The 132122-nt window shown below is 32.1% G+C and overlaps 6 protein-coding genes and 3 long non-coding RNA genes across 14 annotated transcripts in view; 3 read left to right on the top strand and 6 right to left on the bottom strand.

Moving 5' to 3' along the window:
- The window catches only part of LOC111702573 (choline dehydrogenase, mitochondrial), a 15106-nt gene extending 12041 nt beyond the window's left edge, over window positions 1–3065 (bottom strand). The window contains exons 1-4 of the mRNA XM_023474312.1: window positions 2894–3065; window positions 2126–2214; window positions 1292–1372; window positions 812–922 (exon numbers count right to left, since the gene is read on the bottom strand). Of these exons, the coding sequence (XP_023330080.1) occupies window positions 812–922; window positions 1292–1372; window positions 2126–2214; window positions 2894–2992 (380 nt within the window). The 5' untranslated portion in view covers window positions 2993–3065. The remainder of the gene's footprint in view (window positions 1–811; window positions 923–1291; window positions 1373–2125; window positions 2215–2893) is intronic.
- A 9322-nt stretch (window positions 3066–12387) lies between these two features.
- On the bottom strand, window positions 12388–23202 carry LOC111702572 (calmodulin-A). Its single transcript, XM_023474310.1, has 9 exons — window positions 23093–23202; window positions 22361–22428; window positions 18436–18500; window positions 17023–17062; window positions 16497–16541; window positions 14446–14519; window positions 13536–13571; window positions 12589–12641; window positions 12388–12398 (listed from the first exon to the last, which is right to left on the bottom strand). Exons 1-9 carry the CDS (start codon window positions 23187–23189, stop codon window positions 12388–12390), a joined length of 489 nt encoding a protein of 162 aa, XP_023330078.1. The 5' UTR covers window positions 23190–23202.
- Window positions 23203–38045: 14843 nt separating this feature from the next.
- LOC111702549 (uncharacterized) lies at window positions 38046–56434 on the top strand. The gene is made up of 15 exons (XM_023474279.1): window positions 38046–38175; window positions 38848–38916; window positions 39259–39352; window positions 39973–40068; window positions 41532–41640; window positions 45583–45680; window positions 49790–49824; window positions 50437–50788; window positions 50926–51010; window positions 52568–52627; window positions 52899–52981; window positions 53621–53822; window positions 54159–54293; window positions 55853–55909; window positions 56244–56434. The coding sequence occupies exons 1-14, from the start codon at window positions 38126–38128 to the stop codon at window positions 55900–55902; spliced, it is 1518 nt and encodes a 505-aa protein (XP_023330047.1). The 5' UTR covers window positions 38046–38125; the 3' UTR covers window positions 55903–55909; window positions 56244–56434.
- Window positions 56435–67798: 11364 nt separating this feature from the next.
- Window positions 67799–78021, top strand: LOC111702562 (calumenin). Its single transcript, XM_023474295.1, has 15 exons — window positions 67799–68065; window positions 69248–69341; window positions 70154–70191; window positions 70285–70355; window positions 70963–71017; window positions 71404–71452; window positions 72790–72836; window positions 73715–73792; window positions 73958–74032; window positions 74991–75027; window positions 75357–75444; window positions 76135–76203; window positions 76331–76361; window positions 76776–76850; window positions 77724–78021. The coding sequence occupies exons 1-15, from the start codon at window positions 67955–67957 to the stop codon at window positions 77766–77768; spliced, it is 963 nt and encodes a 320-aa protein (XP_023330063.1). The 5' UTR covers window positions 67799–67954; the 3' UTR covers window positions 77769–78021.
- A 1728-nt stretch (window positions 78022–79749) lies between these two features.
- Window positions 79750–101315, bottom strand: LOC111702555 (protein cycle). 4 transcript variants are annotated; one of them, XR_002765433.1, is made up of 23 exons: window positions 101209–101315; window positions 100483–100538; window positions 99720–99820; window positions 98419–98497; window positions 96243–96301; window positions 95946–96049; window positions 93284–93402; window positions 92583–92675; window positions 89775–89833; window positions 89521–89609; window positions 89137–89185; window positions 88795–88854; window positions 87911–87962; window positions 86987–87056; window positions 86492–86574; window positions 85377–85415; window positions 84542–84881; window positions 84403–84471; window positions 83891–84264; window positions 83560–83620; window positions 82781–82891; window positions 81023–81714; window positions 79750–80281 (listed from the first exon to the last, which is right to left on the bottom strand). XR_002765433.1 is itself a non-coding variant. In XM_023474284.1 (23 exons), exons 1-22 carry the CDS (start codon window positions 101254–101256, stop codon window positions 81655–81657), a joined length of 2175 nt encoding a protein of 724 aa, XP_023330052.1. In that variant the 5' UTR covers window positions 101257–101315; the 3' UTR covers window positions 80936–81596; window positions 81638–81654. The 4 variants fall into 4 exon arrangements, 3 of the variants coding, with proteins under 3 accessions (XP_023330052.1, XP_023330053.1, XP_023330054.1); XM_023474284.1 differs by lacking the exon at window positions 79750–80281 and having other exon boundaries at window positions 80936–81596; window positions 81638–81714; XM_023474285.1 differs by lacking the exons at window positions 79750–80281; window positions 84403–84471 and having other exon boundaries at window positions 81633–81714.
- A 2233-nt stretch (window positions 101316–103548) lies between these two features.
- LOC111702554 (uncharacterized) lies at window positions 103549–106615 on the bottom strand. 2 transcript variants are annotated; one of them, XR_002765431.1, is made up of 3 exons: window positions 106521–106615; window positions 104005–104072; window positions 103549–103578 (listed from the first exon to the last, which is right to left on the bottom strand). It is a non-coding gene; the product is annotated as an uncharacterized LOC111702554 (long non-coding RNA). The 2 variants fall into 2 exon arrangements; XR_002765432.1 differs by lacking the exon at window positions 106521–106615 and adding an exon at window positions 105949–106477.
- A 6581-nt stretch (window positions 106616–113196) lies between these two features.
- On the bottom strand, window positions 113197–114093 carry LOC111702578 (uncharacterized). The gene is made up of 3 exons (XR_002765438.1): window positions 113981–114093; window positions 113712–113776; window positions 113197–113401 (listed from the first exon to the last, which is right to left on the bottom strand). It is a non-coding gene; the product is annotated as an uncharacterized LOC111702578 (long non-coding RNA).
- Window positions 114094–115202: 1109 nt separating this feature from the next.
- Window positions 115203–116992, bottom strand: LOC111702577 (uncharacterized). Of its 2 annotated transcripts, XR_002765437.1 has the most exons (3): window positions 115719–115733; window positions 115333–115519; window positions 115203–115252 (listed from the first exon to the last, which is right to left on the bottom strand). It is a non-coding gene; the product is annotated as an uncharacterized LOC111702577 (long non-coding RNA). The 2 variants fall into 2 exon arrangements; XR_002765436.1 differs by having other exon boundaries at window positions 115333–116992.
- Window positions 116993–125860: 8868 nt separating this feature from the next.
- On the top strand, window positions 125861–129778 carry LOC111702548 (probable nuclear hormone receptor HR38). The gene is made up of 2 exons (XM_023474278.1): window positions 125861–126707; window positions 128004–129778. The coding sequence occupies exons 1-2, from the start codon at window positions 126491–126493 to the stop codon at window positions 128258–128260; spliced, it is 474 nt and encodes a 157-aa protein (XP_023330046.1). The 5' UTR covers window positions 125861–126490; the 3' UTR covers window positions 128261–129778.
- The last annotated feature ends 2344 nt before the right edge of the window (window positions 129779–132122 follow it).

Genomic DNA, 132122 nt, shown 5'->3' with positions numbered 1-132122 from the left:
TATAATTGAATATGCATGTTGTTTGTGCAGATTATATAATTGAATATGCATGTTGTTTGTGCAGATTATATAATTGAATATGCATGTTGTTTGTGCAGATTATAATTGAATATGCATGTTGTTTGTGCAGATTATAATCGAATATGCATGTTGTTTGTGCAGATTATAATCGAATATGCATGTTTTTAAGTGATTGACTTAGATTTTGTACATCATTTATTAACTTATTCACACCGCTGTATAGTTTATGACGATATTTTATCGTATTTTTGATTCAATTATTTACTCGTGTTTTCGTTTAATAAAGTTTATGAGAAGAATTTATTTTCTTATTTAATTATCTACAATGAGAACCATAACACTGTGGAATAGAACGATGACATTAAAACAATCTGTGTTTTGATGTTGTTTTTTTTATCAAACTATGTAGCATAGAAATCCCTTGTTAAGTAAAATGGGTTTGTTTATACTGCACAATTGCTTTGTCTCATGCTCACATGGACTATTTGAAATATAAATTCGAGTCTAAAAGTTGACTTCCTATTTCAGAGCTTTTGTTGTTTTTACCCGGATCTAGAAAATAAAATCAGCTTTTGGATCATCTCGAACATAAAAGAAAGCATATTTTTTTTTTTTAATGTTAAAAATAAGAATATTGATCTCAGAATAAAGTGTTAAACATTTTTTATCCTACATGTCTAATTAAAAAAACCAGTAAATTATTCAGTCTCACTTTGCAGGTTTTTGTTGAGACTAGTGGATTTAGACGGGAGACTGAGATTTGAAAACGCGGATAGAGATGCATCTTGATTATGTAATATTTATGTTAATTGTACAAATACGAATAAAATATTTCCTTGGCCAGTACATAACTCTGTTATTAGCATGCTCCTGGGGTAGAGTATTGTAATACCAGTTGTACCTTAATATAAATGTTATTACACAATTTCTCTACAGGAAAGGGAAAGGTTGTTTTCAAACTTTTGACAAAACTTTCAGCATTTCAACCCCCCCCCCCTTTGAACATCCATAAATGTACTATGCATAAAGACTGTTTGTATCTGAAGCAAGGAGATGATCCGGAAATGAAACGGAAACAAAATATTTTTAATATTTTTACAAAAAAATATTGGAATGAACATGACATTCAAATATCTAAAATGTTTTTGAAATAAAATATTTTGAATTAAACTGCTTGATATGAATGACCTATCCCAGAAGTCAAAGGTAGAATATTAATATTACAAGACAACTAAAATTAATCCATGTTGATATAATTATTAAAGCCTACTTGTCATTGCAAAGATTGTAGGTTAGAGCTGCAGGCATATGGATCTTCCACTGCAACATTTTACTCCCAAGAATTGTATCTCTGAATAACATTCATAAACAAACATTTCACTTATTTTATAAAAAAGGAATTTTTGCCACAAACTCAAATTTTCTAATCCCTATATCTTTGCAACCAGATGGTGTAAATCTTTAATATTGCAAACTTAGGCTACTTGATCTAAAGTTTGAAATATCAAAATCAGAGTTTGTGACAAAAACTTAGTTCCTTTGTGTTAACTTGAAACTTGAAATTAAACTTTAAATTATTCTTGCGTATGTTTTAACTGTGCAAATACATTTGAATAGGTCCAGGGTAAAATATTTATACATTTTTTATCTTTTTTCTGACAGATTGACAGTAATGACAACCCATGTTCTCTATACGACTTCCTTACTAAACTAAACTACACTGTACGTTCATACAATATATAAAAAGAGTATTGTACATGTATGTACATATATGTACAATACATTTTTTATCTTTTTTCTGACAGATTGACAGTAATGACAACCCATGTTCTCTATACGACTTCCTTACTAAACTAAACTACACTGTACGTTCAGACAATATATAAAAAGAGTATTGTACATGTATGTACATATATGTACAATCCTCCATAGAATGCTGTGAGAGCTGTAAGCTGTAGTGGAGGCCTCTGAAGACAGTACAGAGAACAATTATTTTTTAATTAAATTTTTGACCAAAGCAGATTTTAAAAGTCATTAGAAAATTGAATAGGTATAAAAAAGAATCAATTTGTTAATCTTTACGAAATTAATTTTATAGAATTACTTAGGTCCAGCTTCCACCAGGAGAACTTTAGTGTTTTCATCCTCAGTTAATCTATTAGATAGAACACAGCCTGCAGAACCTGCTCCAACCTAGTAAACATATACAGGGTGCACCCATAAACATGAGAATAAAGTGACCATGTTAAGATCGTCTTTGTCGATGATTTTTGATTTATTATCGTGATGTCTACTAAAAAAAACTATAATCCGAAGTGTATGTTTCGAATTTGGAATTTGTTTTTTTAAAATTAAATTTTGAGTAAATTCCCGTCTACAAAAAAGATTTTTTTTAGACTTATTACATCTCTTTTAAAGTAGGTATTACAATGCATCTTATTCATAACAAAGATGATCTTAAAGTTGTCACTTAATTCCCATGATTATTTGGACTCCTTGTGTCATAAAAATATATAATATTTATCTATCAGATAGACCGCGTTCTGCAGACAGAGTCCTAAACATAGTTTCTGTCAATTACTTACTCCATTAACATATAATCTGGAAACTAGTGCTTTTCAACTTTGAAATCTTTTTAATGATGCCGGTCCTGTAAAAATCAGAAATCCTAACAGTTCAATGATCTGGATTACAGAGAAAGACGATTTTAAATCTAGAAAGTAGTGTAATCTTATTTTGCTGCTAAGAAATATACTAGAAGTTCATAATTATGTGTATTAAAATAGTGTCCAAATTTCCCAAATAAACTCTAATTCTATCTAGAAAAATGCAACAAAAATATAGAACAAAAATTAATTTAATATTTACTCACCACAATTTTGTCAAACTCTAATTTGTCCCAACCAGACACCCCCCTGGTCCCTTTATACAACACCGTCTTGACACCTAGCAACCTACTCAACCCTAGCATTCTTTAGAAGTAAAATATACGATTATCCAATAGGAGTTCAACACTTTGTAGTAGTCTAACTTCGGCTTTGAGATTGGCTGATTTCGTAATCTTTCAGAGTTAAGAAAATTTAGCCTAATTCCAACTTGAAACATTGCATCAAAAGTAAGAAAATAAATTTAATAAAATTATCACTGTTTATTTTGGCACTTTTGGAAAAAAATTATTTCAAAAACATAGAACTGTATATTTTTAATTGTAATACTCAAAGTCATGTATCTTAAAAGATTTACTTCAGCTTCTGGAAGGAATGTTAATTATACTGAGCAGAAAGGATTGAAATTTATGTGTATTTAAACTAGGGTTTCCATTTTTTTCGGATCAATGCCTTAAGTACGGAACCAAGCATTTAACAATTTTAGAAATAAAATAACTGGTTTTTAAATAAATCTACTCCTACGCAGAGCTTGGTGTGACATTTCGAAAAAAGTTTACTGGATGATTATTCAATATAACTTTTATTCTGAATAATCGTAAACTTTTATCAGCAGGTCACACACAGCTCTCCGAAGCATTTAAGGGGAAGATTTATTCTTAATTCGGTTAAAAAAGTTTCCGCGGTAAATTTCCAAAAGTTTTTAATGGTTTGTCATACTTAAGAGCTTCAGGAAAAAAAAAATAGAAACCCTAATTTAAACCTCGTTATTAGAGGAAATATATAATTATAATATGCTTTTATTGTCACCAAAATATTTTGACTGATATTTTCTAAACTTGATTGTAGATAGATAGATAGATCTATAAACAGTACAGACAAATGTGTTCAAATTTTCATCATACATTTATCACATATGCTTGATTATGCAAGTATTATGCCTATTGCATATATATCTAGACATATATAAAGTAATAACCTACTTGTGTTTTTTTTCATGTATGTCAGATCATAACTTGACAGATTTGATGAAGCCAAATTGGGGAAATCGTTAGAACCACAAGAATGTCCTGAGCTTGGTTTTAAAAATTCTAAGTTAAATGGGTAAAAGTTAATTATACATTAGAAAGAAACTTTAAATTAAAGATAAAAGACCAGAAAACAAGCAAAAATGTCTTAAAAATTTCCATTTTTCTAAATTTCATGATGTCACTTTTATTAAAAACAAAACAGCAAATATTTTGGTACAAATTCTTTTAACGTGGCAGTAATTGAATATTTAAACCTAAAAGATTCTATAGATTATCCAGATTTTAAACACATATTTAAATATCTATTTATGAATACTTTGATACATTTTAACATAGTATTACATTGTTAAAGAATTGTGTGAGTGTTAACAAGTTTTTTTTAAATTGAAAGCTTACAAGTATTTAAAAAAAGTTATTTTAATTGACAGCTTCTCTTTGTTTCCATGTTTCTTTGTATCCATGCTGTTTAAAAGCTTCATCTAAATTTAAATCGAAAGTCGTCTTCATTACATTGATATAATCATCTACCACCGTATAAAATATGTCCTTAAACCCATGTTCATTGATGTTATAGCCTAAATTTCTTCATATTTTCGCCGAAAATGTTCAAAGACAGGACGTTTTGACAGATTTTATTCAACTTTTAGATTAGAAAAAAAATATTATTTTGTTTATCTAAAAGCGCTAATGTGAAATTTATTATTATTATTATTGTCTTGCTATTATTATTATTATTATTATTATTATTATCATTATTATTGTCTTCTTATTATTATTATTATTGTCTTATTATTATTATCATTATTATTGTCTTATTATTATTATCATTATTATTGTCTTGCTATAATTATAAGTGACAAATTCGAGTGGAATCAGCTGATCGGTTTTCATATTTAACATATTTTATAATTCATAAGTTTTATTAATATTATACTTGATAAACATTAATTTGAACTAAGTAAAGAAAACAAGAACAATCTGATATTTTAAACCTGTACTTCTTAAAGCTTCCAGAAATAAAGCAAAGTTATCGGGCGTTGGATCAATTCTCAAATTTTTCCATCAGCCTTTAGTTTATGCAGTTGACTCATGTCTATGCCTTATTTCTTTACCCGACGATATTCTCGTCTATAAATTAATAAGCATATAAGAGTAAATTATCTACCCGGAAAATAGAATAGGAAGACGACAGTATATTTGATAGTGATACAAATTAAACAGTTTTACTAGACATATATTTATTTTTTTACTTTATCAATTTTTTTATTTTATTATTTTTTTTATGAAACAAATTATTTGATACATGTATTTAATGCAGAATGCAGATAATCATGTTTCCAATCTTCTTGTTTCCTGGCTGTCCTGTAATGCTCGTTCAATTAGCTGCATACCCCCGCCCCCCCCAGGAGGGTTAATATGCAGTTTTGAGATGCTGATCAGGCAATTTGTAGTATTTTAATATCAGCTCTTGAGTTTCTGTATTTATTTCAGTTGTTTAACGTCGCCATATTTTTAAAAAATGTATTTATTTTCAAGGATCGGACACTTAAAAAAAATAATATTGAAAGGACGAGGATTTCGATGTGGTTCGGACGAGAAAATGATGAGAATGTGGTTCGGACTAGAGATTGATGTGGTTGGCCTTCCTCCCCTCGTTCAATGCTTCTCACTATTTATCAATTTCTATCTCTATTGTAATTAAAGTTTGTCTACTTTATGTTAATTTATTAGTTTCTATCTCTACAAATATAAATATTTGTTTTAAGTTTGGATGATACAATATTCATGGATATAATAAGATATTGATATATAGTGATATATATACAACAATCAATATATTTATAAAAATTATTTTCTTTATTTGTTTAGTTTGTTCTGTGTTGAAGTATCTATTTATAAAAGAATAGATTTACAAAAATTGGTATTTGCTTTATTTTGCAAACATGTGTGCACTGGTGTAGAGTTCATGTTTTATGTTGAAAAATGTTTAAATAAAGTAAACCATATATGTAAAAAAATGTTGGGGGATAAGAAACCGCCAAATGTAAAATAGCTCAAATTTACAGGATGAGTACCTACAGATGATAGACATTTAGATTTCACAATAATTTAACTGTTCGGACCTTGTCCCAGCAAGCTATCACTTTCGATCCCGATTTGACAAATTTTCGTTTATTCTTTCTAAGACAAAAGTAGAAATAAATGCTTGTTAAATAATAAACCAAAACTCTTCAAGTCTATATTGCTTGTTAAATAATAAACCAAAACTCTGTAAGTCTATAATGCGTGTTAAATAATAAACCAAAACTCTTCAAGTCTATATTGCTTGTTAAATAATAAACCAAAACTCTGTAAGTCTATAATGCGTGTTAAATAATAAACCAAAACTCTTCAAGTCTATATTGCTTGTTAAATAATAAACCAAAACTCTGTAAGTCTATAATGCTTGTTAAATAATAAACCAAAAGTCTGTAAGCCTATGATGCTTGTTAAATAATAAACCAAAACTCTGTAAGCCTATATTGCGTGTTAAATAATAAACCAAAACTCTGTAAGCCTATAATGCTTGTTAAATAATAAACCAAAACTCTGTAAGTCTATATTGCTTGTTAAATAATAAACCAAAACTCTGTAAGTCTATAATGAGTGTTAAATAATAAACCAAAACTCTGTAAGTCTATAATGCTTGTTAAATAATAAACCAAAACTCTGTAAGTCTATAATGCTTGTTGTATAATAAACCAAAACTCTGTAAGTCTATATTGCAGTTAAACTAGCTGTATAGACTAAGCTGAACCACTTCTTGTTCTTTAACCGGCGCACAAGAGAACTGAATTAAGTACATACGTCTGAATCATATTCAATTTCTTCTAATCAAACTTTTAATCAAATATAGTTCTCCCAGATTATAAAGAACATGCTTGATTAACTTTACAAAAATGTTAACAGTTGGAATATCAAGAAATTTCAGCTTATACTTAAATGTTTTAGAAATATGAAAAATAATATTTTGTGAAAATATGGAAAAGATGTTGACTTAAATAAATTTGCTGACAGAAGAGAAGAATAAGAATACAACTCAACAGAACTCATGAAATCTGTTTAAAGACATGAAAATTTAAAATTGTTGGGAGTTGGATGAATAATGGTAGAAAGCACTTGACTATTGACCATGCCAATTTAAATTTGCAAAATATTTGCAAAATTTTCCTAAATATGGCGTGAAATAAAAAGCTAAACTTTTGCACTTCAACTTCAAAATTAAAAAAAGTTTTATTTGATAAGCTAACGTAAGTTTTTTTGCGGATTATTAGTACATTCTCTGTAATTATACTTTCCTCAGGTTGAAAAGAGAAAAAATGAGAATAATTGTTAAGGAATGTTTTGTAGATCTTTTAAATAATTGAAAAGATATGATAACAGTTGTTGTTTCACACTCAACAGCAATGATCAGACATGAAAGAGGATCAAGGGGGGAGGGGAAACTGAAATCCCCCTCCCCATTAGTTCCGCAACGAGTGATGGTAAGCAAAAAAGAGGAAAAAACTAGGAGTAAAAGTATAGCATAAGAGCGAAAACGCAGATAAAATAATGAGTAACTATTATTAAAAATATTTTTTTTTCTATTTTCTATTTTCTATTTTCTAATGACAGAAATTCTAATTGGATATTTGATATTTTCCCCCGGTTAACCAGGTTCTTACTGTCAATAAACAATGTTGATTTAATAACAAGAATAAATAGTATATCCCATTGTTTATTAGGGGTGAAACATTTTTCACAAATTTGAGAGTAATCAATTTCAAGTAGTAACTACTAATGTATTTTTTAATTCTAAGAAACATTTACAAAAGGCATTTTTTGCTAAAATCAAAATTCACCAAGCAAATGGTCTGTGTAATAACAAAAATATGTCGATATGGGCCTCAAAAGATCCGTCTTTCTAAGCCATATTAAACGGAAAAAAACATTTTAGAAAATAATAAAAAAAAATAGTGGAGCTGAAAAACTAAGGAAAACAGCTGATTTTGTGATTTCCCATTTTTTTCCACTTTACTACTCCTAGATCGTATGTTCTAGAATATTTATACAATACTAACCTTTTCCCTCTTCAATACTAACCTTTTCCCTTTTCAATACTAACCTTTCCCCTCTTCCATACTAACCTTTCCCCTCTTCAATACTAACCTTTTCCCTCTCAATACTAACCTTTTCCCCAATCCATACAAACCTTTTCCCTCTTCAATACTAACCTTTTCCCTCTTCAATACTAACCTTTTCCCTCTCAATACTAACCTTTTCCCCATCCATACAAACCTTTTCCCTCTTCAATACTAACCTTTTCCCTCTTCAATTCTAACCTTTTCCCCTTACATACTAACCATTTCCCCGTTACATTCCAACCCTTTTCCCCCTCATATCTCTCAGATATTCTTTCCTAATATTCTTTATCTTGTCTCTAATTCCCAGTAGGCTACCCACGATCAAAAACTGTAATTTTAAACTTTAAAAAAACAAAAACACAATTTACTCTGGCGGAAAAAAATATGTTTTTTCAAACATTTCCACCAAATTTGATCAAATAGAAGCCAGAAAATTAGAGTTTTATACATCGAGATAAATGACGAGGATCTCAGCTCTAGATTTGATCTTGATTTATTTGATCATATATGTTTGAGCATAACTCAGAAACCTCTAGACCGATTTGCCTCAGAGTTTAATTGGGGAACTCGTTAGAACCACGGGAATGGTTCTAGCGAGGTTTAAAAGATTTAAATTGATTGGATTGACTTTTTAAAAGAAAATTCAGTATCAATGCAAGGCTGGGTTTCCAAGCTAGAGTTTTATATATTTTTGAAATGAAATTTAATGAGATTTATCACTGCAATCATTTTTGATAAATGCTTTGATATTTTAGGTGATTTATGATTTATTTTATAAATGAAATAGATACATCATTATCGTTTATTAAAGATTTATGCCAAAATATAGATTTGTTAAGGGAAAATTTATTTTTCAAATTTTGAATTAACCATTATATGAATGTTATATTTATTAAATTAAAAAATGTTGGCAAAAATTAGAGCAAAAACTCAAATTTCAAACAATCTACTGACTAATTAATTGATTAGTTAATTAATTAATCAACAAATCTATTGATCATTAATCAACCATTGTAATTGGCTGACCAACCAAGAAATGAATGATCAATTAATCGATCACTGAACTGATATTCACACAATATGTTGATCACTCAGCTGTGTGCTCATCCGTTTCCGCCGTTCCGCCTTCTCAGCAGATGTAGCTCCATGGGGCCGCTAAATAAATAATGTTTTTATAGAAAGTAAATTTTACAATCTATTTATAATAGAATATATTCATCATCAGATAAACTTCGGTATATGTGATATATATTAGTGCAATGAAAGAACTTTTATAAAGTTTTTTAATGAATTAATTATTAGGGGATCTTCAGTTACTGTTCTGCGTATTTCAGTAGTATTTAGCTATCGATATCAATCAATCAAATATGAATTTACATTTTGATTATTCCTTTAAAACCAGTTTCAACTCAGACATTTTAATGTTTTAGTAAATCTAAATAATAAATCAAGACATTCGTATATATGTTCCCTATAGCCTTCCAAACGGCTGGACCGAATGGGTTGACGTTTTTTTAGGAAACCCAGTTGTATCCTGGTGGTAACATAGGCTAAAAAAATCCTTTTTTTTAATTACTACGGACAACGTCGGACACTTCAGCTAGTTACCGTTATTTCTTTGACAACGACATTTTAAAATTTCTGTCATTGTATTCATAATTATGTGATATACTAATGTAACTGAACCATTTCTGTCATTGTATTCATAATTATGGGATATACTAATGTAACTGAACCATTTCTGTCATTGTATTCATAATTATGTGATATACTAATGTAACTGAACCATTTCTGTCATTGTATTCATAATTATGGGATATACTAATGTAACTGAACCATTTCTGTCATTGTATTCATAATTATGGGATATACTAATGTAACTGAACCACTTCTGTCATTGTATTCGATATACTAATGTAACTGAACCATTTCTGTCATTGTATTCATAATTATGGGATATACTAATGTAACTGAACCTGGTTTACTACAAGAATAATTAACACATTTTTTAAAATGCACTCAGCGTATCTTTCTTGAAATTTTCAAAAGGAGTGGAAAAAGTAAAAGAAAAACTTCTCCTGTGATATTCTCTTTTATTTGAAAATGTATTGTACAGAAGTTTGAAAGTGGAGAAGAAGAAATGTCTCATGAAACTTTTTGAACTTTAATTTCTAAAAGTAAATTCTTAACTTTTGATGTTTTAGGAATATTACAACAATTAAAAGATTAACAATCTTTTTATAAACATTTATCAACGTTTTACGTGTTTTCTTTTCTGATTTGCGTTTTATTCAATATTCATGACCCTAGACTTTACCTTAAACAACATAGTCACAAATTCTTCATAGTTTACATTTCCATCACCGTCAATATCAGCTTCATTTATCAGCTCCTAAAAACATAATCAGCTTCATTTATCAGCTCCTAAACAACATAATCAGCTTCTTTTATCAGCTCCTAAACAACATAATCAGATTCATTTTTCAGCTCCTAAACAACATAATCAGCTTTATTTATCACCTTCTAAACAACATAATCAGTTTCATTTATCACCTTCTAAACAACTTATTCAGCTTCATTTAGCAGCTCCTAAACAACATAATCAGCTTCATTTAGCAGCTCCTAAACAACATATACCGCTTCATTTATCAGCTCCTAAACAACATAATCAGATTCATTTAGCAGCTCCTAAACAACATAATCAGATTCATTTATCAACTCCTAAACAACAATATCAGCTTCATTTAACAGTTCCTAAATAATATAATCAGTTTCATTTATCAGCTCCTAAATAACATAATCAGCTTCATTTAACAGTTCCTAGGGACAAAACTCTTATGGTATAAAAGAGTATACTTGAAGTTGCAGACTTTTAATATTAAAAACTACAAATTATTCTAAACCAAGCTAGGGTCAAAGTTAGAAATATCAAAGGTCTACAACTTTAGGTTGCATTTTAAGGAAAGTGATCAGCTTCTGTAAGACCTTATTGACTCATTATTATCGTAGAATATTTTTATCATCTAACCTTTTCAAGATTTTAATAAATGCAGTTTCAGTTTTAGTTATTACTAGCTTGGGAACCCAGAGCTGTCAAGGTTACTCAATACTCATAGTTACTCCCACCATTTAATCACCCTAGAACGATTTTACATGGAAACTAAATTTTCGCTATAAAAGTCGACTTACTCATTTTAGAATCTCAAAATCAAGCTAATCACATTCCCGTGGCTCTCTTGAGTTCCCCAATCAAAATTTTAGGCTAATCGGTCCAGGGATCCCTGAGTTATGATTGGACAACCAAACAGACAGACAAACAGAGATTACAACTTTATATATATATATATTGCAACACTTATTAAAGTTTGATAAAAATAAAATTAAACTGTAAGAAAAACTTGGATTATAAAAACAACAACTCTTGTTTAGATTGATGAATCAATTATTCATTCTATTCTTCCAACATCAAATATTTATCTCCATTCAACTATTAGAAAACTGTCTGTAGTCGGTACAGTACAGTAGTCGACAGAATAAAATGGACACTTTCTGAAATCAATTTAACGTCTATTAAAAACCAGCTGACATACAGGGTTACCCACAAAGGATGAGACTTAAAAGACGGAATTAGCTTAGTCCGTTTTCTTGCATTCAAGTTTCCTTGTAGTCCCTTTTCTTGCATTCAAGTTTCCTTGTAGTCCGTTTTCTTGCATTCAAGATTCCTTGTATAGTCCGTTTTCTTGCATACAAGTTTCCTTATATAGTCCGTTTTCTTGCATTCAAGTTTCCTTGTAGGCCGAAACTGGTTTATTTCTGTGCTTAAATATTAAGTGAACCATATAAATACTGTATTGAATGCGGAAACCAAAAATCAAGTTTCAAATCGTAATAGTTTTTGGTCGTCTGTACAGTTTCATCCTTTGTGGGTAACATATTCAATATAACATCTATATTATACAGGCTACAGCTCTTTGCTCACATATGGATATTTATATATATATAACGGTTTGAATAGTTAATATTTCAGTTGTTAACAAGGTTGTATAATAAGGTTGGTTATTCTCGATCTATATTAGGAGACAACATTTTCCGTACATTAAAAGCGCATCGAGAGTAACCAACCTTATTATACAACCTTGGTTGTTAATCTTGTGAAACTTTTTCATGGATAATTACTTGAAATAACGTGAACAGTCTCTTTAAACAATGAAAATCAGGGGTATGATATACAATAGTAGTTACTGGTAACAACATTTATTCAGAGATATTTGTTTATTAGCAAGATGTCTACAAAAAAGCTAAATAAAACGTAATCGTTATTGTTTCTCAGAAATTGTTATCCATGTTATCCCTTTATTCTCTTGCTCCTTGTATTTTCAAACTATATTCCTATATTCTGGGACACCCTATTGTTTTAATAAATTATAACTCTGAGACACCTTGAAACATAAATTATATCCCTGTAAGGCTGTATAGTGTATTGTATACCTAGAGCAGTTATGAATCCGTGACCTTCTCTATCAAAAACACGAAATGCCTCACTAAAAATTTTAAAATATTAAAATAAATTTGTTTTTGGTAAATACCGGGTGTCCTACGAAACATGACTTTAGCAAGATAACTTGTAGGTCGTCTTTTATCTTTGAAATAATATGCGTACTTTACTCTTAAACCTAATTTTACGAGTAAAATTCTAGAGTTAATAAATAATGATAAAAAATACCCATAGTCTTGGCATTTTCAAAATGTGGTCTGATTTCATTATTACCGGAGATATGAAGAATTTTATTTAGATTTGGACATTATTGGTTTAAAATTGAATACTGAACAGAATCCTTAGTATCTCCAGTAATATTAACAACACAAATTTGGTTGACCACATTTCAGAAATGACTCGATGATTTTTGTGGTTTTCGTTTTTCAATAATCATTGACGACTGAATGTCACAAGGTTGTATAATAAGGTTGGTTACTCGACCGCTTCAATGTACGGAATATGTCGTCTCCTAAGATAAAAACTATAATTTGACGTCACTGGATATAGAGGCGAGAGTTACGTCATTTTAGGTTTTTATCTATCTATCTGAGGTGACGACATTTTCCGTACATTGGAGCGCATCGAGAGTAACCAACCTTATTATACAACTTTGAAATGTCAAGAACAAATTTAAAGATTAAAGACAAATTTCAAATCTTCTTGCTACTTTCATGCTTAGTGCCACACTCTGTATTAGGCTGAAAAAGTGCAGCATCAGTTTATTTTAATCAAAGCTAAACAGATATCCTGTGACATTCTTACTTTAAAATTATTTTTCTAGGTTCCAAAACTAAAATGATAAAAGTTATAAAAACACCGATTAAGCGAAGTGAAGAATGAATTATATTCTATCATTAAACATTCAATAAAGTCAATGTAAAAAAGATAATTTTTGTACCGTATTTCTTCTTCTATATCAGTATCATGGATTTCCCTAAATAAAATATTTAAAATTAAAAGTAAAATATAATAGTTACTAATCTCTACTAGATCAAGTTTTTATCTATGTCTGTTCGTAAGTCACAATTCGATGTACAAACCGCTAAAGTCGATGTATGCACACTGAATTGTGTACAATAATATGTACACATATTATTGATTTAATATGAGTATATAAATGCAAAGAGATGTTTACCAAAGAAAAGGTTTGTAGGGTTTGTCAACGAATAAAGACGGGTCTAAAATTACTTTTTTTGTACAGTCCATCTTATAAAATTGTGAATGTTAAGACATCAAGTGTGTTATTGATGCATTAATTAAGCAAATAATTTTACCAGTGATTTAAAAATAAAATCACGGAAAACTTTTTCATACAGTGTTAACCAGAAATCAGTGGAATACATTGACGCCATCTTACTTTCTTTTTTATTACAAAATATCATACTTTTAAAATTTGAATAGCGTGTATCAGATGTTACAATATTTAAAATCAAACAAAGAAAATATACGATAATCGTTCCAGAGTATTCTGGTTACCCCTGTATACTCTTTATACATGTCTAGCTTCCTGATAGTTCATGATGACATTTACTTGCATAATAAAACTAGGGGGAGTTATTTATTAATTATTTAAAAACTATTGATTCGTAGAAGCATTTCAGGAATACACGATTACCTATAAATTAAGGAAATACAAAATAAATAAAAATAGACTTTTTTGGAAATATTTTTATTTTTACAGTATCATTTACACCATTTATTGTAATATTGTAGCATAATCTTAAATCTTTAAAGTCTAGAATTATTTCCTTGGTTAACAAATAAACAAAATTGATTTAACATCTTTTCAATTTACTTCTTTACTATACCTAGTCATCAGCCACACAAATTCATTAAAGCTGATACATCCATTCCCATCCTGATCTATCTCATTAATCAGCTCCTAGACATTCATTCATTCATTCCCATCCTGATTTATCTCATTAATCAGCTCCTAGACATTAATCCCTTAACATTATCCTGATCCAACTGATTGAACCACTTCTTAAAAAGAGGAAAGGATGGTTTCAGGGTAGACTGCCAAATATAGTTTAACTCCTTAACATTTATTCATTCAACCATTGTCATTTATTTCTTCAACTATCCTAGAAATGGATCCATTTATTTATCAAAACTCTTCATTTTTACCCGTGGATATTCATCATCCAATTCTTTTTATTATCAACCTGTATTGTATATTGATTAATTCAATTATCTAGCTTTCTAGCAGCAGTGTAATTAACTAATTACAAGAAATAACAGATCATTTGTTTACTAATACATTTAATCAAAATAGTGATTATAAAATGGTATCTTTACACACATTTTTATATACTTTTTTTACATATTTTACTTTGCTTTCATTAACAAATAAGAAAATAATAAGAGTATTCTCGCTAAGCTTAGCATTTTTACTTCAAACAGCCTGTTTCTGAATTAATTAAGTATATTTTATAAAGCCTAATTTTTGGTTCCATATAAAAATTTATAAAAATCGTAATTTTAATGAACTCTTTATATGAAAAGAGTCAAAAAAAAAACTTACTTGTGAATTTCTACAAAAAAAGAGATATAATAAAGTAACTCGCGAGATTAGCCTTGAAGTTGACCTCGTTTAATTTCTGAATTCTTCTTCATATAAAGACTGATTTGTTCACTGATCCCTCAGTAAAAGACTGATTTATTGACTGATCCCTCAGTAAAAGAATGATTTGTTGGCTTGTTTCCCTGTAAAGCTGTAAAAAGACTATTCCCCCTGTAAAGCTGTCAAAAAAAGCTTATTTATTGACTGGCCCCCCTGTAAAGCTGTAAGAAACTCATTTATTGACTGGTCCCCCTGTAAAGCTGTAAAAGACTGATTTGTTGGCTCTGTAAAGCTGTAAAATGGCTGATTTGTTGACTGGTCCCCCTGTAAAACTGTTAAAGGCTGATTTGTTGGCTGGTCCCCCTGTAAAGCTGTAAAAAGACTAATTTGTTGGCTGGTCCCCCTGTAAAGCTGTAAAAATACTGATTTGTTGGCTCTGTAAAGCTGTAAAATGACTGATTTGTTGACTGGTTCCCATGTAAAGCTGTAAAACGACTGATTTGTTGTCTGTTCCCCATAAAGCTGTAAAAAGACTGATTTGGTGGCTGGTCCCCCTGTAAAGCTGTGTAAAACGACTGATTTGTTGACTAGTCCCCCTGTAAAGCTTTAAAAAGACTGATTTGTTGACTGGTCCCCCTGAAAGCTGTAAAAAGACTGATTTGTTTGGTCCCCCTGTAAAGCTGTAAAAAAAATGATTTTTTGGCTGGTCCCCCTGTAAAGCTGTACAAAAAAACGATTTGTTGACTAGTCCCCCTGTAAAGCTTTAAAAAGACTGATTTGTTGACTGGTCCCCCTGTAAAGCTGTAAAAAGACTGATTTATTGACTGGTCCCTCTGTAAAGCTGTAAAAAGACTGATGTATTGACTGGTCCCCCTGTAAAGCTGTAAAAAGACTGATGTATTGACTGGTCCCTCTGTAAAGCTGTAAAAAGACTGATGTATTGACTGGTCCCCCTGTAAAGCTGTAAAAAGACTGATGTATTGACTGGTCCCTCTGTAAAGCTGTAAAAAGACTGATGTATTGACTGGTCCCCCTGTAAAGCTGTAAAAAGACTGATGTATTGACTGGTCCCTCTGTAAAGCTGTAAAAAGACTGATGTATTGACTGGTCCCCCTGTAAAGCTGTAAAAAGACTGATGTATTGACTGGTCCCTCTGTAAAGCTGTAAAAAGACTGATGTATTGACTGGTCCCCCTGTAAAGCTGTAATAAGACTGATGTATTGACTGGTCCCCCTGTAAAGCTGTAATAAGACTGATGTATTGACTGGTCCCCCTGTAAAGCTGTAATATCTGTACTTGAAGCTCTCCTTCTGTAGGTGTCCAGCCAAATGTCCGCATCACCTTGAAAATTTCAGTTTTAGTTTAAAAACTTCGAATCGTCCCCATTGGTAATAATTAAATTTTTAAATGTCGTCATAAATAAATTAAAAGTAAGTTTTTTTGCATTACTAACTAGATGCTTTCAGGACTCATTTTGCAAAGAACTTTTTTCCCAGGGGGGGGAGGGCTGCTGGGCGCAAAGAAATCCCCCCCCCCCTTGTGTACCATCCTTACAGAGTGTGATTTTTTTAGCATTTTTTTTAAACTGTCATTTATATTTTAGCTAGTTTATCATTTGTAAAAAATGATTAATTCACTAATTCAGGTCCTTAAAGGGTGATAAACTGGAATAAAATTGAAAATTGTAGATTCTTTATCATTTCAAGAAATTTTATAAAATATATGTTGTTTAAACAGATAAGATAAATTGCCCCGCGCCCAGAAATTTTTCCAAAAGTCATTTTATTGAGATGCTATTTTTGTAAAGAAGAATTTGTTTAACCTGGCCCAGCTCTACTGTAGTAATCGTCCCACCTCCATCCCTGAAAATATATTCATTATTCAAACGATAGCCTTGAAGCCTTCATCTGATCAAAACAAAGTTTAATTCTCAATTATGAAAATGCTTATCTTCCCCAGTTAAAAAGATATGGGATTAGAAAATTGGAGTTTGTGGCAAAGAATTTTGCAACCTGATTATTTAAATCTTTGACATTTTAAATTTTGACTTCTTGATTTAGCAGAATTCATAGTTTGAATTATCAAGGGTCTACTACATTTGGTTGCAAAGATATAAGAATTAAAAATTAATTTTAGTGGCGATTAATATGCATTTCCTTTTTATTTGAATTGCTTTTAAATTTCTATTGAAAAGTTCATAGATTTGTTTTGGAAAATCTTTAAAAAGTAGTAACTGAATTGTCTTTAAACTATTGGATTCGACCTAAGATTTGGATTTACATCTTCTCTAGATTTTAATTTGAATCTTTTCTATAGATTTTCATTTTAATCTTTTGTAAATTTTAATTTTAGTCTTCTCTAGACTTTAATTTCAATCTTCTTTAGATTTTAATTTGAATCTTTTCTATAGATTTTCATTTTAATCTTTCTAGATTTTAATTTTAATCGTCTCTAGATTTTATTGTGGGTCTTCTCTAGATATTAATTTCAATCTTCTCTAGATTTAATTTCAATCTTCTCTAGATTTTAATTTTAATCTTCTCTAGATTTTAATTTTAATCTTCTCTAGATTTTAATTTTAGTCTTCTCTAGACTTTAATTTCAATCTTCTTTAGATTTTGATTTGAATCTTTTCTATAGATTTTAATTTTAATCTTTCTAGATTTTAATTTTAATCGTCTCTAGATTTTAATGTGGGTCTTCTCTAGATATTAATTTCAATCTTCTCTAGATTTAATTTCAATCTTCTCTAGATTTTAACTTTAATCTTCTCTAGAAAGAGGTTTAGTTCAAAATAATTTAATTTCTAAGAATGCATCTTAAAGAAAGTGTTTATTGTGAAACTTTGATTATAAATGCAACAGAAGTTCTAATGTATTAATTAAACTATTTAGGTTTTGATTTAAACTGAAAACTACTGGTAACATAAGTTTGGGGTCTGACTACTTCAAACTAAGTAGAATTTTTCTAAATTTGAAATATTAATGCTTTAAATAACACAATTCCTTTTTACGAAGGTTGGCAATGTCTGCAACCAAATAAGTTCGCAGGTCTGCTAATTCTTTATTGTAAATAAAATTTCTTCCTAATGTTGAGATTGGAATGAGTCTTGAACGGGTTTTAAAAAAATCTCTTCACATGGAATCCAAAATCTTAATCGATTTTAATTATAGTTCAATCCATACCCCTTTTAATTATCGCGTTGGCTCCCTTTAATTTAGATCTATTTCCTGACCTGTCAAAGAAAGAGAAAATATCTCGATATTCTTCTAATTTTTCCTCAGACAACCCTTCTGTTGCCTAAATAATAGCAATGTGTAAGATAAAAATGTTTTCATTGAATTTACCCTCTCTAAAGCTAAAGATTGAGATTTAACCACAAATTCTGATCTTTGCTACCCGATGTCGTAGATCTTTGATGGTACAAACTATGAATTATGTTTGATAAAATGGTCTAGTTTGAAACACATCAAAGGTTTACACCGTCAGGTTGCAAAGTTAAAGGGATTAGAAAATGTAATTTTGTTTTAAGAACTTAGTTTTTTTTATCATTGGAAAATATCTATACATTGCATATATTAATCTATATCTATATCTATATACATATATCATATCATCCTATAAAGTGCAAAATACATTTAAAACCACTAAATTTAATGAAATAAAATACTATCAAAACCAACCGGTTTCAGTTTGGCTTCCTTTTACTAATATCCCTCCTTTCTCTACTCTTTCTCCTACACCTATCCTATCCTCAAATACTTATACCTATCCTAATTCACTTATCCCTTCTTCCCCCTTACTATATATTATCCTCCTATACTTATACCTGTTCTCATATAACTATCCCTCTTTCTCCTTCTCCTGTGCTTATGCTATCCTCCTATCTCCCTCTCCTATACCTATACTCATATACCTTTCCGTCCTTCTTCAATACCTTTCCTTTCCTCCAATCCTCTTCTCTTATACATATCCTATCATTTTATATACATCTCCCATATTTATCCGCCCTCCTCCTTCTCCTATGCCTCCTATCCTCCAACTTACTTCTCCTACGCCTATCCTATCCTCCTATCTCCTTCTCCTAAATCCGTCCAATCCTCCAATCTAGTTCTCCTATACCTATCATATCCTACAATCCCCTTCTCCTAGCTATACCTAGCCTATCCTCCATTCCCCTTCTCCTATACCTATCATATCCTCCAATCCCCTTCTCCTATACCTATCCTATCCTCCAATCTTCTTCTCCTATACCTGTCATTTCCTACAATCCCCTTCTCCTATACCTATCCTACAATCCCATTCTCCTATGCCTATCCTATCCTCCAATCCCCTTCTTCTATACCTATCCTATCCTCCATTTCCCTTCTCCTATACCTATCCTATCCTCCAATCTTCTTCTCCTATACCTATCATATCCTACAATCCCATTCTCCTATGCCTATCCTATCCTCCAATCCCCTTCTTCAATACCTATCCTATCCTCCATTCCCCTTCTCCTATACCTATCATATCCTCCAATCCCCTTCTCCTATACCTATCTTATCCTCCATTCCCCTTCTCCTTTACCTATCCTATCCTCTAATCCCCTTCTCCTAATCCTATCCTACAATCCTATTCTCCTATGCCTATTCTATCCTCCAATCCCCTTCTCCTATACCTATCATATCCTCCAATCCCCATCTCATATACCTATCTTATCCTCCAATCCCCTTCTCTTATACCTACTTCTCCCATACTTATCCGTCCTCCTCCTTCTCCTTTGCCTATCCTAACCTCCAATCTACTTCTCGTATACATATCCTATCCTCCTATCTCCTTCTCCTAAATCTGTCTAATCCTCCAATCTAGTTCTCCTATACCTATCATATCCTCCAATCCCTTTCTCCTATTCCTATCATATCCTCCAATAAACCGACCTATCCCTCTTCCTTATCCTAAGAGAAGCTGTAAATAATAGTTTTATGATAATGCCTTAATCTATATTCAAGACGTATATGTCCGATAATAATCTAATCATAAAATTAAGATAATTTTCAGTATCATGCAATATATAGTTTTACTTTCAAGATTAACTATAGCAAATCTAAAATGTCAAGATGACGTTTACCAACGGTACCATATATACTCGTTTATAAAAATTGACAGTTTTTTTGTCACAACTTTTCTAAAATCTTTATTTTGAAATAGTTTATGACGTTTTTTCAATTTCTTTTCATTTACATTTTTATAAATTCTCTTTAACATTACTTTGTATCATTTCAAAAGATTTTAGAAGATTTGAACTTACTCTGATAATGTTGTGCATGATAAGACTTGTACATTGCAAAGTTGATATGTATATGTATAAAAATATATAGTGCAATGTATCTACATATAACTTACATCGATCAAATCTATGTAATACTAGGAGATCATTTAGCGACAACAAATATTAAACTTTGTAAAATATGGTTTCAATTTTATCATTTTTTTTTTCTTGTATTTTTATCACAAATTTGCGAAATTACACTAGAATGTTCAATGTTACATTTCAGAAAATTTGTTAAATTGTTGATCGATGGTTTCGAGGGTACTGAATTCAATTGATATATTTTTTCAATTTATTCATAAAATACAATTTAATCCAATAGATTCAATAAAACTTCTCTTTTCATCCATATTTATTATAGATATATTTCCTCATTTTATCTTTTATCCTTTCCATTTTTGTGAAGAATAATAAGATTTTACGGGTAATTTTCTCATTTAAAATGGTTAAATCAAAGTGAATTTGTGTCCTTCTTTACTGTGTGCACAAAGTTATAAAGTTTTGCATCAAAAATGTGGGAATAATTTTTCTGCTTAGCGATTTTTATTCTAAATACTCCATGAATGTTTTCCTTGCAATAGCTTTTGTCGAGTTTTTTTTTCTTCTAAAATATACGATTAGTAGCTACTAGTACCTCTCTGATCTGTAACTCTCTGTCGTCCGAATCCATTGATTCAAACCACAGGTCGAAAATCTTGATACTTAATTGAGAACGCGATAGAAAAAGAGCACGGCGTGGGCACGTGCTAAAATAACCGGATATACGTGTTTAATAAACACAAGGGTACTAGGAATAGCGCGGGAGATTTGAATCTACTGAAGAGAAGAATACGAGGATACGGCGGGGTGGAGAGGATTAGAGGATATGAGGATGTATATCTAGGAGGTCTTAGATAGTGGTTAGACGGGGTTTTGTACTTGGATAATACAGAATTTTATATCAGCAAGTAAAGGGCTTATTCATGTTTTTTTGATTTTTTTATATCGACTTTTTTCATTTTTTCGTCATTGTATTATAGAGAAATATTTATTCAATTATTGAAAATATTTATAAAATTTAGAATTGACCTCACGTTTGTATGTTGTAAATTAAAAAATAAATGCAATTAAAAAATATCTTTTGTTTGCACATCATGATTAAAGTGTCAGCTGTACTTAATTGTTCTAAAAATTTGTAATTTGATTCCGTTTTAAATAAACATTGAAAAGCCTTTCTTTTGTGAACCTACAATTGGATAAAAGTTTTTTTTTATTTTGAATAAATATTTTTATCAAGGATTCAATTTACAGAAACAATTCCATGAAAAATGATGTGTTTGGTATCACGAATAAAATATCTAAACGCACGGAATACAATAAAAATTTCATTTAATGGTAACTTTGTATTAATTATTTATTTATATATTTAATACAAATTTAACCCTAGCATATTTAACCCTAGTTACCTTGTCTTTATTTAACCTATTGTTACCTTGTCTATCAGTGGCGTGCGAGGGGGGGCCGCGCCTCCGAACCCCCCACTCACGCGTGCCCACCCTCGTACGCTCCTGTTGTCTTTATTTAGCCTTAGTTACATTGTCTTTATTTAACACTAGTTAACTTGTCTAAATTTAACCCTAGTTTCCTTGTCTATATTTAACCCTAGTTACCTTTTCTATATTTAACCCTAGTTACCTTGTCTATATTTAACCCTAGTTACCTTGTCTATATTTAATCCTAGTTACCTTGTCTATATCTAACCCTAGTTACCTTGTCTATATCTAACCCTAGTTACCGTGTCTATATTTAACCCTAGTTACCTTGTCTATATCTAACCCTAGTTACCGTGTCTATATTTAACCCTAGTTACCTTGTCTATATTAGGTATGAGTGGGCGGGTCTGTGGAATTAGGGGAAATGTTCTACTAAGACTGGGACCTAAACATTTAAAAAAATGATTAAATATTTATTTATATTCATAATTTGTAATAGTCTAGAAGTTAAAGAACAAAAGAAGAGTCTTGAGTCTGATTTTCTAAACACTATTTCTTTGAAACCAATTGTTGAAGACCTCAGATATTTCAAACTATGAATTGCGTTAGATTGAATAATTTAAGTTTAAAATATCAAAGCTGTTTAAACCATTAAGCTGCAAAGATTTAAGGATTAGAAAATTTGAGTATGTTGCAAATACTTAATTCTGAAATACATCATGTTAGAAATAAACTCAAACCATAATAAAAAATTACACTTTTTCTGCTTTATGGATAGCTTTAAATCAAAATGCCAATTTATTTATATTAGAATGTGGAATATTGTTTTAATAAAATATATATGATCGTAAACGCGAATTTCATAATCCCTAAACTTTGAATAATTGCCTAGAATTATATAAACTTATTTTGATAAGCTTTGTCGCAAATAATTAAAATTTAGTTAAGGTTATTAATGAAACGATCGAGAAAAGTGTTGAAAGGGGTATAGGTAGCACATAAATAGCTCTGAATAACATCTTATATCAATTTATCTGTTTCATAAATATCGGGCTATATAAAAAAAGGATTATTTTTAAAATTAATATGACGATTAACATGAAACTTACTTTCAGGGTAAAAGAGGCTTTTTTTCCTGTTTGGTTTGGATTTGTTTGATTCCCAGAGGATACTATTCATCCAGGACATTTTGTAATCTTTTTTCATCAATTCATTTTAAGTTTAAAATTTTGCGATTCAAAGTGGGTTTTTTTTAATTTCATTTTTTAAGCCGAGGTCGGAATTTTTGTATAAAATAACACTGTTTTTAACTTCCGATTTCGATATCAATCATAGCCGAAACTTTCAATTTGGAGCGATTAAAGGTTTTTCCTTGGAAAAAATGATATTTTTTGACCGTGTGAGGATTTTTGGTAGCTAATAAATTTTCAGACTTTGGAAAATAATATAAAAAGAAAACATAATCCATCGGACTACAAAGAAATTCGTATATGTCTGTGCATAATTAACGACGAATAGAGTAATTGCTAGATTTTGACATTTTGGAAAAACTTGTCTTTAGTCTTTAAGTTTTATAAACGTGCATTCATACTGGCTAATCAAGTATTCACTTATTTATTTATAATTTATTCAAGAAAATTTACTAATTATTTACTTATCATAAATCATTAAAGTTTCTTTTCCAAGTTTCCTACTCCCACTCCCTCTCCTATCAATGCGCAACTAGTAAAATTATTATTATTTCTTCAGTCCTCAGTCTAATATATAAACTTAATATATTTTATCAATGACTTGCCAAAATACCCGGCGTTGCCAGTGGTATCTTAAAAATCTTCCATTACTCAGCTATTAAAGAGTTTTCTGTCTCTAAAAGGGGAATCTGAGGAACCCATGTTAGCCGTTACATTTTTATCTTTCCGTGCGTTACGTTTGCCTAGCTAAAGGTAACATATTATAAAAACACCCAGACATTAATCCCAAATAAAAGTTATTTGGTCATGTGTTTGAACTTGCTTATTCACAGAACTTATTTGATTATTTATATACTGTGAGCCTATCGACTAAACATAACTATCGAGAAACGTTTTTGATCTTTGGTATCTAAGTTTATATTGTAAAAATTACAAACATACCATACATTGGTTTTATTTAATAAAGTGAAAGTTGAACGTAATTAGTAAACCAGAAAAAAGCCACATTTTGGAATTGCCATGTATTTCATAATTATTCACCGGGACCCTGAAAACTGTGAACTGGGAAGACAACCTTAGACTCAAGTTATGATTTTAAATACTCCAATATCAACGTGAAACATAGCAATTGTGTGCGGTAGATTCTCAATCTGCGGTAAAAAAGTTGCTTTATGATGTCAAATATACATTATTTGTATCGTAATCGTAAATTACATATAAAGAAAGAATTCCGTAAATATCTCATGAAGACGACATACTCTTGCTCATATTCATGCTGCATGGCCGGGACATATTATTTTTCTATATTTTTTGGAATGTAAAGTTACTCTAGGCTGCATTAGTAGCTGAGCAATAAAAAAACAACATGAATAAGTAAATTCGGGATAATTACTAAATGAATTACAGTGTGGGAAGGGGGGGGGGTCACTTCTGTTAATTAGACTGGTTTAGGCTGAACCTCACTGAGAATACTGGATCAAATTACAGTGTAATTTACTTTACTCCTAGACACAGAAACGGATATTTAGACAGAAATCATTTTCTAATATTTTAGAAAAAATATTTTTTTAGCGAAAATAATAAATTGTGGTTGGTAGCTTGTAATTGATATTCCTCCAAAAAGAAGGGAAAGTGTAATTGCATTATTGTGTAAGAAGATAATCAAAAAAACACATTTAACACCCAAAAATGATGGAGCCTTATGAAAATTTCTTCAACTTCAAAAATAACAGTAAATTGTCTTCAGTATTTAGTATTAAGTGGAATATTTCATAACAAAAGCGCTCGTTTAAATGTTTCAAACACAAAATGCACATTTCTGGAAATTGGTAAAGTAAAAATTGCTTTTGGTAAAATGGAACACATTAAAATTTGGAATAGAAAGGCAACATTTAAGCAATCTTATATGTTCCAATGATGTTGTTTAAAAGCAGGCAGTGTCATCAATAATTTAAAAAACAAACTTTTCGTTGAAATATATATCTGCATGTGCATTCTTCACAGTTGCCATGAGTTCCTGTCATAGATAAAGATAGATTGCGCATAAGACGAAATTTTTCATCTTGAAAGATATAAATGTACAGAGATGTTTTAAAGATATTCCTATTATATAGATTAACTAGGTCGGTTGTGAACATTGGATGTTCTTTTGTCATTGCGTACTTGTGGTGTACATGAGTTCTGTAAAAAGAAATTTAAGATAGTTTAGTCCTTCCCATGTCCATTCTTTATTTCTCGTCAATATGATATATTGCTCAGTGAAATAATTTGATATTCTCAAAATAAAATTCACTCCTGAGTGGTTTAATAATTATGAAATCCATTAAAACACTAAACCACCCCGCTTATCATTGAAGTACACTTTAACCCCTAGAAGTATTAGTTCACGGACTGTACTATTCTTGGTGATTTTGCTATCTATGTTTATTTATTTATCCATAGTTCCTGTTCATTGAACTATTTAATATCATAATTTGTGCCGACAAAATGGTCGTTTTTCTATACTTCAGTATTATTGGTCTTACTGTATAAAGCTTATATTAGGGGGAGCATTCTATCACTTCATAGATAGATAGGGATATCCCCTTATACTTTATGATACAGAGCGTCCCATATCATATTAGATTATCTCCAATCTTTAACACCTAAATACGCAAATTATACTAAAAAAATCTAGCATTTTCTGCAAAAAAAATCTATTAGCCTTATTAAACTCTTCAAAATGATTCATTTTTCTTAAATTTTCTGATTTGTCCCCCAAATCGTAATATAGACCCATTGACGCGGTCTAATTTGATGTGGGACACCTTGTATTCTCCGACAAGATAAAACTTTAAATGTCGTCTTGAATTTATTAACGCTTTATTACCTTTATCAATGAAACTGTATTTTTCGAAAGAACTTGATGCGTAAGTGAATTATTAAATCTGGTATTCAGTAGCGTATTTAGAAATTCGTCCAAGGAGAGGGGTTTAACAAATTGTATTTCAAAGGTGGGAGGCTAGCTGTTTAGGCCTGTAAATTCCTCTGACATATTTCACTGATCCCAGGGGGCTGAGCTCATAGCCCCCCCCCCCCATAGTGCAGTGTCTGGATTAGAATTAATACTACAAAAAGCAAACATTTTGTTCGTGGTTCTAAGGTTCTAAAGTTCCTGCAAATTTGACATTTTACAGTGTGTGGGGGAATGGGGAAACCAGGGAGTAAGGAATAGAAGGGAAATATAACTGACGCGGTTCGCCCTACCATGTGATTATACATGCTTTACAGACGAAGTACTCCATTTGAAAAAGAGTTTTTTAAAGGTCGTCTTTTAATTTTTTAAATGTAGTTACTTTACCATAATAAATAAAAACAATCTTATTTAATATAATATATGAATACATGTAATTGTGCATAAGACGACATTTAAATATTTCTTATTCAAATGGAGTACTTCGTCTGTAAAGCATGTATAATCATATGGTAGGGCGAACCCCGTCAGTTATATCTCCCTTCTATTCCTTACTCCCTGGGGGAAACATGCCTTTCAATAATTGAATTTTTCAAGTAATGTTGAAGGGATCTTTTCCTTTTTGCAGTTTAGCAAATGAATTATATGCATTCTTAATATTGATTTTAATTCTAATTCAGCCTATAGACCTCTGATACTTCCTTCTTATTTTGTAAAAGCTCTGATTTATAACAAAAAGATTACATTTGATGCAGATAAAGAAACTAAACTTTTCTGTAAACACCATCTTAAAGAAAATACAAGCATGAAGGTGCAAGAGCTTAAGCCCACGTTAATTTTTGTCTTCTTCTTTTGGGTTCAAAAATACACCTAGACGATTACTTCAGAATCGTAAATTAACAATTACGACACATTTGGACGGTCATTATAATTGCAGTTGTTTATTCCATACAGTTTGGTTTTATTTCTTTTGCAGAAAATACAGGTTTATACAAATAAAATCAAAACGACTACACACTTTATTCTTTCAATCTTGGTTCCCTGCCACTTCAAAGGAATTGAGTCATTGCCACAAACTTTGATTTTGTATTCCCTTAACCTTTACAACCCAATGTTGTCAACCCTAGATACTTCAAGCTATGAATTCTGATTCATCAAGTAATCAAAATTTGAAATATCTAAGGTTTACACCATCTAGTTTTAGAGATATAGGTATAATGAACATTGATTTTTGTGCAGGCTAAGACTTAATTCCTTTGTTTTTCTTTGTTAAATCAGTTATATAGTAGCTCGATCATTTAAAGGCTATATTCGATGCAAAAGAACATATTCAATCTTCTAATTCTAATGAAAGATTTTAAGGTTTATATCCATAATTTATGGATGTTTAAAAAACAAAAAAATGGTTGATCTTTGTAAAAATACTGAAATTTCAAAAAAGAAAATCTTTTTTTATACAGCTAGCTCTGTTTGTACCACAGTAATAATAAACCATAAAGGTTGGAATGTATAAGAATCGATTTTCCATGCTTTTCTCATTAAATATTTATTGATCTTGAACAGAAGTAAGGACTGTTTCTTTAATTTAATAAATCAAAGAACTGAGTTTCTTTATATTATATATTCTAATTTTTAAAAGTGAAAAAGTGCCACAAAACAAAAATTTTCTTATCCCTATATCTTTGCAATCTGATGTGTAGAGTTGAGACCTATTATGTTTCAAACTTAAACTGATCGATCTAGAAGAATGTATATTTTAAGATGTACGACTCCGGGTTACGACGATATAAGGATTTTTGCAAAAAGTCGGTTTCTTAAGACTGGCATGATTAAGAGCAACGACTCAAATTAAGTAAAGGAGGGGGGGGGGGTGTAAAATAAACCATTTGTTTTAATAAAAATACATCTTAATTTGCGTAGCTGTCCACCTATGTTCATTTAATTATAAGAGACAAAAAACAGTATTTTTATTCTTTTTCTATAAACTCACTGTGCAGAGAGGATGATATATCCGCTGGTCTAAAGTCTGGTTTGGTAAAATGTCAAATTAATTCTGTCATTAAGAGTGTAAAACCCAATAATTAGAAAATAAAAAGTCTGTCTCATGCAGCAGGCAGGAAATTAATTATAGGATTAAATATTTATTAATCGTCAATTAATTAAATGGTATTTTTGGAACTGTAAAACAACCAGTTCAAACAAGTTTCAAAATAGACTTTTCTAGAACCTTTCACTTAAAATTAATAAATATACCGATACGCTCCCAAAAAAAGTAATGAAAGGTGGGGGGGGTAGGGTTCCCCAGCCCGCTTGTTTTGTTCTTTACTTTTTTTGTTCTATAATTTTTTTCTTTATAAAGTTGTTTTCATGAATGTCTGGTAAACAACAGTAATTTAAGAGATTGGCTTGACAAATTGCAACACCAAATTTTTAATGTTGCCGCCTTTTAGATGAATAATTTATTTGTAGCGAAACTTTTCACAAGATAAAATCTTGTCAAGACTTAAGAAGCTTTTAATAGGAGGAAAACAGACTTTGAGGGGGATAATTTTGTTTCATGTAAAAACAAAATTTTGATTTCAACTTATTTCCTTTATATACAGGGATACCCACAAAAGATTCACCATCAAAAGACTATTTAGTAGGCAGCAGAATGAAATCGTATTATAAAAAGTTTTGGGTCTTCTTTTTTGTCTCATTCTTTGTAGATAACCCTGTATATAATATAAATATTTTGTCTTCTATTCGTTTTAATTTATCCACTATCAAGTATCCATCTGCCCTTACTCATCTCATTAATTACATATTCCCATGTATTCCCATGCAATGATGACTGGTTTAAGGTTAAAATGGATTTAAATTATTTTGATTAATAAGAATCAAAAGAAGTAAAACTGCATGATTGCTCAGAAAAGACATAAAGAATTATATTTTAATACTACAGGGTGTCCCAGTAAACATGGGAATTCAGTGACGAATTCTATAACGTCTTTGTTATGAATTAGCATTGCAATGCCTAATTTCAAAAGCCATCTTATTATTATGTCTGCTAGAGTTTATTTTATGAAAACGGTAACATAAACAAACACATTGTAAACATAGCAGACAAAAATATTACGGATTATTGCTTTCTCATGCAGTAGGTATCACTATATTAAATCAAAGAATTATTCAAAAATACGATATCAAAATCGTCACTGAATTCCCATGTTTATTGGGACACCCTGTACCTTTAAAGTTCTTTGAAACCTTATAGGTCGGATGGACCTTTAATCTATTTCTATAGTCCAAGTTTGAAATATCAAAGGTTTACACAGCCATGTTGCAAAGATAGGGATTAGAAAATTTTAGTTTGTGGCCAAAACTCAGTTGTTTTGGACAGTTGTTTTCCTTTAAATTGTTAAAACTCAACATTATTTCCATAACAGTTTGTAAAAATGAGTCAAAACTCAATTATGAAATGGAAAAGAGGGTGTGTGGAAAAATTCCCCGAATTTGGTGTTTAGACAAAAGCAGAATTATACATAGATCCGATTTCGTTTTCTCATTTTATTCTTAAAAACCTGCCTAAAAAAAGAAGATTTATAGAAGAAAAAAACAGAAGCATCATAGCATATGATAAAAATTTCAAGATTTTTTTCAAAAAAAGAAATTATTCATTAAAGTAAAGAATTGTAAATAAACTGATCGATATTCAATGTTTTAACGGTAACATTTTCAAAATTGGACCGTTTCTTAAGATCATTACACATTTTTTTCACTCTAGATGAATCAATAACTTATAGTAAATACAGGGGAAGAAAGTTCCAATCCGTGCTTATGTTTTAAACCTGACACTGAATGTCAGGTTTGGAACAAATATTATGATCAACATTCTAGTAACTCTTCCTTTGCCGAGAGCTAATATCAATGAAAGAAACTATGTATAACATAATATTAAGCACGACGAGGACTACAAATAATACTATTTACTTCTTTTCTAAAATTAAAAATGTGAGTGACCGTTCATTTTCAAGAAAAGCCAATACAATTTTCGAAACAATTCAAGGTTTTCCATTTTTGCCATATATCACAAATTCGAGTTTGGAACAAGTTTTGGAACATATAAACCAACTTTTTAAACAATTCATAATTTGAGAATATTCAAAAATTCAGAACAAAACGCACTTACATAATTTACAGAATAATTGCATTTTAACGATCTAGGTCCCGATTAATCTCTCAATACTTGACTCTAACTCTAATAGCAAGTCTATCCAGACTCAATCTCTATCCAATCCTGGCTCTATACGTCTGTCTAAAACAACGATTCATACTATACTAATTTATTGATACAGGTAAATATAGATTGACCGGAATGGCCGGTCAGGGTCAAATCAAAACATAGATAATACAGATAGTTGAACTATACACAATCTCGCGAATCTATTACAGCATGAATCACTAATAAATATTTGTATCTTTCAAAATATTCTAAAATATGTTTTAAATACTTATACATAACTTAAACATTATACTTTCAAATATAGAGAGTATTATTTTCAGTTTTCTCCATATTAGATAAAATATTTTCCTCTGTTTTTTGTTCAATTTAATTGCAAGAACAAAAAAATGTTATAATTTTTCAATCTTATAAGTTGTAATATTTTGAAATATAGGAACAGAATATATTTTTTTACATTTTTAATGTTTCATTCTTTAAATTCTAGCAAATACAAAAAGCTTGTTTTGTTACCAAATTGTGTAAATGCTTGAAAAGTATTATTGATTCAAATCTGTTAAATGTCACAACATCGCGACATGTTCAGGCGCGCAACTAGGGCGGGGGGCACATGCCCCTCCCTTAAGAAGGCTTGCCCCCTCCTGTAGGGGGGCAAGAAGTCCACCCTGTTTTGCAATTTAGCGATTCATGAATCCCTGGAAAAGGGAAAGGGGGTTTATTAAGTATTTTTAGATATTTTCACTATCAGTTCTGCCACTTATTATGATATTTGGGGGCTTGAATAAACCATACGTCATCAGTTCATTGCACATTTATATTTTTTTTTATTTTCCTTGATGAAGGGTCAAGATATAGGATTATAGATGATTTAGTAGAACAGTATTTTGAAAGATGATTTCCATGCACTCTTGTATAAACTATTGGTCATATTGTAGTCAGATCGGTTGTATTGGACCTTTCGGTCAAATCAGTCAAATTGGTCATATCGGTCAGATCGGGCCTATCGGTTCTATCGATCATATCTTCCCTATCGGTAATATCTTAGGATTGATTGTAATACTATGAATTGTAACCTGTAGCAGTATAATCCTCGGATTGAGATTGTTGAAGGATTATAAATAATTAATCTGGATTGATCCATACTGATACAGCTCGACATGTTGATATCTGAAACCTACACGCATAGGTCACATCCTGCATGCTCATCCTTCATCCTTCGTCTTTTCGTTCTTCATCATTCATCCTTCATCCTTCATCGTACATGCTCATTGCTCGGTTCTCTTTTTTGGTTACCTTCCTTTATAGGATTATTACCGATGTTTTTTAATGATCTATTAACATTCAAACGTTTGATAATGATTTAATTGTATTGTATTGCCTGCAATACAAAACTATATAAGATTAGTGCAGTTAAACTTACAATAAATAGCTTAATTTAACCCCCTTCCCTCCTCTTTGTGTGTGTTAGGAAGTGTTTTACAGTGCGAGGAAGAAGACAGATGTCGCTCTGATAAACTTTTATTCTTCATTTTGGTCAGATGCAGCTGACAAGATTAATTCTTCTGTTTCTTCAAATTTAAATATAATTATAAAAGAATCCTTTGTTGGAATCAGACAAAAAGACAAATATTTATGCACATAGACAAATATAAAAATATACAGATATTTAAAGTCTACAGTCTATACAGTCTACAGTCTTCAGTCAACAGTCTACAGTCTACAGTCTGCAGCTATCCCTGCAGGGTTTGTCCAACACCGGATATCATTGAGGAATTAGATGAATCTGTAGATCTGAATATAATAAGAGATCAATGATTGATCCCGAGATTTATAGCGCAAAAGATCTGTAATTTACCTAATTTGTTGACTGGTTATCTCATTGGCCGAGATCATATTTTTTGCTGCATCTGATTAGTCGGGTCTTTTGAGATGTTTTAGGAATTAACTTAAGCTGACGAAACACAAGAATACTTATAAGAGTTTTTTGTAGGGATGTACAACAGTTCTGTCCTTAGAACTCACTTACAGACTCAAAGATTAATGGACTTAATTATTAACTTAAAACGACCAAAGACTTACTTTGCAGAAGTACAGAAACCACTTCTGTAGACTTAAAGGTCGTCTTGTATTATATCTGAAGTTATCTTTATTCCTCTCAGATATACTTTACAGATTAAATTCTATTTTGTCCATGTTTTTATGTGGGGCAGGTTTCTATTTCCATGTATTTGCGTTCCACATGAAAGTAGGGTTCGGGGAATAATGAATGAAAATACGTAAATGAAACATTAAAAAATAAATGATGTATTAATGTTCCATATATTTTAACAAAGAACAACAAAATAACTTGTATACAATTCTGGAATTAGGTGATTTTCAAAATATTTTGAAAACGGATGAAAAAGTGTTAGATACAAAACTAAACTGTAAATTAGAATATTGTTATTTGCTCTCCTTGTCCGTGTAAAGATGTGAGGTTGGGACGGATAGACTCCGTAGCTCCAGTTCTAGTATCCGTATTCTGGGCTCTAGCTCCGGGTTCAGGTAGAAACACGGGGTTTGTACTACTTCTCCACTACGGAGAAATAGTAGACAGCCAACCTTATGCATGGTGACATCAAGAGAACGGAATATANATATATTTTCAATAAATGTGGAACTAACATCTACTTTTTTTACTTTCAGAAATTAAGAAAACGCGAAAAATTATAAAATGAAGTGAGTGAACTGATTGGATGATTTATAAACTTGTTTATACTAAACAGATATAGATATAAATATCGAGGAAAACTTTTGTAATCAATTCTTTTTTGTAAACTGACTCTTAACCTGAGGAGAGATTGTGATCTTGCTAATTTATGCAAATCTTTTAAAAACACAGAGAACATTATTTCTGAATTAATTAATAAAGATCAGGATTAATTAAACCATTAAAACTTTAAATACAAGATTAAAAATTTGTTTTTAATCAGAAGGTACGTTGGGAAATATGTTAGAATTAAAAAATCTACGTGAATAAAAAATGTTTCCAAAGATGTAAAAAATTAGTGAATTATACTGACGAATCGATTCTAAGAAAACCACACAAGTCTATAATAGAGTTTTTGGTTTTTGTTGTCTGATAATTTATTATTTATTCTATTCGATATTTAACACAAAATAGTCAAGCTAAATGTCAATTCAAAGATTTCTGGCAAAAGTTATTGATTTCTGGCCTCAAACTCTAATTTTCTAAACCTTTTATCTAGATCTGCAACATAATGACGTAGTCCGTTGATATTTCAAACTATGAATTTTTCCGTTGGATCAAATATTCAAAGTTTGAATTATAAAAATGTGTACCACCACCAGTTTGCAATGATAGTCAAACTAAAATATCAAATGTTTACACCAATAGGTTGCAAAGGTATAAGGATAAGGGATATAAGGGATAGGAAAATACCGAAGAAAACATAATTTGTTAGTTCTATTAAGTACACGACAAAGCAAAGAAACACGAAATTTTTTTAAATTGTATTCTACTCTTGAAGTTTCTGTTGTTCAACAGATATTTCCCCAGAACTTTGATAATTCCTTGGATATAACCGGATACACCTGGAGGGGGGGGGGGAGGCAGGGGGCCGGGCAGGGATAGGGTTAAAGGATTGACAAGGTTTTGTTGTGAGAGCAAGGGGGGCAGGAAGGGGGGGGGATAACATTTAGTTTCCTATTCAAAACATATTGTGTAAACTTCAATAGAGGTTTTAAATTACTAATAAACAAGTACCATCTTCATTTTAGATACAAGGATACAGGGATATAGCGGTACAGGGATACTGGGATACAGGAATATAGCGGTACAGGGATACAGCAATATAGCGGTACAGGGATACATACAGGGATACAGGGATATAGCGGTACAGGGATACAGGAATACAGAAATACAGGGATAAAGGGATACAGGGATGTAGCGGTACAGGGATACAGGGATACAGGAATATAGCGGTACAGGGATACAGCAATATAGCGGTACAGGGATACATACAGGGATACAGCAATATAGCGGTACAGGGATACATACAAGGATACAGGTATATAGGGATACAGGGATACAGGAATACAGGGATACAGGGATACAGGGATACAGGGATACAGGGATACAGGGATACAGGGATACAGGGATACAGGGATACAGGGATACAGGGATACAGGGATACAGGGATACAGGGATACAGGGATACAGGGATACAGGGTTACAGGGATACAGGAATACAGGAATACAGGAATATAGGGATACAGGGATGCAGGAATACAGGAATACAGGAATACAGGAATACAGGGATACAGGGATACAGGAATACAGGGATACAGGAATACAGGAATACAGGAATACAGGAATACAGGAATACAGGGATACACTAGTTATAAAAGACTATACACGAATGTAAATATCGGGTAATAGAACAAAAATTCAGGGATTCATGCAAGAGATGTTATAGTAACACTATCAAAAACTGGCCTAATTCGCAGAACACAACATCTTATCATTCTCATTTGTTGGATAACAGATTAGAGTTAATAAAAACCGATGTAAAATTGAACAGAAAGTGACAATATTTGGATATCGCCTATGTTGACCTTGATTTCCCATGAAGTAATTTATAAAGAAATATAACCGTAAATATTTAATGGTTTATTAGCACAAGACAGCTAGGGGGATTTGTTGGGTCATGGTCATTGGTCACAATGTGGGTAAGGTAAGGGAAGAAGAAGGGAGTACGGCTGAGGTATACAAAAATAAAGTGGAAATGGAGAAATGAAAGAGATGGAGATATCGCAGTTAGGATTGAGGAAGGAGAGTAGGGGGAGTAGCGTGAAATTTATTAAAGGGTGAAAAATTCACCAGGACGGAGGAGAAAGAGCCCCATTCTTCTGTGACAAGCCATGTACAGTGTTACGCCCATTCTTATCGATACTTGACACGCCCTAGTATTCAAACCTCAGCGAGTCAGCATTCTTCAAAATTAAATTAATCGCAAATCTTTTGAAAAGAATTGAATATGCCAGGTGTGTGCGGAATCAATGTGTCATCTTGTTGTATTGCCCGCGATGCACATATTATCTTAATTTTGATGGTTATTATATCGTTTGAACTGACGAGGGTCAACCCAGACCGAAATATATTTTCAATAAATGTGGAACTAACATCTACTTTTTTTACTCTACAGAGGTTTGGTCCATCACCATCACCGAATTTTAAATTATCTTAATTGTTGATTCTATCCGATGTTTCTGTAAAAATATTGATGCGGAGAACAGTTGATTCTAAATAACAGAAACAAATAAAAACTTTCTATTTTTTCTGGACTCACCTCTTTTTTATCGAACATTGCTCATTAAATGTTCAAGATTTGTTAACAATCCCTTTAAGTTAAGTAATTAAAAAGGGAAAAAAGTTAGAACGTTTAAAAACAAATCCTTAAACTGATATGGCCGAAAACATCCACCCTTCAACTAAAACTTCAGCTTACTTTTCGCAAGAAATGTTTTGACAAAAGTCGGCTAAAAAGAGTTTAAAGTTTGAAAACAACAGATCAGGAAACACATGAACACTAAAACACATGAACACTAAACACGTGAACACTAAACACCTGAACACTAAACCACATGAACACTAAACACGTGAACACTAAAACACATGAACACTAAACAAGTGAACACTAAAACACTAAACACATACACATATTGAACACTAAACACGTGAACACATGAACACTATACACATGAACACTTTACACGTGAACACTAAACACGTGAACACTAAAACACATTAACACTAAACACGTGAACACTAAACACGTGAACACTAAAACACATGAACACTAAAACACATGAACACAACACACGTGAACACTAAAACACATAAACAACACTAAAACACATGAACACTAAAACACATGAAAACGAAACACGTGAACACTAAAACACATGAACACTAAAACACATGAACACTAAAACACATGAACACTAAACACGTGAACACTAAACATGTGAACACTTAACACGTGAATACTAAACACGTAAACACTAAAACACATGAACACTAAAACACATGAATACTAAACACGTGAACACTAAAACACAAGAACACTAAAACACATGAATACTAAAACAAATGAACACTATACACGTAAACACTAAAACACATGAACACTAAATCATATGAACACTAAAACACATGAACACTAAACACGTGAACACTAAAATACATGAACACTAAAACACATAAAAACTAAAATACATGAACACTAAAACACATGAACACTAAACACATGAACACTAAACACGTGAACACTAAAACATATGAAAACTAAAACACATGAAAACTAAAACACATGAACACTAAAACACATGAACACTAAACACATGAACACTAAACACGTGAACACTAAACACAAGAACACTAAAACACATGAACCCTAAAACACATGAACACTAAACACATGAACACTAAACCCATGAACACTAAAACACATGAACACTAAACACATGAACACTAAAACACATGAACACTAAGATAGAAAATATCCAGTTCTTTGAGTCTTCCGAGATAGGAACTACTTTTGTGTGGATATAATTAATCTTTAACATTTAAAATTCGGTGATGGTGATGGACCAAACCTCTGTAGAGTAAAAAAGTAGATGTTAGTTCCACATTTAATGAAAATATATTTCGGTCTGGGTTGACCCTCGTCAGTTCTTGAGATTGTTTCTTCACAAAGATTAAAAACAAACACAAAAAAGTAGCTCGATATCCAATATGAGTAGTTTAAAATTGGAGGATCAATGCTTGATCCATAGATTAAAAGTATTCCTGCAGAGTATGACCATGACGGGATATCGGAGAGAATTTAAATTAATCCGAAGGTGGACACATGATGGATATCAATACTTGATCCCGTGATGCACAGCAGAGAAATTGCTACTTCTGTACACATATGATATGGGAAGCTCTGTACTATAGCTTTAACAGCAGAACCACAGACTACACAGACTGATTATCTTCTTTCACAGGGTGGGCTACGTAGGCCTATGTTGACCCGGCACGACTTGCTACGGTTTTTTGATAGGTTCTGAGAGTGCCATCTCACGGCTACATGTTGAACATAATACCCATTCGTTTTACAACTTTTAAAGAAATACTCCAATTTTGAACATGAAACATAACATTTATGAATTCAGTCTTTTTTTGAAGATTTTGTGTTTCGTATCCAAAGGATCCTTAAATATCCCTGAATACAGATGTTTGCTGATTGGTCGTGTACAGTACTTGTACACCATGGAACATGCTGTTAAAAATATCGCATATTTTAGCTGATAATCGATCTCTGTAAATCTCTTACCTCTGAGCAGAACTAATAACTAAACATTCATTGTCAAATTTTAAAAACCTGTCAAAACGGAAACATAAAAAAACATCATGGAATTGGACACACAAGCTGAATATAAATAGATAATTTTTCAAAAAAATGGCTTTATATGAAAAATTGATTCAAATCTTGAAAACAATTTTAAATTCACTTATAAAAAGACTTTTTCAAAAAAAGATCAACTACTAATTTTATGTATATGGTTTAAGGCAGTACCCCAATGTTTGATGAACAAGTGAAATAAAGTTTGAATAAGCTAAAAAGTTGTCGTAAAACATGTAAAAGTTTAATTGAACTAAGTTTAAATTATGATATCTCGTGATTTAGAATAAAATGGTTTGAAGTGCACAAATATTAACGGAATCAATATGATCAGACCTGGCTTTCTAGGCCTCATATTCTTCGGGTTTAGCTTTAGGTATTGCAGGGGTAATTATCTTACACCACCCCCCCCCCTTTCCTTTCTCCTCCTCTCCTCCCCCTTTTCTATCCATTTCCTTCCCCTTTACAACAATATGATGGTCTAATTATTTTTGATTATTATAATAATTAATAATTGAGTAGTTTACTCTATACAGCATCATTAGTATAAATCCCCTACATGTACACAGTACATAATCCCCTGACAAATAAACATGTGTATCTACACATCATCATTAAATATTAACTCCAACCCCCTCCCCCCCTACCTCCTAGTTTTGATTGAGAACTCAGCTTCCATCAATAACATCCAATAAACATGAGTTTCCAATTCCTAATTTTAAAATGATTCCTCTTTTAACCTTTTTCAAGTAACAACAACGACATTTTAGCAGTAATAGACAAGCAATGGATGAATCCTTTGACATTTTTTCTGTGAGAAAATGGTTTAGCAGGGTATACCTTTCATTTAATATTCATAATAGTCCCTAAAATTTCTTTTAAACCAACCTAAGAACAGTGAAGTTTCAACATTTTTCCTTTTGCGTCTAATAAACCAATAAATATATTTGAAACGGGGGGTAAAATGAAGCAACGGTTCCTGGCACTTTTTACCTTCTCTCTTATTAAAAAAAGTGGTTTCTGTATATTTGAATATTATCGTATATAGTTTGGTGACTGGATTGAAAACTGCAGGGATTGGAGAAAATGTAACATTTGAATGCACATCGGAGAATAAGTAAGTTTTTTAACAATCAAGAAGCATTCTTTTACTACATAATTCACGGTTTTTCATGTTTAATATAAAAAAATTAAAATTTTTGACACGACCTTGATATTCCATTTATTAAAATTATCTTGAAATTTCCATTAAAGAGATTTTCATTTTAATAATATTTTGAAAAAAATGCCTCATGAAAATAAAAATTAAATGAATTGTTTCTGAAAAAAGTCTCTAAAACTAACTTCGAGTGAATTTCTTAATAAAAAAAATATAGCAAAATATAACAAGGTCATATCAAAGTCTTAGTGTTTTGATGCTAATAGGAAAATATTTCACTTTCAATGTTTATTTTTCCAGATGGTTTTTTTGTTTGTGGCGAACACCAGATGGGGGTAAGGTGTGTGCTATTAATGAAACAGGATCTTATTCTACCGTTTGTTCAGGATCACAGGTATATATAGATTCATCATAAATCATTTAAAGCGATTGTTAAGTAGTTAGATAATAATTAAACATTATTTAAGTATGTATAATATTAAAATATTTAGATATCTTCTTTGTTTTATTTGAAGTATAAACCCTAGATTTCTAGCCATGGATTAACTATTTTGTTTAAATATTACTAATAATCAATACATGTCCTTTCAATAGAAATAGAAGGAGAGGGGGGGGGGGGGAATCATAAATAGTCCTTTATAATCATGGGAGTTCTAATTTTTATACTTTTATATTCTTTTATTTTTTCGGTTGTATCAATTTCCGAATTAAAATCCTACCCTACATACATTTTTACACAAGATAGGAAATTTTTATTTCTATTGTGAAATATTTGTAGCTTAATGTTAACTTAACATAATTTTCCCATGGGACAATTAAGTAAAATAGCATCCCAACTCTGTTAACTTTTGTAAAAAATTAATTGTAAATTATTCTCTTTTTCTTTGGTTTCCTCTTCCTTTACCTGAAAAACATGGATGATTTGTAAACTAAACTAAACCCTTATCAAACATTAAATAGTGTTTAAAATACAAAAATACTTTTTTTTAACTGAATAATTTATATTTTTTTCAGGGTATGTCGATTTCTGGAGACAGTACTTCGTGTCGACTGTCGATAAATAATTTGTCGACAGTACACACTGGTACCTTCATTTGTCTGTTAAACCAGGAAACTCAAGCTGATTTTTTATTTTATATCTAATTTTCTAATCTAAATAGTTTGTCCCTCACCTTCGATTTAAACACTCGGAAGGAATTTACGAAGCGAATTTCTTCTATTTTTAGATTATTTTGTCTGTTTTTGTCAAAGTCTTAAAGTTCCCCTATAAACCCCCTTCCCTCCCCTAGATCCATTAATTGGAAACAGAAACTGTTTTGAATAGTTTAGGGTTAACCCCTTATCTTTTACTTCAAGGGATTTCATCGCAGACGGACACACTCCCACGCTGCGTTTAGATTTTTTGTTAATTTACCACATTTTTACCACTATAGTTTTTTCTTAAAAATAAATTTTGACTTGAAAAAAATCTTTAAGACGAAAACAACTTGATTCTCTCACCACTTTCAATTCTGTATTTTCTCATATTTTCCACAGTCTGATTTTCTATTTTATGCCTTTCTTATTTTATTACTCCTTCTTTCTTTCTTCTCTAATTGGGCGGGTACAGAAGTTCATAAAACAATACAAAGTAGCCAGGAGAATGTAGCAGATCACATACCAAGGGGGAGTGAGATGAGGGCTGGAATTCTAAATTACCTGATAAGAATATTTTCAGTCTTTTATTAAGGGGCAGTGTATTTCATATTAGATTTTTCATTGCCCTCTTCCTACCACCTGTGTAATAATCCCTCTCCGATAATCCCTGGCCTCTTCCACTCCGTCCTAATCCACCACTTTTATAAACCCCCTACATCCTGATCCATCCCGTCTTCTCTTCTTTTCCCCTAAGATAATCTCGATATCCAAATAAAAACGTTTAATCGTTACGAAACACTTCAGATGATTTCTTCAGCTTTACAAAATAAAAAAATTCATTTGTAGAAAACGAAAGTCATAAAATGCTAAATGAGAAAACCCTTTTTCCTTAAAGGGACTTTAGGCGTAATCTCAAGTGTGACCCTTCATTTATAGACAGGAATGTCTGATTCTCATAAGCACCCTTAAAGGCTTTGCTGTCTGATCAAAAATGATTGAGATATCCATGGTTATTTCTTTTGGTGTTGATTATTTTCAATTGTGGTTTCTCTATAATAGTGAAAATAAAAATTGTGAGAATTGAACACTTTTCAAAGTAGAGAAACAACGATTCCTTCCATATAATTAATCAGATAAAGGAATAAAGGCAACCCTTGTCAAATGATTATAAGTCATGATCTCCCTCTGCAGGATAACTTTAGCATACTATAACAGTCTCTTAAATAAGAGTCTTTATATTATTTGTAAAATATGAAGATGCAGATTATTTTTATTGAAAAAAAAACTTACTAAACATCTTTTTCTCTTTGTATTCCCGACACCCCAACTCTCAATAAAATAGTTGTTATTGCTAACAACTATTTTGCCCCAAATAATATCGTAAATTCGGGTTTAATTTCTTTTAAACCATGGTGTTAACCTTGGGTTGAGTTTAGGCTGAGACGTTTGTAACGAGCAGAGCAAGTTTTGACCTGCTGGTGGCCCAGCCCGCCAACCTGTACATTGGAGTACATAATCAGCTGTACACAAACCTGTCATCGATAGGTCGGTTAAGTTTATTAATTGATTAATTGCTAAAAATTATAATAATTATTGATTAAACTCAAAATAATATTGATAATAATAATTATAATTAAATACGTTTAACCCAATTTAATGTCCAAGATCGTTGAGAACATTGGATTTTTCCTTTATTTTTTAATACATCCAGTCCAAATCGTACAGTACTTGTACACCATGGAACATGCTGTTAAAAATATCGCATATTTTAGCTGATAATCGATCTCTGTAAATCTCTTACCTCTGAGCAGAACTGAGGTGAGTATTAAGGTAAGTAAAGGGGTAGGGAGATTATTTAAGTAAATGAAAGACAGGTGTTAATAAGAGGTAAAAAGGGGGTGCAGGGGTTGTTCAAAGATTGGGAGGGGTCTTCTTCTCCTTGGTACCCTAGGCGAATAAAGGCCATTACTTTGAAAATGGTTTTAGAAAACAAGGAAAAGGGTTCCTTGAAAAATTTGTCGTTGAAAAAAGATTAGTGTGGAAAAGAGCATGCTGCAACAATACGAGGTTGTTTGTTTGTGTGTTGTGACTTATGTTCATATGAATAAACGCGAAGAGGGGGGGGGATTATACTTAAGAAGAGGTAAGTAGGAAAAGGTTAAAAATCATTAAATTAAACATCTCCAAATATTTTAGATCAATTCAAGGGGAAACTTTTAGCAGGGCGTGACGATTCTGAAATTCTTAGTAGTTTATAGACCCTTGACAGTCATTTCAGCCAACATATAATCTTGTAGTTAAACCCTTGACAGTCATTTCAGCCAACATATAATCTTGTAGTTAAACCCTTGACAGTCATTTCAGCCAACATATAATCTTGTAGTTAAACCCTTGACAGTCATTTCAGCCAAAATATAATCTTGTAGTTAAACCCTTGACAGTCATTTCAGCCAACATGTAATCTTGTAGTTAAACCCTTGACAGTTAGCTAACATTCATTTCAGCCAACACATAATCTAGTAGTTAAACCCTTGACAGTTAGCTAACATTCATTTCAGCCAGCATATAATCTTGTAGTTAAACCCTTGACAGTTAGCTAACATTCATTTCAGCCAACATATAATCTTGTAGTTAAACCCTTGACAGTTAGCTAACATTCATTCTTTACATGGCAAAACTCAGGAAATTTCCAATCTGTCTGTCAGCTGTTTGTGTGTCTGTTCGTGTGTCCGTCTGCCTGTCTAACTATTTGTCTGTCTGTCTATTAATTTATATATGTATCTTTATATATCAATCTCTATCTATCTATCTATCTATCTATCTATCTATCTATCTATCTATCTATCTATCTATCTATCTATCTATCTATCTATCTAGATAGATACATAGATAGATATATTATTTATAATCTATCTATCTATCTATCTATCTATCTATCTATCTATCTATCTATCTATCTATCTATCTATCTATCTATCTATCTATCTATCTATCTATCTATCTATCTATCTATCTATCTATCTATCTATCTATCTATCTATCTATCTATCTATCTATCTATCTATCTATCTATCTATCTATCTATCTATCTATCTATCTATCTATCTATCTATCTATCTATCTATCTATCTATCTATCTATCTATCTATCTATCTATCTATCTATCTATCTATCTATCTATCTATCTATCTATCTATCTATCTATCTATCTATCTATCTATCTATCTATCTATCTATCTATCTATCTATCTATCTATCTATCTATCTATCTATCTATCTATCTATCTATCTATCTATCTATCTATCTATCTATCTATCTATCTATCTATCTATCTATCTATCTATCTATCTATCTATCTATCTATCTATCTATCTATCTATCTATCTATCTATCTATCTATCTATCTATCTATCTATCTATCTATCTATCTATCTATCTATCTATCTATCTATCTATCTATCTATCTATCTATCTATCTATCTATCTATCTATCTATCTATCTATCTATCTATCTATCTATCTATCTATCTATCTATCTATCTATCTATCTATCTATCTATCTATCTATCTATCTATCTATCTATCTATCTATCTATCTATCTATCTATCTATCTATCTATCTATCTATCTATCTATCTATCTATCTATCTATCTATCTATCTATCTATCTATCTATCTATCTATCTATCTATCTATCTATCTATCTATCTATCTNCGAGCCGCAACTGACGCTACAAAAAAAAAGATTTTAGACGGCGCTTCCAAGCCTCTCACCTTTACATAAAACCTATTTTTTCTTCAAAATTTGACTCTGGTTTTGGCATGAAAAACTAATACATAGATATATTTTATAAAATTAAATAAAATTAAATGTATAAAAACTAAAAATATTTTTGTTTAACAAATCTATGTCTATTTGTGTATTATATTGACTCAGGTTGATTTGGTCTACTACTTTTTACACTGAAATCCTTGTTTTCCAGAACAATTAATTATTTAGTCACGAGTTTTCAAACTCACTTTTTACATATAGCATAAAGGAAAGAATAAAAAAGGTTAAATTACAGGAAAAATTTTAAATTGTAGAAAAAAAAGAAAATAAAACGTAAAAAATGTCACAAAATAAAAAGACAAAGATAAATTTTTGATTATCCCGAAATAATTTTAGAATACTATAATGTTTGCTCTGTGCAGTGTACAGTGTACAATGCACAATTCTCCTTCTTCCTCTAAGGAATTATATCTTTTCATCTCAAACATTCATTCAGTTTCAGTTTAGTTTCAGTGAAGTTTAAGTTTAGTTTCAGTTTAGTTTCAGTTTAGTTTCAGTTTAGTTTTAGTTTAGTTTCAGTTTAGTTTCAGTTTAGTTGCAGTTTACTTTCAGTTTAGTTTCAGTTTAATAAGTACCTCTAGTTTACCGTATGTTGCTTTAGGTCGAGTACCTCTAGTTTACCGTATGTTGCTTTAGGTCGAGTACCTCTAGTTTACCGTATGTTGCTTTAGGTCGAGTACCTCTAGTTTACCGTGTGTTAGTTTATTTCGAGACCTTTTGTCTAAAATAACTCTCTCAAATACAGTTCTTCCAGCAAACTATGCAAAACCCGGCCGACACCAGTTCAAACTATTCAAAGGGACTGTAAGCGAAATTTCAACTGACCTTCCATGCATGTCCGATTTACAACGGTATCCTGAAGAGCTTTGTATGATGAAGTATTAATCAGATTTAGTATTCAAACAGTTTATTTTCATTTCTGGTTTCTCTGCAAAAGTGACTTATACGAAACAATGGAGGAATTATCTTAAAAAATCATTTTTCAAGTCAGAAAAACGACGTTTTTTCCACACTTTTGTTCGGGTTAGTTTTTCAAACCTAGTTCTGTGCATGGAGGCCGGAGGGTCACTTATTTAATTTAACTATAGAAAAAAATTACTCTATCGTGTTATGTATATCACTATAGTTTCAGTAGAAGTAAATATTTCCATTTACTGTTAGCGCCGATTTAAAGATTTATCTCTAATTGGATAATGAGCAAGATAGAAAGATAGATGTAACCGCCATGCAATTTCTATTGGTTCAGAATAGACACCAAACATATTGCTGAACCCTGATTGGATCAGGCGCTAATGGACTTGGCATACAAGAGTGATATTTAAGTTTTCCATTTAGAACATTAAAATTACCACTGTTGTCTTCTCTGTGAAAACTGTGATTTCCTTGTTGAAGCTAGACCTAAATATAACAGAGGTTTTCTTATAAGATTTAACAAGGCATATCTAGAGTCAAGCATACCTTAGTAAATAGTTGTACTAAATATGCTTAATAAACTATTCACATTTTTCATGTCAAAAAGTTCATGCAGTCTTTAACGGGGTGACATGAAATTCGAATTATACTTTTCCGAGTTAAGTTAGATAAAGATAGATTTGTGTAAAATATAGCTCTGAAGATGATAATAATATTTGTATATTCCATGTACACTGTACAGATGTAGTTGAGGGTGAGAGTATAGATGTACAGTGTACAGCTAAGGATGGTGTACCCTCTGCAGCAGTGTACTGGCAGTACCCGGGAGAGAAATTAAAGGTACATACATGTTTCAACAATTAAAAACTAATTTTTCTTGATTTTACTTCTCTATCTACCTATCTATCTATCTACGATATTAAGAGCAGGAAATGTAAATTGTGTCAGGGGGATTTTTCTTTTTATGGCTTCCCCAGGGGATTGTGGAAAAGTTCTGATGTTCAAGAATTCCCCTTTCCCTCTTCTCTCCCTAGTTTCCCCTTTCAACATGATCCTACCAATTCTCTGTCTTTACGCCCTTCCCCCCTCCACCCTCCCTGTTTCCCCCTTCCACCCTTCTCCCCCCCCCACCTCCACTCAATTTCATTTACTACTGCTCCAATCTCCCCCATTACATTTACCATTCAACCTTCTTAACTTCTCCTTCAATTCAGACTTCTTTACTTCTCCTTCTTAACTTTCCTTCAAGCAGAACTTCTTACTTTCACCTTCTTAACTTCTCCTCCAATTCAGACTTCTTAAGTTCCACCTTCTTAACTTCTTCTTTAATTCACACTTCTATACTTCTCCTCCAATTCACACTTCTTTAATTTTCCTCCAATTCACACTTCTTTACTTCTCCTCCAATTCTCACTTATTAACTTCTCCTTCAATTTTCACTTCTTAACTTCCAACCTCTAAACTTTCCTTCAAACAGAACTACTTTTTTCGACCTTCTTAACTTCTCCTCAAAATCACACTTCTTAATATCTCCTTCAATTCACACTTTTTAACATTCCCCTTTTTAACTTCTCGTTCTATTCACACTTCTTGATTTCTCCTTCAAGTTGCACTTCTTAACTTCCACCTTCTTAACTTCTCCTTCAATTCACACTTCTTAACTTCCGCCTTCTTAACTTTCCTTCAAGCAGAACTTCTTACTTTCACCATCTTAACTTCTCCTCCAATTCACACTTCTTTACTTCTCCTTCAATTCACACTTCTTAACGTCTCCTCTAATTCACACTTCTTAACTTCTTCAATTCACACTTCTTAGCCTCCCACTTCTTTACTTCAACTTTAAGCCACACCTTTTAACTTTCACTGGCTTAACATTCCTTCCAGCAGAACTTATTACTTCCTCCTTCATTACTCTTCCTTCATGTCACACTTCTTAACTTTAACCTTCTTTACTTGTTTCATCGAGCAACACTATTTAACTTCTTAACTTGGTCAAAATCTAAATTATAAAACATATTGTTCTTTCTTAAATTTTTACATTTGTTTATTATTTTTTCTACCCTCTCTAAATCTTATGAATTTATTTGCCCCCATATTCCCCCCCCCCCTCCCTCTCTATTGATAAAACATATAAAACATATTCCCTGACGCAATATTTTGTACAGTTAGCTTCAGCATACAGTATACTGCCAATACAGGGGGTTTTCGTAAAGTATGCGACTTTAAAGACGACCTAAAATATAAACAAACTACGATTTGAAAAGAAGAAAAATTAATTTTGCATTGCAACTGTCTGCACCTTGCATATTCCGAGCTGTATAGTACAGATTATATATTTCTTTAATCAAACCAATCTGCAGTCTAATTGCTAAACTTAACTATTTCTCGGTGGAATGAAAAGTGTAAATATTAGAACGCTGAACATTTAAATGCATTGCCTTTTCATTTTTTAATCATTTCATGCATTTTTTGAGAAAAAAACTAAACTTTACCAGAACTTCCTGATGCGATATTTTTCTAAAGAAAAACTAAACTACACTTTGCTTGTCAGATCTCAACAAATACAGCACTATGGGGGGGGAGTCGTATCCAAATGGATCCCGAGCCGCAACTGACGCTACAAAAAAAAAGATTTTAGACGGCGCTTCCAAGCCTCTCACCTTTACATAAAACCTATTTTTTCTTCAAAATTTGACTCTGGTTTTGGCATGAAAAACTAATACATAGATATATTTTATAAAATTAAATAAAATTAAATGTATAAAAACTAAAAATATTTTTGTTTAACAAATCTATGTCTATTTGTGTATTATATTGACTCAGGTTGAATGTTCCTTGGGACAATTATGTAAAATAACCACCCGTTCTGCGAAGTTTTCGGGAAAAATTCTCGAATTTTCATCTCAAAAGACGATGAAATTTTTCGGGAAATTATAATTTTTCTTAAAGACGGGTTTCCTTGACCAACTTTGCCTAAAAAATATCCCTCGCTTCGCTCTGCATGTTTTATAAACAAAATTGGTGTTGGGAACCCTTGGTGAAGTAAAATTCCCTTAACTTTCCCTGTAAAGTAGTTGTAAATAATCATTATGATTCTGGAAAATAGAAAACGTTTAGAAATACCTTTAAATACGTTTAACCCAATTTAATGTCCAAGATCGTTGAGAACATTGGATTTTTCCTTTATTTTTTAATACATCCAGTCCAAATCCTGATGAAAAAATATCCAGTCCAAATCCTGATAAAAAAGAACATCCAGTCCAAATCCTGATGAAAAACATCCAGTCCAAATCATGATGAAAAAACATCCTGTCCAAATCATGATAAAAAAACATCCAGTCCAAATCCTGATGAAAAAACATCCAGTCCAAATCCTAATGAAAAAAATTATATATGTAAGCTTTATAATTGGTTTCCTAAGTTTTCAAGAATTTTATTGAACTTATATTGAAAATATAATTGTTCTTTGTTTCACAAATATTAATTATTGCAATAACATTTCTATCTATCTATCTATCTATCTATCTATCTATCTATCTATCTATCTATCTATCTATCTATCTATCTATCTATCTATCTATCTATCTATATATATATCTATCTATCTATCTATCTATCTATCTATCTATCTATCTGTCTGTCTATCTATCTATCTATCTATCTATCTATCTATCTCTGGTATTTAAGCGAGCAAAAAAATGGCAGACCACATTTTTGAAATTGCAGGATTTGGGCTATTCTATTCTATTCTATTATTATTGTTTTCTAAAAAATTATTGCTAAAATCAGCTGTTACCAATGTTGAATGCCGCAATCCATTTCTAAGGTCAAAGACGACTTTAAAGTTTCAATAAATTAACATTAATCATTATTCCGGGTTATTTGGACTATCACTGTATCTATCAAGGCGCGCAATTAGACATTTGGTTAAGGGGGGGGGGCTAGGATGAAATATTTCGCACGAAGCGCGAAAATTTTTTTGCCCCCCTAAACATTTTTAGGGGGGGGGGCAAGAAAAATGTGTGTTATACTTAAACAATAATAAACTAACCGTACCAACCGGATATTCAGTAAGTCAACACATCTGATAAGAAATAAAAAAAGAAATCTATTCTTGTATAAATCACAAAAATAATTAATTTACAAATTACATACATATATATAAATTTTCATTAGAATTAACCATAAATAAAATATGTACATTGTACTCAAAAACTGACAAGAAATGCCTTTCATTAAAAATTCATGATTTTACATGAAAAATATTTTTTTTAATATGACACATCACACAATATTTGCGGTGAACATGTAGGATTAATTTAATAGTTGTACTACAGTATTAAAGCAATATCATAAAAAGTGCAGAACTGAGTGAAAATATCTAAAAAATACTTAATAATCCCCCTTTCCCTTTCCCAGGAAAAAACAGCATAATGAAAAAAATAAAGATTAAGGCACCTTGGAACCTTGTCAACCTGTTCTGATCTACGGCAGTAGTTAGGCTCGGAGACGAAGGGGGTCTGTGTGTGTGTATATGGTGTATTTTGTGCTATATCGATTGCAACTAAGCTCAATAAACTAACGTTCAATTATCTTTTTTTTTATTTTACGATAAGAGCTCTTAAATTTGCTCAGGATCAGGATTCATGAATCGCTAAATTGCAAAACACGGTGGACTTCGTCACTTCTTGCCCCCTACAGGGGGGAAAGACTTCTTAAGGGAGGTGCATACCCCCCCTTAATCAGGCTAGGGGGGCCTGGCCCCCTGCCCACCCCTAGTTGCGCGCCTGTATCTATCTATCTATCTATATTGATCTATCTGTCTATTTATTTGTCCATCTTTATCTATCTATCTATTTATTGATCTATCTATGTATGTATCTATATATATATCTATATTGATCTATCTATCTATTTATCTGTCTATCTATATGTATCTATCTGTTCAGGAAGTAGGGAGCGGAAGTCCAAGTTCAACTCTCAGGTAACAATTAGAAACTATTTAGTTATCATTCATCTATGCATTCATCCTCTCATCCCCTTTTCCTATATTCTTCCTTTTATCCTATATTCATTCTTTCATCCTATATTCATCCTTTCATCCAATATTCATCCTCTCATCCTATATTAATCCTCTCATCCAATATTCATCCTCTCATCCTCCTGTAAGGAAATACCCTGTGGTTTCTGAATAATTAACTAATTAGCATCTGTAGGGTTTACTTTACCTGGCTATAACAATATATATATTTATATATTTATAGATACATCATTATTCTACACAATCTTAAAGATAGTATCTTTATTATTTCAAGTGACCGATTCACAACAGTGTCCTTTAAACCTTTATCTGATCGATACTGTGGAAGATATCGTCGTTTTCTTTATTTTAAAAGTGTTTAATTTTAATGATTGTCTCCCATGTTTCTGTAGTTGAAATCCGCAAGTCACTTTTTAGAAAAAATGATTTTAAAACATAGGTATTGTTTTCCTTCTTGATCAAAGCTTTTAAGGGTACCGTTGTGAATCGTAAATGCCACTCAGTAAATTGATGGTTACTTAAGCTTAGTGTCCCTATATTTGTTCTGTATTTCAGGTATTCAGGACGAGTAGAGGATGATGGTGAAATTCTAGTCTGCTCAGCTGGTCAGCTTGATGATTCAAACCTACCTCTATACTCAACACAGATCAATACAATCATCCGTATCATTCAACCCTCACCCCTTTCATCCTCAGTTGCTAGCAGCATCAACATCATCATCCTCATCATCTCCATCATCATCGTTCTCATCTTCATCATTGTCTTTGTCATCATATTCGCCGTTGTAAAGCAGAAGAAGAAGAAGGGTGAGCGGAGATCAATCGATCAATCAACTTGGACCAGTAATACTCCTAGCCGCTGCGCTGTACATCCTTTACATTCAGCTCAATGTGAAGATAAATACAAGGTTAGAATCTTAATAATAATCTGGATATTTGAATAATAATCTGGATATTTGAATAATAATTTGGATATTTGAATGCTTCCTTAAACAACTAAGGAATAAATAGTTGTTAAAATGCATAATTAAATAGAATTTTTAAGGTTTGTAGTGCTGAGATACATTCTAGTTCATCCTCAAACTCATCTGCAGATACTTCCACAGATACAAATACTAGCTTGGATACAGGTATACAGATACAAATAATAGCTTGGATACAGGTATACAGATACAAATAATAGCTTGGATACAGGTATACAGATACAATTACTAACTAGGATACAGGTATACAATACACTAATATTATAGATTGGATACAGGTATACAGATACAAATTCTAGCTAGGATATAGGTATATAATACACTAATATTAGCTTGGATATAGGTATAGCGATTCAAATACCAGCTAGGATACAGATATACAATACACTAATATTATAGATTGGATACTGGTATACAGATACAAATACTAGCTTGTGCACAGGTATACAGATACAAATACTAGCTTGTGCACAGGTATACAGATACTAATACTAGCTTAGATACACGTATACAGATACTAATGCTACAGGGTGTCCCAATAAACATGGGAATTCAGTGACGAATTTGATATCGTCTTTGTTATGAATTAGCATTATAATACCTAATTTCAAAAGCCATAATATTATTATGTCTGCTAGAGTTTAATTTATAAAAACGTAAATTGCACTGTTTTTATACTCCAATTTTCTTGTTTTACTAAGTACAACCGTATGCAGTCAAAACATAAACAAACAAAATGTGAACATAGCAGACGAAACTCTTACTGATTACAGCTTTCTCAGTAGGTATCACTATACTAAATCAAAGAATTATTTGAAAAGACAGTATCGAATTCGTCACTGAATTCCCATGTTTATTGGGACACCCTGTAGATAGGATACAAGTATGCAAATACAAATATTAGCTTGAATATAGGTATACAGATACAAATACTAGCTAGGTTACAGGTATACAGATACTAATACTAGATAGGATACGGGTATGCAGATAGCTTCGATACAGGTACACAGATACAAATAATAGCTACAGTGATAACCAGAAACAATGGTATAGAAAGACGACATTACAGCAATACTTAAGGTATTAAATGTTGTTTCACTGCAGGATACAGGTATACGGATACAACTACTAGCTTCAATACAGGTACTAATATTAGATTGGATACAGGTATACATATACTAATACTAGATAGGATACAAGTAAACAGATACAAATACTAGCTTGGATACAGGTATACAGATACAAATACTAGCTTGGATACAGGTATACAGATACTAATACTAGCTTGGATATAGGTATACAGATACTAATACTAGCTTGGATACAGGTATACAGACACAAATACTAGCTTGGATACAGGTATACAGACACAAATACTAGCTTGGATACAGGTATACATATACTAATACTAGCTTGGATATAGGTATACAGATACTAATAGTATCTTGGATATAGGTATACAGATACTAATACTTGGATACAGGTATACAGATACAAATATTAGCTTCAATACAGGTATATAGATACAAATATTAGCTTCAATACAGGTATACAGATACAGATGTTAGCTTCAATATAGATATACAGATACAAATATTAGCTTCAATACAGGTATACAGATCCAGGTATACAGATACAGTCATTTGTAATTACAACATAGCTATTAATCTTTATCTAGATAACTGTATATATATATTTTTCTAGAAAAGTCTATTGGTGAAGTTGAAGACAATGTTTCCTTTAGTCCAACATTTAAGTATACAGGTAGACCCTTATGCACATTAAGTACTTTATTACCATAATAAAGTGTTATCAATGTTAATTCTGTTAATGCACATCATTTTCGGATTTATCTTTGATCATATCCTATTCCGGCTGTAGAGTTTATGAGTAAAAAGATTGAAAGCCTAAGAAGGAGCGTTCCCAAAACTAAAAAGATTGTTTTAAAACAATTTTTAGATCATTTAGACTCACTTGCTTACGCATATGTACATTGCACGGTTTCTTATAAAAATAAGAAGATTTTTGTTCGTAGGTTATCAGAGCTTTAACAAGTACGACAATGTAGTCGAGAGCTCAGAGATCAATGGGAGTACAAAGGAAGAATTTAAACCAAAGGTAGGGATCAAGGGTACAAAGGAAGAATATAAAACAAAGGTATAAATCAAGGGGAGTGCAAAGGAAGAATATAAACCAAAGGTATGGATCAAGGGAAGTACAAAAGGAAGAATATAAACCAAAGGTGTGAATCAAGGGGAGTACAAAGGCAGAATATAAACCAAAGATATGGATCAAGGGAAGTACAAAGGAAGAATATAAAACAAAGGTAGGAATCAAGGGGAGTACAAAGGAAGAATATAAAATAAAGGTGTGAATCAAGGGGAGTACAAAGGAAGAATTTAAACCAAAGGTAGGGATCAAGGGGATAACAAAGGAAGAATATAAACCAAAGGTAGGGATCAAGGGGAGTACAAAGGAAGAATATAAACCAAAGGTAGGGATCAAGGGGAGTACAAAGGAAGAAAATAAACCAAAGGTAGGGATCAAGGGGAGTACAAAGATATAAACCAAAAGTATGGATCAAGGGGAGTACAAAGGAATAATATAAACCAAAGGTATAGATCAAGGGGAGTACAAAGGAAGAATATAAACCAATGGTATTGATCAAGGGATAATGGATAATTTGTTTTCATTTGATTTATATCATTATATTTCTTCAAAGAAAGTTTTAGTTTTTTTAAATCTAAATTATTTTAGAGACTAGGTCACTTTGATCCTTCTGTAAATGTTCACGATGTTACAAGACCCAATACGGGAAACAGCAGTTTATATACTGCAGGGAGCCGGAGGAACAGCAGTAAAGAGATAAACAGGAGATTGAAGAGAAATAGCTTAGAAACAGCTGAAGAAACAGCAGAGAACCTAGAACAGATATTAGGGGTCGCTAGGATACATCTAGGTGAACATAAACATAAACATAAACATAAACATAAACATAAACATAAACATAAACATAAACATAAACATAAACATAAACATAAGCATAAACATAAACATAAACATAAACATAAACATAAACATAAACATAAACATAAACATAAACATAAACATAAACATAAACATAAACATAAACATAAACATGAACATAAACATAAACATAAACATAAACATAAATATAAACATTAACATAAACAAGAAAATAAACATAACCATAAAAATAATCATGAATTAAAGATGAACATGAACATGAACATAAACAGATAAACCTGATATATGCATATATATATATTATCAGGGTGTCGAGGGCGTGTCTACCCCGCCCAGCAAGTCACTAATAAACCAGTCCTCCAACCTATAAATCCCTCCAACCTACCTCCGATAGATATTGAAGATGGTAGAGCTACAGCTAGTGTGTTCGACTGTCAATTAGGTTAGTTTATAGAACATCAACAGCAAAAAACTGAAAAAAATGGTATCAAGGAACAATTACCAACTAACCTGAAAACTTCTAAGCAACCATCTATTTAAGCATGAACGCAAAAAAAAACTTGTAATATTGCTCAGACATAAACATAAACACATACATGCACACATACACAAACATGACAAGACCATAAACATTAACAAGATCACGTAAATGAACCAGATCATGTAAATGAACCAGGTCATGAGCATGAACAAGATCATGAGCATGAACAAGATCATGTAAATGATCAAGATCATGTAAATGATCAAGATCATGTAAATGATCAAGGTCATGTAAATAATCAAGATCATGTAAATGATCAAGATCATGTAAATGATCAAGATCATGTAAATGATCAAGATCATGTAAATGATCAAGATCATGTAAATGATCAAGGTCATGTAAATAATCAAGATCATGTAAATGATCAAGACCATGAAAATGATCAAGATCATGAAAATGATCAAGATCATGAAAATGATCAAGATCATGTAAATGAACAAGATCATGAACATGACCAAGATCATATAAATGAACAAGATCATGGGGTCCGACTCCGTCCTAGTATACGCTATTTGGAGCCCCCTTCCCCCCCCCTTCCTATCAATTTTGTAAATGACCACTTATTTTTCTGCAAAATTATTATTCTTTTATTTTTTTTATAATTTTAGGGTTAGGTTAGGTTAAGACAATTTCTGGGCCGAGCACTGCGGCTAGGACAGGCTAGGGGGGGGGCCGAGCGCTGCGGCTATATCCATGTACAAAATTGATAGGAGGGGGGGAGGGGGGTCCAAAAATCGTTCTCTAGAAAATTTCCATGAACATGAACAAGATAAAAAACCATAAATAAGATCGTGAACATAAACAAGATCATGAACATGAACAAGATCATGAACATGAACAAGATCATGAACATGAACAAGATCATGAACATGAACAAGATCATGATTATGAACAAGATCATGAACATGAACAAGATCATGAACATGAACAAGATTGTGTAATTGAACAAGATCAGGAGCATGAATAAGATCATGTAAATTAACAAGAGCTTGATCATGAACAAGATCATGAACATGAACATGAACATGAACATGAACATGAACATGACCATGAACATGAAGAAGAACATGAACATGAAGAAGAACATGAACATGAACAATATCATGAACATGAACATACGCAAGATCATGAAAACTAATATGAACAAGATCATAAACATTAACATGAACATGAACATTAACATGAACATGAACATGAACATGAACATTAACATGAACATGAACATGAACAAGATCATGAACATGAACAAGATCATGAGCATGAGCAAGATCGTGAGCATGAACAAGATCATGAACATGAACATGAACATGAACATGAACATGAACATGAACATGAACATGAACATGAACATGAACATGAACATGAACATGAACATGAACATGAACATGAAAATGAACAAGATCATGAACATGAACATGAACATAAACAAGATCATGAACATGAACATGAACATATTGCAGGATGCTTCTCCCCTGATCATCAGCATACCGAATCAAAGAACTGCGGATAAAGTAAAGGTATATTTGCTCTTTTTAAAAATAAACAAAAATACTGATATTTGAGTATCCCAAACAGAAGAGATCCGTTTAATTTTTAAGAATACCACAGGTTTTTACCGTTTTTTACATGCTTCTTAAACTTTAAAATTCATTAGCTCAAAAAAATATATAAGTTAAGTTCCATGACAGATACTTAAGTTTTCTATTTTACAGATCAAAGCTTTACTTAAAAACCATTATAAAGCTTTTCATGTTTCAACACAAAGCGATAACTAAAATTTTCTGTTAGTTTTGATCAAATTATTTTGCGTTTACATTAAAGAAGTAATTAATCTGAATTCAATTTTTTCAGGTTTTGGTTTGTAAAATTTAACTCAATCAAAAGTAGAGTCTGGAGATGAACCTAGGATAAACCAAATTATTATTTTCAAAACTGTGTTGACAAAATTTTAAATGCCAAAAATATTGTTATCAGTATAATCTGCCATCTTTTATTAAAATATATTGTTAAGCTGTATGTGTTATTTAGCTATTTTATATAGAAAATCGAACTAAAAAGTTAAAATATATGATTTAAATAAAGTTTTTACTCGTGAGTCATGATATTGATTTTTTATTTAATACTTTTCTACAAATATAAGATATTTTAAGTGCACACGACCCCGTATTACGCTTAGTTTTAAAATTAAGATATTTGATTAGAAAATATATTCCTAGATTCCAGTATTATGTATTACATCTACATAAAAGTCAGTTAAAATTTTGTTATGTTAATTTTCCTGTTTTTATTTCTCATTTTTTGTACTAATATGTATTTTATATTTTCTTTTTTACCCTTTTTTGTTTTCTGTTGGAGTCTGAGTTAACCATATAAAGGCTGGGGGTCTGACTCCACGTATTTGACACCCTACCTTCCCTCCCTTCCAGTCATCCTATAGTCCTAACCCCACAATCTTAACCCGGCCCACCTTCCTCTCTCCTGGGCTCTCATCACCTCGGTCACCTCCCACTCATATTTCTATTGTAAAATTGTCAACTCTTACATCTTACAACCCCCCCACCCCCTCTCCTGATCTTTAAGATTTTATCAATTAATTATTCTGAAATTTTTGAGAATATCATAAAATTGAGAATATAAACCAAATAGATTTAAAGCAAAGCAAACAGGCCCGTAACTGGGTGTTTATGTAGGGGGGTTAAAAGGGGGCAGAGCCCCTCTGATTAGAAGTTTTTACCTTTTCATTACTTAATTTCATATCATTGAACTGTCATCAACATTCAACACAGCATTTTAAATGAACAATAATATCTGGAAACAAAAATAAAACAGGGCAGATATTGTTAAATAAATGAATAAATGAAATACAGTGAAAACCAGAAAACTATGGAATAGGAAGTTTGTAGCAAAAAGTGTGTAAACGTGCAGTACGTTGTACATTACAAATGATTTGATGTTCTAAACTCAGACATAATGACATTATTCATTGAATACTTAACAAAATAAGCTTAAATCATGCGACATACTTAAATAACGCTGTAAAATATGGCCAAAGATAGATTAACTGCGTTATATCTATTCTCTTTAATCCTTTAAATATCTACCTCAAACTTTAACTTTGGTTAAATACGTAATACGATGGTTTTAATCATGTGAAATCAATAACATTGTAGGAATCGAATTACGCCAATTCCTGTTAACTTTGTAACCTAAGCTGTTGAATAAAGTTAGTTGATTGAGCTTCTGCTTTTGATTACGTTATCAGAAGCCTAATTGTAAGCTTGGAAGACAGCTTTGGTTCTCGTTGAAACATACAAGTGGAGACCTTTGCTAGTTGATTTACCATTGAATCGAATATAGCTTAAAATATAGCTTGGGTCCTCGTTGAATTATACAAGTTGAGATATGGTTGAGAGTTATTCTTATACTGTTGGATGCTTGCGTCCCTGTGTGACATTAAAGCCGGTCCTGGTTAAGTATAGAGAATAAGCTTGAGTCCTATCTTATTGGATGCTTGTGTCCCTGTGTGACATTAGAGCCAGTCCTGATTGAATATTGAGTCTGAGATTTGAACTGTGTGTCTTTTAGAACCGAGAAGTTAAGCCAGGTTGAAAAACTGCCTGTGTTGTGTAGCAAATTCAATTGCCTGTGTGACTTTCAGAACTAGGGAGTAAAGCCTTGTTGAGATTTTGGACTGTTTGTCCTTTAGAACCGGAGAGTTAAGCCTGGTTGAGATATTGCCTGTGTGGCATTTAGAATCGGAGAGTTAGTCTTTAATCTTGGTAACGAGTAAGACCTGGATAGATACGTCTCGAGTAAAATTGTTATGGAGTAGGTATTTGACTTTTAGACTCAAGTAAATAGTCTACACTGCTGAAAATGGACCATCAGGTTTCGAGTCAAAACACCTAAACTTTTTCTTTGGAATATATAAATATGCAGTCTACTGAAATATAATCTTATAATTTTCTTATTGCATCTCACTGTATCTCACTTCACTGTATCTCATTGTATCTTACTGTATCTCACTGTATCTCACTGTATCTAACTGTATCTTAGTGTATCTCAATGTATCTCACTGTATCTCACTTTATCTTACTGTATCTCACTGTATCTCTCAGTATCTCACTGTATCTCACTGTATCTAACTGTATCTTACTGTATCTCAATGTATCTCACTGTATCTCACAGTATATCCCTGTATCTTACTGTATCTTACTGTATATTACTGTATCTCACTGTATCTCGTATCTTTCTGTATCTCACTTTATATCTCAGTATCTCACTGTATCTCACTGTATCTAACTGTATCTTACTATATATCAATGTATCTCACTGTATCTCACTTTATCTTACTGTATCTCAATGTATCTCAGTGTATCTTACTGCATCTCAATGTATCTCAATGTATCTAACTGTATCTTACTGTATCTCATTGTATCTCACTGTATCTCACTTTATCTTACTAGCAGTGTCTCGTATCTTTCCTTATCTAACTGTATCTCTCAGTATCTCACTGAATTTCACTGATTTCAGTGTATCTCACTTTATCTCACTGCATCTCACTGTATCTCACTGCATCTCACTGTATCTCAATGTATCTCACTAGATATCTCATATCTTTCTGTATCTCAATTCTCACTGCACTGTTGGAACACATAAATCATAATTGTTATTCGTTCCCCTTATAATCCTTACCCCCTTTCCCCTTCTTCCTTCCCCTTCAAATCATGCTCATGATTCCGGGCCAAATCCCACTGGGGTAATACCGAGATTGGCGAACCTACTGCCAGAGAAGGAGGGGGGGGAGGGGGTTGAAGAGAAAAGTAAATAACAGGAAAAAGAAAAACAATGTTCAAAAAAATAACTCACTACACGAACTTAGACGTTTTCTCTAAAAAAATCACAATCAAAAAAGTTGTTGAAAAAGTTCATCCAATCAAATCAAATCAAATCATTTATTAGGCCACAAGTTAACAATATTCATATTAATAAAAATGACTATACAATTACATATATATATTTTGTGGCCGGGGATGAACTAAACATGACGGTTTTTATTAAAAAGTGTTTAGTTGAATTTGGACTTTATATCTGGTGTTCTTTTTTCATTTTAAATACTTTTTCCAAATATTTTTTTTTTATTGGTTTCGTTGACATATCAGTTATTTGCCATTTCAAGTCGGAGAGATAGTTACTTTGTAAACCATACCTTTCGAGATCAGAAAATTCATTATACTTTTCTATGTGATATTTATATTGTATAAATTTTAATCTTCGTGCAATAAATATTTAATTTGATTATTTATTATCTGATTGATAAAGATAATACCACTTAATTGATATTTATTAAAGATTCTCTCCAAATATACTGCAGCCTTTAAAATTCCCCTGAATACCTGTAGTAAACGCCTACTCCATAACAATTTCTCGAAATGTATCTATCCAGGTACAACTCAGATTCTCTTGACTATCAATGTCAACAAAAGGCTACAATCCCATGAACTATCAATGCCACTACCACTGGGCGCAATCTTGTTATCTATCGGCGTCAATATGTATACTAGCTATTAATCAAGCTCTAAATGCCACACAGGGACAAATACCGAGATATGATCTCAGCCCATATATAGTTATAATATTTATTTTCAAACACAAAATACAAAATAATAATGTAAGATGGTTCAGCTTAAAATAAAACACAAAAGAAAATTTATTATGAGCCAATTGAAAATCGCCCTCTTCAATGCTGATCAAGAATAATTTGCCAAGAACCATTAATACTGTATAGTAAATTATATGTATATAACATAACCCTGCAATCGTAAAAGTAAATTAATCTTAATCTTGTTCTGAATTTGATCAAGTTAGAATATTTTCATCTATTTGCCATATTTATTATTTATTAAAAATTGTTAGGTTCTTTATTTCTATGATATTTTTTTTGTTATACATAAAAATAAATAGCATTATGCATTGTATATATAATGCATATGGCATAAATCAAATAACAGGTTTAGATTCTATTTTATATTTACTTTATATAGTTTACATAATATGAAGTATCATATCTCTAAAACGTCCTATATATAGTAAACAAATTACTGAGTAAATGTGACCCTAACCTATGCATTAAAAATCTTTTGAACAAAGAATACTATTTCGTATATTTAAAAACTCAAGTAGTTTCAAAATGGTAGTGTAAAAATGAATGTGCTTGAGCAAAAAGCACGGGTTGGGCTAAATTTTCAAAATTAATGGTAGTCTTTTTGTCTTTTCCGCAATATTCCCTGTAAGCTTGTATCCACGTAGGAACTCTGAAATGTTAATTTGATCTGCTCTTGATGTAATGAAAATGTAAATGAATAGATGACAGTCATATTCAATCTAAAATATTTGAATTCCTGAAGTTGGATAGTATTTACATGGTATTTACAGTTGAAGAGAGAGAGCGAGTGGGGAGGGATTAACTTTTTTTTCCCGTGGGGGATATGCATTCAGCATCCGTAGGGGCCAGATAACACATTGGAAAGCGTTCGATATTTCCGGGGGGGGGGGGGGCGCTGTAGGTATAAAATGCCCCAGTTTTATAAAATAAAAGTATATAGTGTCAAGTTCTAAGGTAGTGAGATTCATGAAAAAAATAAAAAGTGAGATTTGAAAATCCAAAATGAGAATATAAAATTTAAACTTTTATTTTCAAACTGTGGTATTGGTGGTAGTGAGATTTCAAAATCCAAAATGAGAATATAAAATTTAAACTTTTATTTTCAAACTGTGGTGCATAAAATTTTCGCTCAAAAACACGGGGGGGGGGGGAACCCTCCAGACCAGGCCCGTAGCTAGGCAATTTAAAAGGAGGTGGAGGCACAGCATTTTTTACCTTAATGTTAAGATTTATATATCAAGAAATAATAAACTCTATAAACTATTTTTTACATTTTACAAAGAAAATTTTACATCATAGTATAAGAATAAGAAGAGATAAGAAAAATCATACTATATTAACTCTGTCAATACCTTACTTAACCTAAGCGTTACAGACACTATTAACTGTCAATTAGCCTAGGCGTTACAGATTTCCACAAAAAATTATTCTATTTTGCAATTTTCTCGTTAATTAGTGAAAAATTTACGGTTATAGGCAACCCTTGAAGTTAAAGAGTATGGTGTACAATTTGTATTGTTCATAATGTTTACAAATATAAGCCAATTTTTTAGTGTACACTACAGTTAGCTTTCAGAGAAGCAACAACGAGGTCTTGTTAGGCGCTCCTAAAAGTATTGAGAGATATAGGGTGAGAGAGAGAAAATGGCAAACTAGAGAAACTATTGCTAGGGGTGTATATGGGGGGTCCGCTGCACATACAGGGTGTCCCATATCATGTTAGATCGTCAATGGGTCTAAATTACAATTTCTAGGACTAATCAGAAAGTTTTAGAAGAATAAATCATTTTGAAAAATTGTATAAGGCTAATATAAAAATAGTCTTGCAGGAAATGCTATATTTCTCGAATATTATATGTTTATTTTGGCATTAAAGAATTGGAGATAATCTAATATGATATGGGACGCTCTGTAAATGGAAAAGAGAAAAACAGAACTACAAGTAACATTAAAGGCCTGGATTCATCTTTTAACGCTGTATTAACCTGGAAAATGGAGGTTTATTTTACCTAGCTGGATCCAGATTTTGCTACTCACAGCTTTAAATATACTTGTTAACTCCTGGTTAGCTGTTATTAAGTATCTGAACCCGCCAGAAAGACGATAATCTTTCGAATGAATCTCGATCTATGTGTAAGCATCAAGGGAGCTTCAGCACAGTCAGGTTCTTGTACAACTCTCTCCAGTTCCTTTCGGCTGAGCAGAACCCTGTGTGGAATAAAACATGGCAGTACACCCTACCTGGAAAAAAGAAAATATTAGTGCAGAGAAGGATTTCTCTTTGCTTCTCATCATCAAATTACTCCAAAATGATAGAAATTTTCCAAAATGTTTCCACAACAATTCGCTATTTTTAAATTCTAGCTTAAAAATGCATTTTTGTGCAGTTGAGGTTTCGTGAATATATACGTACGTCGTACAAATACGTAAAATAAAAACATAAAAACTTAGAAAAAACTTAGGTATGAAATTTACGAAAATATACGGATTTTTAGGTTTGTCTCAAACTTTTAAACGCTAAAAATACAATTCTTAGTGTTTAAAAGAAAAAATACATACGCAAAAAAATTACTTGGTATGAAATCATACATATTTTAAGGTTAGCATTTAACAGTTATAAACTCTAAATAAATACAATTTTTAAGTAAAGAAAAAACTGAAATCATACATAAAAATAGGTAAAATAAAAAACTTAAAAATTTAAGTATTATTAGGTTTGCCACAAAATTTTAAATACTCTAATAAAATACCATTTTTAAGAAAAGAAAAATACGCAAAAATACGTAAAAATACGTAAAATGAAAACCTAAAAATTAAAAAAAATCCGTATTTATTAGTTTTGCCTCAAACTTTTAACTCTAAAAAATACAATTTTTAAGAAAAGAAAAAACGAGACAATACGCTTATAATACGTAAAATAAAAACCTAAAACCTTAAGAAAAATTAATTGGTAAAAGTTTACGCAATTATTCGTAAAAATACGTTTCTGGAAAGCCTAAGCACTTAAAAAAAGATATATAGCTTGGTATGATAAATACGTAAAAATACGTAAATATACGCAAGTTCTTTACCAAAACGTTGAGCATACGAAAACATACAGGGTGTCCCACGAAAGGTGACAGTTTGTGAATAGTTTTGAATGTTTTCTTCCATATACTGTATTAGATATTAGATTTTTTGCAGTTTTAGTTAAAAATCTTTTACTCAAATATATTTTACTTTGAAATCAATTTTACTATAATATGACTGCCATATATTAACTTTTGGCATCTTATACTCAAATATATTTTACTTTGAAATCAATTTTACTATAATATGGCGCTACTTTTATATTATTCTTTTGGGGTTCAAACAACTTAACAAACTATGGAAGAAGACATTTTAAACTTTTTTTTTCGTGGGACACCCTCTACCTAAAATTACGCATATATACAGGGTGTCCCAATAAACATGGGAATTCAGTGACGAATTCGATATCGTCTTTTAAATAAGTCTTTGATTTAGTATAGTGATACCTACTGAGAAAGCTGTAATCTGTAAGAGTTTCCTCTGCTATGTTACATTTTGTTTGTTTATGTTTTGACTGCATATCGGTTGTACTTAGAAAATTACAGTATAAAAACAGAGTAAACTTGTCCGTCTTCACTGTTTATCTTGCGGAGAAATAAGACATATATCTTTACAGTCTTTACTCTTTTACCATCTCATAAAATAAACTCTAGCAAACGTAATAATATTATGGCTTTTGAAATTAGGTATTATACAATGCTAATTCATAACAAAGACGATATATCCAATTCGTCACTGAATTCCCATGTTTTTTGGGACACCCTGTACCTCCTGTACCATATATATAGAAGCACGTTAGTATTTTTAGGTTTTTGGGTTAGTAGGGCAAAGCCATATTATACAATAAACAGGCACTCATTTCACCTTAAATTTTATCTTCCAGTGGGAGGAGAAGCCCCCCCCCCTCATTTTACCAAAGTGAATAAATACTTTATTCACTTTGTCATTTTACGGCCCTTAATCGTATTCGTTTTGAGAAATAAGAAAGGCAAGGTTCTGAATTTTTAAAAGTATACACAACAGAAGACGACATTTGAACTTAGCTTTTAAACTAACATGGAGCTTTTTCGTGTCATTGTATACATTGCGTACACACACTCGCAGACAGTTAGTAGTTACAATGTATAGTGTATACTGTTTGCCGGTCGATGCTCGACACTGACAGGCGACAACGGTTGTTACCGTTAGTTATTTATCATTCAGAACTAGTAGAATTTTCATATATAAATCTTCAAAAAGTTAGCTTTAAACTACATTTATAATTAATCTACAGTGTGAGTAAAAAAGCTTAAGCAGCTCTTCCAATTAAAAATCGGTAATTTCCTAGAGAACGATTTTTGGCCCCCCCCCCCCCTCTTATCAATTTTGTGCATGGTAGATCTATGTAACACATGGATTAGTTGATCATATGGACGCAGCGCTCGGCCCCCAGCTTGTCTTAGCCGCGGCGCTCGGTCACCTGGCCTGTCCTAGCTGCAGCGCTCGGCCCCTAGTTTGTCCTAGCCGCAGCGCTCGGCTCAGAAATTGCCTGAAAGGGAGGACCGGCTATGTAAGGTATGTTAAACTGAGTATGAAGTGTTGTGGAAAACTTTGTTCGTATTCATTTGAGAAATATTAAACTTTTAAAGATCTGTAAATCCTGAGTTTGAGCGCAAATTCGACGTTCAAAACTCCTACTTTGGGGGTGGATACGTTTTCAGAATTATTTTTTTTTATTTAATCGTTCTCTATAAGAAATTGTAGACAAATTTGGCCTTCGCACTTTGGGGTCCGTCATAGTATACGATTTTTAGACCCTCCCCGTCCCCCTCCTACCGATTTTGTTCATGACCACTTTTTCAACAATTTTCAATTATTTATATATTTAGGGTTAGGTTAGGACACTTTCTGGGCCGAGCGCAGCGGCAAGGACAGGCTAGGGTACCGGGCGGGGGCGGTGGGGTGTCCAAAAATCGTATATTAGGAAATTACCGCACTTTGTCCTATTTTTGGAGCCGCACCCTTTTTCCGCCCTCCTATCGATTTTGTTCATGACCTCGATTTTACCCATGTGGTTGAGTTACGTAGACGCGCAGTTCAGCTACTACTTTCTTTTAACTTGCTTAAAAGTTTGCACCCCCTTTTTCCACTTTTCTTTTTTTGTTCATGAATCATACTTGCCTAACATAGGCATATACTAAACTATCAGTTGCCGCAGCACTCGTTTCCGTAATCTTTCCATCTCAAGATCTAGACTTAATTTCGAATTAATATGGTATCCACTGGACTGTCTTAATTGCTCTTGTTTATTTAGAAGGCTCAGTTGTTTTAGCTCTTAAAGGATCTATAAGCGTAATTTTAAGCGACCTTTCATGCAAAGATGCCAATGCCCGATTCACAACGAAAACTTTATCTGATCATAAATATGGGAGATACCGTCGTTTTTCTGAATCAAAGTGTTTTTTTTCTGTGTTCTTCTCCATTTCTTTTTATAAACAAGAAATGCGCAAGTCATTTTGCGAAGAAATTGCAAATGAAAATAAACAGTTGGAAAATAAACAAAGACATTAATATCTAATCCATACTTGATCAGACAAAGCTTACAAGGGCACTGTTGAAATTCGGGCATTGCCATTTTTGCATGGAGGATCACTTGAAATCACGCTTACAATTCCTTTAAGAAATCAGAATTCTCAACAATTTAACAGAAACATCAGATAGAAAAAAATTGTTTGTAATGAAACCTCTTAAAGTTTAATTAACAAGGTTTTAAATGACTCCAAACTTTTTCACGTATTCTGAGAATCAAATAATCGATAGCAAAAAAAATCCAGCGAATTTTTTTCCATCTGATGTTTCTGTTAAATTGTTGAGACTGACGCCTACAGTTAATAAAAGAGCTTACGTTTTTATTACATTAGTCTATTTGTTAAATTTTTGTTTGTTTGCTCCTACTAAACGCTGAATCGGCTGAACTAAATAGGTAAAATTTCTGAGCGAGACATAATACAGAGATGGTTTTGATCAGTCAGGATTGAAAAATGTGTACTGCCCATGATATATTTTATATATCCCCCCCCCCTTGATATATTTTATGTAGAATTTGGTCTACTTTATGTCAAAACAATGAACAAAACCGTGTGGAAGGTGGAATGTGTGTAAGCAAGGTTTGGACTTATATAAAAAAATTCTTCCATTTGAGTGAAAAAATTTTTAAAATCTTTTTTTAAAAATCTAAATTAAAGGACGAGAAGTTGCCCGAGTTTCCAAGTAGGGGACTTCTCCCACAATTTTCCAGTGGGGAGCCGGAGTTGGACGTCTCCCCTTCCCCTTTCTCCATAAGCTGCCTCTGTAGACTCTAAACACAATGTAACGAAAAGGGCCTTGTGTTGGTTTTTTATTTTGATTATTCTTTATGTTTTGAACTTCTATTTTGTAAGGAAATCTAATCTGTAGATTGGTTAATGCATACTCCTGGAATGCATGCAGCATACAGACCTTCTTTAATTAATGTTTGTCATCTATTGATTGAGTTGAGTAATTGAACGTTACTACGAAGTGCAACATGAGAATTGTATTAATTGCTTGTAATGAAACCTCTTAAAGTTTAATTAACAAGGTTTTAAATGACTCCAAACTTTATCACGTATTCTAACTTTAAGCAGTGGTTTATCTTTATCGTTTAATTTAAAGTTATAGGGGAAAAATTATTTGTGAAGGTAAAATGCGTTTTTTAGTATCCAAAGGAATTAAATAAATATTGCAACCCTACAACTAAAATCAATGCAAGCAGTGCAATTTATCTTAAGCTTAAAATATATCTTCGGTTAGATGAGTTACTTAAGGGATTGTGTATTGTTCTGCATGCATACACTATACATAACATAATAGTTACTTGCAAAGATAATAGATTATATGATTGAAATTTCCAATGAAAATATGAACCAACGTTTGAGCAACAAAAAAATGACTGAAGAAAAGTCTTTAATACTTATCTTAAAAATGGAAAAAGCGAATATTTATGTTTCTGTATTTGTGTGTGTATGTGTGACGTGACGTGTGTGGAGTGTTTGGATAGGATGTTGCGAGGGAGTATAAGCCCTAGTTTAAATGGGTTGAGAGGAGTGCACCTTTGAGTGACCTAATTTTTCCTTGTCAGACGGATCAAACTCAGAGTCAGTCAGAGCCTACTATACTCAGTTCTAATTCAACATATGTGAGCTATGGGTTAAGTTTACAGTGTACACTGTACACGCAATCTTATGGAATCATTTCAGATTGAGGCTCAATTCTAGAATACAAAAAACTTCTTTTCTTGTAACATATTTCCGATGTACAAAAAAGGGGTTTATTTGCTTTCCATATAACTCAGATTAATTTAATAAAGATTCGTGAAATCAAAGAATTTAAAGTCATACAATACGTATATTTCATGCACTATATTTCAAGATCAATTCAAATCAAAACTTATATTTTACTGCAGGTGTAATTATATCAGATGTTAAGAAAACATTAGTGCATTAGATATATGCACTGCAGGAGAACTTAGATAGCCTAGAGCTGTTTTCACAAAGAATCCTTAAGATAAATATTTTTTAAGGTAAGAGATAGCAGTTGGTTGAGTAGGGTGGTAAACTAAAATGGTTGACAGACACGCAATTAAAGTAATTATAATTAAGAAATAATTTTTTTAGTTTATCTTCAGAATTTTTCAGATTTTCTGTGAAAGAAGAGAATGTATAAAGTTCCTCGAATTGGATAATTCTGATCAGTTTTAAACCCCCGAGAGATTTCAATATAATAATCTACTGAATATATTGGGAAAGGATAATAAACGAGAAGATCTAGAATGCATCTGGAAGTGTTGATGATATTACTTGTATTCTGCTCTGGCAGCCAAGAAGCATCTATGGATAAAGATCATGATAGAATCATTCATGGTAAACCCCTGAGTAATAAGGTAATTTGCCTTTTAATTATGTAATCAATCTTATTTATTGAGATAATTGCCTATTTATAAGTTAATTATCTTAAGTGGCATAATTCTCCGGTACAAGCTAATAGACCTCACTTCATTCTTGAAAAAGTAAATTCATTTATTGTCTGAGGGGTGGATAGTAGGACATTCAGCCTGATTTCATTTAATTTAAATCTACATAAACGCTTGATATTGTAGAAAAATTTGCTTGCAACCTGTTTTATATTCCAGAAATATAATATTTACTTCCTGAGAGTCGCAAAAAAGATTTATTTTCGAATTTTTGAAAAGTTTGTTAGACAAAGAGTATTGCGGATTTTTCAGAAATAGACGAAAAGTCGGATGTGTAAAATTCAATCTGTACGCAGGCGTATATATACTATACAGTATACACTCAAGTTTTTCTGCAATTTGAACTCCTTTTTAGAGTTAAACATACGGAGTTCTCTGCCTTCATAATCATTCAAAGGTTTAAAGGGTAATTGTCCATTTATGTTTAGTAAGTTGTAGTTGAGGTTTAGCCGAAGGTTAACATTTTTTGCATTCCCATTCATCAGTCTTGACATCTGTTAAAGAGGGGTCATTGTAGCGTGAGTTAGGGAAGCTCAAAAACTGGTTTTATTGCTAATGATAATCAACAGTTCAAAAAAAATATTCTTCTCCGTACTTTTTCTACTCCTTGGTTTATTGCAAACGATGCATTTAATCTTTAATTATTTATGTTACATTTTCTCTTCTAAAAGAGAACTTTTGGGAAATCTAAGATTTCTTATTATTAGTGAAAGTTTAAATAGAAGGATTTTAATTAAATCAAACTCAAAGTAGAGTTATACAAGCATCCAGATAGAAAACTTCACAACTCATTCAAGAAGAAGAAAAAAAAATATTTTATTTAAGGGATTGTTACCGAAACCGCTTAAAAAAAGTGGCATGTCCGATTCACAACGGTGCCATTTAACTTAAAACTTACACCTTTATCCGAATATCATAATTGTTTTTTTTTACATTTTCTTTCTTAGATTAGACAAAGGTTGAAAAGGTTCTGTTGTGAAGCGAAAAAAACATTCCATTCTAAAAATTAAGTGTAACTTAAAATAACTTACACACTCCACTTCAACAACTCGAATCGAGAATTTTAAGAATTAATTGATATTTTTTATGAAGGAGCATGAGCATGGTGGAGAGGAGGGGGACTTTGAGTATGATCACGAGGCATTCCTGGGGGACCAGGCAGAGGAGTTCGACGAACTTTCTCCAGGTTCAAATACTTTCTTTCAACTTCACTTTTTACTTTCACTTATATTCTTATTTCCCGGTAATACATTTTTCCTTCCCTTATAAATTCTTTGTTTTTTCTTCTTTCTCTTTTATACGTATTATTTATTTTCCTTCTATTTAATTTCTATGGATCCTGATGACTTTATTGAATAAATAATAACGAGGATGGAGAAATAATAATGAAGAAATGAATGATTGTATGATTACACATTTTCATGAATCTTTTAAGAAATTAGTAATAGTTAGAAGAAACTCGTTTGCTAAACGGAATCAATTTTGTATTCATGTTTTTAAAGATTTAGTATATATTCATGAAAAAAGATTTAAGAACTTATTAACTATGTTGTGAGCTGTTAGCGTAAAAACAGAGTGTCCCACGAAACATGGCAGCGGAAAGATCACTTGAAAGTCGTCTTTGATATTTGAAATTACTTGCGGCATTCATATGTAAATCTGATTTCAGGAAGTAAATTCTTGTATACATTTTTATATAGTACCCCTAGTCCTGACAATTCCAAAATGTGGTCTGCCCTTTTGTGAATTTAATAATTCATTTTTAATTTCCCTAATTTCCTTTGAAAGTAACTCATGCAACTCAACCCAAGAACATGGCAGAATATATTTTCTTTAAAATCTTTGAAGAAAAAACTTTTAGATTTTACCATAAATAATAAATATTTTACCATAGATAATAAATATTTTACCATAGATAATAAATATTTTACCATAGATAATAAATATTTTACCATAGATAATAAATATTTTACCATAGATAATAAATATTTCTTACAGCTGAATCTCAGCGACGTCTTGGGATAATTGCAGACAAGGTAAACTTACAAAATAAAATAAATATCTAATATTTCGATTTTTTGTTTCCGCCTTTGTTCTAAATACAATCCCTTCAAATTATAAAAATTCAGATAGATGCGGATAAAGATGGCTTCATAACAATTCCTGAACTTCATGACTGGATAAAAAATACGCAATCGAGGTATTTTTGAGTTTATTTTTATCTCAACTTGAATACTGGGTTATTGTTTACCATTTTATCTTCATTCTTCACTTCTCATTTATTTTTCCAGAAATCATCTGTCATTTCCAAAACATTGTTTATTTTCCAAAACGTCGAATATTTTTTTCAAATTTCATGCTCAGAATGCTTTAGACCCGAGTTTTAAATTTAAAATGACTTTTATTATTCTAGGCTTTCGGAGCTCCCTTCTTTAGCAACAATTTAAACTTTTAATGGTGGCCTTTTTTTGTCGTAAAAGTAAAACTCTTAATTTGCTGATTTTGCTGTAAACATTTTGGTAAATTTCTAAAAAAAATTAAAATCGACATTTTTCTAGGTTAAAGTCACTTTTAACTTAAACCATCAATAAACCTTCCCTGGGATAGTGTGGGTTGCCACAAAAATGTGGGCCCTGATCTGTGTAGCCATTATGACGTTTATTGGATCCAAACGGAAAGACAGACTAGCAAAGTACAAATTCGAACTTTCTGTTATTTACTTTGTTTTATTATAGATACTATTTTTCTTTTTCAATCATAGTTTTATTATTGAACAAAATATATTTACAAGAATTGACCTATGTTAGGTATATAGATGAGGATGTAGAAAGACAGTGGCAGAACTATAAACGGTTAGATAAGGTGAATTTGATTTTATTATAAACATTCTTTAGTTTAAAATAGACAGTCCAAAATTTCCAGAATTCTGACTCTATTACAGAGCAGATCAATGTTCAACTTTTAACTTAAAAAATTGTATTAAATATATGATTCACTCTTTAATTTTGCGACAAACGCTTGTTTTTGGGACTCCAATCTCAAAGCAAGGGAGGTGGAGTGTCCTTGAACTCCGAACTTATTTTAGACTCAAGCTTGCTAACTTTATTCAATCCTAGTTTTGTATGCACTGCACTGGCCACAGGAAATCTGTCAATTTTTTCATATTTGAAGATATAATTTTAAACTCATCAGACTTGTTTGGTTTCTGTTTATGATTAATATTCTACTGTTTGTTTTTATGATTTTAGGAAACCATAAACTGGATCGAATACAGAACAGCAATATATAGTTTTCTAGGTAATCTTTTCTGGTTTGGGTAATACTAGTATAGATATTAACAGAGACAAAAAATTATGCTCTTGTAGAGTTCTTTTCTTAAAGCTTAAATCAAGAAATCAAATGGCGTTTTTCCAGTCTTTTTTGGTGCATTAGGTTCATCCACCTTTTAAGGGATTGTAAGCGTAATTTTAAGTAAATATTCCTGATTCACAAAAGTTATTTTCAATTGTGGGTTCTCTACAATGTTGGCTTGCGCATTTCTAATGCAGGAAAACATACAGGAATTATCAGAACTTAACACTTTTAAATCTAGAAAAGCGACAATATCTTCCATATAATGGATCAGATAAAAGTTTTAAGGGTAACATTGTAAATCGGGCATTGCCTTTTTTTGCCTTGAGCTGGTCACTTGAAATTACGTTTACAGTTATAAACATTCTCACAACTCAAGTATTAACCTGTGTAATTGAGAAACATTAAGCTCACAGAGGACACTCATAGAGGACACTCATAGAGGACACTCATAGTGGAGACACTAGGGGACACTCATAGAGGAGACACTAGGGGACTCTCATAATGGACACTCATAGTGGACACTCATAGAGGAGACACTAGGGGACACTCATAATGGACACTCATAGAGGAGACATTAGGGGACACTCATAGTGGACACTCATAGAGGAGACATTAGGGGACACTCATAGTGGACACTCTAGAGGAGACATTAGGGGACACTCATAGTGGACAGTCATAGAGACATTAGGGGACACTCATAGTGGACACTCATAGAGGAGACATTAGGGGACACTCATAGAGGACACTCATGGAGGACACATTAGGGGATACTCATGGAGGACACATTAGGGGACATTCATGGAGGAGACATTAGGGGACATTCATAGAGGACACTCATAGAGGAGACATTAGGGGACACTCATAGAGGACACTCATAGAGGACACATTAGGGGACACTCATAGAGGAGACATTAGGGGACACTGATAAAGGACACATTAGGGGACACTCATGGAGGAGACATTAGGGGACATTCATAGAGGACACTCATAGAGGAGACATTATGGGACACATTAGGGGACACTCATGGAGGAGACATTAGGGGACATTCATAGAGGACACTCATACAGGAGACAGTAGGGGGCACTCATAGAGGACACATTAGGTGACACTCATAGTGGACACTCATAGAGGAGACATTAGGGGACACTCATAGTGGACACTCATAGAGGAGACATTAGGGGACACTCATAGTGGACACTCATAAAGGACACATTAGGGGACACTCATGGATGACAAATTAGGGGACGTATAAATCGTTGACAAGATTATTTTGATTAAGATGAGGGAGATGTTGATGAATCGGAGGATGGATTTTCCTATAAAGAGGTTGGTTGAGGATTCAGATTTTTTTGTGTGTGCAACTTCAAAATTATATTTTTTAAATTTTAAATTTATATCCAAAACATTCCGTTGTAGATACAAATGTAGGCTGAACAAATGATTTAATTATTTTATCAAGAAGATTTTATTTTGATTTTTATTTACAAATTCAAACAAGAACTGTTTTTTAGATCCTTTTAAGATCCTTTTCCTGATTTTCTTTGTTCTAAAATATTTCGAATGATATTTTCTCACGCATACTCGATTATTGTAGATTTAAATATCACTGGTATTGTACACTGTACACTGTACACTGTACAGTACACAGAGTGTTCTCACGCATACTCGATTATTGTAGATTTAAATATCACTGAGCCCAAAACTTAAGACAGGGTATCGTTATGAAAACCAGTTTTGAAACCCGGGTTGCATGAATGGGGTTAGGCAGTTTTGTGGATATAAATATTTTGTAATGAAATATTATTTTATTTAGTTTCTTTATATTCTCCATTATTTTAAAATCTCCCAAATCAAAATCTACACAAATGTTAAGACACCAAAAAGGAAACTCGGGAGTTTCCATCAACGAAACTCTTTTAAATTTTGGGCTCTGGTATTGTACACTGTACACTGTACACTGTACACTGTACACTGTACACTGTACAGTACACAGAGTGTTCTCACGCATACTCGATTATTGTAGATTTAAATATCACTGGTATTGTACACTGTACACTGTACAGTACATAGAGTGTTCACTAAGGATAATATAATTTACAAAACTTTTATTTGTTAGAAACAAATTTGGCTTTGGAAATCCTCTGAAAGATACAAAGAAAACTTTTAAAGATGTTTAATTCACTTTTTATTTTATCTATCTGTAGATGGAGGCCCGAGATGCCCGGCGTTGGCAGTTGGCTGATACAGATCAAGATGGGGAGCTCACAAAGCTAGAATTCCAGGTAAACTAACTATCTATCTATCAATTAATTTATTGGTAATTTCCAAGTCCGTGATTCAAGAGTATATATTTTCTTGAGATCCTATCATATAAAAAGATATTTTTTCTGAACAATGATATTTTATTTAGGGATCTTGCATGCCGATGTAAAAATACATTTATTCAGGGATTTCTGCACCCTGAGCATGCCGAGCATATGAGAGATATTGTTGTGCAGGAAACTCTAGAGGATATTGACAAGGTTTATATTTCCAGTATTATATCAAATAATCAAATAACATCTTGGAATGGGGGGGGAGGAGAATTTACAGATTAAAATGGGACTAAGAGAAAGAAGAGGATAGAGGAGTCTTGGGCTGTAATAAATGTCTGGACTGGATGGAAATGGGAAGGGACAGAGGGAACTAGCAAGGGACAGAGGGAACTAGGAAGGAACAGAGGGAACTAGCAAGGGACAGAGGGAACTAGGAAGTAACAGAGGGGACTAAGAAGGGACAGAGGGAACTAGGACGGGACAGATAGAACTAGGCAGGGACAGAGGGGACTAAGAAGGAACTGATAGAACTAGGAATGGGACAGAAGGAACTAGGAAGGGACAGAAGGAACTAGGAAGGGACAGAGGGAACTAGGAAGGAAACAGATAGAACTAGGAAGGAACAGAGGGGACCATGAAGGGACAGAGGGAATTAGGAAGGGACAGATTGAACTAGGAAGGGACAGATAGAACTAGGAAGGGACAGAACGGACGGGGTTAGGACAGGTCTGGGAAAAGGTTATTAAGAGACTTGAGGTCTTGTGGGAGTTTAAAAGGCGGTTAGAAAGTAATGGGGGACTAAGGACAGATAGAAAGGCCTTTTGCGGACAACGTACCGTGGATGATTTGTATGAGCTAAGGGGACTGAGGACGGTTGTTAGAAAGATTTGGGAATTTAATGGGAAGGGGCAGAAAAGTAATTGGAGATCATTGATTTTGTTCATTCAAAAATTATGTAAGACATCCTAATAATACAAAGTGAATCAGAAGAAACAAGTTTCAGGACTAGGATTTTTACGTTAGTAATAAACACATCATGACCGATATATACGTCATTAAGAAATTAATAAGATTTTAAAGAATTAAACGAATTATACTTCGAACAAGTATTTAGTATAATAATTTACATGAATATTTACGTATAGCAAACTATATCGTATTTCAGGACAAAGACGGACAGATTAGTGTTGCAGAATACATAGGTGGGAATGGTTTTTATTCAAATGGACGTCATTATAATTTTAAGTTCCTGTAATCCTGTAATCCTGTAATCCTGTAATCCTGTCATCCTGTACCTTTATTTTCAAATATCAACCAAAAATTTTCTTAATTGAGGATAAAATTTCCATTAAAGGTAAAAATCTCTTAACAAATAAAATATCTTCTAGTGAAATTTTAGTTTTAATATTTTAAATGTATTCATATGCACAGTGTACAGTGTACTGTTGCAATGCTGCAGTGTTGCTATGTACAGTGTATACTGTATAGTGTACAGAGTACAGTATTTGAATAGTAAGCTTAAATTGTGCAGGTGATATGTACAAGGGTGGAGAAGAGGGAGGAGCTGAACCAGACTGGGTTCAGACAGAGAGAGAACAGTTCCAGAAATTCAGGGATAGGTAGGGAACAGTTTAGAGATAGGAAGGGAATAGTTAAAGGGGGATAGTTCAGAGATAGGGAAAATAGATCAGAGCTGAAAACTTTAGAATGGGATATCCTTAATCACGATTGGTAAATTAATCTGGATATTAATAACAAGAGGAGAACAAGCATTATTTAATCTGGAGATTAAGAAAACGCAATAATCTTGATATCCACCATCCTAAAGTTTTCGGCTCAGTTTTAGGGGGAATAGTTTGGATTGGTAGGGGGTGGGGTAGTTCAGGATGAATGGGGTTAGGCAGTTTTGTGGATATAAATATTTTGTAATGAAATATTATTTTATTTAGTTTCTTTATATTCTCCATTATTTTAAAATCTCTGATGGATATATTGATATATTTGTTTAGTAACAGGGATGGATATATGGATATATTTGGTTAGCAACGGAGATGGATATAGGGATACGTTTGTTTAATAACAAGGATAAATATATGGGGATATATTTGTTTTGCAACGGAGATGGATATATGGATATATTTGTTTAGTATTAGAGATGGATATATGGATATATTTGTTTAGTAACGGAGATGGATATATGGATATATTTGTTTAGTAACGGAGATGGATATTTGGATATATTTGTTTAGTAACGGAGATGGATATATTGATATATTTGTTTAGTAACGGATATGGATTTATTTGTTTAGTAACGGAGATGGATATATGGATATGGAAGAAGTAAAATCCTGGATAATTCCTCCCGACTTTGATCACAGGAATTTATTTCATGAAAATCTAAATTTGAATATTTGAAAACACGTTATTGTTAAAAATCACATGGAAGTATGTAAAGTTAGTTTTTAAATATTTTCTATCATTTAAAAAAAATGAAATATTGTTCAGTGAGGCTGAGGCAAAACATTTAGTATTTGAGGAAACTAATCTTTAAAGCGTTTTTAATAAATTTTTTTAACGGGACTTGCAGTTAGTAATCTGAAAACCCTTCATTTAAAGGCTTTGAAAATAGAAATCTCAGAATCGATTATTTATCTTTGGTTTTCTTTCAGAAAATTTGAACTTTTAAGAAAGAAAGTATTTTGAAATATTTGTTGTCATTTTAAATATTAAAACTGACTACGCTTATGCAGGCATTAGACTTGCTAATGTATATTTTAAAAAAGTAATGGCGTATTTTTTTATAATTTTTTAACTAAAGAGAAAAGAAAAAGTAGTAAAAACAACAATAAACTTCATTTTGTTTACAATTATGCGGAATAATTGATAACTGGAATAGTGAAAACTTGTTTAATTCTTGTGAAACAGTTTTTAAGGATTATGGATTTAACAGGCGGATGTAGATCAGGATAATAGGCTTACTAAACTAGAGATTTTGGATAAGTATGATCTTTTCGTTGGATCTCAGGTTAATACTTTTCACTTATTTATTTATTCATTTATTCTAAAAATCATACTTAATATCTTCGACTAAATATGGTAACATGGCTACTTAAGCACGTGATTATTAAAATTAACAGAAAAAAATTGAGCAAGACGAATCTCTTATAGAGAAGAACAAATAGAAAACAAATCTTTAATTTAAGGAATAATAAATCTCCACTGACAGACGTCTATTAAGTAGGCTGTAGGCGTGATTTCAATTTGTAGGTTCACAACAGTACCCCTGAAATTTATTCTTATTTATCTATAGAAACGGATGTAATTGTTGATAAATTCGTTTTTAAACAAAAACTATTAATATTTACTGGCAAATTGTATGTCGCAAAAAAAATGTTATTCAAATTTTTTAAACCCGTGTTCGACAGATTATGTTCTGGATTGTCGAGAAATATGTAAAGAAATTAACACAAGGAAACCGTTGAGTTCACATTGTGCGTTAGTGAACATTCTGGTAATTTGAACACCATTTTAGAGATAAACACAAAGATTACTCCGTCCTTCAAGGGTACGTCGAGAATCGGGCATGCCAATTTCTAAAAATGCAAGGTCGCTTGAAATTATGCCTACAGTCCCTTTAATAAATGTGTCTGTTAGTGCAGACTTTATAATTTATTAACTTGAGGGTTCGCTGCATGATAAACTTTTAATTTATTGCAATCTTCTTATGGTTCAAATTCAAAAATATTCTTTTTAGTAAAATTTGCATTATGTAATTTTCTTATGGTTTAAATTCAATCATATTTTCATGATATTTACATTATATATATATTTTGTTCTGGTATAAATACAATTTTCTTTTTAGCAATATTTACATTATGTAACCTTTTTTTCTTTTCAGGCAACAGATTTTGGAGAGGCTCTCTCTCGACATGATGAGTTTTAAATTCTACCTTTCCAAAAATAAGAATTATGAATAAATTTTCCAGTGAAAATATGAAAATATTTAAAATGTTAAGATTTTAATTAAGTGCACAAGGATTAGTTGCGTAGTTAAACATGATACTCTAATTAGTTGATGTGGTATGTTGAATGTATTTTCTTTTATTTATTTAGTAATACTTTGCTAGATTAAAAACAAATAAAATGAAACTCACATTTGTAAGATTTCTAGTTCCCGAAGAACGCACATAATACTCTCGAAAATTCTACTATTTTCTGCACGCAAATCTTTTTATTAGCCTTCTACAAATTTATAAAATAATCTATTTCTTTTTAAATTTTCTGATTAGTCCCGGAAATCTCAATTTAGATCTGTGGACGATCCAATATGATGTGGGATACTCCGTACATTTTCTCGTCTATTGATTTTTTATGAACCTTTTAAAGTTTTTTTTATTAAACCTGCTATTTCCAAGTAATATCTTTCAGCTTTTTTGATAATTAAAACACCTTTAGGAATGAAAAAGTCCATTTACTCTCCTGTCTGTGTAGCCCTGTAGTGAGTTTTGAAAAATTAAAGAATTGTTCAATGTGTGTTAGAACGACCAAATATTGCCATCTGTTTTACGATTAAGTAAATCTTATTGAAATTAAAGGTTATGCAATTTGATATTTTTCTGAATAAAAATGCTTAGTTCCAATGAATATATTTCTGAAAATGTTTTGATTTCCAAAATGCTGACAATTTATTACTTCGTAACAGCATATATACTTGTATGAAATTAATATGACTTACTTACACCATATTATATTAATTTATTCATTTGTGTGTGAAAATAAATCTTAATAAATAATAATATTAATGTATACTCGACCTAGGTTACAATGTAGATACAGGGTTACCCACAAAGGATGAGATTGTAAAGACTACCCAAAACTTAAAAAATATTATGATAGTCTGTGGGTCTGTATATGAATCAATCTCTGACGAAACCTTCTAGTCGGAATAAAAATGGTCAACAGCGATTCATAATTTAAATATGTTCCTTTATGTAGTAGCAAAGTCATTATGAAACTATTAGGGGTCTTAAGATCCAATTCCCGAATTAAACTCTTCGCAGGACAGTAAGTTGAAATGATTCAATGTGTAGAAAGAGTCGGAACATCTGGTTTATTTTACAGGTTGTTAAGGATTGATGATAATATTCTGACCTTTTAATATTGTTAAAGTACCAAACCAAATTTTGTCTGGCAAGATTTATGCTTTTTCCACTGTGACGTAACCACATCAAGCATTTTGTTGTATGATCGCTATTTACAATTACTTCTCTGAATACAATAAAAGGACCACGAAAATGTGAATTTATTAGAAGGTTTTTAAAATCTGTAATTGAACCTATTATTGTCAAGGTTATGTAAAAGTGTCATAGAACCTTGATTGTTGTTCAGATTGTACAAAAGACAGAAAAAAGTCTTGTCCTTTAGACAACATATAAAAAAATAATTATGCAAAATATCCCTGTACACTTTAACTGTGAGAATGGTCTAATGAAGTTGCATACCATATAAGGAGAAAAAATGGTTATTTGGTGCATTTTGACTGGGAGTATGATCAATCTTCTCTACTTCAAATATGAAATTTTAATAAAAATTTTGTTCTGGTCCTGGAATTTCCAAAATGTAATCTGTCTTTCTGTTCTGTCAATACTACCGGAGATCTGTATCAGAACAAATTTCTAAGCGTATCCGGTAATTTTGGTAGCTCAAAATTTAACCATTTTTGAAATGGCAGGACTAGGGGTATCTGATAATTAATAATTCAAGAATTTTACTTCATAAGTCAAGTCTACGAATGCCATCTTTTAACCGTCATATTTAGTTGCCGAGTTTGTATAAAAAAACGAAAATTGATTCGTGAATCATCAAATATTATTGTGTACAACCAAATAAGTTCCAAGATATCAGTTTCTTAGTATTAAAACTAATTTAACGATACAAAATTTTATTTAAACTTTAATGGCATACAAAATCTAACAACGTATAACAAATTTAGAATTTAACAACTACTGATGAGCCAAATCTTTTAAATAAATCAGCCACGCAGGACATAACACTTTTGATTAAGGAACATAGAACAGCAATCTTTATTTCACAAAGCTAGTCATAATATAGATAATAATCAGGAGAGGATAAAATAAAATTTAATGGAACCAAAAAGTCGGACACAACGTTAATTAAATATACTGAATACTATTAACTTAAATCCCCGCCCCCCTCCACCGTTTAAGGAGGTGCCCGATCCCTATAGACACTGATCCAGTACTTTCTTTATCTCCGCAGCAATTCAAAGTTTACAGATAGGAAAAGGATTAAGGAAAACTTGAAATAACTTGGACAGTCAATTTAAGAGGTACAGTGAACACAATGCCCATACTTCTTTCAATTAAATAAAAAACTTAATTCTGTAAAAGGCCATATTGACTAGGTCAGATAAGTTGAGTATCAGGTGTCATAAAGCTTTAAAGGGAGTGTTTGCGAAAAATGAAAGAGAGTATAGGCTTACGGCGAAAAATAAGCGCTTTTGATTGCCACTTATCTTGTACTTCTATCTTTAGCGTCTAAAAGGAGAAAATTGTTAATAACGATTCATACCGAAGAACGTAGCGTTCATACTATTTAAGAAAGTTGCAACATTCAACTCGGATCGTAACAAATCATTCAGATATTTCAACCAATAATCATGGATTATCTTTCGATGCATTCGTATAAAATTGATATTTCATAATATTTTTATTTTTTATGATCTGAGATTTATTTTTGGAAACACTTAGCCCTGTTTCGACTTTCCAGGATTTTTGATAATGAAGACGACATTCTTATATTTTCCAGGACTGTTCGAAAATCCAGCATCAGCGAAATATTTTTTAAAAAATATGTAATATTAAGTATAAACGAATGCGTCGAAAAATAATCGACGACTTTTGGTTTTAATATCTGAATGATTTGTTTGGAATTAAATTGATTATTTTACAATCCGAGTTGAATGTTACAACTTTTTGAATTTGTATGGACGCCTTGTTCTTCGGTATGAGTCGTTTTATTAACCATTTTCTCCTTATAGACGCAACAAACAGTTATAGCGATCAAAAGCACTTATTTTTCGCCGTAAGTCTATACCCCCTTTCATTTTTCGCAAACACTCCCTTTAAACAGTTAAAACAGAGAACAAACTATACAAGTACAAGATTTTTGATTTACCTTGTTTCGTTTACATATCACACATATTTCATGATTTTATAGGTTTACAGATCGAAATATATAAAATACATGTTTTTTTCAAGAACTCCATTTCTGTTTGGAGAAATTATAATATTAAAACTAGAGTCAGCACTATATGTCGTAACCGACTAAGGTTATATACTACTAATTATAATATTAAAACTAGAGTCAGCACTATATGTCGTAACTGACTAAGGTTATATACTACTAATTATAATATTAAAACAAAAGTTGAGCCACGTTGAGTATAATGGACAGTACATATTGTACATTGACTGCAATGAAGGGAGGAAGGCCAGCCACAACAACTTCTAGTCCGATCCAAAATCTCCTCATTTTCTCGTCTGAGCCATCCTCCAAATCTTCGTTCTTCCATCATGTTTTTTAAATGTGTCGAGATGATAAAACTATTTTATTTAAATCTGGCCACGTTATGGCATAAATATTGAGGATTTCGAGGTAGCTCGAGCGAAATGGTTGGGCTTCCTTCCCTCCTGAAATATCGTGAGTAAACATGTTTAATAATTGTTTAAATATTCCTAAAGCTGTTGTTGAGGTCGTAAGAGTTGATTTCAATCTGGTTTTTTTCTTCTTCACAATATTTAACCATTCTAGGGTAAAGGCCAGGGAAGATTTCCGAAATCAAAAGGCCCGCCCAAACCAGCTTCAGCCTGATACAAATTAAATATTAGTTACAATTTTCTGAACCTTAATTTGTAAATTTACCCAATTTTAAAAGGTCAAGATAATTTTTTGGGGTTTTGTCTCGTTTATTGTACACCTAATAAGAAAATGACACTTAACACGCACAAAATTACCACAAAAAAAGTATCTTATCTTTTAAATCTGCCATAGACAGTATCTTACTTCATAACATTTGCCATGATCTGGAAAATTTCTCAGAGTAAGGAACATGGACCCCCTCCCCTCCTGGGTTGGAAAGGTTGATTTTATTACAATAAAAAATTAACACGAAACCTCGCCTTCATTGAATAAAGAACCAATATTTCAAATATCTCTTATGGCCTTAGCACTTGACTCTTTCTAGTCGCAGTGCACAACCCCCTATCCCTTCCTGGCCGCAGCACTGTATGGAGGGTAAAATAAATAGATAAAATGGCCATGTGACCGAAATGTTCCTATTTGGGTTCTAGGGGGGCCTCCAGTACCCCTATAAAAGAATTGAGCCAAAAGCTTCTATAAATATTACATAATATCATGAAATCTGCCACAAATGGTATCTTATTTCATTAAATCTGCCACAATTATTATCATAGTTCATAAATTCATTATTTTTTCCTCGAATTATATCTATAAAATCGTCTACAAATAAAGCAAACAGAATTTAAGTCCATAGACTCTGCCATTTGCATCTCAGTCCATAAAATCTGCCACAATTAGCATACTGTTCCGTAAAATCTGCCATCATATACATCTCAGTCCATAAAATCTACCACAATTAACATACTGTTCCGTAAAATCTGCCATACTATACATCTCAGTCCATAAAATCTACCACAATTAACATAATGGTTCGTAAAATCTGCCATAATATGCATCTCAGTCCATAAAATCTACCACAATTAGCATAATGGTCCGTAAGACTAAATTCTTGTTATGTTATTCCATAAAATATATCTGGATTATAAATGTCTAGATAAATCCCTGCGAACACTAAGCACGAAGCATCAATTTTTGTCTATTTATCCCTGTCAGGAAAAGGTCTAATCTACCTACCTCAAGTAAACTCATTAGAACAGCAGTGGCCGCCTCATCATTCCCCCCCTCACTTGAGTGGGAGGAGGCGGGGGGAGAACTCTTAACACCTCGAGCAGATTCACTTTTTATCTAGTAACAAAAAATTGCGATAAAATGATAAATATAATTAACAGAACCGTGTTATTTCCTTGGGTTATGTAAGCGAATCTCGTGTAATTGATAATTTTTTAGATTTAACAATCAAACCAAATTACATTAACGGGGGGGGGCCACAAAACAACGTATTACTCTCCTGATTTAAACAGTGTTTAAACATAACTTAGAATTGTCGTAGAAGGCTGATTTTTTGCATGCCAACCCAGAATTATGTATAGTACATGCATTTTTGATTTTGTAGGAATCTGAGCAAAAGTGCGCGCGCGCGCGTTTTTTGTGAAAAAAATGCAACTTTTTTGACAATAATCAATGTTAACTTCATTAATTGCACTTAAACATTTTTCCTGACATTCTTGAAACAAATATGCGCTAAAAAAATTGACGTACAAAGGCTTAAATGTCTTATTCTTATTTTTTAGACTCAGGATCTTTTTCCACTCCATCACTACTCCTTGTATTTTTTCCGGGATGCTTCTGGTTTCCACGGAAATCAGGATTTAAAGTCCTGATTTTTAAATTATCGGAAATATTTCTTGAATTGGAGAAGAAAAATAATTTATCGAGACTCTGTACTGCTGGATTTTCTTTTATACTATTTCAGCTAAAATCTAAGTTTAAAAGGATACAAAGAAGTTATTTACCTGATCATCAAATTGTCTAGTAGCTCCAGCAGGCCATGAGCTTAAACTTGAACTACCAGTCCTGTTCAAAAAAATTATTATTTACAGCTACTTTACATGGAAGTTATATCTGGGGGGTAATGATTCCTCAAGAAAATATATACCCCGGTCCAAATCCACAACACACCGCTAGTGTTCACTCATGTATCCCAATATAATTTGAAACCCATTATTAGAGATAACGATGAGACAAATTTTTAAAAGGTATTTATGAGTCAAACATTAGGTCTACATATAACATTTTAAGCTCCTTTAAGCAATAAAAATACTGTACAGTGTACAACATGCCTACCTGGAAACAATAACTCCAGCGCCCTTACTTGAATCGTCGTTATTCAGTTCCACATGCTCCTTCATGTACTCCTTCTCTTGTTCATCTTTTTTCTCCTGGTCGAGCTTGAGCTCCTTTTTCCTCAGATCTTCCTTTACCCTTTGAATATCTTCCTCTGCTTTAAGCTTCAATTCTCTTTGTTGATCTTGTTCCTGATCTCTCTGCTGTTTTCTATCTCTAAGTTGTTCCTGTTCCCTCAAGTGATTTTGTTCCCTTTGCTGACTCTGCTCTCGTTGACGTTCTTCTCTATGATAATCTTTGTTCCTTTGTTGTTCCTGTTCCTGTTCCAGATCCCAAGGATGATTTGGCTCCTTATCTTCAGTTCGGGGATCAGCCTTAAAAAAAAATAACTAAGTAAAAGATTTCAGCTCATACCCAATACATTAAACTTTTTTAATTTAATTCAACATGGGGAGAGGAAGAGGAAGGGGGATTGTAAAGAGGGTTAATATTCTCTTATCTCCATCCCCCACCTGACTAGAAGGATGATCCTGATGCCCGGAGTTACTAGTAGTTGGCAGTAAAGAATTCGAACTCAGCTCCTTTAACAGGTTGAAAAACATAAATTAAGAATCTCTTAATGATGATTTATCTGAAGAATTCTAATTATACCTGAAAGTTGGACAAGGGACTATTACTGGCTGAACTATCCGACCGCCATTTATCCATGATCTCCTCGGCAATATTACGTCCAATTTTAGCTGCCTCGGCGTGGGAAGTGATCACCCTCTGAATATCCTTCCCAACCACCCGTCCACAAGCCGCCGCGTTGGATCTGTCAGCGGTGAAGAAGTCCATGTCCCCAGAGTCGCCGAAGCTTCCTCCATCTGCTAGTTTCTCTTGGGTGAAGATAAGATAGTTTCTACAGATAATATATTCTAGTTCTTGATTCCAGGGATTTCGGAACTGCTTCCAGCGTGACTCCAGCTTTACAAATTTTCCTTCCTTAGTTCTAAATCAATCTTTCGTTACATTGAATCAAATTAAGCTATTGTGTAAAATAAAACTACAACTTTAGATGTATGCATATGGATATATATACATATATGTTATTGAAACATTTGGCATTATTTAGCTTAGCCTCCAAGGTCGTTACTGGAAGGCGAAAACAACCCTGTAACAAATATCCCCCTATTTATTTCATATTTTCCCACTTGGATAATATTTTCAGATTTTCTGGATTCATGGATTCATTTTTCTAAGAATCTAAATGATATTTTGCATATGGGCATCATTTGTGTTTGTTTTAAGAAAAATAAAAAAAAGATGGAAAAAAAAATATTTTTTTCCCCCTTTTTCTACATTTTTCCATGTTTTTTAAAGCTTTTTCACCAAAAAGTCTGAGTCAAATACCAGCTAGGTTCTTTACACACCTGCTTGTTAGCCAAGAATCTCATTACTAACATCAGAACAAAGTTTAAGGTTTTTCAGAAGAAAATATGAATACCTGAATCTGAAGAACGGAGTTATCACTTCTTCAGGGCTTCTGGTAAACAAAACCAAAATTAATTAAATATGTTTTACCCAAATGAAACGAACAATGTTTTTATCGTTTTACATCATGTAAGAGGTCAGGTATATTTGGTTATACGTATCATTAGATTCACTTAGATATTTCTCATACCAAGAGGTTTTTATTTTACGTATAATTACAAATATTTACGTACGCTTTTTACCAAGCTAAGCTTTTAGGTTTTTATTTTACGTATTTTTATGTATTTTTTGAGTTCTTTCCTAAAAATATTTTTCTTATTTCATACCAAGTAATTTATTACGTTTATGTTTTTATTTAATGTTTTTTACGTATTTTTTCGTTTTTTTTCTTTTCTTAAAAAATTGTATTTTTATTGAGGTTAAAATTTTTTTTGCAAACTTATAAATACATTTATTTTGTAAATTTCATACCAAGTAATTTTTCTGAGTGTAATATATTCACGAAACCTCAACTGCACAAAAATGCCTTTTAAAGTTAGAATTTAATAATATTTATGATATTAGGGAATTGGATTGTAAGAAATTTAATGCAACTATTTTGGTAAATACAGTGTTTTAAAATTTCAATTGTTTTGGAGTTACACTTTATTAGATGAATGTTGATGGAAAGCTGATGGTGTGAATTTGTGTAGAAGAATATTGGATTGGATTAAAATTAATTGATATGAATATGGAATTAAGAAATTTGTGGAATTAGTTGTATGGATATGAATGATCAATGTGCATGCATAATAATAGTCATTACCTTCATAACATTTTGGTTTTAGAACTTGAAAATACGTGTTTTTACAGCTGTAAAAATATGTATTTTCACGTATTCCAAACCTTAAAATATGTATAAATACAAATGTCAATACATATTTTTAGGCTTTCCGGTTAGTAGGGTGCATAGCATTTGCCCGTAGCTGACATTTAATTTAAAATATTTGGAGATATGCATTCGTTCATAGGAATAGGAGGTATTATAACATTTTCAATAAATACTAATTTCTAGATGACGCGTATTTTCATACAAAATCCTTAGATTAACTAAATATTAGTAAATATCCGACTTTTGATCATGGTTTCCTTAATGTACTGCGATGGCAGTCTGCTATAACCGGTATATCGTCGTACTGTACATGTTCGTACAAACTCGTTCCTACTAGTTCCTAAAATACACATTACACAAGTTATAAAAACCATAATTGTTGTCACGGAAAAAGAAACTACAGAACATTTCCCACAATTTTGCAATATTACTTCACCACAGAAAAATCTTGACAAAAAAGTTCCAATTATCAACATTAAATAATCAGAACTTGAAGGCCTAAAATAAGAATAATACAAATCCTTGTTGTTTTCGTGACAATAGTTAAATGCCTGCTGTAAAAAAAAACTTTTTACGTTTTATAGAATACGTCGTAAGAAAAATCAGATCTTAAAATCAGCGAGAAGTAAATCGGGCCGCCATTATGTTTGAGAATAGTTTTGTTTATGTTTTAAACTAAAATAGATGAAAAGATAATGATGAAAAATGATCAAAATATCGATATAATGATTAAATTGTTAAATTACAGTAACCTGTGGTAGGTAACCCAACATTAAAGTCACTCTTTGATCAACAAAAGTAAACTTGCCATCAACACCATGTCTAAACAAAAGGAAATTTTAATCCTGTAAAGTTTAATGTCTATATGGCAGGTGGTTCAATTTAAAAATATACTATTTGAGAAATAGTAAATCTCTCTTAAATGATTTAATGTCTTTCATCTAAGCTGTCCCTTTCTACTCTAATTGTTAATTTATTTTTATTAGGTTTTTTTTTACAATTTAATAAAACTTTCTAGTTTCCCAAACTGTATTGTGATAATGTTTGTTTTTAATTTGTGCAATATCTTTCTCCTAAAAAATATGGAAAAACGATCCAAAAGCAATCATTATAACACGTTAGTTTTTTGCATAGTTTTGGGATCGTTTTTGGGTAGTTTTTATATGCATATCTTATAGCAAGTCAAAATTTAGTGTATGAAAGGCAAATATTTAGAATTAAAAATTTAGAAAACATATGTCCTTCTTACACTTTGCCAAATATTGACCCTGAATGCAAGAATAGACAATGTAGACCAAGGACATGAACCAACTTTGCCAAATGTTGACCCTGAATGCAAGTATAGGCAATGTAGACCAAGGACATGAACCAATTTTGCCAAATGTTGACCCTGAATGCAAGTACAGGCAATGTAGACCAAGGATAAGAACCAACTTTGCCAAATGTTGACCCTGAATGCAAGTATAGGCAATGTAGACCCAGGACAAGAACCAACTTTGCCAAATGTTGACCCTGAATGCAAGTATAGACAATGTAGACCAAGGACAAGAACCAACTTTGCCAAATGTTGACCCTGAATGCAAGTATAGACAATGTGTAGGTTGGTGTAGCGACAAAAAAGCTAAAACTAAAGAAATGTACTTTGGAAATAATTTTTTTCATACAACGTTATTTACCTACTAAAAAATTGAACCGAGCTAGATGTCGTCTTTCCTTGGTCCATACAATCTAAACACCACAGTTAACTATTTTACCATATTTTTAGCACTATTAATGTTTGTTATTGTTTATCTACAGTTCGTATGATCCATTCCATTTTAATGTTCATCAGTTACAAATAAAAGATAAAGAATTGTTTTTTCCCCTAGAAACTATGATTTATTCAAAGACGATTAAAATTAAAAACTAATACTAAAAGTATAAAGTAACCAGAGTCTAAAACTAAAGTACGAAAACTTTTGACTTAAGTTCATGGTTAAATACCACTTCTGACTTATTTTAAACCTGAAAATTAACCGTGAGGTTAAATATTTAACCCTGCGGTTAAATATATAACTCACCGAAATCGACGAGTTAACATTTTAACACAGGGTTAAAATCTTAAAATCCCGCAATCCCTATTTGTCTATCATCACTCATCAGTCAGCGGTAAGCGGCATTCAACTGATTACGATATATTTAAAAGTAAAAACCTTGATTTGATAAATTTCACGTTTTAGATTAATCAATGTTTGCACGTAAACCCAAAATACGGTTGTAACTGGAAATATGTTTTGTTTTCAGTCACGTAAATAATTTAAACTTTAAAAAACAACTGATTGCCGATACTCACGTAATAATTCTCCGTAAATCCTTTTTCTCTGATTGGTTCAGATTTTTCCCGGGAAATTAAAATTTAAAATTGAGAAAGTTTAATATTTAAGTAGCTACTCATTATTTTACAGAACATTTAACCTCAAACTTAAAATTCGCGCATTCTTTAGTTTTAGACTCAGGACTAAGAAGATTCGACAAATTTAAATATGATGCTAACTTTTTTTTGCAAATGCAAAAATTCTACCTTCAATAGTTGATTGGAAACTAGGCTGACATCTTCCAACAGCAACAAGACAGCTCATACCTGGTTTTAATAACAATGTTTGAAGTTGTGAGGGAGAATTCACACTTTTTATTTTCCCTCCCTCCGAAGTAACAATTTAATTTGATTTCCTTTTAACTCTGTCTATTTTAGAAGAAAAACAATTTTTTTAAGGGGGGGAGTATATAATTATATATTTATATTTAACCTGCATTATCATTATTAATTTTAAAGGTAAAGTCAGTCCCAAATACTTTACAGCGTGGTGCACAAAGCATGCATCAAAAGTTTGAAATGTCTAATGTCAATTTTCTAGCAACTTACTTGTGTCCTGATCAGTTTCGAGATCAATTAAATCGTTCTCTAGACCAACCTAGGTACATAGTTCATTAAACACACACATGACAGTACAGGGTTGTATACTTTTCTGGGCTTGGCGGTGGGTGGGGAATATGAGATATATTAAGAAGTTTTAGTGGAAAAAAGGGGGAAATGAAAATGGAAGGAAAAAAATTAACAAGAAGTGAAAAGAGAAAGAAAAAAGTGAAAAGAGAAAGGAAAAAGAGAAAGGGAAAAGAGAATGGGAAAAGAAAGGGAAAAGAGAAAGGGAAAAGAGAATGGGAAAAGAGAAAGGGAAAAAAGAAAAACTGAAAAGAGGAAGGGGAAAGAGAAAGAAATTGAGAAAAGGGAAGGGAAAAAACACAATACCTTGTTAGTATTCCAGGATTTAAGATATCCAGTACATTGGATCGATAAATACTTTTTATCTGAGTTCAGAAACTTTTTCTTCTTCTCACCTAGAAAAATTTGAAATAGAAAAATTACGATAAAAAATAATCAAGTAGAGCAGCAACATAAGTCTAGAATATTAACTTAAATTAAATACTTAACAAATAAAAGGCAACTATAAAAATGTTCAGTAAAACAAGTTCAATTAGGTGAAGAAAAAACCTTAACATTACCATTATTGTTGGATATTGAAGATTCTCCATAACCGGAGCCAAGCATTGGATTCGGAGTCCTAAAATATTGATCTTGAAACCGTCCTGATACTTCTGCAGTTAGAGAGACAAAATATCTCCGAGAAGTTTTCAGAAAATAATCATGATAGGGCGGATGCAAATTTTCGTTTAAAAAATCGGCTTACTTTATCATGCTGAGAATTAAAAAAAAAAATAAAAAAAAACCGCAATTAATTATTTACAAAATTTCATAATTAAACGCAATTGACAACTTAGGCTTTAACAGAAATTTTTCATGGGGGGCGGGGATTAACCATAGACACCATATTTCCCGGGCGGGGATCAGCTCACACAGTCCTATGTTTCTGTAGGTTTGTCTCGGGGTTGAGATTACACATTAATAAGGTTTCAGAAGGATAATATTTCCTAGAGCTTAGCTCAGCATAATATTTTTCTTACGTGGGTAATCATAACAAACCACATATAGAGGGGGGGGGGGTAAATTAAAAACTGTTTACAAGGGAGTAAAGAGATAAGGGGATGGGCTGAGTCCCACCCTCCGCCCCTCCAACCTCTGTTCTATTGATGAATACAAAATTAAAGGCACTAACGTTGTTATTTAAGTAACACTCTTTCGAATCAATAATGCGCAAGATAACATCGTTTTTCTCTCTTGTTTCTGCAGAAGAAATCTGAGTCAATGTAGTAACCAAAATTAAAATTAGTTTATTGAAATAAGATTCAAACTTTGGAGGGTTTTTGATGTCGGATGTGAATCGAACAATGATATGTTCACATGAAATTACGAGGACAGTCCCTTAAGTTTGAAAAACGAGTTTGCACTCCTCTCCTGGACCAGAGGAATCAGAGATGGGTTAAAAAAAAGCTCATGAGAAAGTAACCACAGATCTTGAAAGGTGAAGTTATTGAGCTTTCAACACCATCGAGCTCAAAATCGAATCTGTTCCTTACTATACTAACAAATTTTCAGATTACTTATATTGGTATTTTGGTAGAATTTCTCATTTTTTGTTTAAGCAGAATTAGGTTAGTTTCTTCAATCCTTCACCTTGTTTGTTGTGCTGACAAACAAAGAAGGTGAAATATTTTTTAGAAGTTATAAAATGAGTTCTTTTGGTTTGATACTGATCGTTATTACAAATTTACAAGTCTTTTTTGTCTTAAATTTAGATCAATCTATAAAGAGAACCCTCATTTTTGATTCAGGTATTTAACTCAAAGGTTTAAATAAAAAAACTCTTTGGTTGAGTTGATTAACTTCATGGTTGGAATGAAAACTTCATGGTTTTAGTGATAAATAACATTATTTAAATGAAAAACTCCATGGCTTAGATGAAAAACTACATGGTTTAATGAAAAACTACATGGTTTAATGAAAAACTCCATGGTTCCATGAAAACTTCATGGTTTTAGTGAAAACTTCATGGTTTATGAAAAACTCCGTGATTTAAGGTCATATTCTATGGTTTACATGGAACCCTCCATGGGTATACGGATAAATTCCATGGTTTAGATGAAAAACTCCGTGGTTAAATGAAAAACTCAATGGTTACAGGAAAACCTCCATGGTTTTAGTTTGATAAATAACATTGTTAAGGTGAAAAACTACATGGTTTACATGAAAACCTCCATGGTTTTGGTGATAAATAACATTATTTAAATGAAAAACTCCATGGTTTAGATGAAAAACTACATGGTTAAATGAAAAACTACATGGTTAAAATGATAAACGAAAAAATTTCTGGTTTGAATGAAAATTTTCAATGGATTAAATAATAAATGCCATGGTTCAGATGATAAACTCTAAGGTTTATTTGATAACTCAGGGTTAGATTAGAAATCTCGATGGTTCAGGAGATAAATTCCAATGTTTAGCTGATATAACCCCTTTAGGTTAAGATGTTAAACTCAAAGGTTCAGGCAATGAAGTCAAATGTTTAAAATAAAAACTTTATGGTTTTGATAACTAACACCATGGTTTAAATTAACTCTAAGGTTTAGATTATAATCTACTTGGTTCATGGGTTAAACTTCCATGGTTGAGATAGTAAACTTCGATGTTTAAGTGCAAAACTTTAAGGTTGAGATAAACTTCATTATTTTAGTGCAAAACTCTAAGGTTTAGATGAAAACTTTATGTTTTAGTGCAAAACTCTAAGGTTGAGATAATAAACTCCATTGTTTAAGTGCAAAACTCTAAGGTTGAGATAATAAACTCCATGGTTTTAATGAAAATCTCCATGGTTTTAATGAAAATCTCTGTGGTTCATGGGATAAACTCAAATAAAATCCATAGTTAAGGTGAAATCAAATAAATCTTCTGGTTTCTTGGTAGGTATGTCTCGAATAAGGCGTTCTCTTCTAACATTTTTTTTTAAATTTTAATTTTAAAAAAATTTTAAAATAAAGCAATGAATTGTTTGTCTGAGTATTGTATCTTCTGAACAGCTGATAATACATTTGTGTTCTCTGAACTCGCCTTGATGTATTTATTCACTTGAACTACGGATTTTATTATCTAAACCTAAAAGCTCACCATCTAAATCATGGAGCTTTTCATCCAAACCTTGTAACTTATGACCAAAACCACCATGGAACTAAAAATAAAGTGTCATGTATATCATAATTATACGTTTTGTTTTCAGGCATTTTAAGACATAAGCAGCTCAGTAGCTTCACCTTTCAAGATCTGTGTTCCAGGAGAGGAGTATTGGGAAATTCTTAAGACAATGTTTAAATCTCAAAAATGTAGCCATTAGAATTATGGCCGCCAGGAAATCTACTTACATATCCTCCTCCTCCTCCTCCTTGAGATTTAGAGTAGAAACAGGTTTACATTTCATCCGACAGAAGAACACACGCCGAGCTCCAGGGTGAAGTCTGAAATAAAATAAAAGCTTTAATAATTAAATCGTTTAAGATTATCAGTTTAACAAATATACTTCTTTTCTTGGAAAATTATTTCCCTCCTCCCACTTAATTTTCTCACAAGAAATATTAAAAAACAAACAAATTATAATTTTTTTCCTCTAAAACCAGGAATAAGAATGAATTGTGTTTGGTAAGAAGTACCAAAATGAGGATTACAATTGGCAAAATTATTTCCAATTAATTAATTTTTTTTTCCTTTATGTCCCTAAATTAACAATTAATTAGTTTACCATAATTCCGTTCTGAAAGTTTGATGCGTCAAAATGCTATTGATTATGTTTGTATCCGTACCTACTGTTTGATGTGTCATAACTAAATGCTATTGATTATGTTTGTATCCGTACCTACTGTTTGATGCGTCATAACTAAATGCTATTGATTATGTTTGTATCCCGTACCTACTGTTTGATGTGTCATAACTAAATGCTATTGATTATGGTTGTTCCCGTACCTACTGTTTGATGTGTCATAACTAAATGCTATTGATTATGGTTGTATCCGTACCTACTGTTTGATGTGTCATAACTAAATGCTATTGATTATGGTTGTATCCGTACCTACTGTTTGACTGTGAAACATCTCCTCCTACTAAGGGTAGCATTGTCTTGCTATCAATTAATCTCTCTCTAGGTGTAGCTTCATAATTACTCATCTGCTCCTTAACCTTGTCAATGTCCTGAATAAAAAATAAAAATAAAAAATAAACCACGAAATAATATCCCCAGGAACAGAGATGAAGCAAAAGAAAACAGAGGATAAATTTTTTTGCCAAAACAGGTCAACAAATAAACAACTCACACCAATAATGCAACTTATATAGATTAACCCAGAAACCTCGAATAATCAACCGGCCCTCGTAAACAAAAAACAAAGATTTAAAATTTAGACTATAAGATAGATTTTTTGAAAATATATTTCGTTCTGGGTTGACCCTCGTCTATTCTTGAGATTGTTTCTGCCATGAAGTAATCCCAGAATAGATCAATATATCGACCAATACACCAGGAATAAATCAACCCATAAACCAAACATAATTTAATGAATACACCAGAAAGAAATCTACCAATTAACCAAGAATAAATCAGCCACTAATTAGAACAAAATATCAACCAACAGAAGAGAGCAAATAAACGAAATAAACCAAGAATAAATTAACAATCATATTAAGTCGAATTCCTATTTTCCATTTTTATCCAGGATCTAAATCAGGATCCACATCTTATAAATTGATCCTATAAGACATTAATATAATCCTCAGGATTAATTTTCAATAAAACAAAATCAAAGCAAGTATCATATCAGGAGGACATGAATCCCTCCAGAACAGTATGATTCCAGATAATAACAGGAAATGGATCCAAAAAGAGGACACGGATCCAAAGAAGATCATCATTTCACACTAAAAAACATCTCAGTAAATATTTGTTTTGTGTAAAAAAAAGGTGGGGCACAAATCGTATTACTCTCCGGGAAATTTAAACAGTGAATAAACATAACTTAGCATTGTCGTAGGACGCTGATTTGTTGTATGCGAACTTAGAATTATGTATACTACATGCATTTTTTTTGGTTTTAAACGGATCTGAGCAAAGTGTGCTTGCACTTTTTGTGAAAAAATACGACTTTTTTGACAGTAAATCAATCTTAACTTGAAATTGCACTTGAACATTTAACCATAACACTTTTGCAACAAAAATGTGCTCAAAAATTCAATAAAAGAAAATATCTTCTGTGTTAAGTTAAGAATAAAAGTAGCATGAGATACATCTAACTATAACAAAATTTGGAATTCATTTCCGAGGTCAAAATAAACATTGGAGCATTCCGACCGAAGCGCTAGTAGCCTACCATTACATTAATTTTGAGTCATCTTAGCACAGATTTTTCATTTGTATGTCGATTTATAGGTAATTGGGCACGAGGAATTTATTTCAGAGGTCAAAATAAATATTGGAGAATTCTGACCGGAGCGATAGTAGCCAACCATTACATTATGGGCCATCTTAGCACAGATTTGCTACTAGCGCACTGATCAGAATGCTCTCCAATCTTATTTTTATCTCAGAAATTAATTCCGCGTGCCAAATTACCAATAAATAGTCAAACAACTTGCAAGATCTGTGCTATGTTGACTTGTGCTACTTTTATTCTAACTAGGCCAAATTTAGCACATAGAGATTTAAATATATGTTCTTTTTTGCGCGCGCGCGGACATTTAAGGCTTTGGAGGTGAATTTTTTAGCGCATATTTGTTTTAAGAGTGTCGGGATAAATGTTCAATAAATTTTTTCACAAAAAGCGCGCGCGCTTATTTGCTCAGATTCGTTCAAAACCACAAAATGCATGCAATATACATAATTAGTTCGCATGCAAACAAATCAGCGTCCTACGAAAATGCTAAGTTATGTTTATTCATTGTTTAAATTTCCAGGAGAGTAATACGTTTCATGCCCCCACCCCCTCCCACTACAGACTTATTGCAAATAGTTAAGAACTTGAGGGCCTCAGCCTTGACAATGGTATGGATTTTAGTCTATTTTTAGTTAAATAGTATTCGGATCAGTTTAAAAATTTATAAAGGAACTGCAACAGAGCTTTAACTTTGTATACTAAAATACCGAGGGGAGGGGGGTAAAGTGTATCCATCTTGAATTATATTCCCCCTTGCTTTCAAAGTTTTCCTTCCTACAAATAAGAAATAAAAGCAGAGACTAGAGAATGATAAATATATTGATGTAGGAATCCAAAATACGAATATGGAAACAGTAAATATTAGATTGTTTTACACTCACAATACATGACAATGAAGTTAAGGAGTCCATTTTGTTCAGGAATAAATAGTATTTCGCTACAAATACTTATCTTTTCAAAAATATTTTAGAATAGTTGGTCCCGAGCTTGACAGTTTTAAAAGATATATGAAGTTAAACAGGTTTAGAAAATTAAGCATCAGAAGTGATAAAAAAATACATTCAAGAAGGTCTGCAGAATATTATTAATGTACAATGTACATGGATGCAGTTTTCTTAATTCGAAAATGTTTCGGGTAATATATATGTGTTTCTACAATTTGGACTCTCATAAACCAATCTATCTAAAATGATAACATTTAAAAATATTTTACAATTCTAGAATTTTTTGAAATCAGTGAGGGCAGACAACCTTAACAGATGAATTGCTAGAAGAATGTCATTACAGTAAATTTTAAAGCTGCCNTACCCTAGGATGAAGAATATCGAAAAGACTCTGTCCCGTGAGCTCCTGGCTAGTGAAGTTCAGAATACTACTCACAGACTCAGATACATACAGAATACGGGTCCGCACTAAATATAATTCAAATATATGTATAACTTGGATTGAGGAACTGTTAGCTTAGTTTAACATTTTATTTGAGTGGGTTGACTTTAATGGGGAAAGTTTACTTTCTAGGCCTAGCCGCATGTTAATATAAAGGAAAAAAAGTTAAACGATGCAAAAAAAGTGCAAAAAAAAAATCTGAAGAAAAAATAAAGAAACCTGAGTCAACAACGAAGACGAATCCATCAGCGCTCGGAATTATCAATTTGTTGAGTTCACTGTACAAAACAAAAAATGGTTGAGATTACGAGATTGTATGTCTTATACAGTAAAACCCTTACTAACGAATACATCGGAAGAATTCATCAAATGTCGTCTTGACAATTTTTCAATGAGTTTTATACTATATTACGTAAATTTCAGTATTTGCGAAAATAAATAAATATCCATGAATATGCGGGAACAGTTTTAAAGAGTTCCATATAATCATTTAATTAAAAAACCAAATATCTGCAACATTCCATTATCAGAAAGTGAAGAATACGACATTTGATGAATTCTTTCGATGTATTCGTTATTAAGGGTTTCACTGTATTACGAAAATGCCAATCTTTACTTAGCATTATTTGTATTAATATAAATATTACATTTTTGTACGAATTTCTCAAATTTTTTAGTTCTATCCAAGGTAAGGTAAGGTCATAAGAGAATATTTGTTATTAGAATACACCAAATTCCTTAATATACAATGAAGTCATTTTCAGTGGCTGTACAATTGTATATTGGTTGTTTGTAAACAAACGCAACCGAAACTGGACTTGAACTGATTTACATAAAATTGAACCCAGTATTTTAAGATTGGGAATAAACGGACAAACATACAGACAAAAAAGGGAAATATAGTGAATAGATCTGCTTTAAACGGAATAGAGCTCACCCACCCCCACCCCCCCTTCAACTGTCCTCTTTGCCTGGCCTATATAACTGTGTGATATTGTGTCAACAGTAGCCTAACAAGATTGTTTGTAAACAGACTGCCAAACCAGTTTTTAGCCACCGAACCCGTATTCTAGAATTAAATTCTCTTTGGCCTACTACCGTTGGTTCTATCTAAACCATAATAAAAAAGAAATCGTCAATCAACAAGATAAAAAATAATTAAGAACTGTTGAAGACTATAAATATAAATAATCCTTAAAATATTATCTTATATGGATTCCTTCTTAAATACAAAAATAAACAATGTTTTCTCGGAAGAAAAATATAAAGATTTGTATGATTTACTAAAAATATGAGTCGTATGATTATCTATGGAAGAAGTGTCAATTTCCTGTTTTTTTATATTTTTTTTAACAACTGTCAAAGTTTTCAGTTGTTAAAAAAAATACGATCTTTTTCTTAGCTAGACTTAAACAAATAGATTCTAGTACAATAAATGGAAACGTAGAATTTGTACACTCTCAGTACAGCTGTCTTCGGACATCATAAGTGTCAACTTAGTTTTTGTGTCCGAAAAAAATTATTAATAAATTTGATAATTTTAGAATATAGTGCTTATATTACAGTAAAATAAGTGCAATTTTATAGGTTCTTTATTTTCTGTTTTTAAACTTTTTTATTTAATCTTGGAAAACATGTCAACTAATGTGAGAAAATTTCGTTTTCCATGTTATGTTTGACACTTGTGACGTCGTGTATAATTGGTTCATTTCTCTGTTGCCACCTAATTTACGTGCTAATCTATTTGGACTTAATAATCAATATCTATTAAACCTCATTTTTGATTCATAAAATCAATATGTTTTGCCTTTATGAAACCCGGTTTTAAGAAGCAGATTAAAAGTTACATTACCCATTTTCAAAATTGATAATTATTCATGATTCAAACACAGGGGCGTTTACAGGATTTTAGTGAGAGGGTGCTAGATTTATTTCGGAACAAAAAAATCCAGAATTAGAAACCAAAAGACACGTTGCAGGTGAATTTTTTTTTAATTTAGATATTTCTTTCTGTTTTGCACTAGGTTTTTTCTCCGTAGGAACTAATGAGAACCTATTCTGAAATCTAAGGGGTGTGCAAAGGTTTTGCCCCCCCCCCCTGTATCCGCCCCTGATAGAACAACTTTTTTAACAACATAACGTAAAATTGCAGATTCTTAAATGAGTCTAAAATCTTGATTTCCAAAAACATTTGCAGATATTAGATATTATTACACAGGATTTACTAAATTTCAAAAACCATGCCATTTCCCCAGAACTTCAAATTCAGTTAAACTAAAAATTTGATCCTGTTAAAAAAAGAATTTAAGCTTAAAGAATTAAATATGTCAAGTATAAATAAACATGTACGACTCTGTACGTATTTCTTGTGTAATGTTCATGTACTTAAAGCTACCTGTCAGTGAGTAGAGGAGGTTTATGACAAGCTTCAGTGTAGGAATCCAGGGAACCACGGATACTCTTTAGGTGCTGAACTATATACACAGATAGATAGGTAAATTGATAAGACGAAGTTTATTCTCCTACTAGACTGAAGACAGTAAGAATAAGAAGTTTTTTTACCAACTAATTTAAGACAATCAGTTTATTACGTTTATTTAACCACTAATCTAAGAACAATCAGTTTAAGAAGTTTATTTTAATTTACCCGCTAGTCTAAGAAGAGTCAGTTTATTAAGTTTATTTACCAGCTAGTCTGAGGACAGTCAGTTTATTCAGTTTATTTACCGCTAGTCTAAGGACGGTCAGTTTATAAAGTTTATTTAAGCGCTAGTCTGAGAACAGCCAGTTTATTAAGTTTATTTTAATTTACCCGCTAGTCTAAGAAGAGTCAGTTTATTAAATTTATTTACCAGCTAGTAAGAGGACAGTCAGTTTATTCAGTTTATTTACTCGCTAGTCTAAGGACGGTCAGTTTAAAAAGTTTATTTAAGCGCTAGTCTGAGAACAGCCAGTTTATTAAGTTTATTTTAATTTACCCGCTAGTCTAAGAAGAGTCAGTTTATTAAATTTATTTACCAGCTAGTAAGAGGACAGTCAGTTTATTCAGTTTATTTACTCGCTAGTCTAGGGACGGTCAGATTAAGAAGTTAATTTACCCGCTAGTCTGAAAACAGTCAGTTTATTAAGTTTATTTACCAGCTAGCCTAAGAACCTGTCAGTAAGTTTATTTACCCACTAGTATGAGAACCTATCAGTTTATTCAGTTTATTTACCCCGCTAGTCTAAGAACGGTCAGTTTAAGAAGTTTATTTACCCCCTATTCTGAGAACAGTCAGTTTATTAAGTTTATTTACCCGCTAGTCTAAATACAGTTAGTTTAGTAAGCTTATTTACCAGCTAGTCTAAGAATAATCAGCATATTAGGTTTATTTACCCGCTAGTCTAAGAACAGTCAGTTTAAGAAGTTTATTTACCCTAGTCTAAGGAAGTCAGTTTAAGAAGTTTATTTAGCCGATAGTCTGAGAACAGTCAGTTTCTTAAGTTTATTTACCAGCTAGTCTGAGAACCTGTCAGTTTAAGAAGTTTATTTATCCGCTAGTCTGAGGATGGTCAGTTTAATACGTTTATTTACCCGCTAGTCTAGGGAAGGTAAGTTTTATACGTGTATTTACCCGCTAGTCTGAGGACGGTCAGTTTAATACGTTTATTTACCCCCTAGTCTAGGGAAGGTTTAAGTTTAATACGTGTATTTACCCGCTAGTCTGAGGACTGTCAGTTTATCCATTTTTCTCTGCATCGCAGCACAGGTTGGAATCATAGATGAGAGCTCAGAGATATATGTATTCATTTTATCCCTATACAGTATACAAACAGGTTTTCAAATAATCTTGACATTTTATCCCTGTACAGTATACAAACAGGTTTTCAAATAATCTTGACATTTTATCCCTGTACAGTGTACAGTATACATACAGGTTTTCAAATAATCTTGACATTTTATCCCTGTACAGTATACAAACAGGTTTTCAAATAATCTTGACATTTTATCCCTGTACAGTATACATCCAGGTTTTCAAATAATCTCGACATTTTATCCCTGTACAGTGTACATACAGGTTTTCAAATAATCTTGACATTTTATCCCTGTACAGTATACAAACAGGTTTTGAAATAATCTTGACATTTTATCCCTGTACAGTATACATGACAGGTTTTCAAATAATCCTGACATTTTATCCCTGTACAGTATACATACAGGTTTTCAAATAATCCTGACATTTTATATGACAGGTTTTCAATTAATCTTGACATTTTATCCCTGTACAGTAAACAAACAGGTTTTCAAATAATCTTGACATTTTATCCCTGTACAGTGTACAGTATACATACAGGTTTTCAAATAATCTTGACATTTTATCCCTGTACAGTATACAAACAGGTTTTCAAATAATCTTGACACTTGTCTCATTAAATAATTTTAAATTGTGCAAAATCACAAATTATATCAATATCTAACCTTCGTCTTTTCTCTATTTCACTGTGATTTTGTCGAACAAACCTTTTAGGCTCTTCCTAGAAATAGAAACTTTGAAAGTTTTGAAACATGAGAATGATGTCAAACTTTATTCAGGTAAAACTTATAACTCTTCTGCCTCCGTAATGGCTTACCTTCACGATATGAAATAAATACCTATGCCTGTCATTTTCCCCATAGAACCACCCGGGAAAAAGATTAAAGTTCTATAATCTCGGAATTATTTGCGGCATTCTACATCAAGAATATCTGAAAATGCGCGTAAAAAAGGGAACATTTTTAAGGACATAGAATTCGAAAACTTTAATTCAACTGACACTTTTTTTTATTTACTAAAATTCAATATTTCATGTATGCCCTAACGTGGCCCGATTCTTTAATAGTTTTATCTTGGAGGGCTAAACACTTTTTAAAAATAATATTGGAAGGACGAGGATTTAGAGGTGGCTCGGACGAGAAAATGATGAGAATGTGGCTCGTACTAGAAATGGTTGTGGCTGGCCTTCCTCCCCTCGGTATTTATAGTATCCATGTGTGGGAAGTTCAAATCGATGTGCAAAATTAATTTAAGTGGAGATCTGATAAATCTAAAGCAATTGAGGCTGATTCTTTAACAGTGATTGAAGCAAAGACCTAATAAACTTAAAGTATCTGAGGCAGATACCTAATACGGAACCTAAGGCGGATAAATAATTGAACTATAACTACCTGGGGCGCATGTCTGATTTTCCTTCCTTCCTCATCACAACCATCCATACTTGAACCAAGTTTTCTAAAATACAAGTCCAAAAGAAAAGGATATTGGAAAAATGATTTTTTTAGATCTATACACAAGTAATATTGCGTAAAATTGTGTTGATTTAAGATGAAAAATGTAGTATAACCAGAAACTCGGGATGTCAATATTTCTTTTAAATTAATTAAATTTATATATAAAATAATATAATTAATTTTGCCGAGAGTTTTCATTTCAGATACACATTTATTTTTGAAAAGTACATAATTGTGGGCTAGTATAAGGTTTTGACCGATGTACTTCCAAGAATGTGAGATAAAATCTGTTTTAGTTGCAACGAATATCAATTGTTGCTGCGTAAAAGAAGCTCACATGAATCCGGGTACGTACTGTAACATCTCAAAGGGATTCAGGCTTTGGAAATATAAAATAAACCCTGCCCCAACATAGAATATGTTTTAACTGCTCTAACAGCTACTAACGGCTATTTACGGCTACGAAATTCTTAAATAATCCATTAATTGTAACAAGTATATTTATTTTGTGAAAAATCAACCTTTTAGCGAAAAAAAAGAAATTTCAAAATAAAATAGAACTTCTGAATGGGAGATCCTAAGCTACAATCAGGGCTGGGGAGGGGGGTGTAGCGTTACATCCAGACCGGGGTAATATTTGGTCCGGGTGCAATACAAAGACGGCATTAGTAAACAAACACATTTAAAATTTTAGTCTGCAAAAGAGTGGAAAACATGCCTAAATAATGTACATAATGTGTGTGTTTCTAATGTCTAATTGCATGGCCTACCAAACAAAAAATTGTAACAATTTCAATAACAATGATAATGTGCATCCTTTGGGTCCGTCAAAGTTAACAATTTTTAACCCCCTCTCCCCCCCCCATTCTATCAATTTTGCACATAACCAGCGGTAATTTCCTAATAAACGATTTTTTGACCCCCCCCCCCTTCCCCCTCCTATCAATTTTGTACATGAATTTCACATGTATAACAAGGATTATAGAAAAAGGAAGAACAAGGATTATAGAAAAAGGAGGAACAAGTGTTACAGAAAAAGGAGGAAAAAGGAGGAACAAGGATTATAGAAAAAGGAGGAACAAGGGTTATAGAAAAAGGAGGAAAAAGGAGGAACAAGGATTATAGAATAGAAAAAGGAAGAACAAGGATTATAGAAAAAGGAGGAACAAGTGTTACAGAAAAAGGAGGAAAAAGGAGGAACAAGGATTATAGAAAAAGGAGGAACAAGGGTTATAGAAAAAGGAGGAAAAAGGAGGAACAAGGATTATAGAAAAGGGAGAGACAAGGATAAAAGAAAGTGGGGCAATGATAATAGTAGAAGGATGGACAAAAATAATAAAAGGAAAGACAAGGATAATAATAGAAGGAGGAGAGACAAGGATAATAGAAGAAGAAAAAGGGACAACGATAATAGAATGAGGAGGGATAAGGAATAAAGAAGGTGGAGGGACAAGGGTAATAGAAGAAGAAAAAGGTACAACGATAAAAGAATGAGGAGTGATAATGATAATAGAATGAGGAGGGATAAGGAATAAAGAAGGTGGAGGGACAAGGATAATAAAAGAAGAAATAGGGAACAGAATAATAGAAGGAGGGACAAGGAAAATAGAAGAATAAAAGGGACAAGGATTATAGAAGAATAAAGATTTTCAATGATAATAGAAGAAAGAGGGACAATGATAAGAACAAAGAGGGACAAAGATAATAGAAAAAGGAGTGACAAGGATAATCGAAAAGGAAGGGACAAGGATAATGGAGGGAGGGACAAGGATAATAATAGAAGAAGGAGAGACAAGGATAATAATAGAAGAAGAGAAACAAGGATAATAGAAGGAGAGAAAAGGATAGCAGAAGAAAGAGGGACAGGGATAACAGAAGAATGAGGGATAAGGATTATAGAGGAAAGAGGGATAATGATAATAGAAGAAGAATGAGGGATAAGGATAATAGAAGAAGAATGAGGGATAAGGATAATAGAAGAAGAATAAGGGATGAGAATAATAGAAGAAAGAGGGATAATGATAATAGAAGAAAAAGGGATAAGGATAATAGAAGAAAGAGGGATAAGGATAATAGAAGAACGAGGGTAAGGATAATAGAAGAAAGAAGGACAAGGATAATAGAAGAAAGAGGGATAAGGAACATGGAAGAAAGAGGGATAAGGAACATAGAAGAAAGAGGGACAATGATAAAAGAAGAAAGAGGGACAAGGATAATGGAAGAAAGATGATAATAGAAGAATTTACCAAAAGATCCATTATATCCAACGCTGTTTTCCCATCGTCTGCACATTCAGGATATAGATACCTAAATCGATCAATCAATGCAGTAAAAAAAAGCAATCAATTCTATTCGACTCAAATTAATTCCAACCACCTAAAGTGGAAATAATTTTAAAGAAAAATAAATATTTTAAAATAAGGGGGGGAGGAAGAAAAATTATTTTTAAAAAAGAGGGGGGAAGAAAAAAAATTATTTTTCGAGAAAATGTACACCCCCTGCTTTTGTTTTTAAGGTATAGTGTGAGGAGAACGCGGGAGGTAGAGTGGGTTGAACTTTCTTGCAATACGCCTTCAGTAAAGATGAAAACTAAACACTGAAAGGTTTTTTTAAAATATTTTCACTCTGGGGTAAGGTTCCGAGAAAATAAAAAATCCTCAAATTTTAAATGATCAAAATTCTGTAGAGATGCAAATTCGCATAACCCCAGCGCCTGAATAGATATCATCTTACCCCGTAGGTGCTCCAGCTAGATAGGTCACTGGAGGTGAATAAAATTCCTCCTTAGGTGCAGAAACCTCCTAGATGAACAATATTTATAAGGTGCAGAAACCTCCTAGATTAACAATATTTATAAGGTGCAGAAACCTCCTAGATTAACAATATTTATAAGGGCGTAGAAAATTCCTAGATTAACAATATTAATTAGTAGCAGAAACCTCCTAGATGAACAATATTCAGGTGCAGAAACCTCCTAGATTAACAATATTTATAGAGTGCAGAAACCTCCTAGATTAACAATATTTATAAGGTGCAGAAACCTCCTAGATTAACAATATTAATTAGGTGCAGAAACCTCCTAGATTAACAATATTAATTAGGTGCAGAAACCTCCTAGATTAACAATATCAAGGTGTAGAAACCTCCTAGATTAACAATATTTTTAAGGTGCAGAAACCTCCTAGATTAACAATATTAATTAGGTGTAGAAACCTCCTAAATTAGTAATATTAATTAGGAACAGAAGCATCCTAAATTTACAATATTAATTAGGTGCAGAAACCTCCTAGATTAGCAATATATCAGGTGCATAAACCTCCTAGATTAACAATATTAATTAGGTGCAGCAACCTTCTAGATTAACAATATTAACAAGGTGCAGAAACCTTCTAGATTAACAATATCAATTAGGTGCAGAAACCTCCTAAATTAACAATATATCATGGTGCAGAAACCTCCTAGATTAACAATATTAATAGGGTGCAGAAACCTCCTAGATTAACAATATTAATTTGCTGCAGAAACCTCCTACATTAACAATATAAATCAGGTGCAGAAACCTTCTAGATTAACAATATTAATTAGGTGCAGAAACCTCCTACATTAACAATATAAATCAGGTGCAGAAACCTTCTGATTGACAATATAAATCAGGTAAAGAAACCTCCTAGATAAGCGAGGGGGGGGGGGACAAATAACACATGCCTCCCCTAATCCACAGAAGGGAGGCACAGGACAACTAATCAGAGACAAAAAAAAGGAGAAGGAAAAAAAGAAAAACAGGAAAAGAAAAGTGCGAAAGATTGGGGAAAAAACGGGAAAAGAGAAAAGAAATCTTTTTTTATCAATCGTTAAAGGTCTTTTTTCTTCATATTAAAAAGTTCTGTAAAAATGTCAGGTTTAAAATCATTCCTAACATTTGAGAACAGAGAAACTTATCTTTTCCCTTCTTTTAATAAATAAATGATTTAAATCAACTATCTTAGAGCTAAAAGTACCAATACGGAGAAAATTTGAAATTAATGATATAATTTCTTTGCATTATTTACTCCAGCTTGCAGGTGTATTTTTCTCAAATTTTATTTTTATTTTTACAGGCATTTACGTCGATTTTGATTTTGATAAAATATAGTGTGTAAAAAGTTATATCAATGTTTTAGTGTTGATTGGTATATTTGCTGAGATTTTAAGGTAAAAAAAGAAACAACAGAAAACAAAAAACATGGTCATCAATTGACAATATTAACAAATTTGGAGAATACGAACCGGTTACGGAAGATTAAGGTATTGTTTAAGTGAATGTGATTCTGACTTATATTTAGGTAATTTCCTAGAGAACGATTATTGATCCCCCTCCCCCCTCCTATCAATTTTGTACATTTTGTATAATTGATCATGTGGCCGCAGCGCCCGGCCCCCTAGCCTGTACTAGCCTCGGCGCTCGGCCCCCTATGCCTGTACTAGCCATAGCGCTCGGCCCGGAAATTGTCTTAACTTAACCTTACCCTAAAATAATAAAAAATAAATAATAATAATTTTGCTAAAAAATAAGTGGTCGTGTACAAAATTGATATGAGGGGGGGGGGGTCCAAAGATTATATACTAGGACGGACCCTATACTTATTTTTATGAACAAAAAATTTAGAAAAATAAAGTTTCAGGATTTTTGGAACAAACCTGATTCATTTCTCTCAGATAAATAGTTTCTTTTATTTTTTCGGCATGCTGAAGGCATATGACTAACTAAACGTAAGCAGATGCGCTAAATTATACAATGTTTGTGTGGGAAAAAAACATTCTGTTATATTTTGTTATATATGGTTTGATTGAATTAATTGATAGCTGCAGTGATGTAATTGCAAGACAAAACTAAGCCGGATCAAAAACACAAATTCTATCGAACTAAAATTCTTTTTAAGGTTATAATACTGACAATCAGGTCATCAACATTTATTTGTGGCGAAAGGATACATATATCCTTTGCAGGGACAATTTAAATGTTAAGTAAAAAATTTAGTTGATTTAAATGAATTGTTAACAAAAATAAGTTTTACAGCTGTGCGATATTAAAAATCGATTCATGAAGAATTGATAAGCGTATAGATATTCTGAAATTTCAATTTAACCATTTGGAGTAAAACATGTTTTAAATGTGTGATCACGATTTCAACTCATAATGTTAGAGGTTGTTTACGCTTGTATGGTTTTGAGTTAACTAAACTAATTCAAGAAAGAAGCTAGTAGCATACCGAAATATATCGCTGTTGAATCCTTCAGTAAGCCTTCACAAAATACTCGGTGAGTCTGTCTACTTTTCTCTTACATAATAATTTCAGCCAATGGGAGAACAGGATACGTTTTAATTCCAACCAATCAGATGATAGAGAGCAAGCCACTTAAATACCTTTCAGGGATGTACCAACAACTTTTAATTCGATGTCCCAAAAATTTCCCGAAATTCAAACAATTACAAAAAGATTCAACAATTAAATTTTATGGAAAGATTAATCATGAACATATATCTAGTAAGGAGTCCCAATTCCGTATCAAGGAAAATAACGTACACATATTCTAGGTTTAAACAAATTATAAAATTAAAAGCATAACTGCAGTATGCACATTGCACACACACACCCCCCCCCGGCACCGGTTCGTAATAGAGCCGTATGGGGGTGGGGGCTGGTGCTAAAGGCGCTTGTAGCCCCCCCCCATTGCATGATCTCCATGATCTGCAGCGAAATCTATAATTTCCAGGGTTTTTTTGCCCCAACAGGTGCTGTAAATGTAAATATAGCGGAAACCGACCCAAAATATTCGGAAATCCCTCTACACTTTTTAGTTTTTGAGGGATTTCCGATAATTCTTGAAAAAAGAAGGAAACGGACCCAAACTCACTTTTGGGTCCGTTTCCGTGTTGAGGCGTTTCCGTGTTGAGGCGTTTCCATAGCACCATTCGGTCATATACAAACTTAAGTGTTAATAAATTATTTATGTAATTTTCTCAAGTGGACTCATCAGACACTTCCTCAATTAATGGTATTTATACTTTAAGCTTTAATTGATGGGTGAAAAATAGAGATGGAAACGTTTCTTTAAAAATATCTATATTTTCATAGAAACGATAATATTGTATAATTATTAATGATATCAAATTTGATATATTTACAAGGGCAAAAGTGAGCTTTTAAAGTACTTTTTATATGGGTGACCCCCCTCAGGGGAGACACGCGTAGGGGGGGGGGAACGGGGGCCCCTTTCGTACGCGCCTGAGGGGGGGGGGCAAGGGGGCAGTGCCCCCCATACCTGTAGGGGCCCTAAACCTCAGAGTTACAACACTTTTCAAATCTGAAACTGAAGAGGGAAGAGCATAAAAAAACAGTGTGCTGTTTTTTCTGCTAGTTTTGTTTAAAGGAGAGATAAAGTAGTAACTATAGTATTTTTAATGTTATTGGACTGCATATAATTTTACCTTAAAGTATCCAAAAAGCCAAATGTTTTTAAATGACAGTTCAAATTTTGCCCACCGGCCCTAGGAACTCATAGGGGGAGCAAAAAAAGATTTATTTCTGTGTACGCCCTTGCAAATATCTGTTCTTAAATTTAGAATCCCCCCATCGATCCTCAGGAAATTATTCATAAATTATGATATGAAATAAAAGCATCGTCAAGGAATTAAAGATACAATTACGAAAATGGTATTGAATAAATGACCTGCGAGACCTGCAAATCAAAATACCATGGTCCAATTTGTTAAAATGATTTTTCATTCTTTTTGGAATTATTTTTCTTTCTGATCATTTAAAAAAACCTCAATTATAAATGGTCTTAAAAATAAAAATATTTTAATTAAGAGTCTGATGCAATTGTTATTATTGTGCTTGGGAAAAAAGGTAAATCCTTAATTGAAATATGTCATACATGGTGATAACCAGAAAACATACATGGTGATAACCGGAAAACAATGGAATACAAAGATGTAGCAATACTCAAGCGTTTTGTTACAAACTTAGTCATCAATTGGCCTATTTCCGAGTTTTCTAGTTATCACTGTAAAAATTCATTAAAACACGTAATAACAAGGAAATTTATTAAATTATTAGTAAGCGCTCAAAAAAGAATAGATACATCATCAACATTATTACCTTTGATTTGATATGTAAAAATGTTACTATTAATTATGATTTATATTAAACTTTAATAAGTTTATAGTATCATAGTTCTGGAAGGTCTCAAAATTGAATATAATTCCAGTAAATCAATCAGGGAATAGGAATAAATCAATTTATTCTGTGGCAAATATTTGATTCGTTCATGCTTTCTCCAACTACAGGGTGTCCCAAAAAACATGGGAATTCAGTGACGAATTGGATATCGTCTTTGTTATGAATTAGCATTGTAATACCTAATTTCAAAAGCCATAATATTATTATGTCTGCTAGAGTTTATTTTATGAAAAGGGTAAAAGACTGTGAAGATGTGTCTATAATGTCTCCGTAAAATGAACAGTGAAGACGGACAAATTTACTCTGTTTGTATACTGCAATTTTCTTGTTTTACTAAGTACCGTATGCAGTCAAAATATAGACAAACAAAATGTAAACATAGCAGACGAAACTCTTGCAGGTTACAGCTTTCTCTGTATCTCAAGTCCTTTAACAGTGGCGAATATAAGGGGGTTTTTGGGGTTAAATACCCCCCCCCCTAGAATCTTGAAATATACATCAAATTAGGTATAAAGATATGCGGACTAGAGATGTCAATGATAGTGTAACGTAACATAAAATGTACGTTTTTGTACGTTACGTTACAATAATGTGTAACGTTTGGATATATTCTATATAACGTGAACGTTAAATGTTAACGTTATGGGAGCTCATATCTAACGTTAACGTTAACGTTAGAGGAATATACCTCCAACGTTAGCGTTTTGTGGAAATGTAACGTTTTTTTTCTAATATCTACAACTTTTTTGACCTGACCAAAATGTAAAGAAATGTTTTGTTTCCAAGGGGAGCTTGAAAGTCTAACGTTTGAAAAATGAATTGAGATTTGATAATATCGTAACGAAAGGATTTCTATTTCAAAGTTCGACTTATAAAAAGTGTAACGTTGTTTAACTGAAAAATGCATTACTGTTTATGAAAACGTTTTGAAACGTTTTCCCATATAGTATAATGAAAAATTCAACGTTGCAGATATGGGTTATTATTTTAATAATCAGGACACGAAAGTTTTTTTTACAGAGTAAAATTTCAATAATTTTACGTATAACATTAAAAAAAATGTAAATCTGTAAATCATAATGTTTCATAACTTTTCTCTGAATACTAAATTGATTAGTCTAACGTTAGATATATGTCTGATGAAAATGTTGTTCATAAAACGTTAGGCTATGAGGGCTGAATTTTAATTTCAAAAGTGTAACAATGATTTTGTCAATCAAAACATTTCAAAACGTCTCTAATATATCAATGTAAGAGATTCGACTGATGATTATAAGAGTAAAGACTTATGGTTTTTCATTTCAAGTTTAAAGAAAATGAGTTTATGCCAAAAACTCTAATTTTCATTTAATATATCTTTGCAACCCGATATCGTAGACCATTAATATTGAAATATACAAGGTATAAACCATCGGGTTGGAAAGTTATAGGGATTAGTAAATTTGAAAAAAACTAAAGTGTAAACGAGTTTCTTTGTAACATGCTATTAGTGAAAATTCAAATCTTATAAATGTTTCTTGGACATCTTGTTTGATGAAACCCACTAAAACTCTGGAAAAGGAAGACGACATTAAGAAATTTTACATATGCATTTTCTGTTATAAAGCAAATGATTTACTAATTGTAAAAATTCATCTTAAGTGGAACGGGTCTGTGAACAAACACAATTGCTGGGTTTCATATTTATTTGACTACTTGAAATCATAACTTCAGTTGGCATGGTTCATGTTTTAGGTTGAAAAGTTTAGAAATGTAGATACTTACTAAAATGCAACAATATTTTATCAATTGGAAAATGCGTGTTATGTTTTATTCATCAATAGATTTTTATGAAACTTTAGAATAGAAAAAGAAAAAAAAATTTAATCTATTTTTTTTTAAAAAGAAAAAATGTTAAACAATTTTATGTTGTTTGTGTTAAAAAAAAAATTTAGCACTTGTCTTACTATATTTGATATTTTTAACCCCAAACATGAACTCTGAAAACATTTTCATTGTGGTCTGTAAACTAAAGCTAATGCCGCTTTTTTACTCACTTTGTAGATAACATAAAAAAAAACACAAAAAGAACTAAAAATTTGCCACAAATTATAATTTTCTAATTTCTAAATCTTTGCAAGCTGTTGTTGTAGATTTTTGATAATTCAAGCTATGACTTCTGTAAGATAAGAATGTCTAAAGGAATTGAGTAGTTCACAAACTTATATTTCTAATCCCGATATCTTTGCTACCCAATATTGAAGACCTTAGATCAGGGGCGTACGAAGGCTTATGGTTAGGGGGGGCACAATTTTGCGCGCGTAAGCGCGCAAAAAAAATTTTTTAGGGTCCTCCCCTTGGAAACAGTATACTAATCTAAAATAATTTAGAACTACTGCTCCACATGCAAAAGTGGTTTGCCTTGCCGAATTTTAACTCATTTAATGAAGTGTCCCAAAACATGTCTATTTTTAAAGCTCGTCAAATACACGATGATAATTTCAAGTGATCCTCCATTTAAAGAGGGACATGCTCGATTCCCAATGAAAACGTGTAAACTTTTATCTGATTGAATGATATTTGAAATTTAGGAATGTTTTCCATAGGGTTGCGAATTGACAATTTAATATTGGAGATATCGCCGTAAGGCCTAAAAAAATATTTCAAAAAATAAATATGATACATCATTTTCTTGGAAATTTCATGCTGAATTCAGATTCGAAAACCATTTTTAAATATATTAAAATCTAAAGAAGTTATGGCCAAATAACGGTACTAAATTCCGGTTTTATAACTTTTTAATGTTTTTGATGAGTTTTTCAGCTCTGACTCACTCAATTTTCAATTTTTTTAAACGCTTTTCAGATTTGAATTTATAGCACTGAATTTCCAAGAAAATGATGAATAACATGAAAATGAAAAATAAAATTTTTTTTGTGGCCTTACGGTGAAAACGCAGCGACTTCCGGTGGGCGGTTGGCTCTATTCCAATATTGATCACCCCTACTGAACATGCCACTCAATAAATGGAAGGTCACTTGAAATTGCGTCTCTGAGTTGAAAGTCTAACGCTAAAAACTTTCATTTACAAATTTTAAAAATCGTTGAAAATAATAATATTATAACATCTTTATATTGCATAATGCATATTCTTCTACACATTCTCTAAAAAAGGTTAACAATACAACAGCAATATACAGGGTGAGTTAAAAAATGTAATTATCACGGAAAAATCTTAGAATGCTTTCATTTAGAAACAATATTATTTTAATAAAGTCTAACATTAGAAACATTAAGGCTTGAACAACGCAACGTATAGAACATTTTTTCAAATCTTTCTTAGAAACGAAACGAATAAACAGTTTTGATTGTCAGTTGTAACAAAAAAGTTTTCACAATAACGTTTCGATAAATCGTAACGTAAGAAAAGTTGCATTTTAGTAAAATTTCTAAACGTAATTAAAAGAGTTTATATTGGAAAAGTGAAGATAAAACGTAACGTTAACAAAAAATATTCTGTGCACTGAAATGCATTGTAACGTCCAGAACTATGCCCCAATGACGTTTTATTAAAGCAAAACGTTTGTCATCTTTTAGATCTTAAACCAAGTGAAAGTGTAACGTAAGGGCTCTGAAAATATTTACCTTGCATGAAAGTGGAGCGTTAAAAAATTGTGGTTTCATTACATAAGCTTTAACGCAACGTTGGGGAAGTTTTTAAACCGGGAAATGCAAAAGCGTAACTGAGCTTACTGATTTTTCACTAACATTTACTAAAGCTTAACGTTGTATAAGGTATTCAAGTGCAGAAAATTCATTACGTAACGTTACTCTATGCCATAAAATTTCATAATGTGCAACGTAATGTTTCAAACGTGCTATCGTAACGAAAGCTAAAATCTAGAAAATCAAAACGTTGACATCTCTAATGCGGACCCAAGGGAAATAATATCAAACAGAAACGGCAAAAAAAATTTCCTCCTAAAACCAAATCTGAACTTTTTGTATAAATTGAGATCATTAAAATTCTCATTCTGAATGGTTACGGATAAAAATAAGCGAAAACCGTAATTATTTTTTGTAAAAAAATTCAGTCAATTTTAAAGAAATGACCTGGATCCAGCTCTGTATTTTTCCAGTGAGAATACGCATCATAATTAATTGGATTCTCAGCACACTGCTAATAAGTAATATGAACAAATTTACTCGAGGGAAAAGATGTTACTCGGGCAAAAAGCATTCTCTATCACAAAACAATTTGTTTTGTATTTCTTTTGCAACAAAATTTTAAAGCTAGGGAAAAATTTCAAAATTATTTTCTTAATTATGATACAGGTTGTCCCACGAAACATAACACTTAATGAACAGTTTTGAATGTCGTCTTCCATGGTTTCTTTCAAATTAGATAATTTCTTCAAAAAAACAAATTTATTTCACTTTGAAACCAATTTTACTATGAAATGACTGCCATGTGATATATTTTATTATTCTTTTTGATAATCAAATTTAAAATTATGGAAGACGATATTCTAAACTCAAACTCCCAGCTGTCATGTTCATTCAGTACGCTAGCGCAAAACTTTCAGAATAGCGGGTTATTTGATATCTCGTCCAATTTTGTTGAGTATCACCGTCGTACTTTCAAAAAATTACAAATGAAAAATAGTTTCACGTTGACTAAAACGTTCTAGCTACACTTAATTAACAACTCGCAGAGTAACAATAATACAAAAGATATTTTTTATTTATACTCGTCTTACAATTCTGGTTCGTCTAATTTTAAGATTAAAGCTGGTTAATTAAAGGTCAGGTTCAAGAAAAATTAAATCCGCTCAGATTCTGAATTTACATAACAGGACTAAAAATTTTCTATGTACAGGTCAGATATACATGATTCACTTGGCTGCCATTTGTGCGGAGATCAACGGCTGAAACAAAAAACTGGTTATTACTATTGTTTATTCCGTGAAAATATCTCCATGGGGGGGGGGTGTAGTATTAAAGTTCTTAAATTTACAATTAATCTCATCAATTAAAGAAGAACTAATCTTAAACCTTAAAAAGAAGTTTAATTGCCCTCTTCTATATCAAATATTTAGTAATTTGTGGCGTATAAGGGGAAATATTGATTACAGTCAGACACAACTAAAAATCACCAGTGTGCGGGGGGGAAATACCGTTAAAAATTCAATATGTTTTGGATTTGCGAAAGTAGCATCATAATAAATTTAAACCAACCTGATTTAAGCTGTAGCTTCGGGGGCAATTGCCTCAGCTTCGTTTGCAGGTTCACTGGGCAAAGCCTTAAAATAAAATGTATGTAATTAATAGTTTAAAATATGAATGATATTTTTATATTCCAAGATACATTTGTTAGGTGATAAAAGTCTGTAGATTAATAAATCAACCAGTATAGACAGAAACCAAACCCTTCAGACATTAAATTTACTTACGGACCCAATAACCCCCCCCCCCCCCCACCATATTTCTGATCTAGATAGACATACCTCCTCTAGCTTCTCAGCAGCAACCTCCTTGAGCTTGGCAATCTTCTCCTGGGTAGCATCAACAGCAGGCTCATCACCCTTCCTCTTCAAACTCTTAAAGAAATTTTTTTATATGACAACAGAATAATTAAACATATTCCTGCCCTTGAAGCAAGTCAAGAGTTTTTAAATCCCTCTTGGACTACCGACTTAAAAAGGTACTAACAAACGTCAAGACAGTACTAACGTTGAACCAGGACAAACGTCGGACTGTAAAAAACGTCGGACAATACAAACGTCGGACTAAGAAAAAAATTATTTTAATTTTAAGATTTTTAAAGGTTATTTCCTTTAATCCACTGGTTAATACAAATCTACAAAAAATAACACGAGTTGTTGTCACTAACTCAAAAATTCTCATCCATGAATTTTTGCAACCTGGTAATGGTATTAACCTTTAATACTTACAACCTAAAACTGTTCGATCTTATCGATTGTTAAAGGTTATACGAAAGATATATGCAAAGATCAAGGCATATTGAAACGTCCGAGTTTAACAATAGAAATTAAGCTTAACTCCTTTTTGGTCGGTTGATTTATACTGTGCTACCACCTTCATAGGATGAGACTTTCTTCAGTTGATTTTTATCAATCACAATTTATTCTTTAGGCAGTGTTTTCTTTCAAACTCAACCAAAGTCCGACGTAGTTCTTATGAATGTACCCGTCCGACGTTTGTACTGTCCGATCTATATAACGTCCGACGTTTGTAATGTCAGATCTATGTAACGTCCGACGTTTGTACTGGTACCGGTCCGACGTTGTACTGGTCCGAAGTTTGTACTAGTCTGGCGTTTGTCCCAGTCCGACGTTTGTACTGTCCGATCTATGTAACGTCCGTTCTATGTAACGTCCGACGTTTTTACTGGTACCCTTTAAATGACTGAAAATTCAGTTAAAGGAGGTCAATACCCCACACAACACGTGGTGGAGGTCAAAAGGGATGTGAATAATCGGATTAAAACTTTTCTAATTGTACAATTTTTCACAACTGGAGGCTGCATGCTCGAAAGATTCACAATGTATCTTGATAAAAAATGTTGGCAAAAAATTTAGAACCCCCTTCCTGTCCAAGAATCGTTTACTAGGACAGACCCGGGGGCCAAAATCCGTATACTAGGACGGACCCGTCCTAAGAGCTTAAGCCCATTAATAATTTCATGTGAATTATTGATATGACTTACCTCAGAGGTTACCTCGGTGGTAGCAACGGGAGTCTCCTCAACGACGGGGCTAAAATAAAATGAATTAAAATTCACTACCAACCTTAAAATAACTAATTTAACGAAAAATATCTTAATTCCAAAACTTACGTGGTGGTTTCGACGGTATCAGCCATGGTTTCAAAAAAGTATAGCGTCTATAAGCTTAGAAGGTACAGAAACGATAAATGTAGAACTGAAAAAGTTTTGAAGTAGAGAAAGGTTGCGAGTGTTGGTACAGGGAAAGTCTAGATTCTGATTGGCGGAGAGCCGGCTAACTTCTCCCATTGGTCAAATCCTGGCACATCTGCATTCTTATTGGTTGATACGTACAAAGAAACACGGAACATACGCTATTTTTCCGACTTAAACGTATTTTTGCACAGTAATTAGAATTTATTTCAATAAGTTAGTATTTTTTGAGAGTCAAAATAAATGTGATCTATCGTTGAAATTTATTAGTTTAATAAAAATTGTTATTTTATTTGTGGTCATACCCGGCAGATTCACGGTTTTGGCGCGAAATATAGCTAAACGTCAAAACACGCGCACCGTAATCCCATGCCCCCCATGTTAGATTAGGGGTGAATTCAGAAATGGTGGCCGGTGGGGGATGGGGGGTTGAGCTGAATGGTGAAATACTTTATAATCATTTACTGTTTTTTGGGCAACTGGCGCGATACTTAACACGTGCACCGTATACGGTCTGTGCAATTAAATTTTTTAAAATCGCAGCAGAATCTATATTCATATGTATATAAATGTATATATATATATATATATATATATGAAAAATATGTTTACCGCGTTGCGTGGATTCACATGACTTCAAAATATTAAATGATTATCAAGAATTACTTCAGAGGAGCACTGATACAATCGTCGGGGCGTGTTCAGAAATTGTACAGGGGGGCCCTTAACTTTTTTCCTTTCCAGGGGGGGGGGGCTGCATTGCAGTGGTCCCACCGGAGGGGGGACTTTTATTTCCGTCCTTTTCCAAGAAATTATAAATTATCGGAAATCCCTCTAAAACTTTTAATTGTTTTGTCGGGGGTTTTCCAAAAAATTTCGATCTATTTCATTTTAACAGTTAAGATTCGTAATATCCCATTTATTTTGATCGGTTTTTGGTTTTAGCAAAAAGTCTCAGTTTTTCAGTTTCCTGTTTTTTTTTTTGATCAATTTCCGCATATTTTTGGTTCGTTTCCGGTTAATTATAAATTCTCAGTATGATTGGTTTCCTCATTTTTTCGATCCGTTTCCGAATAATTATAATCCATTTCAGAAATAGATAAAAATTCTTTGCATGATCAATTATCTTTCTCTTTATTCGAATTTTTTCGGAAGAATACGAGAAATAACGACACCCACTTGATCAAAATTAAAGAGTTAATCAAAAACCCAGTGTACATCGTGTACATATGCAGTCTTAGCCACATGTTCAAAATGAGCAAATATGTACTTTAAGCGTACTGCAAGGTTATTGTTTAAACTGGAAACCCAACATTCTGTCCGAGAAAGATTTACCAGGAACCTTTATATATTTGATAACTAACAAGTGTAACGCAATTTCTGGGGAGAAATTAATCAATCTATGTATGAATAGTTTACATTCCTTCTACACATTCATGCTGCAGTACACTATTTATTCAAACAAATTGGTAAGGTGCTTTCAGGAATGCTCCTGTCAGAAAAGACTACGAGAAAAGAATAAAGTAAAAAGCCTCAAAAATCAACAAACAAAAAAGTTTGAAAATATATGGAAAAGAGAAAATGAAGGAGAATGAAGAAGAAAGAAGAAGTTAGGTTAAAGGAGGGAGAAAGAAGTTTTGAAAGTGTAAAAGAAGGAGAATAGTCAGGAAAAAAGAAGAAAAAAATAAAGAAGGAGAGAAAGAGTGAAAAGGAGTAAAACTGAATGAGAAAGAAGGAGATCGAAAAGAAAAAAGAAAAGAAAGGAGGAGAGAAAGGGTGAAAAAGAGGAAAACTGAATGAGGAAGAAGGAGATCAAAAAGGAAAAAAGAAAAGAAAGGAGGAGTGAAAGAGTGAAAAAGAGGAAAACTGAATGAGAAAGAAGGAGAACGAAAGGGAAAAAAGAAAAGAAAGGAGGAGAGAAAGAGTGAAAAGGAGTAAAACTGAATGAGAAAGAAGGAGATCGAAAAGAAAAAAAGAAAAGAAAGGAGGAGAGAAAGAGTGAAAAAAGAGAAAAACTGAATGAGGAAGAAGGAGATCGAAAAGGAAAAAAGAAAAGAAAGGAGGAGAGAAAGAGTGAAAAAGAGGAAAACTGAATGAGAAAGAAGGAGAACGAAAAGGAAAAAAGAAAAGAAAGAAGGAGAAAGAAAGAGTTGAAAGGGGGAGATGAAAATATCAGCTAATTTGGTATTAAAACATGTTAAACTAACAACTACTTATAGCCTACACTTTTACGATCAACTCCTGATTTTTGATCAAGTGATTTACGATCAGGTGCTTGCACTACTTAAATAGACTGCATTGTGCAAAGGCTTAATTTTAAATAAAATTTGTGACGAGTAATCATGGTTTATCCCAGTTATTTATAGGTTATATATGTATACAGGATAAGACAACAAAAAAAAAGAATTGGTTTACAAAACACAATAAAAATGTTTTTATGGTTGGTGTTTTGTATTAATGAATATTCAAATAAAGTAGGCCAATAGCAAAAATAAGTTTTTGGTAAATGATGGAAATTTGTAAAACCTTTTTTGTAAAAATAATTTTTTTCCTTCCGAGATGGTATTTAAAATGTTTATTCTATTTTAAAATTTCATAAACGGAAGAGTTCTTGAAAGTGCGTTAAAGCAATAATTAGTACAAATCTGCATCTATGCATCCACGCAGACAAAATTGAATTTTTTACTAAATCTATTTTGTATTTAAAAATGTATTCTATACTAACTACTAAGTTGTAAATAAATTTTTGATGTTTTCTCACATGTAAGATTTGTGTGCAGATTTGCACTAATATTTCTCGCAATTTTAGTTTATAGATATATTTGTTTTATTTATCAACTTTAGTTTATAGATATATTTGTTTAATTTATCAACTTTAGTTTATAGATATATTTGTTTTATTTATCAACTTTAGTTTACAGATATATTTGTTTTATTTATCAACTTTAGTCTATAGATATATTTGTTTTATTTATCAACTTTAGTTTACAGATATATTTGTTTTATTTATCAACTTTAGTTTATAGATATATTTGTTTTATTTATCAACTTTAGTTTACAGATATATTTGTTTAATTTATCAACTTTAGTCTATAGATATATTTGTTTTATTTATCAACTTTAGTTTATAGATATATTTGTTTTATTTATCAACTTTAGTTTTTAGATATATTTATCAAAAGATTTACTAATTTCTATGCATTCAAGATGTTAAAAAACGAAAATATTTTTATCATCTCCAAATGCATGGCCCTTTTCATTCTATGTTTAAAAAGGATAAAGTCCAGTGGTGAGTTCAGGGAGGGGCAATCTGAATACTGCTTCATTGCCCCCATCCCCACAGGAGGGGGGGGGGGGGGGGCAGCAATATTGATTTTAAACCATAAACCTTTTATTTCAGTCAAATAAGGCTCGGTTGCTCAAGCAATTTTTTTAGAGAAGTTTCTATAAAGTCGGAGTAATGTTGTGTTTAAGTTCCAAAATGCGATGAAAAACATGGCAATTTCCCTTAAACCTTAAAATGGGTATTTAAAACACGAATCAGAAAAACGATTCAAATTCTTGTGCGCCCTTGCGATGCCCCAAAATCTTTATATATATCTAGATTATCCTGAATCTGTTGTTGACCACAAACTATATAATCTTTCTCCGTAAAATGTCGTCTTAAATAAAATCAAACTCCAGAACCATAAACCCAACCTTTTCTCCGGTAAACAAAACCGACTCGTCAAAAGTGTAAAACACATTTTAATATGGTAAATGCTTAAATTATTATTATTATTATTATTATTATTATTATTACTATTAATAATNTTGATAAATATTCCCAAGAAGCCTTACTAAGTGGGGTAAATATTTCTGAGGTTGGGAACTTTAGTTTATTAAAGGATAAACTTGATGTTATTCGCAGGCTAGCGATCCAAAAGACCTCTAATACAGAACAACCTCTTCAGGGAATACATCAAATTAATCCAACTAATGCTTCAAGAACTTCAATCCCTATTAATCCCCCCCAAGGTATACTAGATCAAAGGATCCCTAGGTTTGAGATTGAAGGGGGAGGGGGGGGTGAGATATCCAGGATCAATACTCCTATTGCTAGAACAACCAGGAGAACTTCCGTGGTCGAGATAGATCAGGAGTTTGATACTCCGAACCCTAGTTCAGTTAGACAGGTTGGATCCGGAGCTAGACCAAAGAAAACTGATGATTTCCCTCCATCCACAGCTGCACTGGATTACACACAGACTCTTCTTAGCTTACTGAAATCTAATCCTAGTGTGAAAGAAGACCCTATCTGCGGATTTGAAATTATTGCTAAATATATTGATAATTGCTTTATTAGAGCAGATTCAAAAACTAGGAAGAATATTCTGCGTATGGGGAAGTTAGAAGACAAGATAGAAGAAATATCCTCTAGCATGAAAAGGAGTGGGGGAGTCATAGATGAACTCAAGAATATCATCATGACCCTGAATGAAAGGTGTGCTGAAACTTGGAAAACTGTTATTGAGGTGGAGAATAAATGTAATAAAGTGTCAGAATCTATGATAAACACAAGGAAAGATCTAGAAGATAAATTCAGGAACATAGAAGAATGGCTGACTAACCTCAAGAGAGATGTAGGTGCGGAGATACCTGCTGAATTGATTGAGTCTGTGAAGGAAGTGATGAGCGATACTCTAACCGGTAACTCTAGTGATGAAGTGGATGAACTAAGACGAGAAATATCCAGGTTGAAGAAGAGCTCCAGTTCCGACAGATTTGTAACTGAAGGTCTCCGTAAATTAGTGATAAGTCTGAAGGGCTTAATGGATGATAATTTGTCCAACATGTCAAATCAACCAACCTATGCTGTCCCTACAACGGTGGATAGTCTTCCTGTTCCTGTGAGTACTGCTGCCCACACTCCGTCTATCGTTAACAACCACCCGGAGATACTTGGTCAAAATACATCTTCCTTGAATATCAATCCCTCTCATCACTCCTTCATTTCTGAAGGATCGTTAAGAGAACGGGAGATAGTCAGGAAGGGTATAGAAAGGGTTGAAAAGCAAGTTCGACAGATGATTCAAGTAGTTATACCTGAGAATCCTATAGATATATCTTTAGTGATCTATTTACTATAGAAGTTGGCAAATTTTTGAGATACCACGGGCAACGGCGGGAACAGCTAATAATAATGGTCATAGTCACGTTGTAAATTATTTTTATGATTATTATTGTTATTATTGCATGTTATTATTATCATTATTGTTTTTATTGTAATTATTATTAATATTGTTATTATCTACTTGAGTATTTATATGCCATCGGAACATCTATTTGGTAATCATAAAATCATAAAGCTCTTTGTTAATGTATTTGTATTACCCCCTGCATTTGATGCTTGATTATTCACAAAGATTGAAAGAAAGTTTAAATTCTAAGAGGTAACTGCAAGTGACCTTCCATTTTTAAAGTGACATGCCCAATAAACACCAGTACTATTTAAACCTTTGTTTGAATTAGGATGAATGGGATATTCTAATATTTACCGGAGGATTTATAAAACAACAACAATAAAGGAAAATGTTAGAATTTAGCAATTTAAATTTGGGTGTAAAGGGTACTGTTGTGAATCGTATATGCCAGTCCTTAAACTTGACTTGAAATTATTTGGACATTAACAGTCCGCTTACCCCCCACCCCCAAGCTATCACAAAACTACCTGCGCCAATCTTCAATATATTGAAGTGTGACAAATGAACAGCCCTCTCTCATTGAATAATGGCTTAGGTCGGTTATATCGGTTTGATTGGTTTGATTGGGTCGAACTGAATAAATTGATCGGCGTGATTATCTTGAATCGATTAGGGTTGAGAATGAAGCAAATAAAGCGTCAACATTGATGATTATGTAAATTATTATACAATGCAGGCGCGCACACCAATCAAAGCACACCTAGCCAACTTTTATATCTATTTTTATATCCCATTATAATATATTGTAAATACTGCCTACATGTATGGGGAGGGGGAGGGGGGTCTAGTGATAACAGATGAGATATCTGATAATTTTTTTTTTTAGTTCTCGGCTTTGAATCGTACGGCTGATTTAAAGTTGAATTCAAATAATTCAAAATTTGTTTGTAAATAGATAGAAGTTATAACTATCAAAAACACGAGGTGGGTGTTGTTAATCATTTGATTTGTTTTAAACTTTTACTATATCTTCCCAGACCCAGACTTCGGCTAAAGTTTTCTTTTATTAATTTTTTCAATAGTTGTATTCTAACAAATTATGGATATCCGAACCGATACACTAGATACACCGATACACGCTCGTTTTTGCATATATATTTTTTCTCCGTGTTTGCAAAATTTGAAATAAAGGCTAATTTTTGCTTAGCATAAACAATTTTTAAAAACATTTACAAAATTTTGAACCTGGAGAAAATATATCAAGTTAACTAAAAAATAGACCACGCAAAGCGCACTGAATAGTTCATATTTCTCATGAAAACTTGTAAATATAAAGTAATCCAACAATTGAACTGTAAGATTTTAGATTTGAGACATTTTTATACACTACAACTAGTAAATATCCTCTCACTAGTCCTTAATAATGGACTATCTTATGTTTCTGTAAAATACTAATCACAGATTATGTAAATCCATGGATCTCATACAACTAGTCCTCACATAATTAATCTACCTTGTTTTAAACACATTTCGCTAACAATTCAAAAAGAGATAATACTGGTACTTGACGGTGTATCGCCTTATCGTTTTATTTTTTTCCAATTTTTGTATTTTTTGTATTATTTGGCAATTCCTTATGATCCCCGTCACAGTTTCTGCTTATGATCTTTTCCATTTATACTTTACTTTACACTAAAACCTTAAAATGTACATTGTAAGCATTTTTTCGTTCTACATTGATCTATCATTGATGTTCAAAATGTACATTGTAAGCATTTTTTCGTTCTACATTGGTCTATCATTAATGTTCTTGTTTTAAACACCTCTCGTCAACACTCCAAAACAAGACTCTATTGGCTAATTAATGGTGTATCGCCTTATTGTTCTTATTGTTTTTGTTTTTATTGTTCCTATTTTTTCGTCAATCATGCAAGTTAGTCGCAACTCGTGTTGTTCTTATGTTTTTTTCGAATCACAACAAAAATTGTGTCATTTACCAAATCTTCAAGATTTCCACATAAATAAATAGTTTTTCGTGTAAAATACTAAAATCAAAATGTACCTATCTTTGATATATATATATTACTTGTTATTTTTGTACTTTTGATCAATAAAAAGATTTGAATAATAATAATAATAATGTTTGCGGATTTGTGTTCGTGTAGAACGTGATGCTTGGTACATTATATACAGGGTGTCCCGTGAAACATGACAATAGCAAGACGTCTTGAAGGTCGTTTTTGATCTTTGAAATACTTTTTGTCTTTAATTCATAAAGCAAATTTTAGAATTAAAATTCTATAGTTAATAGTCACATAGTACCCCTGGTAATAACATTTTCAAAATGTGGTCTGCATTTTTTGAGCTTTCAATATTACTGGAGACATGCCAGGGACCAGGAGACCAGGACCAGGATAATTTTGCGAATATTGTTTCGAGAATCATATATGTCAAAGTGGGTTGACGACTGAATGTCGCAAATAAATTAGAATTCAAAGAGAGCTTTCAAATCGTCTTGCTATTGTCATGTTTCCTGGGACACCCTGTACTACATGAAAGTCCGTGAGATAAATATGTACCTTAAGAACATTTTTAAATTTCATTTATCTATTACCTTGGATATCAGCCCAAAATGTTCTCTAAAAAAGTTTTGGCTCTTAAAAAGTCTTAGGATAAAAAGTCCTGAAAATTAAATGTGTATAGGGAAAAGTCCCAGTTGAATTCAAAACCCAAGACTTTGTTTCCAAGACTTCAGGCATTGGGACTTTTTAACCCAAAATTTAGTTCAAGGATTTGTTCAAGACACTTTTTTCCTGTGACTTTTTTTTTACATAGAATCATTCCTTAGAAGGCATAATTCATTATTCTAAAATTTTCCAAAAAAATATAAAACGATACATTATCAAAACCTTCATAAATTAGATTTTGTCTTTAAAAATGTGATTTTTTTTGGCTTATTCTTTACATGAAAATACATATGAAACATTTCTGCACTTTTTGTGAATTTACAAACTTTTATTGGGCTATCGACATTTTTAGATTGGTTTTAGATAAGACAACGCCCATAGCTAAAAATTTGTCAATAATTTGAAGAAATTGTCGTTTTTTGAGGCTTGAAAAGATGGTTCATTTGAAAAAAAAATTAATCCATCGTTTCTGCAACGTAAATGCGCAAGTTTTGAATTAAAAATACCACTTATAAAAGGGTCACTTAAAATTACTTCAATTAAATCCATTTGAATAAATATTAATTTCATTCATATATCTAAACTATATTTACCAAGAATGCTTAATTCTGTCATATTAAAGCTGTTAAAGTTGATAATAACACAATAACAAAATTTTTTTTCTTCTTTTATTAAGTTATTTAGAAGAAATCTTGTAAACTCTTAAATACAATCAAAGATTTTACATAACATTTCATTTTAAATTTTTCCAAAATATCTAATTAAAATTTGGGATTTTAAAATCTAGTTTTATAATCCTTACAAATACGAAATTTTGAATCTCCATTTCTTAAAAATTTGTATTTGAATCTTAATTTCAATACGTGAACCAATTGCTATTTTTAATTAATTTTAATTTCATTGATTTTAATTGAACCGTAGCAGTAATTCTTTGTGACTGACTATTTGTTATTGGCTGCGGTATGTCCGGTATCCTGGAGAAAAGGAAAACTCCTTCATTCTTAACCAGAACACAGGTCTACAGAGCAGCGCTGTGAATTGGACACTTATTTGACCAGTTTTCCTATAAATTAGGATTACATTTTTTATTTTGTTGAGTTCAAGGGCGTTTACAGGGGAAGGGGGGCAATGTGTTTACAGGCAAGGGGGGGCAGTGCCCTGTAAACTCAGAGCTATCACACTTTTCAAATCTGAAACTGAAGAGTGAAGACCATAAAATGATTAGTTTGCTGTTTTTTTTTCTGCTAGTTTTGTCTGAATGAGAGATAAAGTATTACTTTTAAGGTAATTGGACTGTATGTGTACCTTTAAAGTATCCAATAAGCCAAATGTTTTAATTTACAGTTCAAATTTTGCCCCCCCCCCCCTCTCGGTTGAGTTGTAATATTGCACCGATGCTGTATTTTTAACTGATAAATCCATAAATATTAAATCATTATAAATCACACTTTTCTTTCAATACAAATAAAAACATTCATTGCTTATTGTTCGATAACAATGATGAAAATCTAAAAACTAGAAATATTGATTTTGGATTATTTTTTTTACATCATTCAATATGAAATGTGTTTTTAATACAATTTGAATGGTTGAGAATTATATGTCAATAAATGAATGCATATTGCATGACACCCTGTAACAAAAAAAGACAAAAATAAAATCGAAAAAAAATCAGCATAAAAGGCAGCTAACCCTCAATTATCTGTAGAAGTCGGTTTATTTACTTTTCATTCAATAAGATCTTTAAACTTCCGAAGGTATGTTATGAAGGGAGGGGTGGGGGGTTAATTCAGACTTTAATAGACAACTCATCCTAGTACGAACAGTTCTCCTTATATCTAAAACCAATTAGTTAAACAATGAGTTTAATCTGTAAGTTTAGTATAAACTGGTGGGAACCTTCACAACCCTAGAACCCGGGAACCATGGAACCATTCCAAGAATAAGTCAATCTTGAAAACTCTGAATTCCACGGAGATTTAAAGAAAAGTGTAAACTACGTAGATTACTTGCAGCTCCAGGAATAGAAGGATTCTCAGGGATATAGTTCCTTTACTCAGGGTCCAGGGATACACTGGATATATAGTTCCTTTACTCAGGGTCCAGGGATATACTGGATATATAGTTCCTTTACTCAGGGTCCAGGGATATACTGGATATATAGTTCCTTTACTCAGGGTCTAGGGATATACTGGATATATAGTTACTTTACTCAGGGTCCAAGGGTATACTGGATATACAGTTCCTCTACTCAGGGTCCAGGGGTATACTGGATATACAGTTCCTTTACTCAGGGATATACTGGATATATAGTTCCTTTACTCAGGGTACAGGGGTATACTGGATATACAGTTCCTTTACTCAGGGTCCAGGGATATACTGGATATATAGTTCCTCTACTTAGGTCTAGGGATATACTGGATATAAAGTTCCTTTGCTTAGGGTCTAGGGATATACTGGATATAAAGTTCCTTTACTTAGGGTCTAGGGATATACTGGATATACAGTTCCTTTACTCAGGGTCCAGGGATATACTGGATATATAGTTTTTCTACTTAGGTCTAGGGATATACTGGATATATAGTTCGTTCCTCTACTCAGGGTCCAGGGATATACTGGATATATAGTTCCTCTACTTAGGTCTAGGGGTATACTGGATATATAGTTCCTCTACTTAGGTCTAGGGATATACTGGATATATTGTTCCTCTACTTAGGGTCCAGGGATATACTGGTTATATAGTTCATTTACTCAGGGTCCAGGGATATACTGGATGTATAGTTCCTCTACTCAGGGTCCAGGGGTATACTGGATATATAGTTCCTCTACTTAGGTCTAGGGATATACTGGATATATTGTTCCTCTACTTAGGGTCCAGGTATATACTGGATATATAGTTCCTTTACTCAGGGATATACTGGATATATAGTTCCTTTACTCAGGGTCCAGGGATATACTGGATATACAATTCCTTTACTCAGGGTCTAGGGATATACTGAATATACAGTTCCTTTACTCAGGGATATACTGGATATACAGTTCCTTTACTCAGGTCTAGGGGTATACTGGATATACAGTTCCTTTACTCAGGGATATACTGGATATACAGTTCCTTTACTCAGGGATATACTGGATATATAGTTCCTCTACTCAAGGTCTAGGGGTATACTGGATATATAGTTCCTTTACTCAGGGTCCAGGGATAGCATGCTAATGTCTCTAAAACTAACTCTAATATTGTTTAGAATACACGGAGATGACCCAAAGCTAGTTTTCTGTAACGGTATTGTACTGCATAAGAACCAGGTTCGATCTAGTTTCGGAGATTGGTTTAATGGTATCCTAGAGCTCTCACGAAACTTACATCAGATAGAATTAGATGTGTCAGCCTTCTCTTGTCTAGCAGCTCTCTCCCTAGTATATGGTAAGAACTAATTTTATTATGTAAATTGATGTCTATACAAAATAACAGGAAAATTGTATCCCGATAATTTTGAAAGCAAACGGGTGAACGTTAAAGACCCCCAGATTTCAATTGAAGCCTCCAAGATTTTCATTGGATACCTCCATAGTTTTATTGGAAACCCCAATCTTTTCATTGGACTTGGAGACACCGGATTTATGTTGGAGACCCCAAATTTTCGTTGGAAACTTCCAGTTTTTAATTGGAGACCCCAGATTTTCGAAATAGACTCCCAGATGATCTTAGGAGGCCCCCATGCAGCTTTACATTGAGACCCCAGATTTTCGTTTCAGACCCCCAGATTTTCTTTGGAGAACCCCAGAATTTTTAGGGAAACCCTAAGATTTTCATTGGAGACCCCAAATTGGGGGTTAAAAACAAAAACTGTGGACTTACGAGTTCTCCAATAAAAATTTTTGTTTCTCCAATAAAAAAGGTGATTTAAAACGAAAAGTATGGGATTCCAAATGAAAATATTGGGGCCTCCGACGATAAGTTTGGGTCTACATTGAAAACATTTGGAGACTTTAATGAAAATCTGAAGGTCTCCAATGAAAATTGGGGGTTTAAGACAAAAATTTTGAGAATTTTCCAATGTGAATTTGAGGGTCTCCAATGAAAATCTTGGAGGTCTCCAGCGAAAATCTTGGGGATCTTTAATGAAAATCTGGGGGTCTCCAATTATAATTTTGGGGTCACCAACGACAATATGGGATCTCCAATGAAAAGATTACGCCTAATGCTCGGTTTCTATGAGGCAGTAACCAAGCATTAACCCTAATGCTCGGTTTCTATAACAAGGCAGAAACCACCCATTTCCCCCTAATGCTCGGTTTCAAGGACGAGAAAGTGTTAGAGTTCCCCAACTGTTAGTATTTAGTCCATGTAAAAAAGTTCAATTAACAAATGCAATCACAAACTCTCTTACTCTTCTTCATATAATTACTCCAAATGAAAACATAATATTAAAACAAAACAGGATTAAAATTATTAAAATAAAACATAATATGAAAGAAAAGGTTATGTTTTAAAGAAATTAAAACAAAATTACTGGAATAAAAGATTTCGTAATTAATAAAAGACAATTGTTGGATTTAGGAAAATATACTTTTTTGTGATTTTGTGTGTTTTTCTCATTCCAATTTCCAATTTACCTGGATTAAAAGGAATTGCTGTTAATGCTTTCAATCATTCAATGCCATTAACAATTATCATTCTTTGAACTCCGATCAAATAATTGAAAATTTTGTATTTCAGAACGCCACGGTCTGACTGAACCAAAGAAAGCAGAAAATCTAAAAGCCAAACTTATCAACACGCTGCGAGACCACGTGACCTTCCACCCTGAAGCGCAAAGAAAGCCGCAATATTTGAGCAGAATTCTAGATCGTCTTCCGCAGCTCCGCTCCCTAAGTGTTCAGGCGCTACAGCGGATATTTTACCTGAAGCTAGAAGGTTTAGTTCCTGCTCCTCCTCAAATAGAAAGAATGTTTGCCTCCAGTATTCCCTTCTAATGAACCAATGGTGTACCAAACTCAAGACTAAATGTTCAAAGTTTCTTAAACATGCTGGACATATCTCTGAATCGCCATATTTACGAGTTTTCATTAGATGTCTAGAAATGGATTTAATTATTCGGCATTGGAGGCAAAAACCGATTATATCAGATGATTGCACTTTACCCAGTATATCTGTCCGTTGTCCGTTGTAGTAGAAATTAGCCTCCATTTTGCTTTAAAAAAAAGAATTACATGATTTAAAAACTTTAACCTGGTGATTCCAAATCCTAAAATGTACAGCGGCATTGTGGCCGAATATGCGTGAACACGCAAACCAACCTAGTCAAATCGGTGATATACAAACAAGCCGGGCTTTGAGCCTGATTAGTGGGCAATCATGCGGGGTAGTCAGCCCGGTCAATCAAGCCGGGTAGTCAGCCTGTTCAATCAAGCCAGGTAGTCAGCCCGGTCAATCAAGCCGGGAAGTCAGCTCGGTCAATCAAGCCGGGCAGTTGGCTCTGTCAAATATTTTCCAAAGAAATACAAAAATCTAATTAGAGAAATGTCTGAGCTTACTTTACAAATTAAATCTAAAATATAATTAATGAAAAAAGTCAGCTGTAGCTCAAATAGTTAAATTTAATTGTTAAATAGATTGTGTTCGTAATTTCATGTGACAGTTATAAATAATAAAAGGGCAATCATGGGATTGGGTTATGTCGATATAAGGTTATGTCGATATAAGAATGTGGCATAGGCTAACTTTTTTTTTTGAAATTCCACGGGCAAAATTCAAAGTCATAATTTAATACCACTTGCGCAAACGGCGGAGTAACTATGACATTTAAAATAATAATAACCGGGACAAAGCCCGGGCTCTCCAGGAACTTAAAAATAGTTCAGTACTTTATTTGAGATTAATCACTCAATGTATATCATTTGAAAACTAGGGAATCACATGGAATTACGAAGACACTCCTCTTTATGTAAAAAGAAATTTGCATAACTGCGCTGAGATGGCTCAAATTACTGATTTTATCAAATTTCTATATTGTTACCCAGATCCTATTCTCTGTTTAGCAAACACAAATTTCATTTAGGTATTTTACTTTAGTCGTAATATGTACTACAAACAAACTTTAAGGTTTTTTGAGATATAGTCATAAAACGAAATTTTCGTCTTAATTTTTGTTTCTAAAATAATTTTGTCTAGCCTACATATTAGAACGAGCAAAAAATTATAAATAATTGACAACCAAAAGATTTAGAATTGAAAGTTTTTCTTTTTTACCTGATAACCATGTAGATTGTACAATAGCTTTAATAATACCCTACAGCAAACAAAATTCAGAAAACGGCAATTTTTTTACAGAGGAAATCTTGTAACTTGAAATATATGCTGAGAACCTAAATATTCTGTGCACTGAAACTCGTGAAGCACTCTCTACATGTACAGCGTAACTGTACAGTAGTAAGGTTTACACTGTACACACTTATCTTTAGTTTTTCTGATAATAAATATAAACAATTAGATTATTTGATTATGTAGAAATAAAACAACTTTATAATAATTTCATTTATAATTTAAAAAAGTTATAATTTTACCAAATGTTATTTGTTATGGCTTTACTAATAATTGAAAAAAAGGGATTGTGGAACAAATAGGAAAATAGACAACTTATTAGATTTTTGTATAAATTAGAAAGGGATTGTGGAACAAATAGGAAAATAGACAACTTATTAGATTTTTTGTATAAAAATTAGAAAGATGAGCAAAATGGGGAAATTAAAAAGAAGAAATAAATAAGAGGTAAATGTATAAAGAATATACAAAGGAATGATAAAAACTAAAAAAACTGAAAAAAATTTAAGTTTTTGAACACAAAAATGAGGAGATATTTATATTTATAAATCTAGATTTTTTTGCCTCCGGATAAAAGAATTGAGTTTTTGTCACAAACTCTGATTTTCTAATTTCTATTTCCTATATCTTTGTAACCGACTTTCATAAAGCTTTGATATTTAAAATTATGAGTTCTAAAAGATTAAATAATCCAAGTTTGAAATATCAAAGCTTAACACCATCAGGTTTCAAATATATAAGGATTTGAGTAAATTTGAGTTTATGGCAAAGACTCCATTTCTCTTTAAAAAATTTATGATAATTCAACTATGTGCAATAAAAAATCTGCTATTTTTTCAGTGAAAGAATGTTTGAGGAAAAATGGCATCTATCTTTATACTTTACTTGTCTGTCTTGGTCTTTGTTTGTTTGTATCCAATAAATGTCAAAACGGCTGAACCGAATAGAATAGCAAAAAAGTTGACGCTTAACATATGTTTAATTTTCATAAAATTTTGAAAATCCACGAGAAAAAAATTGTAAATCAGCAATAATTTGTATCATTGTTTCATCGAAGAGAAATTGCTGAAAGATTGGAAACAAAAATTACAAGTTATAAAATAGAAAACGGGTGCAAAGCGTGCTAATAACCTATTGGTATAGGAATCTTTATCTAAAATTAAGCATAAGGTATCTTTATTTGAGATCTTCCGGCATTTGGGATAGGGTTTAATGTTTTAAAGAGCATCCAATAGTTTAAGTATAAATTTAGGTAGCAAAATATAATTTATATTTGAGGAAAACTCTAATACAAGAAAAAGCAATTGAGTCTTTGCCACAGACTCCGAGTTTTTAATCCTTTGTGACCCAAAGTCGTAAACCGTTGATATTTCAAACTATGAATTCTCTTTGACAAAATAATCTATAGGAGCAAAGAATGAATTTCTTTGTTGAAGAACCTTCCATGGCTCCAGAGAAGACTGTTTTGTCTCAAATTGTGATTGGGGAGCTCGGTAGAACCTCGGGAATGTTCTTCGCTTGGTTTAAAAATTATAAGTCTATGGGGTTGACTTTTATAGGCACTATAGTTTTAGTAGAAGTAAATATTTCCATTTTCTGTTATAGCGTCGATATAATGATTTATCTCTAATTGGATAATGAGCTGGATAGAAAGATAGACGTTACCGCCATGCAATTTCTATTGGTTCAGAATAGACACCAAACACATGGCTGAACCCTCATTGGATCAGGCGCTAATGGACTCTGAATACTAGAGTATAGGGAAAACTCTAGACAAAGCTGGGTTCCCGAGTTATAAGCATTAGCCTGACAACAAAAAGAAATCAAAAGCCATAAATTCAAAAGCATAAAACATTTTTTCTTTTAAAACTAATTTGATTGCATAATAATCAAAAGCCTTCTTAATCATTTTTAATTATGACTTATTCAAATGAAAATATAAAGAAGATTATTTAGATTAAAAATGAGTATTTTTTTCCAATTAATGATGACAGATATGCAAATAAAGGATAGATAAAAAATCCATCTTTGTCGCGGAAACTAACGATTTACCGACAAAGGCTGTCGGCACTTTATATAATTATCTCATTCGCCAGTTTTTTAATTTTATCTTTAAATAAAAGCGCAATAAAACAAACCAGCTCTAGAGCTAAATACTAAAGTAAACTACCAGTTTGTAAACATGTTAAATACCTTTCAAAAACTAACTTTATGTCCGTAATATATATATATAGGAAACATAACATTTTATTTAAAATTATTAACTGAATGTTAAGGATTTCTCACAATTTTGATAGTACATATCACAAACTATAATATGAAAATACTTTGTTTACAAAGTAATGTAACGAACCGAACCTGTTCCATAAAGGAATTAAGTCATTGCCAAAAAAATCAATTTTTCTAATCCACATATCTATCTTACCTGATGGTGTAAACGTTTAAGTTTTAAAATTATTGGGTTAATTAATTCATAGTTAAATATCTAAGGTTTAGCAAAGGTGTAAGGATTAA

The sequence above is a fragment of the Eurytemora carolleeae genome, unplaced genomic scaffold (genome assembly GCF_000591075.1).
Source record: "Eurytemora carolleeae unplaced genomic scaffold, Eaff_2.0 scaffold183, whole genome shotgun sequence".
NCBI classification, from domain to species: domain Eukaryota; kingdom Metazoa; phylum Arthropoda; class Copepoda; order Calanoida; family Temoridae; genus Eurytemora; species Eurytemora carolleeae.
The sequence above is the reverse complement of the archived record's forward strand: the minus strand, read 5'-3'. Positions and strand labels throughout refer to the sequence as shown.

What these genes read in the sequence shown, in the direction of transcription:
- LOC111702572 (XM_023474310.1), bottom strand. Translation starts at nt 23,189, where the DNA reads ATGAAAAAAGATTACAAAATGTCCTGGATGAATAGTATCCTCTGGGAA. An exon ending in AAGCCTCTTTTACCCTGAAA is followed by an intron (nt 22,429 to 23,092) that starts GTAAGTTTCATG and finishes TTAAATGTTTAG; the next exon opens with GTCCCAGTCTTAGTAGAACA. An exon ending in GATATAGAAGAAGAAATACG is followed by an intron (nt 12,642 to 13,535) that starts GTACAAAAATTA and finishes TAAAATTTTTAG; the next exon opens with TGAGGCATTTCGTGTTTTTG.
- LOC111702549 (XM_023474279.1), top strand. Translation starts at nt 38,126, where the DNA reads ATGATCAGACCTGGCTTTCTAGGCCTCATATTCTTCGGGTTTAGCTTT. An exon ending in AGGAAGAATTTAAACCAAAG is followed by an intron (nt 52,982 to 53,620) that starts GTAGGGATCAAG and finishes AAATTATTTTAG; the next exon opens with AGACTAGGTCACTTTGATCC. An exon ending in GGTCGCTAGGATACATCTAG is followed by an intron (nt 53,823 to 54,158) that starts GTGAACATAAAC and finishes ATATATTATCAG; the next exon opens with GGTGTCGAGGGCGTGTCTAC.
- LOC111702562 (XM_023474295.1), top strand. Translation starts at nt 67,955, where the DNA reads ATGCATCTGGAAGTGTTGATGATATTACTTGTATTCTGCTCTGGCAGC. An exon ending in TAGTGTTGCAGAATACATAG is followed by an intron (nt 75,028 to 75,356) that starts GTGGGAATGGTT and finishes TAAATTGTGCAG; the next exon opens with GTGATATGTACAAGGGTGGA. An exon ending in TTCCAGAAATTCAGGGATAG is followed by an intron (nt 75,445 to 76,134) that starts GTAGGGAACAGT and finishes TTATTTGTTTAG; the next exon opens with TAACGGAGATGGATATATGG.
- LOC111702555 (XM_023474284.1), bottom strand. Translation starts at nt 101,256, where the DNA reads ATGGATGGTTGTGATGAGGAAGGAAGGAAAATCAGACATGCGCCCCAG. An exon ending in GAGGAGGAGGAGGAGGATAT is followed by an intron (nt 89,834 to 92,582) that starts GTAAGTAGATTT and finishes TCAATATTTTAG; the next exon opens with GACTCCGAATCCAATGCTTG. An exon ending in GTCCCTTGTCCAACTTTCAG is followed by an intron (nt 84,472 to 84,541) that starts GTATAATTAGAA and finishes AACCTGTTAAAG; the next exon opens with GAGCTGAGTTCGAATTCTTT.
- LOC111702548 (XM_023474278.1), top strand. Translation starts at nt 126,491, where the DNA reads ATGCTAATGTCTCTAAAACTAACTCTAATATTGTTTAGAATACACGGA. An exon ending in AGCTCTCTCCCTAGTATATG is followed by an intron (nt 126,708 to 128,003) that starts GTAAGAACTAAT and finishes TTTGTATTTCAG; the next exon opens with AACGCCACGGTCTGACTGAA.